The sequence below is a fragment of the Arvicola amphibius genome, chromosome 14, assembly GCF_903992535.2.
Source record: "Arvicola amphibius chromosome 14, mArvAmp1.2, whole genome shotgun sequence".
Classification (NCBI taxonomy): domain Eukaryota; kingdom Metazoa; phylum Chordata; class Mammalia; order Rodentia; family Cricetidae; genus Arvicola; species Arvicola amphibius.
In genome coordinates, this window is record NC_052060.1 from 2,954,449 (window position 1) to 3,085,953 (window position 131,505).

At 41.8% G+C, this 131,505-nt stretch overlaps 5 protein-coding genes and 1 non-coding gene across 48 annotated transcripts in view; 3 read left to right on the top strand and 3 right to left on the bottom strand.

Annotated features, from left to right (window-relative positions):
- Positions 1-36,997: 36,997 nt before the first annotated feature.
- Hax1 (HCLS1 associated protein X-1) lies at positions 36,998-41,107 on the bottom strand. 2 transcript variants are annotated; one of them, XR_005283194.2, is made up of 7 exons: positions 40,662-41,107; positions 39,862-40,118; positions 39,516-39,703; positions 37,782-37,833; positions 37,571-37,663; positions 37,385-37,475; positions 36,998-37,262 (listed from the first exon to the last, which is right to left on the bottom strand). XR_005283194.2 is itself a non-coding variant. In XM_038312107.2 (7 exons), exons 1-7 carry the CDS (start codon positions 40,712-40,714, stop codon positions 37,177-37,179), a joined length of 834 nt encoding a protein of 277 aa, XP_038168035.1. In that variant the 5' UTR covers positions 40,715-41,092; the 3' UTR covers positions 36,998-37,176. The 2 variants fall into 2 exon arrangements, 1 of the variants encoding a protein (XP_038168035.1); XM_038312107.2 differs by having other exon boundaries at positions 37,571-37,677; positions 40,662-41,092.
- A 1,000-nt stretch (positions 41,108-42,107) lies between these two features.
- Positions 42,108-99,505, bottom strand: Ubap2l (ubiquitin associated protein 2 like). 27 transcript variants are annotated; one of them, XM_038312090.2, is made up of 29 exons: positions 99,452-99,505; positions 95,052-95,181; positions 92,128-92,205; positions 90,992-91,102; positions 87,017-87,185; positions 86,525-86,620; positions 82,238-82,283; positions 81,677-81,789; positions 78,514-78,573; positions 75,857-75,909; positions 73,960-74,045; positions 71,310-71,481; positions 65,615-65,813; positions 63,214-63,491; positions 62,874-63,046; positions 61,097-61,286; positions 60,414-60,468; positions 58,736-58,910; positions 58,260-58,332; positions 56,789-56,984; positions 56,616-56,704; positions 54,114-54,167; positions 51,990-52,071; positions 51,344-51,561; positions 50,559-50,664; positions 45,439-45,506; positions 44,159-44,356; positions 43,699-43,749; positions 42,108-42,218 (listed from the first exon to the last, which is right to left on the bottom strand). In XM_038312090.2, exons 2-29 carry the CDS (start codon positions 95,139-95,141, stop codon positions 42,180-42,182), a joined length of 3,318 nt encoding a protein of 1,105 aa, XP_038168018.1. In that variant the 5' UTR covers positions 95,142-95,181; positions 99,452-99,505; the 3' UTR covers positions 42,108-42,179. The 27 variants fall into 27 exon arrangements, with proteins under 27 accessions (XP_038168018.1, XP_038168015.1, XP_038168027.1 ...); XM_038312087.2 differs by having other exon boundaries at positions 86,984-87,185; XM_038312083.2 differs by lacking the exon at positions 42,108-42,218 and adding an exon at positions 42,252-42,890.
- Positions 52,146-52,281, bottom strand: LOC119801521. The gene has a single exon (XR_005283211.1). It is a non-coding gene; the product is annotated as a small nucleolar RNA SNORA58 (small nucleolar RNA).
- Positions 99,506-99,806: 301 nt separating the features above from the next.
- C14H1orf43 (chromosome 14 C1orf43 homolog) lies at positions 99,807-111,684 on the top strand. Of its 5 annotated transcripts, none has more exons than XM_038311627.1 (7): positions 99,807-100,082; positions 100,421-100,522; positions 103,376-103,493; positions 103,680-103,736; positions 106,032-106,198; positions 106,282-106,340; positions 110,640-111,684. In XM_038311627.1, exons 1-7 carry the CDS (start codon positions 100,017-100,019, stop codon positions 110,833-110,835), a joined length of 765 nt encoding a protein of 254 aa, XP_038167555.1. In that variant the 5' UTR covers positions 99,807-100,016; the 3' UTR covers positions 110,836-111,684. The 5 variants fall into 5 exon arrangements, with proteins under 5 accessions (XP_038167555.1, XP_038167556.1, XP_038167557.1 ...); XM_038311628.1 differs by having other exon boundaries at positions 103,683-103,736; XM_038311629.1 differs by lacking the exon at positions 100,421-100,522.
- Positions 111,685-112,402: 718 nt separating this feature from the next.
- C14H1orf189 (chromosome 14 C1orf189 homolog) lies at positions 112,403-116,044 on the top strand. The gene is made up of 4 exons (XM_042054172.1): positions 112,403-112,581; positions 112,785-112,862; positions 114,095-114,224; positions 115,666-116,044. Exons 1-4 carry the CDS (start codon positions 112,403-112,405, stop codon positions 115,765-115,767), a joined length of 489 nt encoding a protein of 162 aa, XP_041910106.1. The 3' UTR covers positions 115,768-116,044.
- Positions 116,045-122,305: 6,261 nt separating this feature from the next.
- The window catches only part of Tpm3 (tropomyosin 3), a 27,817-nt gene continuing 18,617 nt past the window's right edge, over positions 122,306-131,505 (top strand). For 5 of the 12 annotated variants that reach the window (XM_038310813.1, XM_038310816.1, XM_038310818.1 and 2 more), the window contains exons 1-2: positions 122,306-122,419; positions 123,206-123,331. In XM_038310813.1, coding sequence (XP_038166741.1) covers positions 122,306-122,419; positions 123,206-123,331 — 240 coding nt within the window. Of the gene's footprint in view, positions 122,420-123,205; positions 123,332-128,997; positions 129,245-131,505 lie in introns of those variants that run through there. The other 7 variants (XM_038310820.1, XM_038310822.1, XM_038310821.1 and 4 more) reach the window with 4 other exon arrangements.

The window sequence follows — 131,505 nt, forward strand, 5'->3', positions numbered from 1 at the left end:
TTAACATATCAGCAAGGTTAAATTTTGCCTTTGTACCTTTTGTCCCTGGTCATCAAATTCAATAAGTTCCTCAATCTTTGCAAGTCTATTTACCACTGCCTTTTGTAATGTCTGGATCTGTCCAGTGTTCTCTTCTAATGCCCACATTAAGGATTCCAGGGTATGAAGTCTGTCCAGTAGAGATAATGTCTCATCGTTGGACATAATCTTCATAGCATGCATATTACCTTCCTGGATAGACATTCGATCAGTCAATCTGTCATACCCCTTTGACAGAGTCTGATTAATATACTCAACAGTGTGAATTCTTTCAAATAATGTTTCAGCACCCACTGTCATTGATTAGGTTTTATGTGCCAAATCAGCTTTTTCCTTCTCCAGAGTGCTGAATCTTCCTTTAAATAATTACTGCCAATCTGTACCTCAGTTGACTGAGTATTGTTAGTTAAGTTGGTCATATCTTTCTTCAGAGTTCCAACCTCTTTTTTTTTTTTTTTTGAGAAGCCTGGTATCAGTCTGCAAATAATGTACCATTTCTAAAAAAGCCTCATTCTTAGCCCTATTGTCAAACCATATTTTTAAGAAAAAAATATTGAGGACAAAACAAATCCCCAGAATCAAAAATAGTGATGTAGAATGGACATCTATGATGTAGAATGGACATGTATGAGGTTTTACAAGAATATAAATCTTGTAAAACCTCATACATGGTGTAAGAGGCTATTGAAACCTTGGACAGTTGTCTGACATACTGACCTTTTAAATTAGAAACTTATGATTTATATTTTAGATATTAAATCTTACCTGTCGTTTATTAGCTGGATTAGGTGCAATAATCATTATGTGCCAATAGGTGTTGCAGGTCACCTATAAAACGAACCCAGCTAGACCCAGCAGCACACTTTGAATCATGTGACTGGTCTGAATCTGATTTTAGAGTGAAATGCTAAAAGATATGCTTAGATCAAAAATAGTTATTTAATAGAAATCACAGACTGTGTGTATTACAATGGGCCCTGATCGCTCAGCAACTGCAGGAACATAGGGAAAACGAGATAACAGAAGTCACCTGGGAAAGCCCATATCCTGTCTGAGTTTCCGTGCAGTGGCAGGACCCAGGCACCAGGATAAGCATGCGGGGACTTGAAGCTGCTCCGAGGTGTGTAATGAGATAATATAAAGAACCATAGCAAGAAAAGCCACTGTATAAGAATTCTATATGAACTGCTGCTGCCTCCGAGCACAAGCCATGGCCGAGGCAGACTGAGGGAGGACTCACACCAAATAGGGCATGCTCCGAGCCTGGGGGCATGAAGCAGAGCCAGGATTTCTAAAACCAAACGTTGGGTGTCAGATGATGATGTAAGTCACGAAACAATCCCATACCAGTTCAGAATTACGAATAATAAAAAGGGTTATTTATTTAAGGGGAAAACTTGCAGATCACTGTCCTAGATAACAGTCCTCTGTGTGAACAGGAACAGAGTCTAGCAGCTGGAGGGAGCCGGAAGCAAGAGAGAATAGGTGCATGTTTACAGCTGCTTTTATGGTATCAGAGACCACACCCAAGTGGGCTAGTATCTTAAAGGCTACTGGCTGAAGGAGCAGAATGTGCTCCCACAGCAATTAAGTTTTTAAAAAGAGAGAAAAATCTTTCCCATGTTAAGAATCAAAAATATAAAGCAGGGACTTATGAACCTGTTTAGTGCTACTATGAATGGCTTAAAAATGGAAAAAAAATGATAAATGAAGAGATGAACAACTTTGCTGGGATTCACATACTGTTTACCACAATTATTATCAGGTTGGTAATTCATATTTATCCTTAAAAATAGTTTGATGACTGTGCCAAATATGAAAATTTGACTGACAATATACAAACCTTAGAAAGACTTATTATTGATAAGATACAAGCTTTAGAAAGATTGGCTAATGAAAATAAAAATTTGACTGATAAGATACAAACCTTAGAATGACTTACTATTGATAAGATACAAGCTTCAGAAAGACCTACTAATAAAAATAAGAAAAGACTCAGACAGAGGAATTTAGAGCAGAACCCGCCATACTGTTACATTATGAAACTGAAGAGGAATGGCATAGGGTTCTTTAAAAAAGGAACACAATTTATCCAGAGTCCATAGAAGAACAACCTCCAGATAATAAACAACCCCATGACTATGCAGAAGTTAATGGGGATCCTGTAGAAATGTTAGATTTGAAGAGATTTAAGGAAGTAGTCATTTCATAAAGTACGCATTTACCCTCTGTAAGTAACTAGGAATAGAATTATTCCACAAGATTAGAAAGACTTAGTTACAACAATATTGGAAGCTGGTCCTCATTTACAATGGAAAACATGGTGAAGAGAGGAAGTTAGGGTCATAGAACAACAACATAGGAATAGAAGTATTGAATTTTTCCAAAATCAGCTACTTGTTGAGGCCAGTATGCTGATTTGCAAAGACAATTACATTTGATGATCACATCTTGGTTCTATGTAGCACAGCAGCTTTGAATGCTTGGGACAGGGTTGAATAATCAGGAAATTTGTATGAGTCATTTACTAAAATTATACAAGACCAAAAAGAAGCCTTCACCAATTATTTAAAAGATTGACTTCAGCTGTAAATAAAATGATATCAGATCCAGAAATTTAGACAGATATTAATTGAATCTTTGACTTTTGAAACTGTTAATTCAGAATGCAAAATGGGTAATTAGGCCTTTAAAGGTAAGATCAGCACCAATAGATGAACGAATTAGAAATATAGCTGATATTAGATCTCACACTTATAAAGCTACTTTGACAGAAGTAATTTCTAGGAAATTGTTTAAAAATCCAAATGTCAGATGTTTTGTCATCTACAAGGTCATTTGAAAATGAATTGTTGACAAGATATTCCTAGAAGCAATGCATTTTCTTGAGATAATCTAAACAGAAGGCCCCAGCCTTCTGCAGTATGTAGGTGTGGCAAAAGCTGACATTGGACTAATGAATGCAGATCAACAAGAGATAGGCAAGGTAACTGTTATGGTAAAAATAAAATGCTACAGGTCCCTGAGTGGGAGTGGTGGCAGTGGGAAGCTGGACACGAGACCATGGTTTACCAGTGTCCCAGGACTGGGTTGGCTCCCAGGGCTGAATTTGAATTTTCTCCTGGCTTCTGCTCCTGGTGAAGCTTGTTTCCTCAGGCCTTCTCTGTCCTAGGAGTCTGGTTCAGTTCCACTCCTGTGGAATTTGTTGCTCAAGGTGGAGTTCCTTGCCTCAGGGCAATTTTGGCTTAGGTTACCAGCTTTGACCTGTATCTGTAAATCCTGGTCTGGATTCCATCCTGCAGAAGTCCCTACGTTGGAGTTGGATCTGGAAAGGTTTCCTGTTCCAATCTACTGCCTCAGAAGTCCCAGGCTCAGGAGCGCCCGAACCTGCAGAGGACCTGCTTACTTCCTCAGAGGTGTCAGACTCGTGCTCAGACCCGCAGGGTTTCCAGGTTCCTGCCTATTCCGAGACAGTGTTTCTGTGCACCTTTGAACTGAACTCACTCTATAGACCAGGCTGTCCTTGAACTCACAGAGATTCACCTGCCTCTGCCTCCCAAGTGCTGGGATTAAAGGTGTGTGCCACCCTACCTTGAATTTCCAGAGGTCTGTCTGCCTCTGTCTCCCAAACTTTGGTACTAAACGCATGTACCCACACACCCAACAACTCTCTTTCTTTTTTATTTTAATGACTTTAACCTTTGGCCTGCATATATTTTAACACACAGTAAACCATTTAGAAGTTTTCTTCATCTTTGACTCTCTCTTTACTGTATATCTCTTTTTTCTGACCACATGAGTCTTTAATTTGCTAAGCAATATGGAGAGGATTAAAGCCATGGCTTTGACGGCTGGATCCATCCCATTCCTTAGCTTTATGAGATTCCAGGCTCAGGGCAGAGGTACTGCTAGAGCCATGTTTATTGCCTTGTGGTGTTTCAAGGTCCCTGCCAGCAAGCAAGCTGCAACAGTGTGTCCACAAGCAACACTCAGATGCTCTGTAGTTGGACTCCCTGCCTGAAAGAATCAGAGTTTGTCCTGGCAGGATAGCCCAGAAAGCTGGCATTTTAAAATGGCACAGCTTTTTCCCTGCTATCACTGAAAACCAACAAGCATGCAGTCAGCTTTTATCAACACCATTTAAGTGTTTCATGGCAGGACCTCTTAATAAGTGCAGGGTTTTGAAGCTAAAGCTGAGTCAGGAAGCCTCTCTTAGATGAGAGCACTTGCTTGCCTCTAGCAAGCAGAGCAGAGCCGAGAAATTGCTGCTACCAAGAAACCATGCGTAATGCTGTTCTTTTGTTCTAGAATTACTTCCCAAGCTGTCTCAGGCTTTATGTGGATGAAGTTGTCCACATGTTGGAGCCATTTGTAAAATGAGGGCCTCCTTGTTGGGGTTTCTGTCCTGCCCAGTTCCCACAGCCAGTAAGAAAATCACACAGAGGTCTCCATAAGTTATAAACTGATTGGCCCATTAGCTCGGGCTTCTTATTAACTCTTATAACTTATATTAACCCATTATTCTAGTATATGTTAGCCACATGGCTCGGTACCTTTTTCAGTGGGGCAGGTCACATCTTCCTTCTTCAGCGTCTGGACAGGACTGGGGAACCAATCCTACCTTTAAAATGGTTAACTGGTAAACCTGTCAGGGTGGAACAGTGGCCTTTGATATCAAAAAATTACAGGCATTAAAATAGCTGATTCAGGAACAACTAAATGCTCAACATATGAAAGAATCAGCCAGTCCTTGGAATTCTGTTATAGTTGTCATTCAGAAAGTCTAAAAAAATGAAGACTGTTAACAGATTTAAGAGGGATAAATAAGGTGATCCCACCAGTGGGATCTTTACAGTCTAGAATTCCTTTGCCTTCACTATTACCTGAAGGATGGTCTGTTATCAGGACTGATCTAAAAGACTGCTTGTTTTACTATACCTTTACAAGAATGGGGTAGAATAAATTGCCTTCACAATGCCTACTTATAATAATTCCCAGCCTGTTAAATGGTATCAGTAGAAAATTCTTCCACAAAGGATGTTAAACAGCCCCACCTTGTGTCAATGTGTTGTACAACAGCCATTGGAAATAATTTGCAACCAGTTTCCTCAATCTATAATTTACCATTATATAGATGATATCTTACTACCTGATTCAGATACCTTAAAAATATTTAAAGAGGTAAAAAAGTTTTCTTTATTGGGGATTATAAATTGCTTCTAAAATATGAAGAGGAGATTCTGTTAATTGCTTAGAAAGATATAAAATAGGTTTACAAGAGATTCAGCCACAGAAAGTACAAATGAGGAGAGATCAACTATAAATTCTTAATGATTTTTAAAAATTGCTGGGAGATACTAACTAGCTATAGCCCACAATTGGATTAACAACTGAAGAACTAAGTAATTTATTTCAAACCTAGCAAGGTGATAAGGACTTAAATAGTTCAAGAAAATTATTATCTGAAGCTAAAAAATTATGTTTGGTTAAAAAGAAGTTACAGAATGCACATGTGGATTGTCTGGATCCACAGCTTGACTGTGTTTTTGCTGTTATTCTACCTTCTACACATTCTCCTACAGAAATTCTTATGCAGAGAGAAGATAATATTTTAGAAAGAATGTTTTTGCCACACAAACAGAATAAAAAATTAAAGAACTCTGTAAAAAAGTTTTCTAAATTGATTCTAACAGGAAAAGTGAAACCTCGTCAATTAGCAAGAGTAGACCCAACAGAAATTGTAGTACCTTTTTACCACATTTCCTCATTCGGGGCAGAAAATAAACATAGACAAAGAACTTGCAGTAATTTTTTTGGGAGAGATAGCCACAAATATCCCCAAAACAAGAGACTTCAGTTATGTGTGTGTGTGCATGTGTGTGTATGTATGTGTGTGTATGTATGCAGGTATAAACACACACACACATATATACACACACACACATAAAACAAATTGGATTCTTCCTCATTTTGTTCAAGGAGCACCAATTTCTGGAGCCCCTACATCCTATACTGATACAAAAAATCAGGTCAAGCCGGGCAGTGGTGGCGCACGCCTTTAATCCCAGCACTCGGGAGGCAGAGGCAGGTGGATCTCTGTGAGTTCCAGACCAGCCTGATCTACAAGAGCTAGCTCCAGGACAGGCTCTAAAGCTGCAGAGAAACCCTGTCTCAAAAAACCAAACAAACAAACAAACAAAAAAATCAGGTCAGAAAATTTAAGTAAAGTGACTCAAAGCCCTTATAATTCCACACAAAAGACAGAATTATATCCTATTCTCATGGTATTATTAGATTTTTCAAAGCCTTTCAATATAGTTACTGACAATATGCAAAGAGTTGTTTTACATATTAACACCATTGAATGTTTCCAGATGCTTCAAAATTAAATTAGCCGTTTATTCAGTTGCAAGAAATAATCAAGCACACCTTTAATCCCAGCACTCAGGAGGCAGAGGCAGGTGGATCTCTGTGAGTTTGAGGCCAACCTAGTCTACAAGAGCTAGTTCGACACCAGGCACCAAAGCTACAGAGAAATCCTGTCTCAAAAAAAAAAAAAGAAAGAAAGAAAGAAAATAAAAGAAATAATCAAAAATCATTCCTTGTATATACCACATATCAGTATCAGATCCTGTGTGAGTCTACCAGATCCTCTGTCACAAGGTAATGATGAAACCTCAAAATTTCATTAAAAAATATACTATGTTAACAACAAAGTTTTTTTAAAAAAAGTTTTCTTTATTATTATGTATACAGTATTCTGCCTGCATGTATGCCTTCCTTATGTGATTTCAGGCTTAAGTCTGACAAAGGTAGCTAAGAACTGGGTTTGTATAGTATTTAACAGACTGTAGTCCTTTAACCTCCCAGAGATCTTTTGCATATATCATTTAAAATGTTTAAGTTTTGTCAGGGGCCATGAGAGTCACAGCAGGTCACAACTGGTGCTCAGATGTCAGCCCACCAGTGGAGTGATTATCTGATGGAGGTTAATCCTGTCCTGGCAAGGCCTGCAGGGCCATTGACTCTGGAAACGGTTGCGCATTTGCTAAAGCAGCTTGGTGTCTCCTCAGTACCTGCATTGTAGTGTGTAATCTCATATGATATGTATATATGTATGTGTGTGTGTGTGTGTGTGTGTATGATTGAATCTCAATCTTATGGGTACATATCTGTGGGTGGTCAGGAAGATGACTTTTCATTTAACTGTATAGTTTTAATATATAGAATATATACTGGGACATGCTTCATAACTGGATCTATTTGTCCCACAAGACTGTGGATACTTAAAAGCATGCGTTGTACTTTTGCTTATTGGGCAACTTCCTCCCACTCTGTGGGACCCCTGGTGAGAAAATTTAGTCACACAGGCAAAAACCTTGGTTCCCACAGTCAAATCTCTGCTCATTCTCTGAGATACAACTTAGAAGTCAGCTCCCTGCAATTACATTATATTTATCAGGGCATTTAGTCAGGAGAGGAGTCTTTCAAATAGGTCACATTTGGAACCTTCAAAGACGGGGTATGGCATGTCTGATAAGGAGGCTGGGTGTCCCAAGTTCTCTGCAGCTGACCTGGGAAAGTGCTAACCTCAGTTGACCCCAGCTCTAACCCTAGAAAAGCTATGAATTCCCTACACCTACCCTCACTTCAGTTTACTGATGCAGATTTTAATCTGGGAATGGAGTATCATGCCTGGACTCCCCTTCTCCCTTCTTAGAACGTAAAGCCTCCTAAATCAGCATTTTTGCCTCTTAGTGCTGCCCGGGCATCTTTCTAGCTATGCTTCTCTGGGGCCATAAAGATGCTGACAGTGTCACTTTGGGCAGCTCTTATATCTGTTCTATGACCCTGGGAAATTCAGGCCTTTTAACCTTGCTTTTTTTCTTTTTTAAAAAAAATTTATTGATTTATTTTTATGTGCATTGGTGTTTTTGTTTGTATGTATGTCTGTGTGAGGATGTTGAGTCCCCTGGAACTGGAGTTACAGACAGATGTAAGCTCCCATGTGGTTGTTTGGAATTGAACCCAGGACCTCTGGAAGATCAGTCAATGCTCTTAACTGCTGAGTCATCTCTCCAGCCCTGCTGTAACCTTGCTTTTTTACCAGAGAATTGCTGATTGTGTGTGTATATGTGTGTGTGTGTGTGTGTGTGTGTGTGTGTGTGTGTGTAAACCAGAGACTTTGCAACACTGCAGAACAATAAAGAAACTAGCTCAAAAAAGTATGGAATGAGTATTTGTAGCTGGGCAGTGGTGGCGCATGCCTTTAATTCCAGCACTTGGGAGGCAGAGGCAGGAGGGTCTCTGTGAGTTTGAGGCCAGCCTGGGCTATAAGAGCTAGTTCCAGGACAGCCTCCAAAGCTACAGAGAAATCCTGTCTCGAGAAACAAACAAACAACAGCAACAACAACAAGAAAAAAGAAGTATAAAGTGAGTATTTGTTAGTTTGCCTTCAGGTAGACAGAGGAAAAAAGTTCTTTTCACTTCTTGTAGCTTCTAATCTGAATCCGAGAGACCATTGAAGCTGGCCCTCAATAGCCCTCATTAGTGAATGTGACCATTCCTAACAGTGACCTTTGAAGTCTTCAAAAGGATGTTGGGGACCCACAAAGATGAATCTGATTCTGATAACGTTACTAAACTGACAAACACCACCCAAAGATCAGCTTTGTACTATAAGCTGCTCAGGACAACTTCAAATCAATTAGCTAAATTAGATAATTAGATAAATTAGATAATTAAAAAAAGCTAATTAGATAGTTCAGCCTCATAGACTACTCCAGTCAGGACTGCAGATAAGTCTTACACTCTCCCCTCACACCAAGAGTGGACAACAGCCAAGTCTCCCAAAACTTGATCTTTATTTCAGTTTTCAGGGGCCCCTAAAGACACTATTGCCCCCAGGCAACAGAAAGTAATTTTAAAAACATGATGTCCACATTCCCAAAGGTAGCTTTTGGTTATTCAGTGGATGTTTGTCAGTGTTTAGGGGTTTGGTCACAATTCTTATTGGTCATGGTCAAGAAGGGAACTGAAAAAAGAAAATTAGAATCATGATCTCATTTTGAAAAGAAAACAAAATGTAGTTGGTTTTTTACACTCTTCCCTCTCTGGGGGCCTATCACCCAGCTCCCAAATAAATACATGGAGACTTATTTATATTTATGAATGTCTGGCCTTAGCTTGGTTTGTTTTTAGCCAGCTTTTCTAACTTAAATTATCCCATTTCTCTTCTAGGTTTTGCCTCTGGGCTTTTTACCTTTCTTTATTCTATATGCCTTTCTTCCTTGCTTATTCCTAGCTGGTAGGGAGGAGCTAAGTGTAGTGAGGGTTCTGTAGTGGCCACTGAGCAGAAGGACAGCCGCTCGCTTGAGAGACTATTACAAGGAGAGGTTAGCTATTTGCCATTCAGCCTCACTGAGTTAGGAGGATTTCACCTCAAAAAAAGAGAGGGATATAGGAATGATCAGGTAAACGGGTAGATTACGGAATCTCCTTTAAACTAAAAAACAACTATTAATCTCAAATATTTTGCATTTGTTTAACTCTTTAAAGCTGTGTTATTCAGCCTGTCTAAACACCTGATTGGTCTAATAAAGAGCTAACAGCCAATATCTAGGCAGGAGAAAGAAATAGGCAGGGCTGGCAGGCAGAGAGAATAAATAATGGGACTGAGAAGAGCTAGGGGTAGGAAAAGGAAGAGAGGAGGATGCCAGGGGCCAACCACTCAGCCACATAGCCAGCTACACTTGCCCAAATGGCTAGCCTTGCCACATTGAAAGCAAACTCCATATGGAGGTTCTTCAATGCCCATCATCCTTTTATGAAGTAGATTGGTGCTGCCAGGAGCAGACATGTCTCACTGTCATGAAAAGCCCTATGTTATCAAAACATTTTAAATATCACATTCTATAGGTCTTTGAAGTGTTTGAAGGTCATTTACCTATCTATAATATATCTCTGTATGATCTTGAAAACATGCCTATTATGTTTACAGACTGGATTGCTATAGATGGTTAACTACTGATTTCTGGTTCTTGATTATCCTAAATATCTTATAATAGTAGCTTCCAAAAACTAGAACTTTACCTTACATTTTAAAATTAACTGCATAAGTACAATACCTTCAACAAGAGTAGAAACATATATACAATGTGTTGTAACAAAAATAACCTTGTTTGTATTAAAATAGAAAAATCTTTTAAACAAGAATAGAAACATATGTACAGTGTGTAATAACAAAAATTACCTTAAATTTGCATCAATATACAAAAGTCCATACCAATACAAAATGTGTTAGATTAATAGTTGTTTTTTTTTAGTTTAAAGTAGATTCTGTAATCTATATTTTTATCTTACCATTTCTATATCCTCCCCCCCTTTTTAGGTAAACTCCTCCTAGCTTAGAAAGATTGAATATCAAATAGCTACCCTCTCTTTGTTCGAGTCTCCTGAACAAGGGGCTGTCCTTCTGCTCAACTACCGCTAAAGAACCCTCGTTACACTTAGCTCCTCCCTACCACTAGTTGCTGACTTGTCCTCCTGATCCCAGATTAATTTTGTTTAATAAAACAAACGTAACACATCACTGCATCGTTAACAAAAGCAGCAGAATCAAATGCAATATACCTTTACAGAATTAAAATAATATTCTACAACAGGGAAGATATAGAAATTATAGGATAGGGCTAGAGAGATGGCTCTGCAGGTCAGAGCACCAGCTGCTCTTCCAGAGGACCCAGGTTCAATTCCACTACCCACATGGCAGTTCACAACTGTTTCATAAGTTCCATGGAATCTGGTACCTTCACACTGATATACATGTTGGCAAAACACCAATGCACATAAAAAATATATTTTTTTAAAAAAGAAACTATAGGATTAAGGATAGATTATTAAATCTACTTTCAAATAAAAAAGATGACTCCTAGTCTCAAATATTTTACATTGGTATAGATTCTTGTATATTGATACAAATTTAAGGGGCTTTTGTTAGACTGTATATATGTTTCTCCTCTTGTTTAAGATAATTTTGTATATTGATATAAATTTCATGTTATTTTTGTTATACTGTATTATATGTTTTTATGTACTGCTTAAAGTGTTATACCTCTACAGCTCATTTAAAAATGTAATTTAAGTTCTAGTCATTAAAAGCTATTTAGGTTAATAAAAATATAGGTTATTAGTTAGTCATCTATAAAAATTAAATCTGTAGTCATTTTATATGTATATTTGAGGGCAGTCAGAAATATTTTAAATAGATATCTTCAAACACTTTAGAGACTAAAAAATATTAATGCTTTAATAACATAGTGCTTTTCATGACAGTGAGACATGTCTGTTCCTGACAGCACCAATTTATTCCATAAGAGGATGATTGGGATCAGAAAACCTCTGTATGGAGTTTGTTTTCATTTGTGACAAAGTTAGCCACTGGGGGAAAAAAAACCCTGCCCTTGCCTCAACTGCTGACAATATGCTGTTCAAATTGTACAAACAAGACACAAAACAAAACAACTGCCAAACTTTGCCGGACAAGTTAGGAGAGTCCTTCAAAACTCCTGCTTCACAGAAAAGTCTGTCAGATATTTTACACCCCTAGGCAAAAGATGGATGCCCCAGCATTATAGAGGAATCTTGGGTGACTGTCCAGACAGCCAGATGTCTCTTGTTTCTTAGTTTTGGAAGTTGCTTGCTCTGCATTTCCTGTTTACTCAATTAATATTATATCCTTCTTGGGTCTCTGACAGTGTTGAAAATTAGATAGTTATAGTTACAGTTTTCCTTAGTTATGATAGAAAATAAATTAGGTACAAAACTTTGGACTCACCAAGATAAGATAAATAATAGAGTATTTTCTCTGAATTTACCAAATACTAGTGGACTAGACATTGTAAGTGTATTTCTTCTAGATAATTATTCTTATTGTATTTAGCTTTACTAAGTTAGAGTTAAAACCTTTCCTTTTTATTTAGACAAAAAGGAAAAATATGTGTGAAAATTGTTCATGAAGCTATTCTACTGTGCCATTAAAGCCAACTTAAATCAAAGGATAGAGTCAATGACTGACTGGCCAAAATTAGCTGTAGAGTTCTTAGAGGACTGAGGAGGTCTGCTATAGAAGACAAAAAGAGAAAAGAGGACTTCCAGGGGATTTTCAGAGCAGATAGTTTGAGAAAAATTTGGAGAGAGGGTCAGCTAATCGCCTCTCCTCTGTCCTTGGATTTATCAGACCTTTGTCTCAATTTCTGACTCCTGAGTTTTTATTGTACTTGAACAATTTAGATATTTGTTACATCTCTCTGAGTTTAAGGCCAGTCTAGTCTACAGATAGAGTTCCAGACAGCCAGGGTTACGCAGAGAAACTCTGTCTCAGAAAAAAATTTATATGTATTGATTTTTTGTCTTTCTGTATGTCTGTGCACCGCTTGCATGCGTAAAGGCCACAGAGGCCAGAAGTAGACATTGGATCCCTGGAAGCAGAGTTACAGATGGTTGTGAGCTACATGGGTGCTGAGAATTGAAACCAGGTTCTCTGCAGAAGCATCTAGTGCTCTTAACTACTGAACCATCTCTCCAACCTTGAGGGAAAAATTCTTAACTGAGTGGCCGGCCCCTCCAGAGGGCATGCCTCATATCTTAGGAGCCAATTATCATTTAAGCACAAATGTTCGTTACAGGAAAACATGTCTGACATACCATGAAGACTGTCCATAGGTTGTTTCTCAAAGTTAATTTAGTAACTTCAGGGATCAAGAGAGCTGCTGGCACTCCTGCCCTATGGCAGGCTGTTAAAGGCTTGGCCATTAGATCTAGACTCTCTACTTAAATTCCTAGTTGGCTGATGGGCAGGACCTTGCCTGGGTCAGGACCCCCAGAGCCATCTCTTTCCTTCCTGACACACAGACCTTGAACAGTCTTTCAATCGGGAGGCTTTTTATTTCATTTCACTTGGGCACATCTCCCATGGAGATGGAAGGTTTCTCCAGGGAGGAAATTGCTGCACAACAGAACACACCCCAAGTCCCTGGGAAGCTGCACCTGAAGGATCCTGGAAGGCAAAAAGATATTGGCAGCCAAGGTGCATTACAATGTAAAAGAAGGAACTTTTAACTTTAACCTTAACCTTTGAACTGTGGATCATTTAGTTCCCTGAGAAATTTGAGTCAACAGAGTGTACAGATTGGGGGCAATCCCTCAACAGAGTGTAGGGTAGATTAGAACCACAACCTCATTACTCCAGTTGCTTCGTAGGTTTCTGCACCCTTATTATGAGATGGTGCAGGGAATATTGCAGGATTTAAGAAGACCTTGTGACTTCAGATTATCATCTATAATTGTTAATATTTTTTAGACTCATTTATGTGTATGGGCATTTAACCTGCATGTATGAATGTGTACCACATGTGTGCCTCATACCCCAAAAAGTCAGAAGAGGGTGTCAGGTCTCCTGTAACTGGAGTTATGGATGGTTGTGAGCCACCTTGTGAACTCAGGTCCTTAAGAGCAACAAGTGCTCTAAACTGTTGCACTATCTCTGCAGGCCCTGTTGATTTCTTCTGAGCCTTTGGCCAAAGAGGGTATTGCCTCCTATGGAGAAAATAAAAATGGTGTCTTTAAGATAAGCTTGAATTGGCATAGTGGCTTTGCCATTCTTCCCTGGAGTTGTTAGACCTCTGGGTTTATGTCCGCCTCCAAGGATAAACAAAGAGTCGTCCTTCGATGGTAAGACCCATAGAACAGTGCCTATGGGATGTTTGGTAGGTGAAGCCACATTCTGTGGAATGCTTGAGGACCTGAGCTCCATTCTAAGAACCCATTCTGGCTAAGGGTGGACTGAGAGAATTAATTCCACAAAGTTGTACTCTGACTTCCTCATGTTTACCATGGTATGTATAAAGAAAAGAAAGAGAGAGAGAGAGAGAGAGAGAGAGAGAGAGAGAGAGAGAGAGAGAGAGAGAGAGTCGGATGCATACATATCTCTACAGGATGAAGGTGTTAGAGTCTCAGGCATGATTAAGAATGGATAGGGCACTTGGAGAGATGGCACAGTCATTGAGAGCACTGGATACTTTTGCAAAGGACAGAAGTTCAATTCCCAGTACCCACATGGCTCCTCATAAGCATCTATAAATCCAGTCCTGGGGGATCTGATACTCTGCTGTCTTCTGACTTTGTGTACACTGTGCACACATGTGGTGCATGTGTGTGTGTGTGTGTGTGTGTGCGCGCGCGCGCGCGTGCGTGCGTGTAGGCAAACACTCATGCACATAAAATAAGAGTAAATTTTTTATTGGTTTTTTTTTTTTTTTGAGACAGGATTCTCTGTGTTGCTTTGGAGCCTGTCCTGGAACTAGCTCTTGTAGACCAGGCTGGCCTTGAACTCTACTTCTCAAGTGCTGGGATTAAAGGCATGCGCCACCACCTACCGGCTAAAAATAAAAATTTTTAAAGTGAAAAAAAAAGGAATTAATGGGGATAGGGAAAATGGCTCAGTGTTTCAGACTGTATGCTGTTCCTGAAGAGAACTCAAGTTCAATTCCTAGCTCACAATCACCCATAACTCCAGCTCCAGGGGATGCAACACCACCTTCTGGCCCCCACAGGAACCCACACTCACACGTACCACTCACGCGCACACCTTTAATCCTAACACTGGAAGGTGTACCTCCATGAGGTCAAGGTCAGCCTGGTCTACAAAGCAAGTTCCAGGACGCCTAGAGCCACTCGGCAAGAGCTCATCTCAAGGCAAACAAAAACAACCACAGCTCGAGAGACGGCTCAGCAGCTGAGAGCCCTGGCTGGCTCCAACGTTGATCCCCAGCACCAACATGGCAGCTCACACTTGTCTGTAACTCCAGTTAGAGGTTATCTGACACCCTCACACAGACACACATGCTGGCAAAACCCCAATGAACATAAAATAAAAATAGTTTATGTATTTAAAAACGGAAAAGAAAAACAACCAAAAGCTAAAACAAATAAACATCCATGCAGGCAAACACTCTTATACATAAAATAAAAATAAAATTGCATTAAAAAATACATTAAAAATACATTAAAAGTCGTGGAGAAAATGTTCTTTCGACGATAGCATAAACATTAGGAGGATAGTATTAAGAGTAATACTTTCAGCTGGGCATGGTGACACATACCTTTAATTCCAGCACTTGGGGAACAGAGGCGGGCAGTCTCTGTGAGTGTGAGGCCAACCTGGTCTACAGAACGAGTTCCAGGCTAGTCAAAGCTACAAAGAAAAATCCTGTCTCAAAAAAACAAACAAACAAAAATAATACTTTCCTCTAAGAACTTCGTGTAATCAAGCACACCTTTAATTTAACACTTAAGAGGCAGAGACAGGGGAATCTCTGTGAGTCTGAGGCCAGCCTGGTCTGCATTGTTAGTTCCAGGACAGCTGTATATAGAGCCCCTTTCTCAAAAGAACAACAACAAAAAAAAAAATACAGAGAAACCCTGTCTTGAAAAAAATAAATAAAATACAAGTATTACTTCCTTCTAGAGGTCACTTTCTTCCATCCTCCAGTTTATACTCAGACCAGGTTCAAGTATAGGAAAACTGTCAGAGGTTTCCTTTTCAAGATCTGTAGATGAAAGCAATCCCAGTGGGTGGGTACAGTCTACGGTGCCTCATTCGAGGAGGGATGGCTGCATACTTGTGAGATAAGGGAAGTTAGATTCTCCCACATCCTTGCCTCCTCAGCGGGGCACCACCTGGAACATCATCAGGAAATCCTCTGTCTACTTGTCTCCGTGAGTGACCAGAAGAAAGGAGTGGCCTTCGAAGAAGTCTCTCACTGATGTGACCATGATTCTCGACTCACTGAACTCTTCCTGCATTTCCCCTGGCTAATTCTAACCCTACCTGTGCTGGTCCCACCATCAGTGAAAGACCCTCCATGTTAGGGAAGGCAGCCAGTTTCTATTCACTTCGAGTCTGGAACCTCTAATCTCCTTAGATATTTGTGCTGACCCTTTCTCCTGTCGAGTTCTTATCTGTGAGCCAGCCTTACATCCCAGGTCTGGTAGGGAGACAGGCATGCTAGCTCGGAATGAAGCTGCCATTAAGGGGGGCGACTGGTCAGGCAGCCTGCACGAGAACTTCACCGTATTTTACTGTATTTTACATCTTGGCTTAATTCCCTCTAACCTAGAGAATGTAGGGACACAGACAACTAAAGCATACTTTTAAAAAAGGAGATGGTATCAGAATACCTCTTCCTAAATCGGGCAATGGTGATGCATGCTTTTAATTTCAGCACTCAGAAAGCAGAGAAAGGCGAATCTGTGTGAGTTCGGAGCCAGCCTGTTCTCTGGTGTGAGTTCTAGGACAGGCTCCAAACCTACACAGAGAAACCCTGTCTTAAAAGAAATTAGAAGAAAAGAAAAAGCATTCCTCTTCCTGTATATGGCATGGCAGCAAATTTCAGACTGAGAACAGCGAGGGGGGAGATCAATGAGGTAATGCTGAAGCAGGAAAGAGGTAGGGTGGTGGCTTGTGTGTTTACCCTCCTGGATTTCCCGGCCAGCTCACCCTCTGATAGAGGAAGCGGAGGGGTTCTTGAGAGCAACAGAGGTTTTCTTGTGTCAGGTCACAGCATCCTGTAGCTGCAGCTCCGAGCGATCAGATGCCCTCTCCCTGACCTCATCACACGCTCACATGCAGGACCCATACACACGTAATCAAACCCAGCAAGGCATAGCGGAGCATACCTTCCATCTCAGCGGTCAGGAGTCTGTGGGTTCAAAGCCGCCTGGGGTACAGAGTGAGTTCCAGACCAGTCAGGGCTACATAGTAAGACTTTGTCTCAAAGTTCATTACTAAATCTTAAATTTAAAAACTGTGAGAAGATGGCAGGCAACAGTTTGCGAGTGTACATGGCCTTATATTCCCCTCAGGTCTCCAGCAGGGAGATACTGTATGAAGTACACAGATTATTTCTCAAGTAGCAACAACTTTTTTTAAATTATTTATTTTTATATCATGTGTATTGGTGTTTTTCCTGCATGTGTTTCTGTAGGAGGGTGTCAGATCCCCTGGAACTAAAGTTACAGACAGTTGTGAGCTGCTACGTGGGTGCTGGGGATCGAATCCAGTCCTCTGGAAGAGCAGACACTGAGCCATCTCTCCAGCCCCAACTTGAACAATCACCCTTTCTCAGCATCTTCATGAATCCCCACTATTGATGGTATAGTTGGAAAGAAAGACAAAATTTGTTTTTATTGCTGTTACTATGTATTGTGTGTGTGTGTGTGTGTGTGTGTGTGTGTGTGTGTGTGTGTGTGTGTGACAGCATGCATGTGAACGGCAGAGGACAACTTTGTGGAATTGAACCTCGCTTTCGCCTTCCTTTGGAATTGAAGAATCAAACTCAGGCCTCTAGATTTTTGTGGCAAGTGCCTTTCTCCACCCAACCACCTTGATGTCCCTAAAAACAAAATTTTAAATGCATTCTGGGTATCTGTCCCTATACTTTATTCATTTATTTATTTGAGACATCATCTTACTATGAACCAGAGTGAACTGGAACTTACTATGTATATTCAGGCCGGCCTCAAAACACACAGAGATTCTCCTGATTGTCTTCCAAATGCTGGTATTATGGGCATGTGCCACTACACCTGGATATCTTGACTTTATAATGTATATTCATACCAAATTTACAGTGTTAGCAGGCTTGGAGGCCACCGCGGATGGACCCTCCTTCTGGTCAAGTGGGCAGTGTTGGCATTGTTATGGTGGCAGTTTCCTCCTTGTAATTCCTTCTTTCTGTAGGGCGGGTGGATCCCATTTTCCCTCAGTGCAGCAGGGAACAGTGCACATACACCAGAGTCCCTAAGTCTTATATTGCTCCTGAGCTTACCATTTGAATAACATCTATTTTTTTAATTGAAAAAATATACGTGTTAGCCAGGACTGGTGGCATATGCCTTTAATCCCAGCACACGGGAGGCAGACACAGCCAAATGTCTGTGAGTTAGAGCCAGCCTGATCTACAAAGCGAATTCTAGGACAACCAGGACTGCTGTTACCTAGAGAAATCCTGTTTCAAAAAATGTGTGTGTGTGTGTGTGTGTGTGTGTGTGTGTGTGTGTGTGTGTGTGTTGGTGTTTTGCCTTCATGTATCTCTGCACACCACTTCTGTGCATGGTGTCCACAGAGGCCCTTGAACTAGAGATACATATGATTGTAAGCCATCATGAGTGCAGGGCAACCAACCAGGTCCTCTCCCAGAAAAGCTAGTGTTCTTAACTGCTGACCATCTCTCTAGCCCTTGAATGACGTGTGGATGGAAGGTTAACTCAGGCCAAACCATTGGCAGTATATGTGTATAGATTCCTCCTGTCTGCACTGGCAGCAGCTTGGGCATGGGCTGGGATAGCTGAGCTTGTGACCATGGCGGGCATCCTTGCAGGCACATATCTTCTATTTTCTGCCTCCCTGGTCCTACACAGGCGATGAGCCCACCCCAGCCAGGATGGTGATGGCGCTGACTGCTGCAGAGAAGCTCAAGTAATGGCAGCGGCACCATAAGTTCATGTGGCCAACCTGTGATCCAGTTGGCGCGGCTCAGCTCCCTCTCTTACCCCCATTGCTCCTCTTGTCTAGCCAGGCAGTGGGTGTGCACGCCTTTAATGCCAGCACTTGGGAGGCAGAAGCAGGCGGATCTCTGAGTTGGAGGCCAGCCTGGTCTACAGAGTGAGTTCTAGGACAGCCAGGACTACATAGAGAAACCCTGTCTCAAAAACAAATCAACTTTCAACTTCCACACCTTTCTGCTCTCTGGGTTGGGGAAGATGTCCCATCAAGCCTCTGTATTACACCAGGTTGGGGCTACACCGAGCCCACCTTAGGCAGCCAAAGACAGGTATAGATCTCTTTTATCCAAATTATACTGAAAGAGAAAATTATTTTACAAAGACCATGAAAGCATTTCAGTCTTTTACAATATGAAAACTTTGCTTAATTGAGGTAGTTGTACGTGAGCAAACAAATTGAAAACAGGATCAAAATAAGGACATGGTATCATCTTTACTTATAGTCTTTTTAAATTTTTATTTTTATTTTATATACATTGCCGTTTTGCCTGCATGCATGTCTATGTCAGGGTGTTGGATCCCCTGGAGCTAGAGTCACAGACAGTTCTGAGCTGCCACATGGGTGCTGGGAATTGAACTCAGATCCTCTGGAAGAGCAGCCAGTGCTCTTAACTGCTGAGCCATCCCTGCAGCCCTCACCTTCACCTATGTAGTCCTAACAAAATCAAGAGTAGCATCACTCTTATCGTTTAGGAATATACCAAGCACCATATTAGGAATTTTTACACCTAAATTATAAAGCTACAGTCATTCCTTTAGGCTGCAGAGTCTTCTTCAGGCACTGGAATCCTGTTGCCTCTGCTCTCCGGGAGTTTACAGTTGAGCACTCACAGCCACTGCTCTCCAGGAGTTGACGGTGGAGCACTCACAGCCACTGCTCTCCAGGAGTTGACGGTGGAGCACTCACAGGCACTGCTCTCTGGGAGTTTACAGTTGAGCACTCACAGCCACTGCTCTCTGGGAGTTTACAGTGGAGCACTCACAGCCACTGCTCTCTGGGAGTTTACAGTGGAGCACTCACAGCCACTGCTCTCTGGGAGTTTACAGTGGAGCACTCACAGCCACTGCATTCTGGGAGTTTACAGTGGAGCACTCACAGCCACTGCTCTCTGGGAGTTTACAGTGGAGCACTCACAGCCACTGCTCTCTGGGAGTTTACAGTGGAGCACTCACAATCACTGCTCTCCGGGAGTTTAGAGTGGAGCACTCACAGCCACTGCATTCTGGGAGTTTACAGTGGAACTCTCATAAGTAGTGGGAGGTGTTGACATGATCTATGGGGGATCATAGACTCTTGTGTATTATAGGCAAAATTTATGTGGATTTAAGTTTTGTCACAGCAAAATAAGTTTAAGATCACTATATAACTTAATTGAATGACTTAACCAGGGATATTTCTTTGTAACACTATTTTTCCTGTCTTTCCAGGGTTCGTTTAGCAAGGGAAGGCTTTACCCAATAAGAAAACATATCCAACATTTGGAGAAATCTAACCACAAGTTTTAAATATTTTTCTTAGGAAAAAGATCAAGTAAAATCCCTTGTTTTCTATGCCAGTTTTTGTGAACACCAGTATCATATAATAAATTTTCAAGAAGCCTTTATTATGACCCGAGAATCAGGCACCAATTTTATCTCAGTGTGACATAACTTTGACCTTTGAAATTATAATTAAATTATAACTGCGTTGCAACCAATCTTTAACAAAGCCCCATGTAAGAATCTTTTTTTGAAAATGCCTTCTTGTCAGGGGTTGTGGCACATCCACTTGGGTGTCAGAGGCAGGCAGATCTCTGAGTTAAGACCAGTCTGGTCTACAGAGAGAGTTCCAGGACAACCAGGGCTACCCAGAGAAGCCCTGTCTTAAAAAATGAAAAATAAATAAAAATGCCTCCTTCACAAAGGCTCACTTCATAGCTCCTTTCTTGAAATCTTTGTTTATTTTATGCGTCTGGGTGTTTTGTGTGCATGTGTGTCTGTGCAGCATGTGCATGCAGAGTCTGCAGTCCTGATCCTGGAGTTACAGGCAGTTGTAGCCACCATGCTGGGAATTGGACCCAGGTCCTCTGGAAGAGCAGTCTCTTCTAATGAGTCATCTCTCCAGACCCAGATCTTCCATCTCTTAATAAACAAGTGAACTGCTGAAGTCACATTGCATCACAGAGTTTTGTTATCTCAAATACTTTGTAAAAGAGAGGATATGTTTAAAACTTATTAACATTGTAAATTTTAAGGTATCTCTGTATGTTTTTGAGCAAAACCAAAACCTCTGCTTTCAAATGTTTATATAAAAAGATACTTATGATAGTTATACATATGGACACAACTTAAAACAAGTTTACAGCACTTTAGAACCTCGACTATGAAGTCTTATGACACATCTTGGGGAAGCATTATGGAAGGTCTTAGATTCAAGGTTCAAGAGGAAACTAAAATAGATTGTTGGGAGTAAAGAAATTATTACAAGATTTATTTATTACTTGAGACATTGTTCTTTGGCTGAAAGCACTTGCTACTATTGCAGAGGACCCAGGTTCAGTTCCTAGCATGCTCATCTATTCCAGGAAGTCTGTGCTGTGGAATAATCCTTCTTTACACTGTGAATATATATTACTCTCATTGATCAATAAAGAACTGACTGTCTGGCTGCCAGGAAGGAAGTATAGGCAGGACAGCCAAACAGAATGCTAGGAGGAAGAAGGGTAAAGTTAGTGAGGTCACCAAGAGACACAGAGGGAGAAAAACATGCTAGAGGACATGGTAAAGCTATGTGGCAATACATGGATTAATAGAAACAGGTTAATTTAATTTATAAGAGCTAGTTAGCAATAAGCCTGGGCTATTGGCCAAGCATTTACAATTCACATTAAGTTTCTATGTGGTTATTCAGAAGTGTGGCCAGGACAGGAAAACTCCACCTTCAAGTGGTTCCCAATGTCCAGGGCCACATACATCCACCTAAAGCCTGGAGAAGTGTAAAAAAGATTCTAAGTTGTTGTAGGAACCTGCTTGTTGGTTCCCAGCTGCTCAGCCCCAAAATAACCACACAGAAACTGTATTAATTAAATCACTGCTTGGCCTATTAGTTGTAGCTTCTTATTGACTAATTCTTACATCTTAATTTAACCCATTTCTATTAATCTGTGTATCGACATGTGGCTGTGGCTTACCAGGTGAAGTTCTGGTGTCTGTCTCTGGCAGGGCTACATGGCTTATCTCTTGACTCTGCCTTCTTTCTCCCAGCATTCAGTTTACTTTTTCCAGCCTACCTCTATTCTACCCTGCGCAGGCCCAAGACAGTCCTTTATTAACCAATGGAATTCATAGCATATAGAGGGGAATCCCACATCACCTCCCCTTTTCTGCTTAAATAAAAAGAAAGGTTTTAACTTTAACATACTAAAATTACATATAACAAAACAGGTGTCAAGCAAGAATTACAGTTACTATATTTATATCTGCTTTATCTTTTACCATAACTAAGGAAAGCTATAACTATATATTCTTCAACTCCATCAAAGACTCCAGAAGGATATAATATTACCTAAGTTAACAGCAAGTACATTGTAAGCAACTTCCAAAACCTCTAGAATTGACAGAGACATCTCACTTCCTGGACGTTCATCCAAAGTTCTTCTTTTTTTATGTTTTTTTTTTATATTTAAAAATTTCCAGCTCCTCCCCTCCTCCTCCCCCTTCCCTCCTCTCCCTTCCACCTATATCCCCCCTCCCTCCCTCTCCAGGCCAAGGAGCCATCAGGGTTCCCTACTCTATGTTTAGACCAAGGTCCTCCCAACTCCCCCCAGGTCCAGGAAGGTGATCGACCAAGCTGAGAAGGCTCCCACAGAGCCCGTCCATGCAGAAGAATCAAAGCCCAGCACCATTGTCCTTGGCTTCTCAGTCAGCCGCCACCATTGGCCACATTCAGAGAGTCCGGTTTGGTCGCATGTTCCATCAGTCCCATTTCAACTGGAGTTGGTGATCTCCCGTTAGTTCTGTCCCACCATCTCCATGGGTGAATGCACCCCTCACGGTCCTGACTTTCTCATGTTCTCCCTCCTTCTGCTCCTCATCAGGACCTTGGGCGCTCAGTCCGGTGCTCCAATGTGGGGCTCAGTCATTTTCTTCATCTATCGCTAGGTGGAGGTTCTATGGTGATATGCAAGAAATTCATCAGTAGGGCTATAGAAACTGGCCTTTTCGGGCTCCCTCTCCTCAGCTGCCCAAGGAACTAGCTGGGGCATCTCCCTGGAAACCCGGGAACCCCTCTAGAGTCAAGTCTCTTGACAACCCTCAGATGGCTCCCTTAATTAAGATATATGCTTCCCTGCTCCCATATCCACCCTTCCTGTATCCCAAGCATCCCATTCCTCCTAGCTCCCCCCATTCTCCCCTTCACGCTTATCTCTCCCCATCTTCCCTTGGCCCCGTCTCGCCCCACCCTCAAGTTCCCAATTTTTGCCCAGCGATCGTGTCTACTTCCAATATCCAGGAGGATTACTATATGTTTTTCTTTGGGTTCACCTTCTTATTATCTTCTGAGGGATCCCGAATTATAGGCTCGATGTCCTTTAATTATGGCTAGAAACCGATTATGAGTGAGTACATCCCATGTTCATCTTTTTGGGTCTGAGTTACCTCACTCAGAATAGTGTTTTCTATTTCCATCCATTTGCATGCAAAATTCAAGATGTCATTGTTTTTTACCGCTGAGTAGTATTCTAGCATGTATATATTCCACAGTTTCTTCATCCATTCTTCCACTGAAGGACATCTAGGTTGTTTCCAGGATCTGGCTATTACAAATAATGCTGCTATGAACATAGTTGAGCAAATGCTTTTGTAGTATGATTGGGCATCTCTTGGGTAAATTCCCAAGAGTGGAATTACTGGGTCCTGGGGTAGGTTGATCCCAAATTTCCTGAGAAACCGCCACACTGCTTTCCAAAGTGGTTGCACAAGCAATGGATGAGTGTACCCCTTACTCCACAACCTCTCCAGCAAAGGTTATCATTGGTGTTTTGGATTTTAGCCAATCTGACAGGTGTAAGATGGTATCTCAAAGTTGTTTTGATTTGCATTTCCCTGATAGCTAAGGAGGTTGAGCATGACCTTAAGTGTCTTTTGGCCATTTGAACTTCTTCAGTTGAGAATTCTCTGTTCATTTCAGCGCCCCATTTTTTAATTGGGTTAATTAGCATTTTAAAGTCTAGTCTCTTGAGTTCCTTATATATTTTAGAGATCAGACCTTTGTCAGTTGCAGGGCTGGAGAAGATCTTTTCCCAGTCAGTAGGCTGCCTTTGTGTCTTAGTGACAGTGTCCTTCCAAAGTTCTTCTGTACCATTGGGATACCATCTTCAGCCTACAGGCCCACAGTATCTGGCAGACTTTCCCATAAAGCAGAAAATTTGAAGATCTGTTCTGCATTATAATGGCAAAGTCCATTAGTTGCTTTCCTTTGTGATCTTCAGAATGTCTGGTAGACTCTTTCATGAAGCAGGAACCCTGAAGGACTGTCTCACCTTCTGTAGTTAACTTCAGCGGTCATTTCTCTGTGGGTCCTGCATGTCCAGTTCACACAGCATACCATCAAGAAGTCCAGGCAAGAGCAGTTTCTTGCCCAAATGGCTAACAAACTCCCTGAGGAGCCTCTTCAATGCCCATCTCCCTTTTGAAGTAGATTGATTGGTGCTACCAAAAAAGCAGATGTGTCTCATTATCATTAAATATCCTAAGTTCTTAAAACATTTTAAATGTCATACTCTGAAGGTCTTTGAAAGGTCTGAAGAGTATTTACCTAACTAAAATATATCTTTATATATCTAGAAAACCCAACATGACTATGAGCTTGACTATTATATATGATTCTCTATTAACCTATATTTCTTAATTATACATTACATTTTTAAATGAGCTGCACAAACACAATACCTTAATCAAGAGCAGAAATATACATATAACAAAATTGATCTTAAATTTGTATCAATAGAGCAAAATCCATACCAATGCAAAGTAGCCATCTCTATAGCATATCCCCTTTTAAATGTAAAGAAATATTTATAGACAATATTTGGGAATTTGGGCGTAGTTCTCTCCAATATACTTCCTGCTGTTTATTGGGCAAAGTATTTCTGGGAGTGTTGACAGCGACCTTTTGGGGAGTCTTAGTCCATCAAACCACATTAGTCTGGAATGATTCTACAGGCTCTCATCTTCTGTGGAAACAAAAGCAGAACCACTTTTCCAAAGCAACAAATCCTTAGACCCAATTTGTGAAATCAAGATGCCTTTATAATACCCATGCTGGCTTAGCTTAGCAGTCCATACAATGAAATGTCTTTCTTTAGTTGGTTCCTTCACAGTCAAAAAATTCAAAGAAAACACAATAATATACATAATCCAGACTCTCTGTGTATATTCCATCTTTATGTGATTTATTGTTCTTTACTTCTTTTAATCTATGACTGTCTGTATTCTGTCTCTTTAAAGACTTTGCTTTATTTTTTTGAACAATTTATTTCTTTTTCCAACTCTCTATACTTTTTCTTCACTCTCCCAAACCTATGTACAATTTTTTAATACACTATGTCTCTTTTAGAGGTATTTTATGTCTGAATCTGTCCTTATTGCATATCTGTAATCCTTTTCTGACCAGGACCACCATATATATGCTTGCTTCACCCAGTCCAGCATGGTGGAGGCATGTTCACTGCCTCTGCAAGCCAAGCACACCACCCCAGCTCCAAGTATGCAGTGGGTCTTGGTCAAGCTATTAAGCAGTTGTAGCATGTTGCTCACAAAACCCATTTAAATGCTCCATGGCCGGACCTCATCAGAGTTTATATTGGCAGCACAGCCCAGGGAGTTGCCATTTCAAAACTGTGTGGCTTTTTTTTTCTGCTACTGATAAATCAGTAAGATCTCTCTTAAAGAAGCTGAAGTACACCACCAGCAAAATGCTGGCTACCAAGAAGCCATGATTAACTCTGTTCTTTTGTGTCTAAAATTACTTTTTAAACTTTCTCAGGTTTTACGTGGATTTAACTGGCACACGCTGGAGTGCCAATGTGGTGGAGGAAATCCCACATCACTGAATGCACAAGAAAGAGTCAAATGTTACTTCCTGGCCTTGAGTCTCTCATGCTGGCCACAGTGCCTGTGGGAGGAACCAGCCACAAACTTCTGGAGGCCATTCAATCTAAACTAACTTTAAAACTAACAAATGCTTTTCATTTGATCAGATATACCTTGTCATAAGGGAACCTCCCAAAAATTAGGGTTGGGAAAGGGTTTTGTTTTTGTCTTTTCAGAAGACATTCCTTATCATCTAGCTAAGGAATCCAAAGACCACTGGACAAATGAGATATCTGAAGAAAAAGAACAAATCAGAAAAAAAAGAGGTAGCAAGAAAAAGAGTAAATTGGCTTGTTGGTATATCACATTTCCAACCAAATAAAATTTCATAAATCTCCCCAAATGTTTGTTTCTGCTGTTCTCTACAGACATAAAATACAAATGGTCTTTTTGTAGTTCAAGTCCAATTAAAAATTAAAGCTGACTTTGGAGTTGGAATGTGACTCTCTGTGTCTTTAAACCCAAGCATGCTTGTTATAGTAAAATCCAAAATTTCTGTCTCATGTCAGAAGATACACCTGACACAGGACAGAAGAAAAACAAAATTAAAGGACTATTTTATCACCACTAATATCTCATATTTGTTGGTTCTATTTTGAATCTTTGAAGCTTTTCTTGAGGCATAAATATTATCTAAAAATTTATAAGATTAATATATATTAAAGTTTTTATTATGATATTAATGGTCATATAAAGTACTAAACAATCCTAGAAAAGGGCCTCATCTAGCTTCCTGTACATGATTTTGGGTTTGAGTCTGTATCAGGTAACTAGGTATTAAGTTTGTACATAACAAACATTGATCCTTAGACCTCTTTGAGATCTGCTGAATATGACATTTAAAATGCTTAAATTTTGTGCAGTGAACCATGACCATGACTAACAGTGACCTCTGAAGTCTCCAAAAGGAGGATGGGTCCCTATAATGATGATTCCATCAGGACTATGATAACATTACTAAGTTGAAAAACACCATCTAAAGATTGGCTTTGGACTACATATCTGCTCAGGACCATTCTTAGATGGCTAGCTGAGATGATCCAGCCTCACGGACTACTCTAGCCTGGACTAGAGACAAGCCCTGCACTTTCCCATTATGCAGACACTGGACAACAAATGATACAGCTACCTCTCCCAGGACTTGGCATTTACCCCCAATTTTTCTTTTCAGGGTCCCATAAAGATGGTGTTGCCCTCAGACAGCAGGAAGAATGTGACACCCACATTCCCAAGAGGTAGTGTGGGTAGTTTTTGATCATTCAATGGGTTATGAATATTTGTCATTGTTTAGAGGGGTTGGTTACAAATTGTTATTTGTTATGGTCAGGAAGAAAGTTGAACAAAGGTGATTAGATTCAGAATTCTTGTTTTGAAAAAATGGGAGAGGATATAGTTATGATAGGATATAAGAGTAGATTGTTGAATCTAATTTCAAAAACAATAAGGGGTATAGAAATAGGATTAAAAGGTAGATTATTAGATCTACTTTTAAACCAAAAAAGCAACTACTAATTCTAAATATTTTACATTGGCTTGGATTTTTTTGTATAATTATACAAATTTGAAATTATTTTTATTAGAACATACTGTATATATATTTCTAATCTTGGTTATGACATGGTGCCTATGAAAGTCACTTAACAATGTAATGCAAATTTCTAGTCCTCAAAAGTTATTATTAGCAACTATTTAGGATAATCAAGAAATGCAGGTTAGTAGTTGATTGCCTATACAATCAAACTTGTAGTCACATTAGGCATATTTTCAAGGTCAAACAGATATATTTTAGATAGACAGGTCATATTCAAACACTTCAGAGATCTATAAAAAATGGCATTAAATGTTTTAATAGCATAGGTTCTTTTTTTTAATGACAATGAGACATATCTGCTCCTGGCTGTTGGAGAAGGGGGTTGCTTGTTTGATTCCTGGCTGATCAGCCCTGAAATAATCACACAGAAACTGTATTAATTAAATCACTTCTTGGCCCATTAGCTCTACCTTCTTATTGGCTAACTCCTACATCTTAATTTAACTCACGAGGTCATGGCCTACCAGCAAAGTTTCAGCATGTCTATCTCCAGCGGCAGATCCATGGCATCTCCCTGACTCCACCCTTCTTTCTCTGAGCATTCAGTCCAGTCCTCCCCACCTACTTAAGTTCTGCCCTATCAACAGGCCAGGACAGTTTCTTTATTCATCAATGGTAATCACAGCACACAGAGGGGACTCCCACATCACCTGGCAGCACCAATCTACTTCAGAAAAGATGATGGGTGGGCATCAAACAAACTCCACATAGAGTTTACTTTCTTTGTGGCAAAGGTTAGTTACTGGGTAAAAAAGTGCTCTTGCCTTAACTGCTGACAGTATGATGTGCAAATTGGACAAGCAGGACACAAAAGAAAGGACTGCTGAACTTTGCCAAGACAAGGTAGAAGAGCCCTTCAGAGTATTCTACTTCATAGAAAAGTCTGTCAGATATGCTAGACCCATAGGCAAAATTTGGATGCCCCAATGTTATAGAGGAACCTTGGATGACTGTCCAGGCAGCCAGTTGTTTCTGTCATTTCTCACATAATTTGAAGTCACTTGTTCATATTTCTGGCTTATGCAGGTAATATTATTTCCTTCTTGGGTCTCTGATGGATTTGAAGACTTTATAGTTATAGTTTTCCTTATTATGAGATTCAGGAAAAAGTTCAAAAAAGAAATATAAAGTACATAAGGTTGAGAAACATAAAAAGATAGTTTTTGTAATGCAAATCAGAATAGAAAATGAATTAGGTACAACTTTTGGACTCACCAAGATAGGATAGACATTGAGTATTTTCTCTGAATTTGTTCATTGTTAATGGACTAGACATTGCTGATGTATTTATTATTTATATATTGTATACATTTATTGTACTTATTGTACATTTTTCTTATATTAGCTATAACCTTTTTAATCTTTAGACAAAAAGGGGAAATTTGGTGATATCTTGTTTGTACAAATAAAGCCTGACTGAAGATCAGAGGGTGAAGCTAGCCATTAGCTAACTATAGAGGTCTGGAGGTCTGTACAGACAGACAGGAAGTGATATGGCTGGGTGGAGAGAGAAAGTGATAAGAAGGAGACAGGATATATTCTAAACTAACCCATCTCCATTAATCTGGGTATCTCCACATGGCTGTATCTTACCAGCAAGCTTCCATCCAGTGTATATCTCCAGAGGGGGATACATGGATTCTCCCTGACTCTGCTTACTTTCTCTGTATATCTCTTTTGGCCTGCTTTACTCTGTGAAGCCATTGGCTGAGAGCAGCTTCTTTATTAACCAATGGCAATAAAACATATTCACAGCATACATCAACTCCCACATCAGCAGCACAGACACTGAGAGCAACAATTAAGAAATGGGACCTCCTGCAACTGAGAAGCTTCTGTAAAGCAAAAGACATGGTCAACAAAACACCTGCCTACAGAATGGGAGAAGATCTTCACCAACCTTACATATGACAGAGGCTGATCTCTTTTTGTTTTTAAGAAAAGAAAAAGATTTATTTATTTATTTATTTTGTATACAGTGTTCTGCCAGCATGTAAGCCTACAGACCAGAAGAAGGTACCAGATCTCATTACAGATGGTTGTGAACCACCATGTGGTTGCTGGGAATTGAATTCAGGTCCTCTGGAAGAGCAATGAATGCTCTTAACCACAGAGAATGATCTCTAAAATATACAAAGAACTCAAGAAACTAGACATTAAACTACTAAATAATCCAGTTTTTAAAATGGGGTATAGATCTAAACAGAACTCTCAACAGAAGAATCTCAAATGGCCGAAAGACACTTATAAGGAAATGTTCAACATCCTTAGTCATCAGGGAAATGCAAATCAAAACAACTCTGAGGCACCATCAGATCAGAATGGCTAAGATCAAAAACACTCATGACAGCTTGTGCTGGAGATGATGTGGAGTAAAGGGAACACTTCTGCATTGGTGGTGGGAGTGCAAACTTGTACAGCTACTGTGGAAATCAGTATGGTGATTTCTTAGAGAATTAGGAATCAGTCCATCTAAAGACCCCACAATACCACTTTTGTACACATATCCAAAGGAGGCGTACTCACACCAAAAGGACATTTGCTCAACTATGCCCATAGCAGCATTATTCGTGATAGCCAGAACCTGGAAACAATCTAGATACCTCTCAACCGAAGAATGGATAAAGAAAATGTGGTACATTCACACAATAGAGTACTACTTAGTGGTAAAAAGCAATGACATCTTGAAATTTGCAGGCAAATGAATGGTACTAGAAAAAAAAACATCCTCAGTGAGGCAACCCAGGCCCAGAAAGATATGATATGGTATCATAAGTAGATACCAGACATAAACAAAGAATAACCAGCCTACATCCACAACACCAGAGAAGCTAGAACCCTCTTCTAGGAATAAATGAAAGCAGATGCAGAGATCCACAACTAACCAATGGGCTGAGTTCCCAAAGTACAATCGAACTGAGTGAGAAGCAATAATGTGAACAAAGGGGTCAAGACCATGAAGGGGAAACCCACAGAATCCGTTGACCCACACTAGTGGGAGATCACTGACTCCAGACTCGGGAACCTGCATAAGACCAAACTAGGCCCCTTGAATACAGGTGACAGAGGTGTGGCTTGGGCAGTAGGACCAGGATCCAACTCTAATCATGAACTGACTTTGTGGAGCCCATTTTCTGTGGAGAGATATTTTACTCAGCCTAGACATGGAGGGGAGGGCCTTGGTCCTGCTTCAACGAGGTAAAGGGACAGACTTAGTTGACTTCCCAGGGGAGGCCTTACCCTCTCTTAGGAGCAGATGGGAGTGGGGGGAGGGAGAGAGCACAGAGAAGAGGATGGAGGGAGAAGTAGGATTGAGATGTAAAAAATAAAAAAATTAGTAAACTATGAAAAAAGTCACGCTACATAAAACTATATACAATAAAAACAATTTTCAAATAAGAATTTTATTTACAATGTCCTGCCCATATGTATTTGTCAAATTTGGAGAAAGTATTATATTATCTATCCTATCTCAGTGAGTCCAAAGTTTTATGCCTAAAACATTCTTAATCATAGCTTCTATTACCAACCTAAAAATACCTTTTTAGATCTTAAAACATTTTTTTAGATAAACAACTTAAGCTTTTATGTCTCTCAACCTTATACATTTTACATCTCTTGTATAAGTTTCTTTTCTGTATTTGGTAACAAAGAAAACTATAACTATCTCATCTTTGCCGGGAAGTGGTGGCTCACGCCTTTAATCCCAGCACTTAGGAGGCAGAGGCAGGCAGATCTCTGTGAATTCGAGACCAGCCTGGTCTACAAGAGCTAGTTCCAGGACAGGTTCCAAATCTACAAAAAAAAAAAAAACCCTGTCGAAAACAAACAAACAAAACAAAACAAAAAACAACCTATCTCATCTTCAACTCAATCAGAGCCCTGAGAAGAATAAACTATTACTTGAGTAAACAGGAAGTGCAAATTAATCAACTTTCAAAACTAAGAAATGACAAGAGACATCTGGCTGCCTGGACAGTCACCCAAGGTTCCTCTACATAACCATAACCTATGGGCCTAAACTATCTGACCGACTTTTCTGTGAAGCAGGAATTTTGAAGGACTATCATACTTTGTCTTGACAAAGTTTAGCAGTTGTCTTCCTTTGTGTCCTGCCTGTCCAATTTAGACAACATTCTGTCAGCAATTGAGGCAAGGGACAGTTTCTTGCCCAAATGACTAACTTTGCCATAATGAAAGCAAACTCCATACAGAGGTTCTTTGATGCCCATCATCCTTTTATGAAGTTGATCAGTGCTACCAGGAACAGATGTGTCTCATTGTCATGGAAAGTCCTATGATATTAAATGCCAGGACTGGAGAGGTGGCTCAGGGGTTAAAAGCACTGGCTGCTCTTCCAGAGGTCCTGAGTTCAATTCCCAGCAATTACATGGTGATTCACAACCATCTGTAATGAGATCTGGTGCCCTCTTCTGGCTTGCAGGGATATATACTGTCTTTCTCAGGCCTTATGAGGATATATGTGGCCAGATGCTGGGATTTTGTTTTTTGGGGGGAGGCCACCAGCTTTCTCCCATCTTGTACCTCCTGTTTTCTTTCACATTCTCTGGTGTCTCTCTCATGCCTAGATTCATCTCCTCTTTCTCTCCCTCTGCCCACAAGTTCGGCCTAACCTCTTCCTGCCTAGCTGTTGGTCATTCAGCTCTTTATTAAACCAATCAAAAGGTGCCTTGGGAAAAATACATCTTCACAACGTACAAAAAGATTACTCCACAACAGAGCTAGTATTACATGAGCCTAGGACTACAGTTCCAGGGGACCTGATGTTTTCTCTCTTCTGATTTCTGAGGGCACTGCACCATGAAAGTGGTATAGAGACAAGACATTCATACACTTAAAATAATTTTTTAAAAATTCAATGATTTATAGTGAGTATTTAAAAATTTTTAAATATATCTATATAGTAGTGCTTTTGTTTGGGACATGATTTCTCTGTGCAAACCTGGCTGTCCTAGAACTCACTCTGTAGACCAGGCTGGCTCAAAACTCAAAGATCTGCCTCTGAGTTTAATTCTCTAGGATTAAAGGTGTGTGCCACCACTGTCACGCTTCTATTGGGGTGTTTTGTTGGCATGTAACTGTGCACCACATTCAAGACTTGTACCTGCAAAGTCAGAAAAGGGCCTTAGATCCCCCGGAACTGGAATTACAGATAGTTATGAACCACTATGTGGGTGTAGAGAACCAAACCCAGGTTCCCTCCAAAAGCAATAAATGCTCTTAACTGCTGAGCCATCTCTCCTAACATATACTTTGCAAGGAAAATTTCCTCATCTTTTTCTTCAAAATATTTTTTCTTCTTCTTGTTTTTTTTTGGGGGGGGGCAGGTGTCACAGTACCCATATAGAGGTTATAGGATAACCTTAAACTCTTGTCGGTCATGGGGACTGAACTCGAGGTTGCCAGGCTTGGGGGTTAGTGGCCTGATCTGCTGAGCCATGTCACTTTTTTTTTTTTTTTGGTGTGACTGTTTCAAGGTGACAACAGAACCATAGAGGAAGATAGTCAAGGTCTTGCTCTGGCCTCCACATGTATTTATGTGTGTATGCATCCTCTGGAACTGGTGTTACAGGTGATTGTAATCTGTGTAACATGGGTGTTGAGAACTGAACCTGAACTTGGTCCTCTACAAAAGCAGCAAATGCTCTCCAGTCCATGCAGTATTTTTTATTTAAAAAAAAAATTGAGTGGGTGGTAAGAAGTGAGCATGCATGTGTATGAAACCAGAGGTAAGAAGTGAGCATGCATGTGCATGGAGCCAGAAGTAAGAAGTGAGCATGCGTGTGTGTGGAACCAGAGGTAAGAAGTGAGCATGCGGGTGTATGGAGCCAGAGGTAAGAAGTGAGCATGCGTGTATATGAAACCAGAGGTAAGAAGTGTACATGCGTGTGTGTGGAACCAGAGGTAAGAAGTGAGCATGCGGGTGTATGGAGCCAGAGGTAAGAAGTGAGCATGCGTGTGTATGGAGCCAGAGGTAAGAAGTGAGCATGCGTGTGTATGGAACCAGAGGTAAGAAGTGAGCATGCGTGTGTGTGGAACCAGAGGTAAGAAGTGAGCATGCGGGTGTATGGAGCCAGAGGTAAGAAGTGAGCATGCGTGTGTATGGAGCCAGAGGTAAGAAGTGAGCATGCGTGTGTATGGAACCAGAGGTAAGAAGTGAGCATGCGTGTGTATGGAACCAGAGGTAAGAAGTGAGCATGCGTGTGTATGGAACCAGAGGTAAGAAGTGAGCATGCGTGTGTATGGAACCAGAGGTAAGAAGTGAGCATGTGTGTGTGTGGAACCAGAGGTAAGAAGTGAGCATGCGGGTGTATGTAGGCCAAAGGTTGACAATGGACAATTTCCTCAATTGCTTTTCCTCTTTTCCTCACTTTTCCAAACAGAATTAAGGCAAACCTGAAGCTAATTTTGCTTGACTGGCTGGCAAGCAGATCCAAGATTCTTCCTTCCTATGTCTCCAGCCTTGAGATTACAAGTCCGTGACATCACACCCAGCTTTTTACTTGGACGCTAGAGGCAAACTCAAGCCTCATGTTTGCACAACCACCCCACCTACTGATGCATTCCCGCCCAGTTCATTATTTTTCTTAACTTTTCTAAGTGAACACTTAGCTTCATTTATTTTATATGGAATATATGCCATAGGGCAATTTGTGAGATGGTTATCCTTCCACCATGTTAGCCCTGGGGATTGAATTCAGATTGTCAGCCACAGTGGCAAGTGTTTGTTTTATTTTGTTTTGTTGAATTGCCTTGTTGTATCATTACATTAATTTTTTTACTACATCTGTATGTGTGTATAGGCACATGTGTGTCATTGTTGGAGGTCAGAAAACAACTCATGAAAAATCAGTCCTTTCCTACTGTGTGGGTCCTGAAGATGGAACTAATGTAGCAAATGCCTTTATCTACTCAGACAATTTGGTCCTTTGTGACATTTTCATATATTATCTCATATTTCTAAAACCACAGAGACTTGTTTACTTGTCAGGTTCACCTCTCTCTGTATAGAGTTTATTCCAAGTTACTTTTGTTTGTATAAAGTTCCATTACTCATGTGAGAAGATTTCCTTATATCTGGTGATCTCTGGCTTAATATTTATGATTAAACACGGAAAAGCACATCGGACAATCCATTGTATTCCTACTAGTAGGAAATCACCTACTAAAGACAAGACAGCATTTGTACTTTTGAAAGGGTCTCAGCGTGTAGACCAGCCTGGTCTCTGCCTGGGATTACAGGTGGCACTACCATACCTGGCCCTATCATATTTAAGAGTGTTATAAAGAAGGGCTAAGAAGATGGCTCATCAGCTTAGAGCACTGGCTGCTCTTTCAGGGGACCTGGGTTCATTTTCTAGTACCCACATGGTGGCTCACAACTGTCTGTAACTCCAGGTCCAGGGAATCCCATGCCCACTTCTGTCCGCCACAGGCACCAGACATGCACATGGTGCTCATACATATATGGAGGCAAAAAACCCTATATACATAAAATAAAAACGAACCTTTTTCCGGATTTATGCCATATATAAAGATCAAATTCAGAATTAAAAACCTAAAAAGTACTAGTATGAAAATCATATCAGGCCTGGAAATATGGTTCAGGTTCAAGGTTCATGCCTCAGTGGCCTACACCACCACTGCCCAGTTCATTTGACACATTCGGAACAACAAAACTTATCAAGAGCTGGGCAGTGGCGGTGCACGCCTTTAATCCCAGCACTTGGGAGGCAGAGACAGGTGGATCTCTGTGAATTTGAGGCCAGCCTGGTCTACAGAGTGAGTACGTTCCAGGACAGCCTGGACTGTTGCACGGGGAAACCACGTCAAAAAACCAAAACCAACAATAATAACCACAACAAAAACTTAGCAGCTAACACAGAGGAGTACCATTTTAATCTTGGTTTAGAAGAGATTTCAAAACAAACAAACAATGTTCATTAAACAAAGAGTTTAATACCCAAAGATAACTTTGCCTACAGTAAAAAGTTCTACCAACCAAAATTAAGAGAACAAATTAACAGATTTTGTTTGTTTCTACCAGGGTTTCTCTGTGTGACCCTGGAAGTCCTGGAACTCACTCTATGACCATGCTGGCTTAAGAGATCTGCCTACCAAATGCTGGGACTACAGGTGAACACCACCATCCCTCCCAATCCTCAATAGATTTTTTTTAACTACTATCTCTTGTCCTTAATTGTTATATTTTTGTTGTTACGGCCCACAGGTTAAGAACACTTGCTATTCTTCTACAGGATATCAGGCAGCTCAGAGCTCCAGGGGATTCAACACCTCAGAATGCAGGCACCTTCACACACACAGTACACAGAAGTTCACACAGGCACACAGACACAAAATAAAGCTTCTTTTTTTTTTTAATTTTTCAAGACAGGGTTATGGGTTTTTTTGTTGTTGTTTTTGTTTTTCGAGACAGGGTTTCCCTGTAGTTTCTAGAGCCTGTCCTGGAACTAGCTCTTGTAGACCAAGCTGGCCTCGAACTCAGAGATCCACCTGCCTCTGCCTCCCGAGTGCTGGGATTAAAGGCGTGCACCACCACCGCCCAGCCCTATGGGTTTTTTGAGACAGGGTTTCTCTACGCAGCCTTGACTGTCCTGGGATGACATAATTAGTTCTAGGACAGATGGGCCATAGTCTATAGTCAGATCCTGTTTCAAAAAAAGTTAACAAGAAAGAAAAACTTCAGTTTAGCTAAAACGTTTTAATTTAAAAAATCTGTTTCTGCTAGCTATATTTTTAACATTAATTAAAACCAATAGATAGTAATTACACAGGAAAAAAATAATAAATTAAAACATAAAGAAATAAAAGCAGTCTGGAGAGATGGTTCAGCAGTTAAGAGCGATTGCTCTTCCAGAGGTGCTGAATTCAATTCCCAGCAACCACGTGGAGGCTCACAATTATCTATAATGAGATCTGGTGCCCTCTTCTGGAGTGCAAGCATGCATGCAGACAGAACAGTGCATACACAATAAGTAAATAAATAAATCTTAAAAAATTCCTAAGAGAGAGACAAACAGTGCACCTTTGATCTCAGCACTCAGGAGGCAGAAGCAGAAGATCTGAGTTCAAAGCCAACCTGGTCTACACAGGGCACTCCAGGCTGATCAGGAAAAACACAGGGAGACCTGTCTACCTCCCACAGAGTTGTTCAGCCTGTGGTCTTGGACTTAAGGGAGCAGCTCTCCTAGTTCCCTGCTGGCACCTGCTGGTGGTCTGAGACACCCTTCTGCTAGAAATGTTATTGGAACTACCTCTAGTCATAAAATCATTTTCTTCTTGCATCTAATTTATTAAATCTTGATTTGGAAATGAAAAAATATTTAAAAAATAATAATGAAGGGCTACAGAGACACCTCAGTGGGTAAAAATAACTGCTGCCAAGTCTGAGAACGTGAGCTGGAACCCACGCTGTGGAGAACTCATTCCCACATGTAGTCTTGACTTCTACATGTGCACACCACTCCTGTGTACACACACAATATAAAATTGTAAGTCAAGATAATTTTGGAAGCCCTGGATGGGTAAAGAAAGCAAAAGAACTTCGACAAAATCAAGACCAAGACCTTTAGCATAAATAAAGGCTTTATTGGTTAATTTGGATGAATGACAGACTGGCATAAGCTCAATGCATTGTTTCACACACTTACAACCCTTAGGATGACACACAAAGCTAAGCTTATTGGCAATGGGCAATTTGAAGGGAGTGGAAAGGACCTGAAGACTTCTGAAGGTTATTAACAAAGCTACCGGGATCGAAACCAACGTCCAAGGAGCAAATCCAGGATGGAAAAGGGATCATCCAGAGCTGAAGATCTTTCAGAGACTGGATCTAAGGAAGAAAATCATACATATTGACAGAATAAACAGGACAGAGCAAAAGTATCAGTAAGTAGGCATAGCCTTTCTCCAAGGAGTTAAGAGATGGGCCTTTCTGAGTAACTCTTAACGTACCACTGCTGGAACTGTCACGTGCTTCGTGGTGGGTCACTGTGGTCTCGTTCCGTCCCTCACTGTCCACCACAGTACGGCGCTCCTCCACGGCCTGCAAGAAGGTCCGCATATCGCTAACACCACTGTTGAGTCCTTCTTTTCAGAGCATTCTCTAACCAGTTTTTTAACTCTTCTCTCTCAACTCACCCCATCTGGCTTGGTGATCTTGGTCACAGAGATGCTCTTGAAATAGGGTTTGGGTTGGGGTTGGAGAAGTGGACCGAGACCCTCCTGGGAAACCTGGGAGTCAAGATCTGAAAAATCAGAGAGATAACAGCCAGGACAGAGTGGGAGGAGGAGACTCCTCAGAGAGCTGGAGGCGGAGGACATGGCAAGTGTGCCCTCCCGCCAGACTCACCGTTGTCCTCTCTGGCTCTAGAACGGGGGGTCACAGGCCATATATCATCCAACTGCAGAAGAAGCCACACAGAGTTGGTGAAACTTGAAGGGTCAGAGACCCAGACTCCTCCTAGGTTCCAAAACCCCCACTTTCATCTGGGCAGCTTACGTTCACACACCTTCAGTAGTTCTATACAGACTTCTACCAAACTGACTTCATGAAATACTTCCCTGCATCTACAAGATCTTTTTTTTTTTTTCAAGACAGAATTTCTCATCCTGAAACATACTCGATAGACCAGGCTGGCTTCGAACAAACACAGATCTGCCTGCCTCTACCTCCCTAGTGCTGGGATCAAAGGTGTACACCACCATGTCTGACTCAAGATTCTTTTTCTTTCTTCCTTTCTTCTTTCCTTCCTCCCTCCCTCCCTCCCTCCTTTCTTTCTTGTGTGTTTTCGAGGCAGGTTTTTTTTTTCCTGTGTAGACCAGGATGGCCTTGAACTCACAGAAACTGGCTTGACTCTGTCTCAAGAGTGCTAGGATTAAAGGCATGCAATATCATGCCCAGCCTCAAGACCCCTTTTTAACCAATAATTAATTTAAAGAATTAAAACTAGTAATTGAAAAAAAAAAAAAGCAGAATCAGGTGGTGGTTCAAGAGTAAATTCCAGGACAGCCAGAATGACACAGAGAAACTTGTCAAGGGGGGGGGGGGGGGGAAGACCGGTGGGCGTGGCAGAATGTTTCCATTTCCCCTTTGTGTTCTATTCTCCTGTACTGCAAAAAAGAAAATGGAAGCAACAGGCTGGAAAGATGGCTTATAGGTTAAGAACACTTGCTATTCTTCTACAGGATATCAGGCAGCTCAGAGCTCCAGGGGATTCAACACCTCAGAATGCATGCACTTACACCCACACGGTACACAAAAATTCACACAGGCACATAGACACAAAATAAATAAAGCTTTTTTTTTCATTTTTCGAGACAGGGTTCCTCAGTAGTTATGGCTCCAGTCCTGGAACTCCCTCTGCAGACCAGGCTAGCCTAAAACTCAGAAATACGCCTGCCTCTGCCTCCTGAGAGCTGGGATTAAAGGCGTGCACCACCACCACCCAGCAAAAAAAAAAAAAAATCTTCAAAACAACAAACAGCAACAACAACAACAACAACAAAAACCAAACTAACAAACATAAAGGTAGGCAGGTGCCTGAGTTTGAGTCCAGCATGATCTACACAGCAAGTTCCAGGATTGCTAAGGCTACAGAGAGACCCTGTCTCAAAATACATACATACATACATACATGCGTACTTACATACATACATACATAAAATAAAAGAGGATAGGGAACACTCTTGCAGGAAACCATAGTTTATAGCTCCCAGTACCAGAATGGTGGCTCACAACCATCATAACTTGAGTTCCAGGGTATTCAATGCCCTCTTCTGACCTCTGTGAGCACCAGGCACATGCAGTACAGAGACAAACAATCTGGCAAAACACTCATACATATGAAACAAAACAAATAAGCCTCAGGCTAGGTGTGCTAGCACATTTTAACCCAGAGGTAGAGGCAGGTCTCTAAATTTGAGGCCAGTCTAGTCTACACAGTGGGTCCCAAGACTCAAAACAAAAATCCCAACAAAGAAGAAAATTCAGATAAATGCACTAATTAGAGCAGCTGGAATTCCAGCTCTGAGATCCCAGGGAAGGGTCTAGTCACTGCACTTTAGGTGAACACAGAATACTCACCCAATGAAAAGGTCTCTGAGACCCCCAATCTGGAGCTGACTTGGGGGATTCAGGTCTTGCAGGACTCTCCAAGACCCCCTCAAAGATCCTGGGCTGGTGACTATCAGGGTATTTAAGCATTGAGTCCCGCAGAGTCTGCCCTTCCCGCAGTCTCTCACTAGGTGTTTCTGAGTCAGGACCTGGAAGTTCTGCAGAAAGTTGGGAAGTGATACTGGGATAGGAAAGGACTTAAGACACATTAAATCTTTGTGAAATCAGCTTTTACAATCTCCATCCCCAACTACTCTACCAGGTCTGTATTTCACCCAGTAACCCAGTAAGTTCTCCCTCAGGGAAATCTACACACCAGGAGAGTGGGAAGGCAAGGTCCAGGCCCCCATCTCACTGAAGATGCTATTGAAATCTCGTACTAGATCATCAAAGCCAAAGTTGTCGTGGAATCGCATCCCTCCTCCTGGGCTGAAGCTGAAACCGAATTCCTCCGGAGGCTGAGAACCATCAAACCTATAGCTCCCTCGACCCCACGTGCTTCTGTCTTCCTCCTCTTCGTCATCATCATCGTCATCATCTCGAGTCATCCCGCCAAAAAAGGGATCTCTGTGGCTGCGAGTGGAGGCAGACAAACCACGAAGATTTCAGCACTGTCTAAGCAATAAAATCAACCCAAGGCCAGCAAAATGGGACAGGGATAAGGGTCTAGGCAGCTGAAGAAAACACCGGAGGGCTGGCTTCCAAGTCAAAACAACGCTGATGAATCTATTCGGGTTTTGTGTGTTTCTAATTAGAGCCTATCCCAACCTCCCGACATCTCGCAAACGCCTCCCTGGTTTTTCTTCAGTGTCTCACTGCCCACTCCTTTTGCCCAAGGTCCTGCTCACTTGCTCATTTGTCCTCTTCCCCAGACCCCCTTTGTCTTCTCCGCCCAGGTCCCTGTTGCATCACCCCACACTGGAGACAGGCACTGTTTCTCTCCTCTTCAGAACCGCTTTGGTCACTGTGGCGAGGCGAGTACTCAAGGTAGAGATTTTTATCCTCACAGTAGGAGTTGAAGGGGGCGGGGAAGGAAGCTTTCCAAAAATACTGCAAAGGGGTCAAACGTCCCCAAAGAACACCCCTCCCTCATGTTCAGCCCAGAACTACGCTCACCTCCGAGGTCCACGAAAGCCGAAAAAGCCCCGGAAAAGGTCAAAGAAGCTCATTACCGTAGGGGCACTAGAAACTTTAAACTTCTGCAGGACATGAGCGAACACCCTGTCAGATATAGCTCGGGCTCAGCAGTCGCTGCCGGAAACCAAGACTGCGACGCGGCATTGTCGTAAAAAAGGCCGTAACCCGGAGGAGGAAGAGGCGGGGTTGACGGCGCTCCACAGTCGCGAAGCTTCTTTCTCATAAGCCACCTTTCAGTTTTGAGTGAAGGTGGGCTGTGGAATTCCTACGGTCCAAGATCACATCCCTTCTAGGTGATTCTTCTTCCTGCCCATCTGCCAGGTCCCAACGGATGTTTCTGTTACTCTTTCTGGTTCCGAGTAAGCCGCCAGAGGGAGGAGCCTGTCCCGAGCCCTGCCTCAGAAAACACGCCCACTTTGTTTCTAGACTGATGTAAGTGACGTCCAACACTATTTGTTGGGCAGTGGTTTACCAAGCTCCTTCCAGAGCGACTTCCTTACTGCTCAACAGTTAAGAGGAAGGATACCAAGAACCTCTTGAACTAGTAGGGAATTAGTTTGGGCCACAAAAAATTATTTTAAACGTGTTTATTCGACACACGGTTTCTATGTGTGGCCCAACAAGGTAGTATTTCTACTAAGCAGGGAAGAGAAACTACTGAAGCACCCCAAAAAGGAAAGGAACAAAGAGCGTGTAACTATGAGATTCCGCACTCCAGAGGCAGGCGGAACTCTGTATGCGGCCTGGTGTACACAATTTCATGCCAGACTGAGGTACACAGCGAGACCCTGACTCAAACACACACCCTCCCCACCCAAGCCAGGAGGATACTTGCAGTTTGGGAAGTCCGAAGCATAATATCTTGAATCCTTGGCAGTATGCTGAGTTTCAGGCTCTTATAAAGGAAATAAAACTCCCTTTCCCATGTAATTGAAGTTCAAAACCTTTTACCACACCATGCCCTCACCCCAGGTCTTGCTCTCCATCATCCACCCCTTTCCCAGAAACTGGGCATTTCTAAGCCACGTAGAATAGGCAAGGCAGGCAGACCTCTGAAATGGAGACTAGCCTGGTCTCCATACCAAGTTAGAGGTCAGTCAGAGTTACACAGTAAGACTGTCTGAAAAACAAAGCTCAGACAAGTACTGTAGTCTACCTCTATAAAGGGAAAAGGGCCTAAGCTTGAGTGGTGCCAGTCAACAGCTACTGTTGGCTTCACACTGCAGCATCCTTGAAAAGCACGCTCGGATTCCCAGTCCTTTCTCCTTTAAATGTTCTTACTCCTCCCCACTTTACTTCCTGAAACTTGCTGTAGATGAGACAGTTTCTAGGAGAAATGAAGATTTGTAGTGGTTCTTTCCAGTCACAGGGTATGAAAGGGAATCCCCGTAAGGGCAAAATACTAGCACATTAAGGTGAGAGTTCTTAAAGGGCAAGATTTCACTTTATTCCACAGCCTTCGAGCCTGCTAGAGAGGCCCAGTTGGTACGATAATACTTATTCACCAAGCTGGTCATCGACGAGAGTGAGGATATCCTAGACGGAGCAAGAATGGGCAGAGGCTGAAGGTAGAGGTTTGGTTTTTTTCTCCTTTTTTATATATATATGTATATATATACAAGACACATTAATCCATTAAGTTTGAGGACACAGTACAAAAAAAACACTTCAACTAATTCATATGACAATGCTGTTCATATTTATGACGCCATTTTTTGTGTGTTGTTTGGTTTTCCTAATAATAAAGGAGAAGACTTAGGGCCGTTGGGCTGACATATATTTGGGGGGGTGCCTCCCTACCTCATCCATACACCACCAGGGTGACCAGGAAGAAGTGAAGGAAAGGCAGGGCCCAGAGCCAAGTTTCATAATCTTGAATGCAAAGAGGAAGGGGGTGGGGTGGGGAAGAGAAAATACAAATCCTATAATACATACAACAGGGTGGGATGGTATAGGAATGGGACAGACATGAAGCTGAGGTGTGGGATGGGCCGCTGGGGTGTGGAGCAGCGGAATCGCCCCACATTCTTTTCTCTCTTTGATGCTGTTTCCATAGTTTCCAGGCTGAGAAGCCCTCTCAGAAGATGGGACCGGGAGAAGAGGGTCAGGGCCTCAGTTGGCCCCCCAGCTGTAGCTGTTGTAGGCAGACTTGTTGGTCTGGGGCTTCTGCGGGATGGAGCTGGTCTGGCTACGTTGCCCGCTGCCCGTCTGCAGGGATGGGAGGGTTATGGGGGAGGAGAAAGGTGTCTAGTTAGTGGGACCAAACTGTAACATCTTGACGTGGAAATGTGTAAAATAGTTCTATTCTCTCATTTCCTTTACTTAGAGCTGACTGTGAAGCCAACGTTTCAAGCATAGAAAACTGATTCTACATAGCCTCTTTTACAAGGCGACCTTTTTCTTTTTAACCTTAAAGTATAGGAAAAATGAAAAGTGGACAAGAACACTTTGGAGATAATATGGTGAGTTGGTTCCATTCCTATCAGTTGTCTTCCCCACTACCTATTGTCCTGGTCTAAAAAAGGCAACTATGAGAATTCTGGCCTTTTTGAAGTGAGTGATCACAAGATGATTACATTCTCACTCATCTCTGTGAATGCCTCAATATGGAAAGCTTTATCTTTGAGAGCAAGAAAGTTGCCTAGCCACCTATGTTGGAGTTCTTAAGTGGTCTCTTTTACCACCAGTCAGATCCACCCACCACCACACATTAATTGATGTGAAACCAATCAAACAAAGGAAAGACCTGAGGCACCAGGCTCCAGATGCTGCCCCTAGAATCTTTTCCATTGTGGTAACCAAGTGTTTTCCAGAGTTGGGGAAGGGTAGAAAGATAAAGAGGGTGTTGAAGAGGGAAGGAAGAGAGGATGGGGAGGCCAGAGAGCTTAGCATAGTGTTTCTGTTTGTGTATCCCGATTTGTGATTGGGTAGGCTTTTCAAGTTATCTGAGGCTGTGGAGGTGAAATGGGGACTAAAAAGAAGTTGGTTCAAGCATATTATCATTTAGTTTCATTACCTGCTCCTCCTGCTGGCGCTGGCAACAGAGAATCATCTGCAAATATGGTAGCTGAGGCAGAACCAGGATATATGGAAAATAAAGGGACAAACTTTTGACAATAGAACTCCACCATTAGAAGGGAAAGCTATAATGTCAGGGAAGGGAGAAGGCTGGGAGAGGTTACAAGGGAAGGTGTGACCCAGGTCTGACAGGATGAGGACAACTGTGCCACGGGAGGTGGAGGAGAAAGGTACCAAAGGAACTGGGCAAAAGGGTTTCAATCTGGCCCATTCTCTCATGTTTCCTTTGCCAACTGCTCATGTTATGTGCGCTTGTGTTGTATGTGCTGTGCCCCTGGCTGGCACTGGGAGGGCTGGGTGAAGGTGGTGGTAAGGAAGGGTAAGAAAAGGAAAAGGGAGGCAGTTTTAAGGGATAGGAAGGAAGATGAGGGAAAGGAGAGAGGGGGAAGGGCTATTACCTGGCCATCCTGCTGCAGGTGATGATGAAGGATCTGAGAATGTGGCTGCTGATGGGGGGTCAGAATATGCATAAAGGGGGCAGGTGGGTAGGCAGCAGCTGTGGCAGGATTGATGGGCCCTCCACTTCCTAGGGCTGAAGGCAAGTTGAAGGAGGCAGCAGGAGTACCGGAATGAAACCCTTGTTTCTCAAAGGACTGCTATCCCAGGAGAACAGGAGGAGAAAGAGTAAAAGGGATCATCAGAAAAACTTACTGAGCCCAAATACCTCTATCCTCAGAAAGCAGCATGGTCAGAAACAATAGCACACCTCAAGTCAAACATTCAAAAGTCTTAGTCCTAGCTCTTTTTTTTCTCATAGCTCCATGATCCTAGGCTAACTAACCACTCAGCCTCAGTTTCCTCAAAATAAAAGATAAATCAGGCAATGATGGTGCAAACCTTTAATCTCAGCACTCAGGAGGCAGAAGCAGGAGAATCTGAGTTCAAAGCATACAGAGAGAGTTTCAGGACAGCCAAGAACAGCTAAGGCTACACAGAGAAAGCCTGCCTCAAAATAGAGGGGAGGAGGGAAGGAGAGAGAGAGTGCGCTACTACTGACCTCTTGTCCTAAGGATCAAGCAGAAAGATGACTGTCAAAGCACCCATAAAATCTCACATTAGTCAGGCATGATGCTGTATACCTTAAATTCTAATTACAGATGGATCTCTTCAGTTTGAGACTAGCCTGACTACACAGTGAGTTCCAGGCTAGCCAGGACTAAAAAATAAAACCCTTCCTCAAAATAAATAAATAAAAATAAAATTGTATATTCCTGCCTCTGTGGCTTAGCATAAATTAAAACTTCATAGATATTTCTGAAGAAATGAATAAAAAACTTTGTAGATATCTTGAGTATGAAAGGTTCTGGGACATAAAATGAAAACAGACATATCTATAGATAACTCACAAACTACTCCATTTCCACTCATGGTTATGAACTTACAAAGAATGAAATTAACTAGTTTCCCTTCATTTCCTTATTTATTCTCTTGCAAAGTTATGAAAATACTACGTGGGTAGATCAAGGGGCCAAGACCATTTCACAGTAAATAAATGACATTAAATTACAATTTACAACACTTGACCTTCCTATGACATTTCTCATGAAGTCCTAAAGAAACTGAAGTCTACAGACAACTCGTTTAGGAAAGGTAGAATGGTTTCGGACACCTCTCCTGAGGGTTCTAACTGCGACTCCACCTCCATCTCTTTCTACTTTCACCCACACCAGGCACCTACCTGGGTTTTGGAGTACACAGAACCCGAGATATCTGGCACGCCCGTGTTACTGGAGGTGACTGATACACCTAGGGGAGGAGGAAACAGAGAGGATTAGCTCTGTCTGCTATCAGCCTAGTCTCTGTTCCTAGGACAACGTGATGTCTGCAGCCTTTCTAGCTATGGCACTGTAAAAGAATTTTGGTATGTTTTTTCCACCATTACATCAGCTCTGAAATGTTAGAATTCATAACATAAATTCTGCCTGAGTTCTTTTGCCCTTTCTAGATAATATGTGTGGAATACATGTATGAACATCTTTTTGATGGGAGCACAAGGGGTATGAGCAAAATTTCAGTAGCATGATTTCAAAGCAAAGGGGTATTATTAATTTAATGTCCACTGTGAATCAGTCTACTCAAACTCCACTTGGTTTTGGCTCTTACTGTTCTACAAGACACTTTGGGGCTCAAAATCCTTAAAACTACATTGTTAAGTATTAGGAACAGTTCAATGCAGAGAGGCCCCAGTGCTTATTCTCAGAGCCTCAATTCACTTCCTGAACCTCACTTCTCTGCGAATGCTAGGCTTATATCCCTGTGACTTAAGGGCTTGCACAAGATGAATCTCTCCTATGATTCTAGTGTGGGGTGGGAGGGCGCCTACGTGAAACACAGAGGCAGTGTTGCCACAAACAACAGCTTTAATCCACATCTAACTCACGTTTCCTGCGGAAAATTTCCTGCCACCACAGTTTAAAGTAGCCTGTAGTAGTATAATCCATTTTAATTTAAATAAACATACTGCTACACTCTTCCTTCCTAACAGCATTTGTCAATGAATCAAGAAAACAGAAGCCATGAGATAATCTAGCATGGCACCAGAGACATTTTAAATACAATGTGGAAAATACGTTAATTTAACTAGAAATTCACAATTGAAAAAAACATTAGCTCCTGTAAAAATAGACATTATTAGCTCCTGTAAAAATAAAAAAGGAAACCAGAAAACTACATTCTTATGCTTTTAGATTCTTGCCTCCAGAAGTACATTATTCTTTTATTTGAGAAGCACTCTGACGGAGCTTTGTTCAGCTTTTTTTTTTTTAAAGAAGCAATATATTAATGATAAAATCACAAGGAACCTTCCATTCACTCCATACAAATTCCAGAAACTCAAATTCTCCTAACCAATGCCTAAAAGGCAGCCTTTAGGAGTTAAGCTCACAATCACTTTAGAACATTTAGTCAGTAATTAGGTGCTTTTCTAGCTAGCACAAGGACCAGGGTTTGACCTCTAGCTCCAAGAGAAAAAAAATTAACGTTAAACCCTACCATATCCTAAGTCCAGATAGTGCCCTTCAAAAGGAACAAATACAATTCTGGGGGAAGAAAAAGAAGCATAGAAATAAAGCATGAAAAAATACTTCCTTATCTCCAAAGCCTTAACTGCATGCTTCGAAGGCACAAAGTAAACAAAGGGAACAGTGTATCAAACTCTTTTGGAGGTAGCAGAGATTTTTCTTCTTTTCAGACCCCAGATGCCTAACTGAGAGAATGGGCTGCAGGCAGAACTTCAAGCTCAGATATGGAAGGACTGATGCTAGTGAGGTTGATGGGAGGGAAATGAGCCAGGTTACAGAGTATTTTCAAGACAAAACCAAGAGACAGTGAGTTATCTTTAATAGATGAGTGCCTACAGCTGACTTGGTTACTTTCTTGCCGAGAGAAGCTACTTAACTGGAGCCACCCTGGGTGGTAAGGAGAAATTAGGGTCTAGCAAGCTCCTACCTTGTTGATTTTTACATAAAAAGTTTAGTTCAAGTTTTAAATTGTATAGAAGAACCAGAAATGCAACAGGGAAAAAGAGAATCCTGTATAGTGGCTATAATAGCCTCTATGTAAGTATTAGAAAACCTAAAAAATAGCAGGCTTTGATTTCCCTATTTTTACTAGCTATTACAGAGATGCTCAGACGAAAGTTTTGTTCGCCTTCCCATCCCACCTGTCCTACCTACCCCAATTACCCAACAGTGATAAAAAAATAAAAAAATTACAAAACAATGTAGGTGGTAGGCAGAAGGAGAAAAAAAAACATTTCTTACTTAGCATGGCAGCAACTTGGAAAACTGATTAAACTCCATAGGACCAGAGGGGTAAGGAACTGTACTAAAGGAAAGTTGAGTATATGGTTTCTGATTAACCAAGGGTGGTTGTCTAATTGTTCAAATTTCTGCTATAAACCAAAGGCTGACGGTGTACTGGTTAGTGAGTGCATGCAGGACAAACTTCCCAACAGGATGTCTGACCAAACATCTCTCATATAGCTTTGGCTACATCCACTAGTAAAAAAAGACTAAAAATTCACAGTCTCTGAAAAGCCATCAAAGGACCACGAACAGTGTTCCAGGCTAGCACAGTTTCCACAAAGCCCGAGCCATCAACGAAGTGATCACTAATAACCTGATGAGATATTAATCAGACAGTCAACGGTGAGAACCAGATGTAGAAATTAAGCCTTGGACGATACTTCCCTAACAACAGCTTTAGCCTTTCACTATGACGTGACACTAACTTCTTGTCCCTTGCCCTCATCTTGAGTCAGAGGCAAGGGGAGGATCTACATGAAAAAGTAAAGACATAAAAGCATGGGAAATCAGTTTTGTTGTTTTTGTTTATTTATAATAGCTTTACCAACCAATAAACAGCCTGGAAACAAGCTGTTTTAACTATACTGAAACACTAACAGCTCTTTGGCTATACTAGGGATTGACTGAAAAGACCGCCCTCCACCCTTTATCCACAATACAGAATTGGCTCCTAGTGTCCAGAAAGACATGCACGGAAAGAACGCAGAGTTAGCTAAAGAAATACCACAGTTTATTGAAGACTACAAATATTTTTTGTTACAAGTTGGAACTACATGCCTTCCAGAAATCAAAAGCAACAGCAGGCGTGTGCATTGATGCTTCGGAGGTGCTGCACCGCTCGAACTCGAAATGGGTAAGACAGGGTCAGACACATGGGGGAGAAGGGAGATGGGGAGGGAGGTAAGTTCAAAAGCCCAGAAGGTATCCACCAACTCATTTCCCCAAGCCACGCAGGCCATGGCCTCAGCTCAGCAGGCTCTCCTCTGTGGTCTGGTTTCTGAAACAAGACTTCAGTGCAAATTTATACACACACACAAAACACAGCCCCCAGGCTTGGGCCAAATTAGCTCTCAGCCGTCCAGAAATGCTTGTAAGGGGGTGGATATTTTCTTCCTAAAAGGAATCAAATACACAAAAATAAATGAATTTAGAGGTTGATGAGGAACAGAATGACAAGAGCCCTCTGTTGGGGGTTGGCAATTGGGGGTTCTCGAAAATCTGCTATAGCAGATTTCTGAAATTTTAAGGTAGGTAAGAAGCTCAGAGTTTCAAAATCAGATTCCAATCTGATTCTGGATCACTTAGTACTTAAACCTAACAGTAAATCTGGGAGGTAAAGCCATTCTAAGTCAAAAAGCTTTTATCTCTATACTCAACCAAAGATTAGGGTAGGCCTTGGTCAATGAGAAAAGTAGCCATAAGGAGTATAGGCCTTAAATCTCAGAGTTTCCTGAAGATTTTGAAAATGTGTATCATGACCCAGTTTTATAAGTCACAGTTCAAACCTCTGTCTATTAATACCTAAGCCTATTTGTTGTCTTCTGTGCTCAGTTCTCTAATTACTATAAAGTTTGGCTATTTACCTACAGAGTCCACAGAAGAATGAAGAACACTTGTTAGTAACTCTAAATCCCATAGAACTGTAACCAGGATGCAAGCTTTTAAAGACAACCCTCAAGTCCAACCCATTAGCAACAGCAGCAATCACCTCCCCAGATTCACCTGAAAGTCATTAAGACAAGTACATAGAATTCTTTCCAGTCCTCTCAGGAATAGTATATACCCCAGTGCTCAACAGTGGCAAAGACTGCTACAAATCAGAGGCAAGCCTGGGCTACATAGAGACCTTGTCTCAAAAGCAAAACAAAACAAAACAAGAAAACAAGTAAGACAGATGTGATGGTGCACACCCTTAGTCCCAGCACTCTGGAGGTACAGTGGATTCCAAGCCAACCTAGTCTACATACTACTGAGTGCCAGGACAGACAGGGCTACATAAAGAAACCCTGTTTCAAAAAAACAAAAACGAAATCATTTAAAAAACCCATAAAGTGGAACAGGAAAAAAAAAAAACCCATAAAGTTAGGCCGGGCAGTGGTGGTGCACGTCTTTAATCACTCAGGAAGCAGAAGTAGGTGGATCTCTGTGAGTTCGAGACCAGCCTGGTCTACAAGAGCTAGTTCCAGGACAGGCTCCAAAGCTATGGAGAAACCCTGTCTCAAAAAACAAAAAACAAAAAACAAAAAACAAAAAAAAAAAAGAAAAGAAAAGAAAAAGAAAAAAAAGAAAAGAAACAAACACATAAAGTTTAAAAAACCTACAAAAACAAAATTTTCTCTTCATCTCCATCATCCAAAAGTAAAGCAACAATGTCAGTTAGAGAAGCAAGGGCTAGGCTACGCGTCCATAAAATCCCTACACTACTTCCTGCTACCAAAGGTGCAACAAGTCTGTGCAAGAAGACTAGCTAAACAAATGAAGAAGAAACCTAAAGGTTCGAGTCTCACTCCAAAGAGTAGTCAGTCGTGTCTACTCATTGTTCTCCACATTGTATGTAGATCTTCTAGCTAGGGAATTAAAAAATGGAAGTCATGTAACAAAATTAGCACTACAAACTTATGCCAAACCTATCATACATAGTCTGTTAGCTAGAAAAATATCTAAACCTTCTCTTCAGTACTCTTCCACTCTTGGTGCCATGCATGCTACCATTTTCCCCAGTGATATTTCAGTGAAATCTTGGGGCCCCTGCCATTTTTCGCCCGAACTCAGATTAGCCATTTGAGCATTCCCACTGTGAATAGTGGATACATGCCCGCCCTAGTACAAGCTCTTTGTTGGTACTGTTCTTAGACCTCTAAGCCAACCAAACAATTAACAATCATGTGGGGAGAGTTAGCTTGTCTCAATGATCCACTTTCAAATACCAAGTCTTTCTCCCATCTAGTAATATCCCACACAGACCACTGAACAAGGGCCAAAGGGAACTTACCAGTGTTGTATCCGTGAGACCCATATCCACTTGGCTGTTGGAAAGGGGTGGCCGAGGCATTCACACTGACATTCACACCATGCTGCTTGGAAGAGGTAGGAGCCACCTGAAGAACAAAAAGGACAGAAATAGAATGAAATAGCAACAGATAGCATCTGTCTCACTTGTTCTACTCCGAAGATTGGACATTCAGGTAGATATCATCCTAAAGTAGGTTGGCCAGCGGTTGATCCTTACTGATTGTGGTTGAATGAGAAATGCTTGAGGAGGTTATAGAATCTTCCAGAGGTGGAGCCTTCCTGAAGGAAGAACATGAGGATCTGAGAGTGTATCCCATCTTCCTGTTCTCTCCACCTCCTACTTCTGGCACCACACCATTATGGACTCTCCCCAAAACTTCACTTTTTCATGTGTGAGTGCTTTTGGTCATGTTATTTTAAAATGACAACAAAAAAATAACTAAAACACTAATGTCTTCACAACTGACCTGAGCAGTTAAGAGATAGTTTATAGGAAGAAAAGAAAAAAGGACAATGGTAGCAGAGAAAGGAGGAGGTGGCGAAGATATAATGTAGTATCACAATCTTCCTTTGGCTAACTCTAAGATCAGGTAATCCTTGTTCCTATTAAAATCCCACATCCCTTCTTCCTAAACCAGAAATAGGCCAAAGGTACAAGTTGTTCCTCATTTATCACTAAGGGGTCATTTAGCCTTGAAAGCAGCTAGAATGATGCCCAGAATTGAGATCCTTCTCAACAAGGAGACGAGCCAGTCAGTTACTCACAGGGAACACAGCAGGCCCATACTGGAAGGTGCTGGGGAGGCCCGGGACCCCTGTATAGTATGGCAGGCTGGTGTAACTGTAGCCAGGAGGCAGCGCCGGGTTCAGGAATGTCTGCTGCGTGGTGTGATGAGTCTGCGTCTGGTTCTGTTGGGGTTGGGCCAAGGTTGTGGCTGGGGCTGGGGAGGAGGCATCCCCGCGGCCGAACTTGGTGAGGTCACCTAAGAAAAGAAGGGCTAGCTGCATACTCTATAATGTGCAAAGGGATCCCCAAATGAAAAATCCCCATCTTCCTCTGCCAACTTGTTTTCTTTAATCTCCATCCCATCCTTTTCCTACACCTTGCTTCTCCAAGGGCTTGAAGGACAACAATAGTTAAGGGAAGATGAGAAGACGATCAGTTATACATAAACAAAAACCTAAGGACTAGCGAGGCAATGAGATCGCCACTGTACACAGGGCAAAGTGGCACAAGGGAATACAGAAGAGCAGTTCAATCAAACTTCCTAGAAAAAGGTGGAGACTAACAGACACCCCACCCCCACAAAAATCACACTTCTGCGAAAAATCTTAATTATGGAACTCTTTTTGCTACTAAACACATTTCTATCTACACATCTCCCTGTATTCAGCTCTATCCCAATCCTACCAGAATAAGGGTTGCTGGCCAGGCTACCATCCCTCCCAGTAAGTGGAGTGGTGGGTGTGGGAAACGGGATACTGTAGTAATCCTAGAACCAAAATAAAAGAGTAGAGATTAAATTCCACTCATTCCCCAGCATGGAAACCACAAGAGGAAGCAAGAGAATGTTTGAGTGCTGCAATTTATCCTGTCACTGATTAAACAGGTTAGTGATCACATGAACACCAATTAATCTTGCATACACTGTCCCCCCTGCCTGGCCATGAGTAAGAGTCAGACAAGGTCTACGGATATGCTTGTTGGAGTACACATCAAGGTCTAGCAGGACAAACAAGGTTTAATCTTACATAGATCCTTCTAGCTAATTTTGAGAAAACAGGTTCTTCTTTCTGCCTAAGTGCTTAAGATGAGTGTGGGGCCAGAGAAATTGGCTTAGTAGGTAAGAGTGCTTGCTACTTGGACCTCCAGCATCTATGAAAAAGCCATGGATATGATCATGGACATGCCTGTAATACTAACATGGAGAGTATATGGATGGGTCAGAACAGAAAGCAGGATACACAGAATATCCTCCTCTGGCAACTGCATGCACATATACTCTTAAAAAGGTGATGCACAGGAAGCAGAGGCAAGTGGCTCTCTAGAGTTTTTTGAAATCAGCCTCTACATAACAAGTTCTAGGCCAGCTAAGGCTATATAGTCTTAACTACATAGAATAAATGCTGGGACTAAAAGCATGTCCCAGCACACCCAGCCTACAAAACAAAAAAGCTGCATGTGGTGGTGCTCCCATAATTCCAGCATTTGAAGATTTGGAAGGCTGAAGCAGGACAATCAACAAGGCCAGACTAGACTACATAGCCTACAGTGAGATTCTGTCTCAAAACAACAAAGCTGGACCTGTTAACACAAGTCTGTAATTTAACTATTTGGAGATACTTGTCAAGTCTAGAGCTCAACACCAGCCTGAGCAATTTAGTGAAACTAAAGGCTCTGAAATATAGTATTTGTCAAAACGCAAGAGGCCCTAGGTATGATCCCAAGAACTACTAAAAAATTTAAGGCATTAAAAATACCCTGACCATCTGAATAAGCTGGCTAGAGCTCCCACTAATTCCAATTACTCTTGTAAACTGCCTAAGACAATAAATGCTTAAAGTACCCCATCCTGGGGATTCTAAGAAACTCATTAGTAAAAAAGAAAGATAAAAGAGATGACACAGAGAAACAAAAAAAAAATGAAGAAAAGCCAGGAAGGTTGGGTGTGGTGGCGAATGCCTTTGAGTCCAATACTCCGTATACACAGCTAGGACTATGTAGAAAGATCCTGACTCAACACCAAAAGAAAAAAAAAAAAAAACACACACGCCAGGGGTAATGATAGATGTCAGTGACAGTCCTAGATACTTAGGAAATAGAGGCAGGAGAATACAAGGTCCAGTAGTTTGAGGCTAGCCTGAAAAACATGGTGAGAACTCTCCCATTATTAAAATGAAAGAGTAGAAATATAGTTCAGCAGGATTCAGCCTAGCACACATAAAGTCCTACTTTCAATCATAAGGGAATCAAACAAAAACAAAAAGCAGAACAGAAAATTGATGTTGACAAAGTATGCTAACAGTTTTATTAGTCCATCTGAGCTGCAGCTATGTAGCATGTATTTTAATGCAAATTACCAGTGTGTATGTATATATATGGTAAAGTATATGGGGAAAAAGACTGAGAAAAGGCTAGGATATTGAACATCAGAAAATTCATTCATCAATTTTGTTTGGCTTTTGTTTTTTTCAAAGAAAGGAGCTAATGTAGTAAACTGGCTTTGAACTTACTATGTAGGCAAGGCATGTTTTGAACTCCCGGTTTTCCTGCCTCCACTTCTCATATGCTGGGATTACAGGCAAGAGCCACAACTGATTTTAACATTAATTTTAATGTGTTTTGCTGGGCGGTAGTGGCATATGCTTTTACTCCCAGCACTCAGGAGGCAGGGGCAGGCGGACCTCTGTGAGTTTGAGGCCAGCCTGGTCTATGGAGTAAGTTCCAGGATAGGGTAGTCTATATAGTGAAAACCAATCTCAAAAACCCCTAAATTTAGTGTTCTTTTTCCAAATTTCAATCCCGCATACTCACCAATGGAAATCTTGTCTGGAGCATTTGTAAATCATCATAGCCATATACTTGTGGCTGCAAGAAAGACATTTAACAACATTAAGAGGAACTAGTCATGATGGCATAGTAAAAGACAAGAAAAAATTTAAAACATTCTCATTCTCACGACAGATTATTTCCTTCTGTTTTATGTGGAAAGCAATAAAGTACAGAGATTAAATGATTCATGAAAGGTCTTAAAGCGTCCCTTAAACTACATGCTATATATATGTAATGACTAGGCTGACATTAAGAGGACCGGTAAGGAAGAATTAATAGATTTAAGTACATGAACAGCGGGCTTTTTATTCTATTGAGCAAGTACTATCTCTTGCAGACCTTAAAGCTTAGATTGAAATTTATCCTTTCTAGGACTCACATTTTTTTACTTACCCATATTTCCAGGAAATGTTAAAAAGTATGCCAAAAAACATTTCTTTAATAGTTAAGAGCACTGGCTACTCTTCCAGGACTCATGTTTGATTCCCAGAACCCACAAAGTGGTGTACATTCACCTGTAACACAAGTTCCAGGGAATCCAATGCCCTTTTTCTGGCCTCCAGAAGAACCAAGCACACACATAGGACACATAAATACACCCAGGCAAAACACTCATACAAATAAAAATAAACACACACACAGATACAAACACACTTAAGTATGCAATGTGGGACTGGAGAGATGGCTCAGTAATTAAGAGCAATAAGAGCAATAATTGCTCTTCTAGAGGATCTGAGTTCAGTTCCCAGCACCAGCATTAATTACTATGAGTAACTCTAGTTACAAGGGACCAGATGCTCTCTTTTGACCTCCATAAGTATCTACCTCTGCATGGCACACATATACAAATACAAGCAAAACATTTATACACCTTAAAAAAAATGTTTTAAAAGTATACAATGTAGAGGTTAAGTTAAAAGTGCCTGCTGCACTTTCAGAGGTGCTGAGTTCAATTCCCAGCAACCATGTAGTTGCTCACAACTACATTCTACAATGAGATCAAATGCCCTCTTCTGTCATATAGGCATATATGCAAACAAAGCCCTCATATAAATAAAATAAATGAATAAATTAAGTATTCTTTTAAAAAAGTATACAATGTAAAAAAGATATTTAAGAAGAAGGGGAAGCGTTGGGAAGAAGGGGAGTTTAAGAAGGAATAATAAAGGGCTAAAGAGATGGCTCAGCAGTTAAGAACATTGGCAACTCTTTTCAGAGGTCCTGAGTTCAAATCCCAGCAATCACATGGTAGCTCACAAGCATCTATAATGATATCTGGCGCTCTTCTCTCCTAGCATATAGGCTCTATGCATACATAGAACCACCATATTTTAAAAAGAAAAAGAATGACAATTTAAAAAATGGAAGGGTGGTATGACCAAAATATATTATACCCATGTATGAAATTGCCAACTAATAAAAGTTATTAAACAATAAAAGAAAACTTTTAAAAGCAGTCAAGCCTGGAAGCCTTTAAACCAAACACTCTAGGCCAGTGTTGGCTGGCCTAGAACTCAGATCTACTTGTCTCTGCATCCATAGTGCTGAGATTAAATGTATTTATTACCACACCCGACCCAAGAATAGGTAGTTTTTTTGCTTTGAGTTGATTTGGTTTTTCAAAATAGAGTTCTCTGTGTAACAGTCCTAGCTGTCCTAGAACTCGTTATATGGACCAGGCAGGCCTCAAACTCACAGAGATCCATTTGCCTCTGCCTCCCCAAGTACCGGGATTAAAGGCATTCATCAACACACCCAGAAAAGATAGGTGTTTTTGAACAGAACTGTTATAAATAATTTCCATCTTAGTGAGTATTGACTCCTTGAAGGTAACAGAAGACACTAGAGAAGATACTACTATTGTCACGCATTTATTTTCAGGTAGTTCTAGATTTGAATTGTAAAAGAGAAGGTCAGAGAAAGCAAAGAATTATGGAGGTAGAGAATCAAAAGCATGTGAAATAACATATACTACACATTCTGGCTGTTGATGCTCAAGACCCAGAAACCATATTTCACGTAGAACAAATGATCAGCAAAGGGCCTTGTCAAAGTTCAGCCCTTCCTCTACAAAAACTACTACATTTGGTGGGTAGGGCCTAGAGAAGTATCTCAAAGGATACTTCCAAAGGAGCCAAGTTTGTTTCCCATGGGGGTGCTTACAGCTGTCTCTACAAACACCAGGCATGCTATGGTGTATAGACATACATGCAAACAAAAACCTTGTTACTTTTCTTGGCTAGTGATTGCCACCCAACCATGCAAGTCTACCTTGAACCTGCACAAAGGTGAAAAGAAGAACAAGCTCCAGTTTCTTCTGATCTTAGCACACAGCAGGCACACACACACTAATTAAAAACCTGTTTCCCTGTATGTGGATACCATTTATTCTGCTTTAATTATTGTACTCCATCTGAAACTGAAGCTACAAAGAATAGTCAGACCGTCCTGGCTTTGTAGAGAAGATCCTTCAGCCCCACTTACCGGGTAGGCATGTAACAGCCCTGGAGCCATAATATATGGATTAGGCAACAATGGCGGGACTCCAGGAGGAAGGTTGGGTGGAGCTTTTCCTAAAAGAGAACATTTTTATGTTGTCATACAATTTATTATCTCCTCCACCCCAGAGGAAATGCCACCCACCTATGCAAAGCTACCTGAAGTTGTAGCAACTGAGCTTCGAGTTGAGGCTGTGACAGTAGAGTTGCTGCCCAGGCTGAGGCCTAGACTACTGCCACTATTCAGACTGGAGGAGACACTGACCACTGGGGGAGGTGCAGAGACAGTGCTGGATGTGGTAGAGAAAGTGCTGGAGGAAGAATGGAGACTCGCTTCACTCTCCACACTTGTGTGCTTCAAAGGGGAGCAGTGGAAGACAGAAGGAAACAACATTAGCAACAGATGGGAAAGATAAGGATCTATGATCTTCTCATCAAATTTGCAATGAAAAAACCAACCCAAGGTACAATTCCCTCTACCAATGCAAAAGGAAATCTCTAGCTACATGCTCCTTGCAACTGCCTGCTGACCAACATCAACCTGTTCAGAAAAACAGCAAAGTAAGTGAGGACATAAATTCCATAGGGACCAACATCTGTTAGTAGGGGGATAAAGCTTAGAACTAAAAGTGTATCACAGCCTTCGTTTCCACACTTTGACTTATAAGTTCAACTTATAAGACTAATTCATTTGCTAGAAGAAAAGTACAGGCTCTGAATTAAACTGATATTGTGTAATTTTTAAGACTCATAAGAAAGTTTGGGTTCCTGTAACCCTACCTCCCTTAGGCTCCCTAGGTAACCCTAGGGTAATTTCACACAAAAGAAGTTATAACCATAAGGTAATTCCTTGACCATGAGGTCTCATCTGAATACTACTTTGATAACGATGTCCTGCTTCAAAGTCTTATATTCAGCATTTTCCAGGCTAAGAATCATTCTCCCAATTAAAATAGATGATTTTTGTGTTGTTATGTTGCTAGCTTTTTTTTCTCCCCCACGCTTTTATAGTTCTAGAAATCTAACATAGGGCCTTCTGCATGCTAATGATGTCATCTATCACTGAGCTATACCTCCAAACTGCCCTACCTGTCTTGGAACTCTGCAGACCAGGATATATCCTTGAACACAGAGACGGGCCTGCCTCTACCTCCCAAGTGCTGGAATTAAAGGTGTGTGCCACCACTGGCTGTGAGTATACTTCCATTTTTAAAAAAGGTGTATGTTCTTCTACACTTATTAGAGAACACAAAGCCCCGGCCTATTTTCAGTGAAAAAAAACAAAAAACAAAAAAACTGAGACTTTTAATTATGTTTCATTAGTGCAAAACGTCTGGATTCTTTTGGCTTCTCAATATCCTTTTACTACTTTTCCTACAACCTCAGATAAGTCCTGAAGAAAATTCCTAGAATTCCCTACTCAGTGAGCCAGGTGTGCTAAACGCAACCCTGTAATCCCAACACTAGGCAAGGGGAACTACCCATGAATTTGAGGTCAGAGAGGGCTACATAGCAAGACCCTGACTCGAGACAGGGAAAACCAATCAAACAAAAAACTATATAACTTCCTCTTGGGGAAATCTTATGATTAGAAATCTAAGTTTCTATTTCTCTCAAGCATCATACTTACTAAAAGAGTGGATGTCGAAGTACGCCCAGAAGATGTTGATGAAGAAAGGGTATTCTGCTGTGTAGATAACGCACTATAATGGAAGAAAGGTTGGCATTAACAGAATGCTATGGTTACCCGACATGGAGCTTGAGTTATAAAACACACAGACACACAAAGCAGAATACAGAAGCAAGACTGAGACCATATAGACATGTTTAATAGCCAGTTTCTGTCTCTCTCTTACACACACACACAAAGCAGAATACAAGAGCAAGATTAAGACCATATTGACACGTAAAATGGCCAGTTTCCAGGGTTGTGAACAATCATAGCAAGAGCAGATGGGAAAAGCAGAAAGTACGTTTCCTTTGTCTTTACTTCCCACAAAAGCAGGACTGTTATGGTCTCTGACAAGTAGAGATTAAAATAAGACAAGACAGCTAGCTCAACTACTGAAACTCATGATCCCAACTGAAAATTTCACCCCAAATCACCTGCTGTGTTGTGTGGTGGTAGTATTTGGAATCTCCTCACTGTGGCTCAAGCCACTTAAGGAGGATGAATGTTGATTGGCTGTCGTCAGTAAGGAAGCTGCAGGTACGGTTTCACTGAGAGAGGGTATGCTAGAAGTGGAAGGTGAATCAGATTTCACTGCAGAGCCTGTAGCACCTAGAAAGAAGAAAAGATTTCTCTTAATCAGAAAACAGGGACACTATCTATGAGTAAAGAAAAACTACAATTTTTACAGCTCTCAATTACTTTTAAAAAAAGGAGTTATTCAGTGAGAATTAACTTTTTAATTTAAGGCAATTAACACAAACTTCATTTGCCCAGTGAAGAATATTAGTGGATTTATCATTTTTAAGAGGGAAAGGAAAAAAGTTAACCAAAAACTTTGGGCTGGAGAGATACCTCAGTAGTAGAGTGCTTTCTTAATCATAAATCAGGCCTTGGGCACCATTCTTAGCACCACATAAACCATCTGATGGCCTGAGTTTGATTCCCAAGACCCCAGTGGAATATGAAAAAAATAAAAATAAAAAAGACTCCTGAAAGTTATCTAGCATCCACGAGTGCTGTGGCATGTGCATTCTTGTGCTCACAACACACGAAAAATAAATTTAATTCTAGATTTAAAAAAAAAAAAAAAACAAAAGATAACTTACTATGTATAGTGGATCATGCCTATAATCTAGCTCATGGCAACCTAACATAGAAGAATCACCATGATTATAAGGATAGTGGTGATTACAGCGTGAAAATGTGTTTCGAAAACCCAAAGACAGGCTGGAGAGATGGTTCAACAATTAAAAACAAAGGATACTCTTCCAGAAGATGTGGGCTTGATTCCCAGCACATTCAGTTGTGAGGGATCTGGCACCTTTACACAGACATAAATGCAAGCTAAAAACCAATGCACATAAAAATTAATTTTAAATCAGGTGGTAGTGGTGCACACCTTTAATCCTAGACCTTGAGAGGCAGAGGCAGGAGGATCTCTGAGTTCAAGACAAGCAAAAAAAACAAAGACATGGGGCTAAAGAGATGGTTCAGCAGTTAAGAGCACTCAGTTCTTGCAGACAAACTATTCCCAACAAGCCACATGGCATCTCAACCAGTTCCAGGTGCTCTGACACCCTCTTCTGACCTTTTCAGACACCAGGAAGCTGGTAAATAGTCATACAGGAAAAAATCCATATGCATTAAAAAAAAGCTCATAAAAAAACCTGAAAGCTATGACTCCAGTATTTATGGTACTCAAGGCCAGTTTGTTTTACAGTAAGACTTCATAAATTAAATAAGGGAATAAATAGAGAAATGGCTCAGAGGTTAACAAGGGTTTCTCTTGGCTTTCATGATGGTTTACAACTGTCTGCAATATCGGGTCTAGAACATCCAATTTCTCTTCTGGCATCTTAACGGCGACAGGTACACGTGATGCACATGTACACATGCCAGGAAAACCTACACACACAAGCTGGGTGCAAGTGGCACAAGTTTTTAATCCCAGCACTTAGGAGAAGAGGGGAGATATCTTGTGAATTAGAGGCCAGCTTAGTCTACAAAGCAGGGCCCTGTCTTTACCAAAAGACAAAACAAAACAAAACAAATCCACATTAGCATTGAGAAAAACCACCGAAACCAAAATGAAAAAGCCTGGAAAACACTCACCTTCAACAGATTGCGTGGTCTGCAACTGCGTGGCCTGCACAGAACTGAAACCATTCTGGAGCAAGAAATGAGCAAGAACAGACAAACTTGTAAAAGAGACGTTATCAGTCAGTTTAATTTTGGTCAAATATATATTAGGGAAACTGGAAAGATAACTCATCTGAGTACCTGAGCTCAGTGCCCAGCACACATGTTGGACAGATTAACAACCACCTGGAACTCCAGCTCCAGAGGCTCCAATGCTTCTGGCTTCTGCATTCATGTGCACATAACCACTCCCCTTACCCAATAATTTAAATAAATCCTTAAGACCTATCCTGCTGGACAGGTACTCCACACCACCTTTGATATATGCTATCCCTTTCACCAGAGGAAGGTAGATTTACTACTATATATGCACCCTGAATTCTAGCAATCAGATCTTCCATGAGAAAAGGACAGGTATTTGAGACAGTTTTTGCTATAACCAACAAATCTTTATTGCAAAGACAAATGTTTTGGTTCTTCATTTGCTGAAAGGAACTTTTAGTTTCCCAATCACAGAAATGTGCTTTTTATCAGCATCTCAGTCAGCACCTTCAAGATTTTGTAGCACCATTTCCAGAAAAGTGAAACAATAATATTCAAGGGACTTTTACCCACTACTTTGCTAACCAAGGCCCAGGGAATCATTAAGCTACTACCTTAGCCTGAGTCAGGTCCTTTTGGGGTGATGAAGAAATGGAGCTGGGATACCGCCGCGTCTGAGTGGATCTCTGTTCATATAGAGGGCCCTGAGCATTATTTTGGGAGGTATAAGTTGTTGACTGAATTGGGCCACTCTGATAGCCAGACTCCTGACTCTGGTTAGATGAAACTGTAGATGAAGACTCACTGTGGGAAATGAAAAGAAAAACCTTAGGAAATGGTGGAGATCTACTATTGAAATAAGATAATTTGAATTAAAACGAAACTAGAGATTAATAAGGAAAAAATTAATTTCTAAAATCAGGCACTCCATCTTTTGACCAATTTTATTTTAAGCTATTTTGAGTTTTAGAATCCTGACAACCTTATCAAAGATTATTGGTAATTTTTTCCAGAGGGGGGAAATAAACATTATTTTATTATATTTTATGTTTATCAGTGTTTGGCTCACATGCATGCCCAAATGTCATGTGAATCTTGGAAGCAGGGTTATGGATGATTGTGAACCAACATGTGGGTACTGAAAACTGAACCCAGGTCTCTCTATGACCAACAAGTGATCCTAACCACTAGACCATTCTCCAGACCCCTTTTGGGGGCAGGATGTCACTAAGTAGCTCTGGTGGGCTTTAAACTTACAGAGATGAACTTGCCTCCTGAGTACTGGGATTAAATGTGCACACCACCATGCCCAGCCTTTTTTTCTTGAAAGTTTATTTTCAATAGAATCGTTTTTATTCCAACAGCAGATCTTCACTATTCCCTGTATCATAGCACCTGCTCTTATCATAAAACTTCCTTTTCTCCACTTTTTGAACCACAACTGTCTCCCAGAGAAAATTTAAATAAAATTTCACATGCATTACGTGAAATTATAACTCAGTTGATCTAGACCAAAGTCAGATAGTTGTGTTTTTAAATTCCAAGGATTAAGAAAAAAATGTTTGTTCCTTTCATATTCCTCTTAGATTGTGTGTAAGACTGCTTTCCTTGATTACTGCCAGGAGATAGAAAAGGTCCTTTTTGTTTCCTCTTATGGTTACTTATAATTTTAAATTAATGTTTCCTGAGTTCATTATTTTTCTTTTCGCAGGCAAAAGTACTTAGTACTTTTCAGTGTGGCATATGCCAAGGTACTGTTAGAGGTACCCTATCGTAATCATTCAAAACCAACGAAGACTGAGGATCTAGGGAGATAGCTCAGTTAATACAGCATTAGCCATGTAACAGTAAAGGCCTGATCTAATACTGAACACCCACATAAAAGCTGGGAAGAAGACAGCATATATTCTCAGTACACTGGGTAATTGCAGACATGAGATTTCCTGGAGCTTACTGGCCAGCCAATTTGGGCTAGTGAGCTCTAGGTTCAGTGACAGATCCTGATTCAGAAACTAAAGTGGTGAGTTATTGAGAGACAGCTGATGTGGACCCCTAGCCTCTAGGTAGGATGTGTGAGTAAGTGAATGAGTGTGTGTGTGTGTGTGTGTGTGTGTGTGTGAGAGAGAGAGAGAGAGAACACATGCACATGAGTGCACATGCACACATGAAAAAACTTGAGCTTGAACATTCAAGTACCACCTAAATAGCATTTAGCTAAATGTTTGAAGTCATAGATAATCTTACAGTAAGAATGTATTTCTTTAAAAGCGCACAACAAAATGATATGATTGACTACTTTTATCCAGTCAAAGAGATATGGCCTCTCCAGATGAAGAAATAAGCACAAAACTAAGCTACCAAAAGAGGTCTTCTGGGTGATGATTCCTCTACCTGGCCGTGCTGGTATACAGGCTACTGGGAGCCTGGCTTGAAGAGGCGCTCGTGGTGGGGGTGGACTCATAATCAGAAAGTACAGGCTCTGACCCAAACTGCAATGCCCCAAACTGCAGATTTAGCCCTGAGATATCTGCTGAGCCAGGCATCTCCACAGCCAGAGCAGGAATCTACAAAGAAAGGGGGGTAGGGAGGTGACGTAATTGTTTAATACAATCTTTTTGTAGAATAAAAATTATTTCCTTCAATTTTAAATTTCCAAACACACCTTTAGAATATATTTCCTTAAATCCCATAACTTCCCTGCCTTAAAACAATCTCTGAAAAGCTGAAGTACCTTAGATGTCAAGGAGGTTTTCTTCTTTTGTTGTTTCAGTTTCTGTTGAGCCGGCTGAGGGCTGGAGGATTGGTTGTCTGAAGACCCCGGAGACATCTGTGGAGCCGAGGTGGATTTGCTTGGCAGAGGAGAAGAGGGAGGGGGAGGTGCAGCTGTCGAGGTAGCCACTGCAGGTGGCTTCTCCTGAAGGAACACCTCCATCATGGTTGAAGATGGGGTGAATGCCTGGCGTTTTGAAAAAGGGCTGTGCACTGTTGAATCACTTGCACTCTTCAAATCTGCAAGAAGAAATACAACATAAGAGGCCAGAGATATTGTTCCATACTAGTAACAGGAAAAAGACCTTCAGGTTTCAAGACTCCAGCTAGCAAAATGGCTCAGTACAAAAAGATTCCAGCTACTTGACACAAGCTAGAGTTACGAGGGAAGAACTTCAGTTGAGGAAATATCTCCATCAGACTGACTGTTGGCAAGTCTGTAGAGCATTTTCTTAAAAACCAAAAAAAAAAAAAAAAAAAAAAAGGATTTACTTATTGTATGCGTATAGATATTTTGTCTGCACATGTCTACGGTTTCCTCTGAGACCCTGGGGCTGCAATTACCTATTGTTGTAAGCCACTGTGTAGGTGCTAGAATTGAATTTAGGTCATCTGAAACAGTCACTGTTCTTAGTTACTGAGCCACCTCTCCAGACACTGCATTTTCTCTCATGCGCTCTCTTTTTCTTCTTTTTGAAGAAATGGTCTCTTTGTAGCACTGACTGTCCTAAAACTCCTAGTATAGACCATGCTATGCTGTCCCAGCCTTGAATGTAAAAAGATCCATGTGCCTCTGTGTCTGAGATGAAAGGCATGAATCACACCTGGTCCACATTTTCTTTTTTTTTTTTTTAAATTAAGGTGTAGAGCTAATATTTTATTTTTATTAAAAATTTCCACCTCCTCCCTGCCTCCCATTTACCTCCCCCTCCCTCTCCACTTCCCCTCCCTCTGCAGTCCGAAGAGCAGTAAGGGTTCCCTGCAACATGAGAGGGTAGTGTAAGAAAGTAGGCTAAAGGGCTGGAGAGATGGCTCAGTGGTTAAGAGCATTGCCTGCTCTTCCAAAGGTCCTGAGTTCAATTCCTGGCAACCACATGGTGCCACAACCATCTGTAATGAGGTCTGGTGCCCTCTTCTGGCCTGCAGGCAAACACACAGAATATTGTATACATAATAAATAAAATATTAAAAAAAAAAAAAAGTAGGCTAAAGAAGCTATGAGGAACAAGTCAGTAAGCAGTGTTCCTAGATGGTCTCTGTTTTAGTTCCAACTTTCAAGTTACTGCATTGGCTTCCTCAGTAATAGTCCATGATCAGGACATTTAAGCCAAGTAAAACCCTTTCTTTCAAAATTTACTTTTGGTCGTGTCTTTATCACACCAACAGAAGCAAACTAAGACATGTACCGTGGCACATACACACCCCAAACTGTCCATCCACCCACTAACACACCTAAATTGCATATAATGAGGAACTTTTAGGACAGAATCTCATTTTACTTCTACAGGTGATAATCACTGAGTAATTTCAGTAATGAAGTACGTCCAGTAAATCAATAGCTAGGCGGTGGGGGCACATGCCTTTACTCTCAGCACTCGTGCGTCAGAGCTCTGAGTTTGAGGTCAGGCTGGTCTACAGATCAAGTCGCAAGACACCCAGGCCTACACAGAGAAACCCGGTCTTGAAAAACACACAGGAAACTCTGCCTGTTTAATTATAAACGTATGTAGAGCCATACGTCTACAAATCATCCTAGTTTAAAGTATAAAATTTTAAGACAAAGCCATGAGACCAAAAATAATATTATTTTCAAAACTGAAGATAAATCTAATAAGAATTTAAGGCTGGGTAAGCAGTCTCAGTCAGTAAAGTACTGTGCAAGTATATGGACCTGAATTCAACTCCTAGTAGTCATGTAAACAGGATGGGCACAGTATCACACTCCTATGATCCTAGTGCTGGGGAAGCAGACACAAAAGCATCGTTAGGGTTTGCTGGCTTTTCAGCTGAAACAGGGTTCAAGTTCCTTAAGAGACCACCTGAACAAGATAAGAGGATCTGGTGCAGTCAGCCTTTAATCCCACCAGTCAGAAGGCAGAAAGAGAAAGATCTCTGTGAATTGGAAGCCACCCTGGTCTATGCATGAAATTCTAGACCAGCCAGAGCCATCACAAAAACACAAAATCTAAAGACAATTCTCTCAAAATCACAGGTCAATAAAGAAACACAGAACTAAAGCTAAACTCGATATACAGCCTCAAATTTTATTACCATGTAATTTTCCAGAATGTATTCAACAGTCCTGCTACGTTCTAGACAACAAATTTATGTGTAAAAGATTTGTCACTCATCCATCATCTTACCGTATTGCACCAGTGATGGCGATTGTGTTGTTGAGCCCATATCCCAAGAGGAGGTGGTGTTGCTTCCAGATTGAGAATGTTGAGCTGCCAGCTGAGCCAGGGCCTGTGCAGTTTTAAATTGCTCCAAGAACTGGGAGCCTGTTGTACTGCCACCTTTAGCTTCCCCAACATCACCAAATCCTTTCCCCAACATGCTCACCTGTATATCAACAAAGAGATTAGGAGTTTACAGTAGTAATCTTGCTCACCTTACACAAAGACAGACCAAAAGCCCATAGTTCAAATAAAGAATGCTACCAAGCAAAGGAGGATGGCAAATACCTATAGTCCCAGCTAATAAAGAAGAGTTTAAGATCAGCCATGTACAAGATAGTATGACACTGCCAAAAAAAACCCCAAACCCTTAAGAGCAACCAAACCAAGTACGCTGCATTATTCCTATTATGAGCACACACTCTAGAATCACAACACCTATATTCAAATTCTGAGTTTGTCTTTCTGGAAAAATTACTTATAAACTAAAATAGGAATAAAAGGATTACACATCAAAAAGTTGTAGGAAGATGGAATATTTGTATTAAATATAGCATACACGGTACACAGTAAGCACTAAAAAAATGTAGTTCATATATCAGTTACATAATCAATCTAAAGACTAGCATGATGGTATATGTCTGAAATTAAATTACTAAAAAAATCCTGAGGCAGAAGGAACACAATACATGGCAATACCCCATCCGAAAGAATAAAAGAAATTTAAGCACTTGGGAGGTAAGAGGATATTGAGCTTGTAAGAGGATGAGAGCCATTAAAACCTATTACCACCATACTGCCAGTAGGGATAAACCTGGGTAAGTGGAGAATATTCCAAACTTTCACATTTTCAAATCAACCAATACTTGAGAATTATATTAACATGGTGACCTAAATATATGCCTCAGGTGTAATAGTGCACAAAGCCCTGGAAATGGACTCCAGCACTGCATAAACCAAGCACATGCTTGGAATACTATACTTGAAACTATAGAAAGAATACTTGAAAGTTAAGAAGCCAAAGAGTAGTAGCTCAAGGTCCTCAGGCATGATGACATACATTGCCTTTAATCCCAGCACATGGGAAGCAGAGGCAAGAGGATCTTCGTGAGTTTCAGGCCATCCAGGTCTCAAAAAAAATAAAAAAACAAACATACAAAAAAAAAAAAAAAAAAAAACCAAAAAAAACACAAAGGTCAACCTCAGCTATATTACCAGGTAAGTTCAGGCTACCTTGGACTGTGAGACCTTGATTCAAAAAAGAAAAAAGGTAACTATAAATCTGGTCAAAAGCTAGTGGGCAGGGAAATCAAAGGCACAAGGGGAAGAATAATTGTTATGCTAAATGGATATAATGTGCCTATCAAATTTTTTTTCTAAAGAACTGTACAGGTAGATGCTGGTGGTGGTGGTGTGTGCCTTTAAGACCAGCACTTGGGAGGTGAGTTGGTGGACAGCCTGGTCTACAGAGTCAATTCCAGGACAGGTTCCAAAGCTACATAGAGAAACCTTGTCTCAAAAAACAAACAGACAAAATAAAGAACTTTATGTATGCTATCAGTGTTAGAGAAGTATCCTGCAATGGAGGATGGTAAAAGACATGAAAAAAGAAGAGGGACTAGTTATAAAAAGGAAAGAGAACAGAAAGGGGGTGAGGGTGGGGAGGTGCACATCGTCCATCTGAGCACTCAGAGCATGTATCAAGAACCAGCATGGTTTACATAGTAAGAACCAACAAAGCCAGGGCTAAATAAAATGATCCTGTCTCAAAAAACCAAAACCAAAACCAAAACAAAAAAAAAAAAAAAAAAAAAAACACTGGGCATGGTGGGCACACCTTTAATCTCAGCAGGAGGCAGGGATCAGAAGTAAGAGAATCTCAGTAGGTATGAATGAAGACAGTCGGGTCTGCATAGGGAGTTCCAGTATAGTCAGAACTACATAGAGAGCGTAAGTAAAAAATGGAAGAGGGCAAAAATAAGAGGGGGTCAAGAGAAAGGAAGGGAACAAACATAACCAAAACTAATTATATGTATGTAAATGTCATAAAGTCTACAATGTAAGTTGATATATGCTAGTAACATATTTAAAAATAAAATCAATATTAAACAACAATCAAAACCAACTAGAACCTTGTTTGAAATTATTAACTAGCCAAGACAAAAGAGGGGTCATCCCAAATTTTACACTAGACGATCAGTAAGTCCACACAACTTGGCCTGTTTTGGGTGTGTATAATGAATGCATGATGTAGTGCTTCATGGTTTTTCTTCCTTTACTTTTATACCAGGTATATTGATGTTTTGCCCGTATATATGTCTGTGTGAATGTGTCAGATCTCTGAGAACTGGAGTTAAAGACATTTGTGATCTGTCATGTAGGTGCTGGGTCCTCTGGAAGAGAAGCCAAGCCAATGCTCTTCACCGTTGAGCCAGCTCTACAGCTCCCACACAATTTATTCTTCACAGTTCTCTCCAATCCCCACAGCAAAGCCACCAACCAACTACAGATGGAACCCTCTGAGATTACAAGCCAAAATAAAATTAGCCTCCATTAAGTTGATTTAGTCAGGTATTCTCTGAAAGCAAAAATGTATGACTAACACAAGAAAAAATATTTGTTTCCCACTATATCAAGACTGCAAACAAAAATCTCAGAAGTTGGGCTGTTGAGATGGCTCCCCTGGTAAAGTGTTTACTGATGACTTGAGTTTGACTCCCACGACTCTCATGGATGCCACAAGTTGTCCTTTTACTTCCACAAGTGCTTGAACAGATATGATGGTATATATGCAGATGTAAACTCACAAACAACAAATAAGCACAGTTTTTTAAAAAAAAATGTAGAAAACCCCTCAAAAATCTATTTGAAAGATACTGTGGAAAAGAGATGGCTTCACACAACTAATTATTATCAAACTTCTGAAAAATAATTATTTTTATTTTTAGTTATATACATTTGCATTTGTAAGTGAGTAACTTCGGCGTGAGAGTCCAGAGAACCTAAGAAAGAACAACTGAACCCTTGGAGCTGAACTTACGGGAAGCTTACAGTGCCAGGAACTGAACTCTGGTTCCTGTGGAAGAGTAACAAGCACTCTTGTCTTGCCTACTAAACCATCACTAAACAACTCTCCAGAAACATTCTTCAAATAGAAAGCATCAAAAACACAGAAGAATGCCAGGCATGTCTCACATCTGTAACTACAGCACTCTCATAGCAGAAGTAGCAGGAATTTTAAAATTAGGTTCAGGACCAGACCGTGTGTATGTGTGTGCATATACATATACATACATGCGTGCACGCACACACACACACACCTATATGGTAAGAAGGTAACACTGTCCAAGAAAAACGAATAAAAAGAAAGTATGTGTATATGTAGACCTTACTTTAAGAAAACAAAAACTCAGCCGGGCGGTGGTGGCGCACGCCTTTAATCCCAGCACTCGGGAGGCAGAGGCAGGCGGATCTCTGTGAGTTCGAGGCCAGCCTGGTCTACAAGAGCTAGTTCCAGGACAGGCTCTAAAAAAGCTGCAGAGAAACCCTGTCTCGAAAAACCAAAAAAAAAAAAAAAAAAAAAAAAAAAAAAAAAAGAAAACAAAAACTCCAGTTCCCATGACCTATCACTTCCTTTTCTGATATCAGTACACACAACAAATAAAATAAACAAAAGCCTATGATAAAAATCTATTAAATTTTGTGGGTTTTTTGCTTGTTTGTTTGTTTGTTTATGACAGGGTCCCTCTGTATATCCTTGGCTGTCCTGGAACTTACTCTGTAGAGCAGGCTGGCCTCAAAGAATCACCTGCCTCTGCTTCCTGAATGCTGGGACTAAAGATATGTGCCACCACTGCCCAGCTAAGATTTATTAAATTTTAAGGAAAACTGATCCTTTAACACGTATTCTCAATGAAAAATAAGGAGGCTAGCTCAGTTGCTAGAATGCTTGCCAAGCACACACAAGCACTGTGTATTACCATTAGCAGTATATAAAAGAGGCTGTGTTGGCTGTAATGGTCTGTAAATCCCATTCCCCAGGAGGCAGAGGTAAGAGATCATCCTCCATTATACAACTATAATAATAATATTATTATATTATATACAATGTCTGAGGCCAGCCTGAAACATTAAAGACCATGCCACAGTAAATAAGCAAAAATTCAAAAGCAGCAATGAAAGAAAATAAATTAGGGTGGGCATGGTACACATGCCTCTAATCAACTGTTTCAGGTTTGAAGTCACCTGAAATATGCAGTAAGTTTTAGCTCAGTCAGAACTACATTAAGAGAAGCTGTCTCAAAGAACAATGAACAGCTAGCTACGGGTATCTATTACCTTACTCATTTTCCTAAGGTCTAACAAGATAGAACAAGCAAATACTCTCATTTCCATTTAAAGGCCAAGTGGAGACTATTCATATACTAACGGGCAGATCTGGAAAGACCTTAGGTTTTTGAAAGTCTGGTCTACAAATGTATAATGTAAGTAAATATATGATGCAATTTTCTAGAAATAGGAAACTGCTACAATTACATCTGTTTCGTGAGGACTGCAAAAAGAACACAAACTTGTTGAGAGGTTTAACACCACTTTCTGTTGAGGGAGTAATAGGAGGAAAAGGTTCAGTACTCTATAAATATTCAATAAATATATCTCAATCCATAAAACAATTCAGCCATGTTCACCTAGAGCTAGACCACCTACTAGCCAATATCATCTCTATCTATGAAGTTGTTCTTAAGGGTGACAAAGCAGCTTTATCCTGCTATAAACTTTGGCTACTTTTGAAAATGTTATGCACCCAGATAGATTACACCAAAAATCAAAATTTATTCTAAGTTGCCAAGTTTTCAACTGAAAGTAAATTGTCCTTAAACCTGAAAAATCAGAGGAACCAAGTCTCCTAAGCAGGGTGATTTTGAGTAGTTCAATAATCAAGTTCCTTAGCATGAACCCTTCTGTAGAAAAAGAACAGGTTAAATTACTTTTCTATTCTTCTTTCTACTTAACTCATAAGGAAAATTACTTCAAAAGGACCAATGTATTTTTTTTTTCTGTTTATTCTACTTTTATTTTGTGAGGGGGGGGGATTCTCGAGAAATGGTTTCTCTGTGTAGCCCTGGGTGTCCTGAAACTCACTTTGTAGACCAGGCTGGGCTTGAACTCTCAGTTATCTGCCTGCAATGCCTCCAAAGTGCTGGGATTAAAGATGTGACCACCATGCCCAGCCTATTTATATTTTTATTGGTCCCTTTTTGTATATAAAACACCCTTTTCCATGGCATCATGATATACCTGTGGTCCCAGCACCCAGTAGAGAGGAGGCTCATCATAATCTGGAAGCATGAATGTGTTCTGCTGAGTATAAGGGCAGCCTGCCTACTAAGAAAGACTGCCTCAAAAATCCAAACCCAGAAACTTTGCTTGGAATATTGGAATGTTGTTTGTTCCCATTTTAGAGAAAGAAGTACTTACGATACGACTTAAGGATTGAAAATAAGGCAAGCAGCTGGGCATAGTGCTCATGTTTGTAACCCCAGAGGCAGACAGACCTCTCCTCAGCCTACACAGCGAGACTATAAAGTAAGTACTTGCTTGACAAAGGAATGACTGTGTATGTGTTTTTTGGGGTTACTGTGATGGTTTATTTCCTACTTACCATACTATGATGAGAAAATGTATTTCCTGAAGCAGGCTGTGATATGGCATTCTGCTTCGAATTACTGAACACCAGAGGCTGGGCCAAGGAAGGAGCCTGAGATGGATCCAGACTAGAGGAATCATTCTCCATTGAAGACGGTGTCTTCCCCAACAGAACAGCAAGGTCAATTCTAGTTTGGGAGAGAAAGGGATCTTTATGAATAACTGAACATTCTGATATTTCCTGCACCTAACTTGAATCCTGGTTAGATCATATGAAGGTTATTTTCTGATGCTAGAGTCTTAAAAGTTTTAATATGTTATGTTAACCAAAATAACTGAGGTGTAAGAGCCACTACAGCATTCAGAAAAATCCTACTGGTGCTTCCAATAACAATAGTTAAATATTTAATTTGATAGCATTAATTAAATAAAATAGCAACCTTCAGAATTTGGTTTTTCTTTTCTCCTTTTGAAGAAGGGTCTTACTATATAGTCAAGGCTTGCCTCATATTTACGACTCTCTTGCCTCAGTATCCTAAGTGTTGAGATTATAAGCATGGGCCAAGATATATATGCAGCTGTGTTTTTGTTGTTCTGTTTTTAATTTTCTTTCTATTTATTTGTTTATTTATTTTTTTAGATAAAAATGTGGAGATGTAGCTCTGGTTGGCCTCAAACTCAAGAGATATACCTGCATTTGCCTCCTAGTACTCGGGAGGCAGAGGCAGGTAGATTGCTGTCACTTTGAGGCCAGTCTGGTCTACAGAGAGTTCCAGAACAGGCTCCAAAGCTACAAAGAGAAACCCTGTCTCAAAAAACAAAAACAAAAACAAAAAAAAAAAAAAGAAAAAATCTCAAGACACTATTCAAGAAGCTTCTTTCAATAGCACCTAAGTTTATGCTAAAGCAGTGACCCAGGATAACGTAAGGATAAGTATGACCAGTAGAAAACTAAAATTGAAAGACAGAATATTCGGCTTATCCAAGTTCTATCCATGTACTAGGGTAGGAGAATGAGCTATTAATTAAAATACCAATGGCCAGTGGTATAGCAAATTCTACTTAAATTAGTTAACCATCTATTAAAAACTCAAAAATAGATTTAGAGAGTTTCTAGAAGTCTGAAGAGATGCTTTTTTGCACCACTAGACACACACACACAAACATGTGTACACATTCATTCTGTCTTTCACTGCCCTGTGTAGTATTTCTCCATTTGGCTATTTCTGATTGTAATAAAATAGTGAATAAGTAAAACATTTTACTGAGTTGAGTCATGACAGTGAATTGTCAAACCTGAGGAAGATCATGGGAACCTGAGTTTGTAACTGGCAAGTAGACTACTGAGGCTCAAAGGTAGGTCAGTCTTAAAGGGCAGAGACCTTAGTTTTTTTTGGTCTCTATCAACCCTGCCTAGTCACAAACTAAAACTTCTGAACACTGAACAAGTATCACAGATTTGCACAACTGTTGGGAATAATAACACGCATTTGGTTACAGAAAAAAATACAGTATTATTTCTTTTGATGACATTCCCAACATTCTATTCCTCTTATACTTCTCTCTTTATGTTTGTGTACAATATGCATACCCAGTGCCCACAGAAGCCAGAAGAGTGCTTCAGATACCCTGGAACTGGAGTACAGGTGACTGGAGTACAGGTGGTTGTGAACAAGCCCTCAAGAGATTTTAACCAATGAGCCATCTCTCTCTCCAGTCCTGTTAAACTTTTTTGTTTATCGTTGCTGATTTGGAGACAGCTCTGTGGACCAGGCTGGCCTCTAACTCAGAACTCTGCCTGCCTCTGCCTCCCAAGCACTGGAATTAAAGACAAGTACCACCACACAGCTCTCTAACAATTTGAGTCATCTTTAGATTACTTATAATGTCTAAAAAAGTGTGCATATGTCCAATGCAGATATGGCTCTTTTTCATTTCTCTTTTTCTTTCTGGAGACAAGGTTTCTCTGTGTAGTCCTGGCTGTCCTGGAACTCACTCTGTAAATCAGTTTGCCCTCAAACTCAAGAGATCCACCTGCCTCTGCCTCCCAAGGGCTGGATTAAAGGCGTGCACCACCCTGCCCAACCATCTCAGTATTTTGAAACTATGGTTAGTTGACTACATGGATGAAGAACCCACAAATACAGAGCTTGAACTGTTCTTAATGACCTGAGTACATAAAGAGAATTATTTTAAGCTACTAAATAGTGCTGCAAAATTCAAAATTACATTAAAAAAATTCCTTAACTCTTCTTTCCCTGGTTTACTTCAAAACAAGTTACATATTCAAAGCTGGTTATAAGACTGACTGATCTATGTAATTGAAGAACTATTTTAGGTTGGAGGTTCTAAAGATGGCTCAGTGGTTAAGTAAAAGCAGTTGATGCTTTTTTAGGACTCAAGTTCAGTTCACTACACCTGTATCTTACAGCTCAAAACCACTTATATCTCCAACTATAAGGGAGATCTGGTACCCCCCTTCTGGCCTCCAAAAACACCCACATATGTGGCATACACATATAAAGATAAAATTACTTATTTTAGGGATGAACCAAGTTTGATACTACAGCATATGAGCTTCTATTTAGTACACTAAAAACTCTTAAATCCAACAAAAGGAACTTATGTGTTTTAAAAAAAGGTACTCAATTTTACTACACACTTGCCTCTGACCAGCAGTGATTGTCACATTCTCCGCAGGCAGAGGTACTGAAGACACATTAGAGGCAGTAAAGATCTTGGTTTCAGAAAGCTGGAAAGAGAGTAATCGGTTACTTCTGATCAGAAAGGTTAAAGGCAGAAATGTGCCACAGGTAATGTAAATTCAACACCAAGAAAAAGGGAAAACTGTACGAAAAGACTATCTACCCTAAGGAATCCTGAATGAATTGATATCAAGTCTGCTTGACAGTTTTATCCAAGCAAAGAACAGAATAAAGAAATGCAATTAAGAAATAGTCACATACACATACTCAACTCACAGGAAGGATCTCTGTGCTACTCAAATATATTGAGAAAATTTCTTTTTATTTTTTCATTACAAATCCCAATTCCTACCTCTACCCAAAGGACATTTATCTTCCACCAATTTCTCTCTCTCATTGAAAGGAAAAGCATGACCAAGATGAAGAAAGAAATAAGATTAATTGCTGGCTATTAAGAGTTCAGGTCCAAGTGTTGGTCAAGAAATATCTTTTCAGGAATTTTAACTATATTCAGCTTTTGCATTGACTATATTAGACTTCTGAGGACTATAATTAGGTAATCAATTACAGGGAATGACTCTTCCTCCTAAGAGTCGACTTAGGTTTGTTTATTTGGATTCCTGATTTTAAATCTCTAATAAACAGAAAACTCAGTGTCTCCCAAATATAACTCTTACTAACATAAACCAAATTTTAGAAAATAGAACTTGTTCATATTCACAGAGCAGATTAGCACAGCTATAAAGGCAGGTAGATCTCTGTGAATTCTGGGAGAGCCTGGTTTACAGCGAAGGTCTGCCTTAAAAAAAATAACAAAAAAATTATATATATCTCCATCCGTCCATCCAGGCAGTGGTGGCACATGCCTTTAATCTAAGCACTTGGGAGGCAGAAGTAGGTGGATCTCTGAGTCTCTGAGTTCAAGGCCAACCATGGCTACACAGAAAAAACCTTGACTCGAAAAACCATAAATAAAAATCATTAACCTTTGATGCTGTTAACACGGGAATTTTTAGGAACCTAAGACTGACAATCAAAATAATCTGACAAAGCTACCTTACCTACCAATATAAAGGGAAGCAGATTTAAAATATTAAAATAAGTTTATCCATAATCATTGAAAACAATTTCCAAGTAAAAGTTTGACTGTGACCAGAAAACATAAAATTCGTTTACTTAGGTAATACTAATGAAAATTCTTTACAAACCAATCATCTGAGAGTTTTCCAAGTTGAGTCAAGCTGGCAATAAGTCAACTGGATAGTCATTTCAATTGCAGAATTAGAGTCTCATGGTCAATGAACAGACTGTATGCTTGAGGCTTAGATACCATAAATTTCTATTTGCTGCCGATTCATTATAGGACTTAATAACAAATAATACAACTTTAAGTAGGTTGTATGCCATCAGCAGCTGTTACTCAATGTACTACCTACTATCTGCCTAACTAAAAACATTTTTTTGCAGTGATGGGATTTGAATGCAAGATTTCACACATACTTCTCAAGCATTCTACCACTTAGCTTGTTCCCAGTCTAGCTTGTTCCCAGTCCTAATTCCATTGTTGGTACCCTACCCAACCACTCTGTCTTCCTGGGTCAATCTGAGAATCAGGTATTGGACTTACACACCTGAACTTGCCCTTTCCATAGTGTGGTTCCAGAGTCCTGTCCATGCCCAGTCTCCTTCATATAACATATGTGAAATGTTCTGGCTCAGAACACTATTTTGGATGTAAAAGTTTTAGGTCAGAATCTTAGAAGTGCATTTTACAAAGTAGAATCACATCCATTTTCTATCCCTAAACATGACTTAGGGATAGAACATATTAGGTAAGGCGCAGACCAGGAATACCTACATCTTCATTCCAATCTTCAGTTCCCCACTCTTCTGTTGCAGCTCTCCATGCACCTAGGAATTTTTTTAAAAAGACAAATTTAAGTGTCATTATAAAACATGTTCAGACAACATTACATTAACATTTTGACAAGCAATAGTATGATTAGAATTTAGTAATCAGAAAGAATTTGTTGACTTCAGAGGTAGGGAAAGACTACATAGAAACATCAAAGTAAAAAGGGCTTTAATAAGATTATGAAGATTATTTCATAGCCACTTTCAGTTGGGTTACAGAGCTGCAACAGGAGTGGAAAAAACAGATAAAAGAACATACTATAAATACACATACATACATACACACATCTAAGACCCTTTCCTACCTCCATCCCACAAGATTCAGCATGCCATGCAGTATCTTTAAGGACCTCAGCTTTGTCCTAGCGGCCATTTAATGAGATGGCTGCAACTAATCCAAACCAGAACATGCAAGCTACATCCATCTATTTATTTTATATAAAACAAACAAATAACAAAAACCAAGAAAATCTGAAGAGAAATGATACCAATGGTAGAGAACTTTAAAAGGTTAAGGAGAATGAGTAGGTTTGAAAGCTGAACAAAAGACACACAAAAAGATCTATCTGTTACTAGAAATGAACAACAACAGCTCAATCATCACAAGTCAGTTCTTAAGCCATATTACTGGCTTAAACCAGGTAACTCTGGGGAACTCTACATAGACTTGCTTCTTTTGGAGATACAAGACAAAATTAAATCAAACATGTGCATCAGTTACTGTCCTAATCCTACTTGTAGAGACTATAGAATTTGACCTACCAAGGTCATTGTACATTTTCCTCTTCTTTTAAGCTGAAAGTTTGCAAAGAAAATTTCTATGCACAATCAACCCACTTCCATATACTTTACCTGGCACCTTTGTTGTGTTTTGGTGTGTGTGTGTGTGTGTGCATTGTGTGTATGTTCACACGTGTAAACATGTTTGTGCTGGTAGGTGTTCAGATGAATGTGGAAGCTAGAAGTTGATTTCAGGTATCTTCCCCTATCACTTTGTTTTACTAAGGCAGGGTTTCTGGCTCGACCAGAAGCTGAGCTTGTTGGGTAGTCCAGCTTAAAGCTTGCACTGGGGATCCCACCTCCTCCTCTCAAGTTCTGGGTTATATGCAGGCCTCTACATCTGCCTGATTTTTAAGTGGGTGCTGGGGATCCAAATGCCAGTTCTCATGTTTGAAAAGCAAGAGCGTTATACATTCTCTAACACTCCTTATCCTCACAATTTTTATCTCACATATAATCTCAGAAAAAATATTATGACATTTTTGAAAAATAGGATTCTTCCCGTCTACTAAAAGACTAATGTAAGAATTTATCTGTACCAGAAACTAGAACTTACTCTTTTTTTTTTAAACACTAGAACTCAAAATATATAGAGTAAGTCTTGAAGCCTACCTAAAGAAAGTTTCTATAAGAACTAACAAGCAATTGCTGGACATGATGGCAAATTCCTTTAATATTACAACCCAGGAGGTTGAGAATCTTTTTATGTTCTAGGGCAGTCTATTCTACATAGCAAATTCCAGGCAGCCCATGCTGCACAGTAAGACCCTGTCTCAATAAAATAAAAATTTCAAGCTAAAAATAAGAAATAATTAACAAATAGTTGACTATGCCTCCTCCTAGTAGACGGACGGTGATGCAAGGACATCCAAAACTGGAGGGTATGAGGCAAGGAAAGATGATAAAGTCTTTCTATGCAAGCATGAGAACCTGAGATCAATTCTCAACAACCACATGGAAGTATGGTACAGGGTTGGCATTTGGCTCAATGGGAGCATGATTTGCTTAGCATCACAAAAACAAAAGCAAGCATGAAACTAATGCTGTAGCAGGAAGGCAAAAAAGAATTACTAGAGCTTGCTGGACAGCGACAGAATGAAGAAGAACCCAACACTGACCTCCGGGCTTCATGTGCACACGTTTACACATAAAGATAGACAAGAACATGTGTATACACACACAACAGTTTTGAGATCAATCTGGTCTACATAGTAAAATCCCACCTTACTAAGGTAAAAAAAAAAAAAATGACACCGAAAAAAAAAAAAAAAAACTAAAAATTTCAAAGCACTTAATAATGGAAATGATCTACAGAGAAATACAAATGACAAATCATATCCTCTCACTCGGGGGTTCTTTTCTCTCTCCTCATTGACACCTGTGCTAACCCAAAGGAGTTAGCACTTAACGTAATCCTGGAGCTAGAACTGACTAAAAAGTTGCCTAAACTAGATGCTTTGTGCAAGAATTTTCTTTCTACACTCTGGTTACTTGATGTGATAGGAAATATACAAAAACTAGTGCTTGATGCTTTCTTATACTGGAAGTATGATCATGGAAAAGGAAGCCAGGGACAGCAAGATGAAATGTTCTACAAAGATTCAAGCTTGCATTCTCACGGCACAAAGCTCGGGCAATGTAAATGCCAAATATTTACTAAACGAATAAATTTTGGGGAGGGAAAAGTGGGCACAGAAAATGAAAGAAAAAGGCAGAAAGAAAAAAAGCAGAAAGACAGAAAAATGACATATCCACAGATATTTCAGTTCATAAAAATCTATAAAAATATCCGGGGCAATTAGGCGCCTGGATGTATCATACCAGGAGCAGTCTCAAATTTTCGGGGATAATTTGACCCCTCAACCCCAATGAAATCAAGTCCTGAAACAAAAAAAAGAAAAGAAAAACAACCAGTGAAATTTTGCTTGCGAATGAGAACATCTGCCCCCAATACATAATTCCCATTGTACCTGTGGATATTTTAAGGGTAGATTTGAATTATTTCTTAAATCAAAAAAGGAATTTGAAGTTTGTTCTATGAAACATAAAAGAGATCATGCATAAAGGTATGTCACATCGTGAAGTTGACAAAAGGAGCTTACGAAGCTGCCACCTATTCTCTTGTACCAAGATGCCTGTGGCATCACCGGCATTTCATTCTAGCCACACAGAATGGATTTATGACTCCAGACTTCAAAAATCTGATCTTTTCAGCACTCGGGAGGCAGAGGCAGGCGGATCTCTGTGAGTTCGAGACCAGCCTGGTCTACAAGAGCTAGTTCCAGGACAGGCTCCAAAGCCACAAAGAAACCCTGTCTCGAAAAACAAAAAAACAAAAAAACAAAAAAAAAAACACAACAAAAAATCTGATCTTTTCTAATCATTACAACAGTCCTTGTTTACTAACCAGATTCTTAGTTAAAGATAGCTATGGATAATGACCAGGAATCATTTCTTCCTCACTCTCCCCCCTATCCCCGGTTCCTGACACACACACACACACACACACCTCTCTAAGTTTTCTATTCTAAACTAAAAGACAGTCACTTCATTGCCACTATCTCTTCTTCCCAAGATTAAAAAGCTAAATATTCAAGAATACACTGTAAGTAAAAACAAGTAATTTTTCCTATGGAGACGGCTACCAGCGCCTCTACAAAACTAATTAATGAATAAAGAACAATTCTAAAGTCTAAGTCTATACATTGTATTAAGTGAAAACATCATTTTATAGCCAATTGATAGGAAAACCTAATAAGATGATCACAATTTTCAGTACCTCAATTTTGCCTTCACCCATGGTAAATATTAAAACTTTTTTAAAAGTCTGGAAGATGCCTCCATGACTAAGAACACTGGCCTCTTCCAGGGACCAAGGTTCAATTTCCAGCACCCACATAGCAGTAAATAACTATCCAATCTCCAGTTCTAAGAGATCTAACTAACACCCTTTTCTGAACAGGTAAAAAGCACACAAACTGTATACAGACATACATACAAACAAAACACTCAAAACATTTATATATTTATATATGTATATGCATATACACATATACACACATAGTAAAATTTTAAAATTTTAATGATAACATGTCAACAAACAAAATTCAGGCCCATGTTAAACCGAGACCTCTTTTTTGTTTTCTTTTTGAGACAGGGTTTCTCTACGTAGCTCTGGCTGTCCTGGAACTCAATTTGTAGACCAGGCGAGCCTCAAACTCAGAGATCTACCTGCCTCTTCCTCCCAAATGCTGGGACTAATGGTGTGTGCCACCATCACAAGGCCGGACCTCTTTATAAACAGGAAGAACAACAAGTTCTCATGTGTCAGCTCAGACAGGAAAAGTTAGATGATATCACAAAAAAAGAAGGCACTCTAGAGGCCAAGGACAGTGCTCTTGTTTAGCATGCACATTCCCCTGGTTCAATCCCCAGCACCATGAAGATATCAAACAAAACAAAAACATTCTTAAAGATTTTGGAGCTGCTCTCATTAAACAGGACATTGTCTTTTACCATTGAACATAACTTGGTGTATCCCATAATGATGATATGTATCATTAAACATTTACATGATACCTAGATGAGGTACAAAAGTCAGCCAGAAAATGTGATTTTATTCAAATCCTATAAATACTCTAACAAGTGTCCACTTAATGAAGAACTAGAAGTACTCTTCTTGATATGATACTAAGATACATCAAAAAATGAAAATAAAAAAAGGACATTCCAAACTGGATGTTGGGGTACACACTTTTAATCCTAGCACTCTGGAGGCAGAGACAGGCAGATTTCTGTGAGACCAGACTAGTCTACAGAGTGAGTTCCAGAACAGCAAAGGCTACATGGAGAAACCCTGTCTCAAAAAACAAAAAACAAAAAACAAAAAAAAAAAAAAAAAACCTTGGAGGAAATAAGGGAATAATATTTCTATTTTATTATCAGAAAACAAATCAATAGTGTTGACTTTGATTCTGAGTCCTGTTAATCTTGACAATAAGTAACTTAATTGGTTTAATTATACAAAAAAGATGAAACTACCCTAATAGAGAACACTAAAGGAAATACAGAGATAGAAGCAGCCATATGAAATAATGCAACGAACATAAAGTTTTAGAGTCAAATAGTTCTGAATTCAAATACAAGTAAATTCATAATCTTTTTCAGTCTTATTCTTTATCATTAAGATGGTGATGATAAAGTCTATTTTAAAGCCAGTTATAGTGTATGCACCTACATATAATTCCTGGACAGGTAGAGGCAGGAAGACCAGGAGTTCATTCAAAGCAATCCTCAGTTACATAGTTTATAGGAGATCTAGTCTTGTCAATAACAAAACGTACAAAATTTTCTTAAGCGAGGATTGATATCGGGTCAGGTGTACTGACTGACACACCTCTATCACGCCAGCACTTAGGAAGCGAAAACAAAAAAATGAGTTCCAGGCCAGCTTGCAAGTATGTTAAAAACAAAACAATACTAAGGGGGAAGAGGAAGCACAACACCATAAAACAGTGATCAAGATATGTTAACAAAACCATGGCTAACCAAAAATACACACATTAACATTTCTATAACTCTTCATCCCTATATAATCATCTCTATTTCAGGTCTTAAAAATTTCACTTTGAGTTTTTTGGTTTTGTTTTTTCTATTTTGCTTTTTGAGGCACAGTTTTTCTGTTCATCCTTGGCTGTGCTTGTACTCGTTATGTGGTCCAGGCTGGCCTTAAACTCAAGAGATCTACCTGCGCCTGCCTCTAGAGTGCTGGAATTAAAGGGGTGTGTACCACCACTGCTTGGGTGCTCTCTGCTTTTAAATCTAAGTATAACCTTAAAATAAGATAACAGAAATGATTCAAACAAAGTTATTTCCAGGACTGAGTACATCTCCATGGTAGAGCATTTAACTATTATGCACAGCCCCTGATTTTTGAATCCACAGCACCATGCCAAAAAATCCCAAAGACAGAAAAGTCACTCACTTGTTCCATCATCTGGTTCAAAGTGGCCAGTGTTGTTCCATGTATTGCCACTACTATTGCCATAGTTATCATCAGTATTGGTTGGCTCAGCATAATCAGCTGGGTTAAAGGTTCTGGGGGAAAAAAGAAAGATTTGAATTTCTAACTTCATTAGCAGAGTCAACAAATATTAACTCAAATAAAACAATCAGAATAAAACCATTACCTTCCTAAGGGAAATGAATTTCTCACTGCCCATTCTATAATCTCACATGCTTGTTTTTCTTATTAGCCAATGCAAAATGGCAAAGCATAAGCTATACACAAGTGACCCAGATGGTAAATGCCTGAATCTGAGAAAAGAGCACAAATCTATACTTTTTGATTCATCTACAAATCAACCAGGTATCACAGTACACCTCTATAATACCACCATTTGAGAGGCTGAGGCAGAGGACTGTGAGCTTAAAGCCAGCTCAGGTTAGTAAGAAAGCAGAGCTCTCTTCAAAAAGCAAACGAACATTCTCATCTCATTTTGGCTAAGATTCTTAGGGTGAAAAATTAGAAATCAATGAAACTTACCCCATTCCTTGAGCAGAAAACCTTCCCCCTCTCCTACCAGAGCTACCTGCAGAAAAAAATAGGCATATTGTAAAAGTTGATACTGAACACCTTACCAGCCCAGACACTTATGAACAGCAAGTGGTTGCTTTCAAATTTTCTTTCATTCAGTCCTATGGAACACACCAGTTAATTTAACCCGGGACAATTATTACTGTCAATAGCTGTTTATTTGTTGTTTAAGTCTTTGACTACTGAGTTTTAGGCTAGGGAGACCTAACAAAGTGTTTGACATCCGTGCATAAAACCTCAATCTGATGGATCCCTGGGATTCACTGACCAGTCAAACAGACTACTAGTGAGCTACAGGCCAATGAAAGCCTGTCTCAAAAAAAAAAAAAAAAAAAAAAAAAACAAAAAAAAAACCCAAAGGTGCCAGATGCATTCTTCAATTGGTCCAGCAAGAAAGCAAGAAAGAAAAATTCTGGGGGCTGGAGAGATGGCTCAGCAGTTAAGAGCATTGCGTGCTCTTCCAAAGGTCCTGAGTTCAATTCCCAGCAACCACATGGTGGCTCACAACCATCTGTAATGAGTTCTGATGCCCTCTTCTGGCCTGGCCTGCAGGCATACACACAGAGTATTGAATATGAAATAAATAAATAAACAAACAAACAAATAAATAGTTTTTTAAAAGAAAAATTCTGTGTCACTTTTAGCTGTTCCTTTAACTGGGTTTATGAAATTGCAACTGACAATTCTGAATCGGTGGGTCTGAATATACAGGAGAGATGAGGAACAGTGCTAACCAGCCCACCACCTTAAGTCCTTTGTGGACTCTCCATTATCAATGAAGTACTAAGGATAAATAGATGCCAGATGTTGTGAAGTGTACATAGAGAACAATTTCCCAAATAACCTTGCAAACTTTTCAAAAAGTAGAAAATTCACCCAAAATACAAAGTAGGACTGTTTAAGATCAAAGAACAGTAAGTGAAGAGAAACAGAAAAGGGAGAAAGAGGCCAATTAAAACCAGAGCTTTCCACCAAAGCTTACTAGAGCCAAACTCAGAGCAAAAAAGTTGTATCATCTTACAAGTTTTGAAACTAATCTTGAACCCAAAGTTATCTTGGTTTTCTGTTTGTTCGCTGGTTTCTGTGCAAATTTCCTCCTACAGTGTCTCATTAATAGATAACATAATTGATGTTATTCAGAAAACAATGGCCAGCGGTGGCTGACAAGAGCACTGAAGACCTCAGAGAAGGTTCTGCAGCCCCATGGGACCCGGCCAGAGAGGCTCTCAGTGAAGGGGCAGAAGTGCAGACCACCTCTTCCTCTCCCTCAGCACTGTCGCCGCTCTCTACAAGCATTTAGGGGTTTTTGGTGGTGGTGGTGCTTTGGTCAAAATCTGGTAAAATAAGCAGACTGCCATACTTATCCACGAATGTGAATTTAGTCAGACTTTTTGTTTTGGATAAATACTGCACTCTCCCACCTCAGTGCAAGGTATCAAACCCAATGCATGCTAGGCCAGCCTTGCCATTAAGCCGAATGACCATCCAGGTGATTTTTTGACTGCTTAAAAAATATATTTATTTTTACTTGATTATTCTTCAGAAACATGGTCTCACTATATAGTCTTGCCAGGACTGAACATGCTATGTAAATGGAACACCATTTCAAAGTGTATGTATGTGTATCACACATGTGCGAGAAGAGCTTGAAAAGATTAAAGCAAGCATTACATCTCCTAAAACAGGACTTACAAATGGTTGTGAGGCACTCTGTGGATGCTGGGACCAGAACCCAAGTTCTCTGGTGGTGTAGGAGGTTCTTCTGTCTATGTGTTTCTTTGATTGGCTAACAAATAAAGGCTCTGGGTCTATAACAGAGCTGTAGGGAAACAGAGCTAGATGGGGAAAACTCAACGGAATGCTGGGAGGAAGAAGACAGAGTCAAGAGACACCATGGATCTGTGGCCGGAGGTAGATGCGCTGAAACTTTGCTGGTAGGACACGATCTCATGGTGATATACAGATTAATAGAAATGGTTAAATTAAGATGTAAGAGTTAGCCATTAAGAAGCGAGAGCTAATGGACCAAGCAGTGATTTAATGAATACAGTTTAGTTTCTATGATTATTTTGGGGCTGTACGGCCAGGACAAAAAAAGCAGCCTTCATATTACACTATGCAAGAACAACAAACACTCTTCAACACCAGTTTTTTTTATTTTGTTTTTTGGCTTTTTACAGGAAACATTTCTGATGGTTGTCTTACTGATAAAAAGCTGAGGGGCTTTTCTTTTTCAAGAATTTTAATTTTTCTTTCCTTACCAGTACTATGTCTCCTTATTTCTTTAATGTAGTATTTCTGAAATGTGTTAAGAATCTAATAGTTTATGGTTCATAATAATTTGTTTCATCTTTAACAACCAAGTCAACTTTGTTGACATAATTGGAGTGGAATAATTGGTAAGTTTGCCTAAGCTATTACAATAATTACTTGGTAAAGGGTGGTGGCACACATCTGCAGTTCTAACACTCAGGAAGTAGAAACAGGTTAATCTCTGTGCGTTTAAGGCCCCAGCCTGGTCTATATAGCCAGGGGCTGCATAGTGAGACCTAGTCTCAAAAACAAACAAACAAAAAGTAAGTAAAAGCTTACCAAAAAAAATACAAGTCTTAAAACCAGAAAAAGGTTGGGATTTAAAATTACAGAGTGATTCTGAGGAGGCAGAAGCAGGTGAAACTCTGTGAGTTTGAGGCCAGCCTGGTCTACAAGAGATAGTTCTAGGTCAGGTTCCAAAACTAAAGAGAACCCATCTCCAAAAAAAACAAAACAAACAAACAGGAATAGTGAGATGGCTCAATGGAGTAGAAATATTTGTTGCCAAATCTAATGAGTTGAGTTTAATCCTCAGGACTCAATTATGGAGAGTTCCTCTGCCATCCACCTATGTATCACACATATATGCACACAAAATAAATTAAAATATAATTAAGTGATTTTATATTACTTAACATGGGGGTAAGATGGTGGGACAGACCTTGAGCTGGGAAGTAATGGAGTGACATTTACCAGCATTGCCCAGCCACAAAGAAAAAAGGTCTTAAAGCCAAATGTGTTTTAATGTCACTTTTTCAACACTATCCTAAATAAATAAATAATCATTCATTTAAAATTTATGGATTGGTTACAATGGTACTTTGAAGGTCAGGCACTGATGGTGCATGCCTTTAATCTCAGCATTCAGGAGGGAAAGGCAGACAGATCTCTGAGTTGAAGAACAGCTTGATCTACAAAGTAAATTCAAGGCTACACAGAGAAATCCTGCCTCAAAAAAACCAAGTAAATAAAGATAAAATAATGCTACTTTTAACATTAACTGGAAATTGTTCAGTGGTTAAGAGTGCTTTCTGTCCTTATAGAAGACCTGGGTTTGGTTTCCAGAACCTACAGAATTACAGATCTGTAATTTAGAATTACGCCCTCTACTGTGGTTATAACCTAAGGTTAGAGTTCTTTTTTTTAATTAATTAATTTATTATGTATACAGTGTCCTGTCTGCATATATGTCTGTAGGCCAGAAAAGGGTACAGATGGTTGTGAGCCACCATGTGATTGCTGGGAATTGAACTCAGGACCTCTGGAAGAGCAGTCAGAGCTCTTAACCTCTGAGCCATCTCTCCAGTCCAAGGTTAGAGTTCTTGCCCAGCATATACAAGCAAAATAAAAAAACAGAAAAACAAAAAACCCTTTAGTCATCTCTTAGAAACTTTAAACAGAGTCAAGGAAATGGGTAGGAGGAAGAAGTAGAGTGAAAAAAGAAATTTAGAATCTCTTAACGCACTGTTTATCATCATGCAAATATAATCTTTTCGGGGGGGGGGGGAGAAAGGAGGTTTAATAAAGGCCTAAGTTGAAAGACAAGATCTCCTGAGTAAATTGGGAGTGTGGAGGGCAGGAGAGGGAGTGTAAGAGGAGAGGGAAGAGAGAGAAGGGAGTAGGGAAAAATGTATAGCTCATTTAAAAACAATAAATAACACTAAAAATATGAAAAACTAGAAAATAAAAAGTACTTGGGGAACACTGTCACCTAAGGTTGACCTCTGGCTCCCCATCCACCCACAAACACACATACAATATGCTCACACACACTGCTGAATCTTCAAACAAGTGTATTACATTAGCAAGACTAGCTACTTTCTTTCCCATCCTACCCAGCACAAATATATACACTAGTACATATCTGCCTGTTAACCATACTAAGGTAAATGCCTATTTATCACCTCCCCACCAAACTGTCACCTCTGCCTCGGCCACGGCCTCTTCTGCCTCTGTCTGTGCCTCTTCCAGAAGGTCCTCCACTCTTGGTGCCATCCAATCCATTTTCCTGGCCCCGAACTGAAATATAAAACATACACAGCCAGAACAAGGTCAATGAAGATACCTACTTTATATTGATATATACGTAATACTGAACACAGTGTCAAGGACACAAAACTAAGAGAACATGACTTGGTAGGATGGAGCATGAAGGTTACTAAAGAAATAGTGATGAGACACAGAGAGAGCTGAGTCAAGTAACTTTACCGATGACTACATGGCTTTTTAGTGATGTACTAGTGACTGTTATGGGAAGGCTACATGTAAAAGATGTCAGGACTTTGACAAATGGGTGGCGAGAAAAGCAATGGGTGACATAACAGCTCCAGGGCCCTGCCCAGCAGGGGCCGGACACATCCCTGGAGTCTAGACATTACTGACCCACAGCTGGTTTTGATAAAGCCCCATGCATACACTCTCGTCCACGGCTGGCACCTCTCCCCCGTCTTGGTGGCCCACCACGTCGCCGACTATAGTCTCTGTCGCGGTCTCGATTTTCTTTTCCTTCTTCATTTGATTCAGTTTGTCCACCATCCTTCTGTCCTGAGACTCCTTTCTTCTTCCCAACCATCTCCCAGGAATGCTAAAGAAAGGTAGAGCACCTGTGACTGATCAATATGGACTACAAGTAGTACACCAGAGGTGAAATCTGGTACAATTATTTTCTCAGGATCCACAGCTTAAGAAATTTTGAGCTGGGCAGTAGTGGCCCACACCTTTAATCCCAGCACTCAGGAGGCAGATGAAGGCAGATCTGAGTTCAAGGCCAGACTGCTCTACATTGTGAGTTCCAGAACATCCAGGGCTACACAAGAGAAACCCTGTCTCGAAAAAGAAATCTGTGTGTCTATTAGCTTCAGGGACCAGACTGAGTTCTGTAAGGAAAAAGAATTACTACTCACTACTACTCTGATCATCTTTAGACACTGGTTTTTATAATCTCGTCCACTAGAAAATATTCAATGTGGGGCTGGAGAGATGGCTCAGAAGTTAAGAGCACTGCCTGCTCTTCCAAAGGTCCTGAGTTCAATTCCCAGCAACCACACGGTGGCTCACAACCATCTGTAATGAGGTCTGGTGCCCTCTTCTGGCGTGCAGGCATACACAGACAGAATATTGTATACATAATAAATAAATATTAAAAAAATTCAACGCCAGCAGCACTGACTCCCCATTTGATTTATTATTGTAGCTGATTTAAATATGCCCTAAGCTTATATTCTGTAGCTTGTTTTCCCTTTTTGATATAGTGAGATCAGATTTACAGCACTAGACAAAAGCCACAAGGTGAGAGAAAATAAGCAAAATATAATTTCTATAAAGAAAAATTAAGAACTTTTAAAAGGCATAAGGACAACCAGTGAGAAAGCTCCCAGGTAATTAGACTTGCCTTGAAAACCAACCCAACTGCTAGACTTTGACTTCCATATGCACATACCCCTACACATATCACACATACACACAAAAAAAAAATCAGTAAATTTTTTAAAAACACAAAATAATAGTAAAACAAGACTATCCATAAACAAAAATAAATATTTTAAGCCAGACATGGTGCATGGTGGTCTTCACTTATAATCCCAGCACCGAGGAGTGATGGCGGTGGGAACTGAAGTAGGAGTGTATCAGTTTGAGGTTTACATTTCACTCCTATAAATGTACAGGGCTCGAGAGATAGCAAGCTGATGTGCAATTCACCTTTGTATGCTGTGAATATGTTTTATTACCATTGGTAATAAAAAGTTGTTCTGGCCAATGGCTTAGCAGAGTAAAGCCAAGTGGGAAATCCGAACAAAGACAGAGAGAAAGATAGGTACAGTCAAGAAGACGCCATGTAGCTGCCAAAGGAGATGGCCATGGGAATCTCACTTGGTAAGTCACAGCCTCGTGATGATAGACTGAATAATAGAAATGGGTTATTTTAATATTTAAGAGCTAGGCAATAAGAAGCCCGAGCTAATAGGTCAAATAGTGTTGTAATTAATATAGCTTCTGCATGATTATTCAGGTCTGGGCGGCCGGGAGCAAACAATCTCCATTTACAGCAAGTAGTTAAAGTGCTTGGCCACACAAGTATGAGAACCTGAGTTTGAGCCCCAGTATTCACATTAAAAATCCAACATGGTAGCATATACTTGTAATCCTAGTACTGGAGAGATGAAGACAGGAAGATCCCTGATGCTTGTCTGAGTTCCAGATCTTCTGAGAGAGCCCTTTGTCTCAAAAAATACAATACCCAGGAGGTAGTGACAACCTTAAAACACAGCACTTGGGAGGCAGAGAAAGGTGGATCTCGATGAGTTTAATTACATCATGGTCTTTACAGAGTTCCAGGACAGACTCCAAAGCTACAGAGAAACCTTGTCTTAATAATCTTAATAATAATACAAAATAAATGGCTGAGGAACAACACTAGAGGTTACTCTCTAGTCTCACACACTTGTACCTGCCCCACCACACATATGAACACACACTGAAAACACTAATTCTCAGGAGACTACGGCAGAAGATTGATGTAAGGATAAAACCGTTACACACGCACACGCTAAAACCCTGTTACATACACACATACAGGAAGGAAGGAAGGAAGGAAGGAAGGAAGGAAGGAAGGAAGGAAGGAAGGAGAAAGCAACCAAATAAACAGGGAATTAAACTAAATTTTTACTTTTTGTTTTTTCATGACGAGATCTATACAGCCTTAGCTATTTTTGAACTCACTATGTAGACCAAACTGGCCTAGAACCTACAGATACCTGTCTGCCTCTGTCCACCCAGTACTGGAATTAAAGCATGCACCACATCCAGTTCTAAACAAATTCTTTTTTTCTTTTTGTTGTGAGCAACATTTGATAGAGTCATAATTGACCACAGTGGTGAGGGTAAGTAAGTGCTGAACACTCAGCCCTAAGTAGGATAGCTGCAGCACCTCCCAAGACTGAGGGGCATGTCAGAACATAGCTCAAAGAATGTAAAAGCCAGAGAGGATAGGAAGGAGTGCTGTCAAAAGCATCTTCTGGATATAACATGGCAACTACACCAGTAACTCCTATCAGCAGTGGTGACTTGGCACAAGACTAGGTCCATCAACATTCCATCATGGATGGGACAAGGGCTCAAAAGGCCCCACCCCTGCCTAAGGAGATACAGGCAGCTAATGGTTGCTGGAAGAGGGGGAATCATATTACTCAGTGATGTAGCACTGAAAAATTACCCTTGCTCAAGTAAGCAACTCCCAACCCATTTTCACACACCCAAGTCTAATTAAAGGTACACACATAAGCAGTAAAATAGGAGCAAGACATGTTGGAAAGAAGTTTGGCAGGAGGCAGAAGAAGGTAAGAAAGGCTAATGGGGAAAATATGATCAAATATACTATATGTACATGAAATTGTGAGACAGTAAGTAAAAATTAAAAATAAAAGTAAACCCATTTCCCGCTATTTGCTTTTATCCTAAGAAATTAATAATTTTGTAGTGGCTTGCTGACAGTTGATATCTTAAAACAGTTGAGTCAGGTGGTGGTGATGTACGCCTTTAATACCAGCATTCTAGAGGCAGAGGCAGGTGGATCTCTGAGTTCAAGAATGGCCTGGTCTACAGAATGACTTCCAGGACAGCCAGGAATACACAGAGAAACCCTATCTCAGAAAAACAAATGAACATCTTTAATTGATACATTAAAGGATGAAATCTATCCCAATCAAAAATCCTCAGTGTAAGACAAGTATAGTGAAATGTTTCAAAATGATCTTCTCACATAAAAGTTCTCTAGTGCTGTAGCAATATCACAAATGTAGTAAGATAGTGTTCTGTTGTTAAAAACATGACAACAAAAAGAAAAAGTCTTATTAGGTGGGAAGGAGATAAGAGAGCAGTTTGTCTAAATTCCAACACAGCGATGTTCCAAGATATTCTCTATCAGACCCAGGAATGTCAACAGCTTATATAGCTTGTTTTTAACTAGCAGAAAAAAACTATTTAAGCATTAAAACAGCACATTGATATGAAGCTAATAAATATTAGAGGAAATTCCTCTATTTAGAATCTAGCAATTTGTAACTCTTTATCAGCAACTAAAATGAACAAATCTTCCATGATTAGTAATCAAGACTGTAAGTAATACATCTAATTCAAAGTAACCCAAGCGTTATAAGCCTTGAAATCAGTCTTGTGGAATGAACAACTTATTCCAGACTTCACTTTTTTTCCTATGATGCTCATGAAGAGGATAAGTATATATAAAGTATAATATTTGTAATATACCACAATCTCCATGGAAGTTTCTTATTCTATTTAGAGAAAGGATATGTTGGCTTAAGATCATCTGCCCACTGGATGCTTTTAGAATTACTAGCTTCCCAACCCAGGACCCCACTATTAGCACTCTACCGTATCTGGATTTCCTTCCAGAAGAACATTGATGGCTCTATTGACATCTCCATTGCAGTCATGTAAAGCAATCACACATTCATCCTGGTTTTTGCCTGTGATATCAATCAACTGAAAGAGAAAAATCAGTAACCATAAGCAAGTTATACTCCATAAAAGAAACCAGATGAAGGGAGGAGACACCAGCTACAATTTAAAGAAACAAGATTAAAGAGCAACATATATAAAACATAATTGTACTTTCTAAAGAAAAACTTTTAAGGTCTAAGAGATGGCTAAGCAGGTAAGGGTACTTGCAACTAAATCAGACAACTAGAGTTCAATTCCTAGAAACTACAGACAGGAAGAGAAAACCAACCCCCACAACTTATCATATTGCCTCCACACTGAGTACCATAACATGAAACCTACAAACATATCCAAATGTATGAAAAGCAAAAATTTAACACTCATGGCTTAGGAGTGAGGTCAAAAATATTCAAAGTAATTAAACATCAAATGGAGAATCAAGCTAAAACACACAAGTTTCTGTTCTATATATCATTTTCCACACTTCATAGATCCAATTTAGTCTTCACAAGATTCTGTGTATATCCGAACACACAGAATAAAACTGTAAGATAAAACTTTTTGGACAACATTAATTATTCAAAGGGATGAAGTATATAAGCAATGAAAACAATTATTTAATAGTCCAAGCTAACACTGAATGTAATTATTTTTCCCTGTGTGTGCATATGTGTACTTAAATTTCTATGTATGTAGCAGGAATGTGCTCATCACAGTCCGTATGTGGAGGCTAGAGGACAGCCTCAGTGTCAGTCCTACATTTCCATCTTCAGACAGCCTGTCTTTGGTTGTTCACCACTGTATATAAAAGCTCAGATTTTCCTGTCTCCACTTCCCATCTCACAGTAAAGCACTGGGATTACAGATGTGTGCTCCTATAAATGGTTTACCAGGTTTTATGGGATTCAAAGCCTGGTTCTCAAGCACTTTCCCCACTGAGCCATCTCACTATCCAGGATAATTATGTTCAATGTATATACAATTATTCAATGTAAGCATCAATGACATTTAATACTACTTTCATTCTGATATTTTCTTAGCTTAAAGAAAACTAGTTGGATACTCACTTGTTTTACCTTCTCCTCAAAGTCAGCATCATTATGGTCCGAAATCATCTGTGCAAGCCGAATTTGCTCTGCAGTAGCCTAGGAATTGAGATAGAATCAAGAAACTTTAATTAAGAGATAAGAAATTAACTAAGAGGGACCTAAGTAGTAAACTTTTTACTCTCTAGCATCCTAGTTTCTTTTTTCTTATAATAAAAAAAGGAAATAAAATAAAATAAAATAGCCAGGCAGTGGTAGCACGTCTTTAATCCCAGAGGCAGAGGCAGTTGGATCTCTGTGAGTTTGAGGCCAGCCTGGTCTACAGATTGAATTCTAGGACAGCTAGAACTGTTAACACTGAGAAACCCTATCTCAATTCCCCCCCCCCACCCCCCCGCCAAAAAGCAGTAAACTGTAGATGTAGCTCAGCAGTAAAGCACTTGCCTAGCAAGTAGCTAGGTTCAACTGGTAGCTCTGGGTTCAATCCTCAGCAATGCAAGATCCCCTGCAAAAAAAGGTAGTCTGTTGATTCAAGTCTGTAATCCTATTTACTTGAGAGGTGAAGGCAAGAAAATACGAGCTCAGGGCTGACCTGGACTACAGAATGAGTTCAAGGCCAGTCTAGACAACTTTATGAGCTCCTGTCTCAAAATTTCAAAAACAGTAAATAAAAACAAGGCTGGGGAGACAGCACAATGAATGAATCTCTTCACCCAGACTACTCAAAGCTGTAGGATCAATTCTCAGCACCACAAAAACTTACATAAAAAAATTAAACAAGGCAGGGTAGTAGTGACATACACCTTTAATCCCAATACTTGAGAGGAAGGGGCAGGCAGACGTCTGAGTTCACGACCAGCCTAGTCTACAAATGAGAAACCCTATCTCCAAAAACAAAACCTAGACAAAGACCAGTGGCGGCGCACACCTTCAGTCCCAGAGCTCGGGAGGAAGAGGCAGGCAGATCTGAAACTGCGGCCAGCCTGGTCTACAAAGTGTGTTCCAGGACAGCCAGGGATAGAAAAACCCTACCTAAAAAAAAACAAAATAATGTTTAAGATACTTAAAAAGAATGGCAAATACAGAGTGAAGTACTATTTTATAACTTGAGAGGCAATGAACTTTAACAATGTTTCATAGTTTAAGGGGATTTCATCTTGAAATTACATTACCACTTTGAAATATCTGGACATTAATTCACATTAAAGTATTTGGGTTTCTGTTTTCTACTCTAATTTTTATTTTTTATTTTTTGGTTTTTCAAGACAGGGTTTCTCTGTGTAACAGCCCTAGCTGTCCTGGAATTCGCTTGGTAGACCAGGCTAGCCTCAAACTCATTGAGATCCACCTGCCTCACCTCCCAAGTGCTGGGATTAAAGTGTATACCACAACCACCCAGCTTTTTTGTTGCTGTTTTTTGAAGTAGAGCTTCTCTGTGTAACAGTCCTAGCAGTCCTAACTCTTGTAGACTAGGAGGGCCTCAAACTCAGAGATCTGCCTGCCTCCGTCAGTTCAAGGCCATACAGGACAACACAGAGAAACCCAGTCTCTGAAAAAGAAAAAAAGAGAGAAAAAAAAGGAGTTTATTTATTTATTTGGAGAAAAGAGGGAGCAGATCGTGATGACGGCACATGTCTAAGCTGAGACACAAGAGATTCCAAGTTTGAGGTCCCTGGAATACATAGTTGAGTCCCAAAACAGTCAAGGCTACATAGCAAGACTGGAAGAAAGCCAGGAAACAGAAAAGGGAAAGGGGAAAAAGAAAGTCAAGGAGCATATGGGGAAACCTTCAGTCTAGTCTTATGTATTCAATATATTTGGACAATAGCTCAATTTAAGTAATTAACTCACATTGGTACCAACACACATAACACTAATTATGGATTTTGTGATTTATAGCACATCTAAATCAAACTTAATACCCAAGGTTAATTTATTTTTCTAAGACTTACTATGGTCTATGGCAGTGGTTCTCAACCTGTGGGTCCTGCCCCTTTGTGTGTGGAATGACCCTTTCACAGTGGTTGAATACCAGATATCTTACATATCAGATATTTACATTACAATTCATAACAGCAGCAAAATTAGTTATGAAATAGCAATGAAAATATTTTTATGGTTAGGTCCCCACAACATGGCAGCTCACAACTGTCTCTAATTCCAAGATCTGACACTCTCACACAGACATACATGCAGGCAAAATACCAATGCAAATGAAATAAAAGTAAATATATTACTTAAAAAAAAAACAACACTGCTCTATGGTGTCTCATTTGTTAATTTATAATGTTATAGTGAAAGTCCTAGCTTCTCATGGAAAAGGAAAACTCAGGTAGGGTCTCAAGACCTTAGGAGAAAATAAGAGCATAAGTCAAAATCTTTGAGATGAAAGGTATTGGCTGGGCGGTGGTGGCACGCGCCTTTAATCCCAGCACTCGGGAGGCAGAGGCAGGCAGATCTCTGTGAGTTCGAGGCCAGCCTGGTCTACAAGAACTAGTTCCAGGACAGCTGGGGCTGTTACACAGAGAAACCCTGTCTCGAAAAACAGAGAGAGAGAGAGAGAGAGAGAGAGAGAAGAAAACCACATACACACAAAAAATCATGATATCGTGATAAATACTTTAGAAATTACAACATAGAACCAAAAAATAAGTAATGTACTACTTAATTAGCTCAGATACCAAATGAAAAACACTGTTAGACATACCTAACACGGTACTTAAGATGAAGCCCTAAGCCTCCCAATATTAAGCAACGAAAAATTAAATGTGCTATATCATAGTATGTCACTGACAGTTATCAGGCCTGAAACAAAAAGAGCCAAGGAATAGATAACAAGATTAAGGGACCTAAATAACCAGTCCAAAGTACAGAATGATGCTACATTTCATGGAAACCACAACAGCTAGCTAGTAGTCAGGGATTCACATCCTTGGGTTCATTACCTGTGGCCGCTGCTTGTGCTGTGTCTGGTTTTGGTTTTGAGGTTGTTCCCAGTTTCCCCGGGCTCGGTTAGTGCCCACCGACGTCATCATTTACAGTATATACAAATAACAGTATTTACAAGGAAGAATACTGAAGAAGAAAAAAGAGATGGTTAAATGTAGGTAAAATGTCTTTAATTCTGTTTTACCAGAACTTTACCACCAATCACTTTAATTTTCTCAAAGGAACAAACCAAGGAAATTCACTTTTTTTTTAACCCATTATGAATTTCAGTTCTATTGGTGCTGAGGAATCAAAATCAGGCCTTTTCATATGCTAGGCAAGCTCTCTACCACTCAGCTACATTCTCAACTCAAGATTCCCCTTCTTGAGATACAAGGCAAGCTCTCTACCACTCAGCTACATTCTCAACTCAAGATTCCCCTTCTTGAGATACATTTTCGGTTTTGGTTTGATCTGGTCTCAAACACAATGTAGCAATGCTGACCTTGAAAACCTTAATCTTTCCTCTACTTCCCAAGTGCTGTAACTACAGGTGAGTACCACTGAGACATTTTATGTTGCTGTTTAAATATGGCTATTAATCCATTTTTTTGTCTAAGGCAGATCAACAAATCCTGAATCCAAAATTGTATATAAAGCATGTGTAATGTTTGTTCGAAGACAGTCTCACTATGTAGCCTTGGCTGGCCTCAAACTCAAGGCAATCCTCCTGTCTCTGCCTCCCAAGTGCTGGCCTGTGTCACTATTTTTAAAAAGATATTAAGAACATAATTTTGTTACTGTTATCTTGCAAATTAGCAAAAACATCATCAATATTAAAAAGCTTTCCATACATATGAAAGTAACTGAAGTGTCTTTGACAAAAGAAGATAATTAACGAACCCTAGAAAATAAATGCCTTCCAGGAGTTGGGCACAGTACATACCTGTAATCCCAGCACTTGGAAAGCTGACCAGAGAGGATTGCAAATTTGAGGCCAGCCTGGGCAACACAGTAAGATCCTGTCACAAAAGACAAGACAGACATGAAAGAAGGAAAGGTGGGAGGAAGGGAGAAATGGGGCTAGGGAAAGAAGGAAGAAAAGGGAGGGAGAAGGGGAAGCCTTCTAGGTTAGTCTATAAGTCAAAGTAATTACAATTTAAAATATTTTAGGAGCTGTGGGCATGACTCAGTTAAGGACCTAAGTTAATAACCGTTAACAGGGAGCTAAGAGAAAAACAATATACCCAGCATACATTAAAAGCCATAGCCTTACCTGCCCTACAACTGTTGTGTGTGACTTCTACTACTTGGGAAAAGTCAAATTCATAACTAGCCTTTTCTTTCCAGTTTCAGCTCTTCATGACTCTACTTGGGCATGTGTTAGTCCTACTGACTACCCAGAATCCATTTTCTAGATAATTCCAACACATGCCTTTGCAGATGCTTCAGTTGGTCTCCCGTACACTTTCAAGTAAGTAGAATGGCAATTACTCTCCACTACTCACCTTAATACAAAGAGAATCCCAAATCTGTCCCCAATCAAATGCACCTATCACACGTTTTATTAGAAAGGGCTTCTAGGAAATGACTTTGAGGACTATTTGCAGAGAGATCTCACTCTTTAAAGAAACACAGAACACAAGAACCTTCCCAAAACTAGACATAAGCTTCTGTCGTTTCTATCAAGTTAAGTGTCCTACTAAATTCAAGTTCCCTTTATTCATATAGTTTTATAATGTAATCTCAGCGGCTGCTTTGAGTAAACGAAGAAAAATTCATCACCATGATAGAGGGCTCAAAATCAGGTTACTTTTTATTGTTTTATTCCTTTCGAAAGGAAATAAATTTATACTTTCCTGCTCTACATTTTTTTCACTAGCGAAAACACTATACAGGACAATTCCAGGCTGCCTAGATGACACTAGATTTTGAAGTCATTAAAGTTCTAAAGAAACATGCAAAGACTAGCTATTAGGAACATGAACTTCACCTATTTCTTGGATAACACAGAGAAAGAGGATAAATCCTTCACCAAGTAGTGTCAATAGATTGCACACATCGTTTTTTATGTGATCAAGAACAAAGACTTCCACTACATTCCTTATCATCAACATATGGCTTTTTAACTATTATATTTTAAAATTGGCTGTAAGATAATGCCAACTTACTCCTGTAGCTTAAAAATGCTGAATGATTTCTATTCCATGTATAATATCAATTTTTGCGAATTACACCATAAATACAAGCTATAAGACTAGCTGTATAAACCACTTCACATTACAAGCTAGATGCAAATATATTACAAAGTCATACTTTAATACATAACTAAGCAGGAAAAAATCCTTATCATTCTTGCTTTTAATTTTCATTTCCCTCTTTGGTAATACACCGAAATGTGAAACTAAGAATATTTCACCTCCTTATTAGTAACAATGAGCAACAGGTCAAAAGTAAATCATCTGGGCAGATCACTTAAGGGCACAGAATTAATAGCTTTTTAATAGCAAACAAAGACAAATACCCAGAGTTATACAGTGGGAGTGAGTGACCATGTTTGTTAACTTCTAAAAAAAAAGAAAAAAAGTACTTAAGGGAAATAGGATGAGAAAGAAGTATTGGAAACCAAGAGAATGCTACAGGAACAAGTACAGGGTTCAACAAAGAAGTGCCCTTGTCTACATTTTGAAAGCCAGCTACTTGAAAAAATAGCCAGAGAAATTTTACTGAAAAAAATAAACAATAAGTATTTATTGAGTATCTACTATGTGTCCAATACTTCAAGAAATACAAAAGCATTGTGACTTAGTTGCTGCTCTCAGGGAGCTTACAATCTAATTTGAGAAACAGTTCAGACATTCTAAAGTTGGACTGGGATGGGTTAGGCTTACCACCTCTAGCAGAGCAACTAATCCCTAGATGCTTAGTTGCAAAGACTTGTGTCCCATTCCCCAACCACCTTCACTCTAAGGAGCCTTCCGGAGTTAGAAACACTTTGGGGGCGGGGAGCAGTACATTTCGCCCTTCGTCACTATTTTACACGACAGCGGTGTCTCCCATTCACAACAGAAACAATCATTGGGGCAATCTAATAATTAAAAACAACGGTGTAGGACCACAACAACAGTTTTATCAACAGATACACATCCAAAATGTTTTAATCTCTAGTAATGCTGGTTGTCAAACTGACCCACATACCCTCCCAGCAATCACATCAGATATCCCCAACGCAGAATATGGGAGGTGGAGACAAAAAGGGATTTCTCCAATTAATAATCACAGCGAGTCAAAGGCAAAAAGACAAAAAAACGTTAACAACAAAATCGCCTTTTACTGTGGTGTCTTTCCACAACACCAGAGGTGGCTAAATTTTAAGAATCGTGGAAAAGCAGTCTCTTGTTTGTGACATCACTTTGCACAGCAATTTAGGGGCTGTCCACCAGGTGAAGGGTCTCAAGAAATCTGGAATTCCATTCCCATTATGAGAAGGATGAACAAATGCCCAGTGATTTAGTGACGTCCCTCGGGCGGAATACAACCCATGGGGGCCTCTATGTCCAGCTTCCCAAATAATATAAGGGCTTGGGTACCCAAAACTACACTAAAGACAACAGGGAGCTAAAGACTGCCGAAAAACATATATTCCATGATGAGGGTCGGTAAGAAAGAAGGCAGGGGAGGAAGAGGAGCTGACAAAGAGGCTGGAAACGAACAGGACAGAAGCCCACGCGCGGAGGATGGGAGCCTCACCCCCCTCCGCGCCACATCAAGAGCCCATGGGGCCATTCGCCTCTCTACCTCCCACCCGGAACAAATTAATCCTCCGCACTCCAAACTGAGGGCCACATGGGGGAGTTTAGGGCAGCTCCACCCCATCGCCCCCCTCCGCGCCCCCAGACCAGGCCGGATCCGGATCAGAGGCCCATAGAGGACTGGGAAGGGAGGAGGCTTTCTCCGCAGACATTGGCCCTAGTAGAGAACCCTACCTCAGGCTGAGGCTGGGCCCCGGGCCTCGCTCGCCCGCGCTCTTTCTCGCTCTCCCCCTTCAGGCTCTAGCCGCATGCCCCCCCCCCTCCGGCTGCCCCAAGCCCCGCCCCGGCCACGCTCCCAAATCGAGGCCCCGGCTCTGGCGCGGCCCAGTAGGCCGCGAACCCAACTATAAACAAAACCTCCGGCGGCCAACACGGGGGGTGGGGGGAGGCTGGACGCCCGGGTTCGCAAAACTAGAAGGGTGTACAGCGGGGAGACACACGGCGCGGGGGAGCCTACCGCGGGAGGGGGTACGGAGGGGACAGGGCCGAGGGAGGGAGGGGGGAAGGGGATCGCGGATTTAAAGGGGCCGCGGACAATACCCGGCCCCGCCGCGTTGCCGCTGCCGCCGCCGCCGCCGCCAACGCCGCTGCGCTCCCAACTTTACCTCAGTCTCCTCCACACTGACACCCCGGGCCGCGCCGCCCCTGTCACGTGATCGAAGATTCCCTCCTCCCCCACCCCCTCCCTCCTTTTCCCTCTCGCGCTCGCTCTCGCGCCTTCCCCCTCCCACTTGCCTTCCTGCGTCCCTCGGCACGTGACGCGAAAGGACCGTGCACGTCAGCGTGCGCGCGCCGCCACGCCACGAAACACAGCTCCGGAGTTCCGCGCGCCCGGCCCGCCCCCGCCCCCGCCCCGTGCGGCTCCTCCTGCATCACGTGACTCCCAGACGGCCTCGGCTTCCTCTTACTGGCGTAATTCCGCGTCTCTCCACCGGGCACTCCCAGGTTTCCTTGCGGACGGCGGTCACGTGACGGGGGTGGAGCGGAAAGGCGTTGTGCTTAACTAGCGCCCCCCATCCACCATGTTTTCTGACCGTTTCTAGTTTGGTTTGTCCCCAAAACCAAAAGGAAATGGCCGGGAACTCCAAGGATCATAGGCTCCCTGGCTGAGGCTGGGCTAACGCGTAAGCGCGGCGGGAATATCCTAGCAGGTCTTCGCGGAGAGAGACGATGGCGTCTAGCAGTAACTGGCTGTCCGGAGTGAATGTTGTGCTTGTGATGGCATACGGGAGCCTGGTGAGGAGATCCCCAGTCCATTCCTGCTGTGGCGTCTGTCCCAGCCGAGACCCTCGTGAGCTGTTCCTTGGTTCCATTCCTCAGCCACTAGCTCTGTATCTAGGCTTTGCCTGGTGTCCTTAGACCGCCCGCCCCTGACTGAAAACCTCTTAAATTCTAGAGCCAGATATCACGCCTCCCTGCTATTAGCCTTACACCCACCCTATCCTCAGAGACCTGGCTTTGCCCTAAGTTTTATCCCACAACATTCTGCTCTGAGAGCCTGAGCCCAGGCATTTAGAATGTTTTTTCACTTAATTATTGTTGTTATTAAGGATGATTCTAATCTTTTTGGGCAGGTTTTTGTATTGCTGTTTATTTTTGTGAAGAGACAAATCATGCGCTTTGCAATGAAATCTAGAAGGGGACCTCATGTCCCTGTGGGACACAATGCTCCCAAGGTAGGTCCTTGGGGCACAAGGTAAACCTGATTCTTTTGCTATCTAGGCACAAGGAGACTCGCTCTGACTTTAAGAGATGACTTAATTCATATATTTTTATGTCCAATTCATTTTCCCCTTCACAAACTAAGCAAAACTAACTGCGGGCTTGGCTCCCTTGCTCACTGCTGCTGCACATGTGTTTAAGAGCTAAGCCAATTCAACTGTAAAATGTATCTCATGCCCATCTTAAGTTACCAAGTGTTTTATGTTGCTTTCTTTTAGCGTGATGTTGGGAATGGTTACAGTTCACTGGGGCTGTAGAATCGTTGTTGCCTTTGCAGAATTTGAAAGATGCCCATTGTGCTTGCCTAGAACACATAAGTCTCTGGGTTTGATACCTGACACTAGGAAAAGGAAGAGGGAAATATTAATAACCCCCCATCTCCTCTGAAGTCTTTTTCTTGGTGGTTGGTGGATCTCCTGTATATTGGTCTAGAGCTGGTTATCTAAGTAAACATGACATTGAACTCCTGATCCTCTTGCTTCCAGCCACCAAGTGCAGATATTATACAGGTGGTGCTGGAGGTTGAACCCAGGACCTGGCGCATGATTGACAAGCGCCCTCTCCCAACTGAGCTAACATCCCCAGCTCTAAACCAGAATCCCTGGTACCCCGTTGGCATCCTCGTCCTTTTCTGTCTTTCACTTTGTAGTCAAGACAGCTGACTTTACCAGCTTCCTTCTCTGACTCTACCGTTACCAGCATCAAGCTCTACTTCCTGAATTTCATGAGTTTGCACACACTGTCACCGACCCGAAATGGTCTTCACTTGGCTGCCCATTCACTCCTTTGTGGTTATTTTGAGACTAGGGTCTCTTGTAGGCCAGGCTGACCTCCAGAACTCACTGTGTAGTCAAAGTTGCCTTGAAGTCCTGAGTGCTAGAATTACAGGCATGCATGGCACTACCCAACTCCTTTAGTTTAGATCTCAGTTTAAAAGTTTTTTCTCAAGAGAAGAATGCATATTACATATTTTTTATTTTGTTTTTGTTTTTCTGAGCCGGGGTTTCTCTGTGTAACAGCCCTGGCTATCCTGGAACTTGCTTTATATATACCAGACCAGCCTTGAACTTGGAAGAGATCCACCTACCTCTACCTCCCAAAGTTCTGAGTTTAAGGGCCTGAAACACCACAACCAACACGTTACATATTTTAATGCATGCTTCTTTGCATTCTTATGGTACTTTAAATCTCTTATATAACAGCTTGCCCTTTATGTTGGTTAAAACGTGCTTTCTTTGTTGATATAAATCTCAAAGTTTCTGACACATTGGAGGTGTATCTCAATCACACTAGGTTCTATACATAGGAGGTAGTCAATAAATTTTTATTTAGTAAAAAAAATAGGTAATAGTAGAACTAATGCTAACACATGATTCCTTTATTCCTAGAGTATGTTCATTCCTTAACGATACTGTTTCCCATGTGCTTATTCTGGCACAGTGGAAAGTCTGAAGGAAGATGCAGTGGTCATATGAAAGAGCACAAGGCTTGGTTTCTAGCACATAATGACCAGTTAAAACTTAGCTATTTAGTAGCCTCTAGGCTATGTGATGTCAAAATTCTTTTAACTTATACATGTATGTGTAGGTACATATAGAGAGAGAGAATAAAAAAGAAAATCTAAAATTTTTATCTACTGGTATTGAAAGCATAGATTAATAAAATCCCTTGGGGAAATGGTTGGGCATGATGTAATAAAAATGTACATATATGCCGGGCGGTGGTGGCGCACGCCTTTAATCCCGGAGACAGAGGCAGTCAGATCTCTGTGAGTTCGAGGCCAGCCTGGTCTACAAGAGCTAGTTCCAGGACAGGCTCCAAAGCTACAGAGAAACCCTGTCTCAAAAAACAAAAAAAAATAAATAAATAAACCAGAATGAACATATAGCTGTCTAATCCTTGGCCCAAGATTCTGTCCTAGAATAGAACAAATTTCTTTGGACCCTGGCATCCCCTAAGGTTAGATGGGTTCAAAACTAATAATGGTGGTTACTTCTGAATGTGTGAGGACTGCCACAGTAAGTAATTTTTAGTACTTTTTTTTTCCTTTTTCTTGACAAGGTCTTATGCTGTAGCCTAGATTGGAACTGGACCTAGGCCACACTGACCTTGAACTTGGAGCAGCCCTCCCACTTTAGCTCTCAAAGTTTTTCTGGCACACCATGTGGGATAAAGTTCTTTACAACAAGATTCTTCTTAGTCTGACTTAAAATCAGAAATCACGTTGGTGTTCAGCCTAGAGAAATTCTGACAAGTTAAAAAAGGTCTGGCTTAGAGGCTGATGAGGTGCTCACTGGTTAAGACCTTGCTGGAGTTTTGGCCCAACACATATGTTAGAAACCAGGGGTCCCTGTACTTTTGTAACCACAGCTCTGAAGGTGGCAGAGACTTAAAGGATTGTTGGGGCATACTGACTTTCCACCTCTGTGAGAAAACCCAAGCCCTTGGGCTGGGGAGAGTGATAAATGTACAACTCACACACGTACACAAACACACAAGTCTTCAGAAGAGAAGAGCCAGGTGAGGTGGAACGTTTCTTTAATCCCAGAACTCCAGAGGCAGATGATTCTTTGTGAATTTGAGGTCAACCTGGGTCTACATAATGGGCTTCAGGGCAACCAGGCTACATAGACCATATCTCAAAAATCAAGAGATTGAGATTTGCTTGGAGAGGTATGTCAGAGAATCCCAAAGCTGTCCTTAGATTTCTTTGTTTCATCTTAGTTGACATGCTTTGGACCTGTTACAGATTGTTAGGAAGCAGAACACAAGGTAATGATGCTGTCTCATTTCTTCTGAATGCACAGGACTTAAAAGAGGAGATTGATATTCGACTATCCAGGGTTCAGGACATCAAGTATGAACCCCAGCTCCTTGCAGATGATGATACAAGACTACTGCAGCTGGAATCCCAGGGGAATCAAAGTATGTGACAAGCTCCTGGTGGGCTGTCAGTGTGGAGACATCCACAGTTTTAGACCCTCTACTGTTAGAGCCCTCAGCCCCTCAGCTATCAAATATGTGCCGGATACAAGGAGGCAGTTTGCTAATTTACTATAATCTGGGGTGTTTTGAGAGTAATAGCTGAGACTGGTCTATTTTTTTTTTCAGCAGGTTGCTACAACTATCTGTACAGGATGAAAGCTCTGGATGCCATCCGTGCCTCTGGTAAGTTAGCTGATAAGGCATACTCTAGAATCTAAACCTAGGGGACAGAGTAATGAGCCACCTTGTTAAGATGTGTCCTTTTGCACATCTTAACTAGAAGGAATTTGCTAAAGTTTTGATAGTACTAGATTAAAAGAAATCAGTTTATATATCCAGGAGTGGTGGTGCACACCTCTAATCTCATAACTCAGGAGACAGAGACAAGCAGAGCTCTGTGAGTTAGACTAGCCTGGTCTACAACAGAGTTCCAGGACATCCAGGGATAGCCACAAAGAGAGACTATTTCAAAGGAGATAAATCACCTTAGATAGTTAATTATTGGTTTTTCGAGACAGGGTTTCTCTTAGTGGCCCTGGCTGACCTGGAACTCATTCTGTAGACCAGGCTGGCCTCAAACTCAGAGATCCACCTACCTCTGTCTCCCAGATGCTCGCATGAAAGGGGCATGCCACCACCACCCAGTGGTAAATTATTTTTTCTCCCAAGAGTCTGACTTATTTTGGTTTGGGTTTTTGGTTTTGTCTTGTTTTGTTTTTTTCCTTAAGTTGGAGACAGTTGCAAACTTACTGTGTTTCCAAGGATGACCTTGAACTTCTGAGCCTCCTATTTCTACTTCCCAGTGCTAGATTGTGGGCATTTTGCTACCACACCTAATTTATTTGGTGTAAGTACCAAACCCAGAGCTTCTGGTACGCTAACTAAGCAAACAACTGAACTACATCCCCCGATCAGTTTATGGTTTCTTTCTTTCATTTTAGTTTTTGTTTGGGGGAACTGTTGGTTTGTTTGGATTTTTAAGACGGGATCTCAATATTATTCCTGGCAGGCCTCCAACTCACAGAACTCCCCCCTACCTCTGTCTCCCCAGAACTGGAAAAAGGCATACACACCACACTCTGCCCTTAATTACTATTTTTATGCTGTATGTATTATGTGCCTGCATGAGTTTATATATACTTCATGCATGCAGCGGGACAAAAGAGGTTATCAGATGTCCTGAAACTAGAATTACAGATGATTGTAAGGCCCTAAACCCAGGTCTACTACAGTCATAGTCAGGCTATTAGCTGCTGAACTATCATCTCTCTAACCCCCGGTGTATGGTTGTGGGTTTGAGGTTTGTTTGTGTTTGTTTGAGACAGGTTGTAGCTCAGATTGGCCTTGAACTCAGCATCCTCCTGCCTTAGCCTCCCAAATGCTGTGGTTATCAGTATGTGCCAATATACTACACCTAGCATTTATGCTTTTAAGTTTTTTTTACTGAGACCTTGAGTTTCATGAATTGAGTGATGATAATTGTTTTCTCACAAAAGAATCTGCTTTTTCACTAAGCCCACAAGAGATGGTTAATGGATTTTTTTCACATTATATGACTACTTGCATGTTCTTATCTTAAAGTTTATATCTTATATCTTAAAGCCAGATGGCCAAGTAGAACAGTATAAAAGAATGTTAATGCATAGAGCTTAGAATTGTGTAGCCACCACCCAAATGACCACTTGAACATAGCTGTATTCCTCAGATCTTAATTCTATTAGGAACTTTTTTCAACTCATTCATGTCATTAGACATTGTCTTTTTATTAGTGTATATTAACTTTGCAAGATTGAAGGTTTCATGATAGGGCTGGAGAGATGGCTCAGAGGTTAAGAGCACTGATAGCTCTTCCAAAGGTCCTGAGTTCAATTCCCAGCACCACCACATGGTGGCTCACAACCATCTGTAATGAGATCTGGTGCCCTCTTCTGGCCTGCAGGTATACATGCAGATAGAACACTATATGCAAGATAAATAAGGTTTCGTGATGATAAATTAAAGATATTTTTGTTTTTCAATTTTGTGGGGTGGTTTTTGGAATTTTGGGGTTTTTTTGGTTTTTAGTTCAGTTACTTGGGGTGTTGTTGTTGTTGTCGTTGTCGTTTTTGTTTTTCTTTCAAGACAGGGTTTCGCTGTGTAACTTTGGTGTCTGTCCTGGAACTCACTCTGAGCCTCAGTTCCACTCAGTGATCCACCTCCCTCTTCCTCCCAAGTGCTGGGATTAAAGACATGTGCCTCCACTGCCCAGCTGTGGTTTTTTTTGTTTTTTTGAGATAGGGTTTCTCTATAGCTCTGAGTGTCCTGGAACTTGAACCAAGCAGGCTTTGAACCCAGATCTATCTGCCTCTGCCTCCAGAGTGCTAGGATTAAAGGTGTGCGCCTTCACACCAGACTTAATAAAAGTTATTTCTAAGTTTGGAAAATTAACTAGAAAAAAAGACAGGGAGAAGAGGTATCCTAATGCTGTTGTCTTCTCAGAGATCCCATTTCATGCTGAAGGCCGGCACCCCTGTTCTTTAATGGGTAAGAATTTCCGCTCCTACTTGCTCGATCTGCGAAACACTAGCACTCCTTTCAAGGGTGTCCGCAAGGCCCTTATTGATACCCTCCTGGATGGATACGAGACCGCTCGTTACGGGACAGGGGTAAGTTGGACAGTTTTTCTTTCCGAGAACTAAAGGATGGAATGCTCCAGACAGAGAGTGATTTTTCCTTTTTCTTTCCTAAGGTCTTTGGCCAGAGTGAGTATTTGCGGTATCAGGAGGCCTTGAGTGAGCTAGCCACTGTGTGAGTAGTACGGTGGGGCATGTCATGTTTTGTGTTTTGTTTTTTGTATAACCCACTAAAATGTCAAAAAGATCTGATCATGGTGGTGTAGGCTTTTAACACCTGCACTTAGCAAATCTCTGTAGGTTGGATAGAAACCTGGTCTGCATAGCTAATTTCTTGACACCCAGGACTACATAGAGGAAACTCATTCTCAAAAGGTCTGGAGAAATGACTCAGAGGTTAGGAATACTAGCTGCTCCTGCAGATGCCCAGGGTTCAGTCCTCTGCATCCACATGGTACTGATGTGGGAGAGTCTTCTGTTTGAGTTGATTTCATTGGTTAATAAAGAAACTGCCTGGCCCATTTAATAGACCAGCCCTTAGGTGGGTGGAGTAGACAGAACAGGAAGAAGGAAGTTAGGTAGATGGCTCAGACAGTTGCCCCGCCTCTCCTCTCAGAGACAGTTGCCATGCCTTGCCTCTCTGGGGCAGATGCCGTACCTCTCCTCAGGGAGACAGACACGATGAAGCTCTGGCCCAAGATGGACGTACGCTAGAATCTTCCCAGTAAGGCACCACTTCGTGGTACTACACAGATTATTAGATATGGGTTATTCAAGATGTGAGTAAGAGGCTGAAACTAATGGGCCAGGCAATTTCTTTATTAACCAATGAAATCAACTCAAACAGAAGACCTCCCACATCATGGTACCTCACAACCATTTGCAACTCCTGTTCCAGTGGGAGCTGAAACTCTCTTCTGGCCTCCATAGGAACCTGGCATTTATGTAGTGCACAGACAGCCATACACACTACATAAAAATAAATCTTTTTTTTTTTAATGGTATAGCTAGCAAGGGAATGAAGATTTCCAGCACCTAAGGATTCCTTCTGTTCTAGAGTTCTCTCTTTGTGCCTTGGTCCAATAAAAGTAAGAATTAAATTCCATGCTTTTTTTTTTTTAACCATGTAGCAGGTAATTCTGTCTTTAAAGAAAGTACATCAATAGAGAAACCACTTTTGAGCATTTATTTGTAGAAGAATCTTGACTGGTGAATGTTTTAAAATAGGTTTATTTTGCCTCTTAGACAAGTTGTAAATGAATATGCATATTAAAAAAGAAAAGCCAGTCTACAGTTAGTTGGAGGGGGGAGATAGAATTCAGTTACTGGGTTTTAGTCCCTAGTGCTGCATAAAACTGGCCACATAAAGCTGGCAACGATGGTATACACTTGAAAACCTAGCACTGAAGGTGGAAATGTGATACATATATAACTACAGACTACTAGGAACTTCTAGTAGTCTGTAGTTATAAGTAGTTCAAGGCCACCTGGTGATGATGTGAGACTTTGTTCCAACATCAAAAACGAACAGGACTGGAGAGATGGCTTTGCTGTTAAGAGCACTTATTGCTGTTGAAAGACCAGCATCCACATGGTGGCTCACAGCCATCTATAATTCAAGTTTTATCTGATGCTGTCTGACCTTGGGCACTAGGCATGCACATAGTACACATGTATACATGCAAGCAAAACATTCATACACATAAAACAATTTTTTTTGTTTGTTTTTTCAAGACAGGGTTTCTCTGTGTAATGGCCCTGGCTGTCCTGGAACTTGCTCTGTAGACCAGGCTAGCCTTGAACTCACAGAGCTCAACCTGTCTCTGCCTTCTGAGTGCTGGGATTAAAGGCATGTGCCAACGTCACCCAGTCAAATTTTTGAAAATATTTAAGCTAACAGCCATAAAAATAATACATGTTTTCTACTGTGTTCTTTTGTGTAGAGCAGTAATGAAAACAACCACATACATCTTACCTACTCGGTCACTGTGAGCAGAGATTCAGAATCCATGACCATCATGGGGGTCATCATGGCAACATACAGGCCAGCAGCGCCCTAGAGCAGTACTGTAGAGCTCACATCCTGATGCACAGGTACAAGGCAGAGAGAGACTGGGAATGGTATAAGTCCTTTGAAACTTCAAAGCCCACCCCAGTGTCATACTACATCTAACAAGGCCACACTTTCTAATTCCCCAAAACAGTCCAATTGGGGACCTGAGTATTTAAGCCTATGGGGCCATTCTCATTCATACCAAAATAACATACACAACTAGAAAAGAGGGCTGGAGAGATGGCTCAGCGGTTAAGAGCATTGCCTGCTCTTCCAAAGGTCCTGAGTTCAATTCCCAGCAACTACATTGTGGCTCAGTCATCTGTAATGAGATCTGGTGCCCTCTTCTGGCCTGTAGGCATACATGCAGACAGAATACTGAGAATACTGTATACATAATAAATAAATAAATCTTCAAAAAAAAAAACCTAGAAAAAAACATTTGGTTTAGGCAAGGGTCTGGAGAGATGGCTCAGCGTTTATAAGAGTGCTTACTACCCTTCTAGAGGCCTAGAGTTAGTTTCCAGCGTCCATGTTAGATAGTCATAACTCCCTGTAACTTAAGCTCCAGAGGATCCAACACCTATTCTGTTCTACATGCATGTAGCCTACATTCACACAGACATACACACATAAAGCAAAATTTAAAATAAACCTTTAGGAGCTGGAGGGATGTTTAGCGATAAAGAGAACTTCTCTTCTGGAGTGTCTGGGTTATTTGCTGTCACTCACTTCGGGTGGCTCACAGTGGCTAGTCCATAGGATATGATGCCAACTTCTGATGTCTTTGGATTCCTGCACATGTGTGGTGCACATACAGTCGTAGGCACATACACACAAATAAAAAATCTTGAAAGAAGCTAGGAAGGAAACCTGCTAAAATTTCACTTGAGCCGGGCAAGGTGGTGTATGCTGTAAACACTCAGGAAGCATAGACTGGCAGATCTGTTAGTTTGACCTAGCCTGATCTACAGAGTAAATTTTTGGGATAGCCAAAGCTACACAGAGAAACTTTGTCTCAAAACAAAAAAAGAAAAAAATCACTTGAAAGATAGATGCTGATTTTGCTTACATGGTCTAAGTAGTCAGACTCTGGTATAGGAGGTTGCTTTTATTGGTTAATTAATAAAGAAAACTGCTTGGCCTGATAGGTCAGAACATAGGTAGGCTAGATATACAGACTGAATTCTGGGAGGGAGAAAGCAGGGTCGGAGATTGTTCCCATGGAGCCAGCCACCAGGTCAGACATGCTGAATCTTTCCTGGTAAGCCACGACCTCGTGGTGACATACAGATTTAATAGAAATGGGTTAATCAAGATGTGAGAGTTGGCCAAGAACTGGCTAGATATAATGGGACAGGCAGTAATTAAATTAATACAATTTCTTTGTGGTTATTTCGGGGGTTAAGCTAGCCGGGTGGCGGGACACAGCCTGCTCTTCCATAGTACAAGACTCAGGATGTAGAATGGTAGTTGCTAGGACCTGGGAAGATAAGATAAGCATTATTTAATCAACATAAACATTAGTTATGTGAAATGCAAAGCATTTTGAAGGTTGGCAGTACAACATTGTGATTGTATTTAACAGTATCAAAGCTTATAGTTTAAAATAGTCAACCTGTTTCTCCAGCCAGTCGTGGTGGAGCACATATTTAATCCCAGCACTCAGGAGGCAGAGGCAGGCAGACCTGTGAATTCAAGGCCAGCTTGGTCTACGGAATGAGTTCCAAAACAGCCAGGGCTACATAGAGAAACCCTGTATGGGAAGCAACATTTCCTGTGTATTTCATTTGATATTTTGTTGTTGAAGCTGGGTGTGCTGGCCTACTTTCCTGTAAGGCCAGCCTAGCCTGCATAATAATAAGACCTTTTCTTTCCCCTCTTCCTCCACACACATCAAAAAAGAAAAGATTATAATGGAAATAAGAACTTAAAATTTGTTTTTCCTGTCATACCTAAATTATCAAATGATTTTAGTAATGAGTTGTTTGGGTTTTTGTTGTGGTTTTTGTTTGTTTGGCGGTGGAGGTGGGTCATAGGGGGTGTATAACAGACAGACAAACATCACTTAGACCAGACTGACCTTGAATTTATAATTCCTGCCTCTTGGAATTGCAAGTGTATGCCTCCATGCCTGGTTTAGTAACTGGTAAAATACATCAGAGACCATTGTAGCTGCATTTTGTGAGTGGGATAATTTCTGTATTGTATTCTGGCTTTTGTTTGCTTTTAAAGATTAGTTTTATTAGTTTTAGCTATGTGTATACTGGCCTAGAGCTAGAGTTATAGGCACCTGACATGGTTGCCAGGAATTGAACTCTGGTCTCTGGAAGAGCAGCCTGTGCTCTTAACCACTGAGCCACCTCTCCAGCCCTTGTCTGCTCGCTCTCATTCTGTCCATGTCTTCTGTGTGTTCTTCAGGGTCAAAGCACGAATTGGGAGCTCTCAGAAACAACACCAATCGGCAGCCAAAGACCTAACTCAGTCACCTGAAATGTCGCCAACAACCATCCAGGTCACATACCTCCCCTCCAGTCAGAAGAGCAAACGTCCTAAGCACTTCCTCGAACTGAAGAGCTTTAAGGACAACTACAACACGCTGGAGAGTACTCTGTGATGGAGCTGCAGACACCACCTGTGCAGCCTTCGTGCCGTCTGGCTCAGCAGTTCCAGACTTTGTCAGCCAAAGCTTCTGTTGAGGCCAGAGTTCCTTCAGAATTGTGTCTGAAGGGTCATTCCACAGTCCTTTCTCAGAGGCATTTTCAAATACTGGCTAAGACCTCATTATCTCCCAAAAGCACTTTTTCTGGGTTTGAATTCAGATGTCATTAATGTTTCTGTTACTTCTTCCTTGAAAATCTCCCACTTTTTTTTTTAATTTATTTATTTATTGTGTACACAGTGTTCAGCCTCGTATGCCTGCAGACCAGAAGAGGGCACCAGATCTCATTACATATGGTTGTGAGCCACCATGTGGTTGCTGGTAATTGAACTCAGGACCTCCGGAAGATCAGCCAGAGTGCTCTTAACCTCTGAGCCATCTCTCCAGCCCCTCCACTTGTTTTTGGCTATAATTCACCTACGCTGTTCAATGCTGTTTAGTCCCAAAGGTGTAAACTGAGGTCTAGCCTGTTGCACTCAGTTGAATAGAAATATTTGGGTTTAGAGCATCTCAGATTTGATTGGTGGAAGTCAGGCAGGACCTTATGAGAAAAAGGGAATGAGAAAGTGGGTAAAATGTCCTCTGGAATTTTGGTGCTCCATTTAAACAGGTGAATTAAGACATGAACATGACTTTTCTGAAGTGGAGGGATCTGTTCCACCATCACCTAATAGTGTTATGACGAATAAATAGGAATGTTCTGGCACTTGGCATAACCAAGTTGGTGAGATGTGAAGTGGTTTCCTCTAATGTCAGTGTATTAGTCTCAGTTCACAAATTAATAAAGTTAACTACTAAACGTGATTTTTTTATTATTATTCTCTTGGGTTTCTCTGGGGTTTTTTGTTTGTTTTGGTTTTTTTTTATTTTGTTTTTTTGAGACAGGGTTTCTCTGTAGCTTTGGAGCCTGTCCTGGAACTAGCTCTTGTAGACCAGGCTGACCTCGAACTCACAGAAATCCACCTGCCTCTGCCTCCTTCATGCTGGGATTAAAGGTGTGCGCCACCACCGTCCGGCTGGAGGGTTTCTCTATGTAGAGACTGGCTGTCCTGGAACGCTTTGTAGACCAGGCTGGCCTTGAACTCATGGACGTCTACCTGCTTCTGCATCCAGTGCTGCAATTAAAGGCATGTGCCACCCCTTCCCGGCCGTGTGTCATCTCTCTAGAGTGAACTTTAGAACAACAGGCATTTGATGTGTCAGCATTCCCTTACAGGGCATAGGGTGTGAAGCTCTGTTCTCAGGACGTGGTTGGATTGTGTGTCTGGATCTAGACTTTGCAGCAGAAATCCTAACAAAAATAGGGACTGTGTAGCTCATGCTCATAGCCTGACCTGGTTCCCAATAGAATGCTGGAGAACCAGGATTCTCTTTAGGTCACTAGGGCAACAGGCCAAGTAACCAGTCAACTCCAGGACCAGGGTCATTGTTGGACGCCTAAATGTTGCTATAACTACTGAAACCTTGGTGACCAAACTAAACAGAAAGGAGAGCCTTCCCAGTAGCCTCAGAAACACCAAACATGTCTGTGGAAAAGATGACAAAAATAGAAGAGGTGTGCGGTCGGGAGTGGGGGGACAGGAGGGGTGTGCGGTCGGGAGTGGGGGGACAGGAGGAGTGTGCGGTCGGGAGTGGGGGGGGGCAGGAGGGGTGTGCAGGCCAGAGAGGTGTGGGAGGAGTTTCCCTTGATGTGGTTTCCAGGTGAGTTTACCTGAAGTTTACCTAAGAGGGGCCCTTGGAAGAGGACAGGAGAGTTAGCAAAGACAGGGAACTACTTCTCCAACAAGAGCTGTTCACATATGTCCCCTCTGGCCTCAGTTTATTCTGAGAAATGAAGAGCTTTCTCACTTTCCCATAGGAAACTACTTCATTCCTCAAAATAGGTGCTGAGGGTCAGATTCTAGTAATCGAGGCAAATCAACGGACCTCCTTTTCTTGCAGAATTTGCAAAGAGCCGTGGCACTTAAGAAGATGGTCAACAGGTAATCTGTGTTTCCGTCTCCTCCCATCTGTGGGTCTTTTCAGCTCTCCTCTCCTGAGCCACAGCCCAGATCAGCTCTCCTTTGGGGACTCACTCCAAGAAAAAAAAATGGAGTAGATGGGGCAGCCTTGCTGTCGAGCAATCAATGCTCCCAGAGAAGTGTGTCAATGCCTAGTAGATGATCCTGTTTTCCTCTGCCTGCTTCCCAGTCTCTGTGGAAAAGGCACAAGTATGTTCTTGCCTGCCTCTGTACTAATTATGTAGCAGGTATTTGGTGAACGAGTGACAGGATACCCACAAGACTAGACTGCGCATTTAACCTGCTGAGAGTTTCATTCTGGGCACTGGGGTGTTGAATCCAGGGCTTTGTGCACAGAGGTGCTCTACCACCAGCAATACCTCCAACCCTAAGCTTTTTTTCTAAATTCTGGCAGAAGCAGGGCATGGGGGCTCACACCTATAATCCTAGTACTCGAATGAGCATGAGTCTAAGGCCAGCCTAGGTTACAGGTATGATTGGTGCACACTTTAAAACTCCCAGAGGGAGACCCAATATGGTGTATATGCTGTTAATCTCAACACTAGAGAGAGCAGAGACAAGTCTCTTGAGTTTGAGCCCAGGCTAGTCTGCATACTTCCACGGAACAGGGTTATATAGTAAGACATTATTTAAGGGAGTTGGCAAAGGTAGCTCACTGGTAGACAGCTTGTCTAGATGATTAGAGCTTGGGTTTACTTCCCAGCATTCAGGGGATACAGACAGGAGTATCAAGTTCAGGGTTAGCCAGATAGTGAGTTGGAGACCAGACTAGGCCATATGAAACTGTCTTTTAAAAAAGGAAGCTGGGGCGGTGGTGTACACTTTTAATCTCAGCACTCAGGAGGCAGAGGCAGGCAGATCTCTGAGTACGAGGCCAGCCAGAGCTACACAGAGAAACAAAGGGAAAAGGGGAAAAAAAAGGCACCGGTTAGGAACAGTGAACTGAGACCCAGTTCTAAATGACCTTTTGTGTGTACTGAAACAGCCAGCAGCTCTGCCTCTGTTCGTGCTGTGCTATGATTTCATTAACAGTGCACTTAACACACTAGATTCTATGTTAGTTCTGGCTACCCTTCCAAGAACTGCAGTCTTCTGACAGTGACAGGTTCTGGTCACAAAAGAACTGCTTTAGTAAGGATTTACCTCTACTCCTGACTCTGACCTGCTTAATCCCCACCCTAAACCTGGGACAGGTGGCAGAATTCACATACTCACTGTATGTGGCAGATGACATTAAGCCAACGGAGAAACCTGTATGCTACGCTCAGGATGCAGGGCGATATGGAACAGGAGTTAGCAATGTCCAACAAGCAGCTGCTGACGGTGAGTTCCAGGAGGGCAGCCTGGAGTCTCCCTTCCTGCTGTGTCCCTGCTCTGTCACCACTTAACCATATTGTTTACATCTGAGATTTTCATCAGAACATTAACATCCAATGTCAAAGCTCTTTTTCAGGAAGTGAGTTTTGTAAATTTTCACATTGTTTGCATTGTTTAGTTTGGGGTTTAATGAAGTTTTTTTTTCTTGGGTTCCTTGGATTGGGTTGGATTTTGTTCGAAACAGAGTCTCACTTTGTGCCCCTAGCTGACCTGGAACTTGCTCTGTAGACCGGGTTGGCTTCCCTGAACTCAGAGATCCACCTGCTTCTGCCTCCCGCGTGCTGGGATTAAAGTGCACCACCACCCCCAGCCAGGGGCTTATTTTATGTTTAAGTTTTTTTGGCATTTTATTTTTTAATTTATTTTTATTTTATTGAGCTATACATTTTTCTCTGCTCCCCTCCCTGCTTCTCCCCTCCCCCTTCAGCCCTCTCCCAAGGTGCCCATGCTCCCAATTTACTCGAAGATCTTATATTTACTACTTCCCATGTAGATTAGATCCATGTATGTCTCTCTTAGGATTCTCATTGTTGTCTGGGTTCTCTGGGATTGTGATTTGTAGGCTGGTTTTCTTTGCTTTATGTTTAAAAACCACATATACCTTCCTTAAGACCCAGCAATACCACTTTTGGGTACATATCCAAAGGATGCTCAATCGTGCCACAAGGACATGTGCTCAACTATGTTCATAGCAGCATTGTTTGTCATAGCCAGAATCTGGAAACAACCTAAATTTCCCTCGACTGAAGAATGGATAAGGAAAATGTGGTACATTTACACAATGGAGTACTACACAGCAGAAAAAAAAATAATGACATCTTGAAATTTGCAGGCAAATGGATGGAGCTAGAAAACATATCGAGTGAGGTAACCCAGACCCAGAAGGACAATTATCACATGTACTCACTCATATGTGTTAATTTTTGAAACAAAGTCTTGCTCTACATCACAGGATGGCCTGGAACTTGCAAACATTCTGTCTCAGCTTCCCTTATGCTGAAACTATAACCATGTCCCATCACCCAGCTGCAGCTGACACAGTTCCAGTTCCCAATGCGTTACTTTGTTCTTTTCATCCAGGTGAGACCCTAAGCTGCTCTTCTCCACCTGAGGTGCCAACTGCTGTGTCACCTCTTAGTATCTTGAGTGCCTGGCAGATTTCCTAGTTGATGGTGCATTCTCAGCAAAATACTGTTAACAATGAGTCTTGGACCAAGGGTGGGAAAATTAGATGGGCTGCCCTCTGCTGATTTACTCTCTTCTACTACCTCCTTTGTGTGTCCCTACTAAGGCCAGGTCCAAGGGAACCCAGGGATGGGGAAGGCAACCGGAGACGGAGAAGGAGCATTAACCACCCAATACCTCACTTTACCGCCTTCCCTGCCAGGTCCGTCAAGCTGCCTTACACCAACTGTTTGCAAAGGAGCATCAGCAGTACCAGCAGGAGCTCAGTCAGATGGGCAAAGCTTTTTATGAGGAGCGATTCTGACGCTGCCCAGACACTGCTCTTCGTCATGCCTGCCAACCCCGCCTCTAGTCTCTACCACGAGCTTCCCAAAACACACCTGGACCTGGGGACCTAAGACGGCCCCTTTTCACCATCACGTCAACTGTTGTCTCTGAAAACGAGAGCGCCACCTTGTGGTCAGGGTGGGATATGCAGTGTTGTAAGAGGAGAGAACGCACAATGTCTGTCTGGTTTAAAAAAAATCCTGATTTGGTTTAACAAATAAAGATTTAGATTTAGACCACAGGGTTTAGTATCAGCCCTGAGTCTTGGTTTGTTCTTGGCTGCCATAATTTTACTTCCTAGATTCTGAGCACTGTTTCTCTTCTGGCTGGTTTTGTGTGTCGACTTGACACAAGCTATAGTTATCAGAGAGGAAGGAGCCTCAAGTGAGGAAATGCCCCCATGAGATCCAGCTGTAAGACATTTTCTCAACTAGTGATCAACGGAGAAGGGCCCAGCCCATGGTGGGTGGTGCCTTCCCTAGGCTGGTGGTCCTGGGTTCTATGAGAAAGCCATACAGAGCAAGCCAGTGAGCAGCGCCCTTCCCTGGCCTCTGCATTGGCTCCTGCCCTGTTTGGGTTCCTGTGCTGACTTCCTTTGTGATGAACAGCAATGCTGAAGTGTAAGCTGAATAAACCCTTTCCTCTCCAACTTGCTTTTTGGCCATGGTGTTTGGTCCCAGCAGAAGAAATGCTAAGTAAGACAGCCTCGGACCTTGGTTTCATTGGTGTTTTCTGAGTTCGTGGACAAATAGCGTTAAACATGGTTATTACTTGATAGGCACTGTGCTGCTTGAGTCTCGGGGGCTGATTTTATGTTTGGAAGTTATCTCATTATTGTGAAAACATGGATTAGCTTATTCTAGGCCTGAGTTCCTACTCTACAAAACTGAGAGGATTCCAGACTCCCATCCCTCCGGGCACTGGGTGTGCATTGTAGCAGGTGTGAAGTATCAAGTGGTGGGCTTGAGGGGCTGCAGAAAGCATGCCCGTTCTCAAGGTACTGGACACTATAAATTCTAGAAAGTAACAGCATGTGCATCTGTAGGCCACAGGGAAACATGTCATCCAGAGATCTCCATTTCACAGAAGCTGCTGGGAGAATGTCCTCTGATGTGATTTCTAATACTTCGCTCACCTTTCAGCAGCAGCCACTGGTCCCTCATCCGTGCCACAGGATCGTTTCCTACTGCAAAACTCTCGTTGTCTCCCCTCCAGCCCATCTCTATCCTTAGTCTCTTACCAAAGGCTGCATTTTTTTATTTAGCCATCAGAAGCTGATACCTCCAGCCCCTCCACATCCTACCCAGGAAAACCATGGAGAGGCAGCAGGTACAAAGAGGACAGCACAGGCTTGAGGGTCAGGTATAGGGTCACAGTATCGGACCCTCTTCTGGAGAGGACTGACCCACCGGCTGTTGTCAGGATTAACTGGGTACGTAGGAGGCAAGCACAAGCCCAGAGACTGGCCTAAAATAGCCCTGTGTTGGTGTCCTGGAGCTAACCCACACCCAGTTCAATGTCACTGTTTATCACACACACTTCCCTCTTCACCCTCGTCATTAGTAACCAGCCATGAATACTCACTTCAGATGAAATGGCGCTCCCAGGCTGCTGGGGAAAACTGGCTGCTGCGAACAGTAGTTCAAGGTGCAGTGTGAATTCTGCAGGAGATGAAGCCACAAACACCTCACTTAGATTTGACACCAAACAAGACAATTTCCATTTCTTCTGTATCCCTGGCCTGTGTTACTCTGGTCTGTACCATCCACATCTCTCTCAGCTTCCTTCCTTCTTACCTGTCTCCCGGGCCACTGCTATTCACAGGTACTATGGCTTGGAGTAGAGAACACTAGACAGGTCTGGTTCTCAGTCTTCGTCCTGCCGCTTCCTGGGTGTTTGGCAGGGTGCACATTTAATATTGGGGGCTGGGGTGAGTGGTTTGCTGGAGAGATGGCTCATGGTTAAGAACACTGGCTACGCTTGTAGAGAACCCAGACTGGAGTCCTAGCATCCATATGGCATCTCACAATTGTCTATAACTCTAGTTCCAGAGGATCCTCTGCAGGTACCAGGCATGCACATGGTACACAGACAGACATGTAGAACAAAATGCCTACGCACATAAAATATTTAAGTCTGAGTTTTGGTTGCCTATTTATAAAATGAAAAAAAAATCTCTACCTGATTGGGTTGTTGTGGGAATTAAATAAGTGCCTTCGAAGAACTCACACTTAGTATGTAATATAAACAGGAAGCCATGATGCTGTCTTGCAGCGCCAGGATACTTTCTCCCTTTACTTCCATTCCCACCACCCTCTATAACCAGCCTCTTTGGTTTCTCTGTTCATTTGGACTCGCTGGATGCCCTATCCCCTCTGCCTGGATCTCTGACCTTGGCCTATTACCTCAGGGCTTGTCAGTGCTAGGCTGGCTCTATTATTGGCAGATTGGCCCACTATAGCACCCATGTTCCCTGACCCTCCCTGCCAATGATGTGCGCTCTCATGACATCACTCGATTGTGCCCCTCCAGCCCTTGATGCTGCTATAACTGATGTTATGCCCTGGTCTTGTGGCTTAGAAGAACTTAGATCTATTTGAAATCGATAATGAAGAAAAAACACCCACACACAGAGCTCAGGGAGATGGCTCAGTGGGTAAAGGTACTTGCCTGATGACCTGAGTTAAAGCTGAACTCCACATAGTTAAAGGTGGGAAAAGACTCCTGGAAGTTGTCTTCTGACCTTCACAGAGGCACAATGACACGACCACACACAAAAATATAAAGTGTGGGCTGGAGAGATGGCTCAGAGGTTAAGAGCACTGCCTGCTCTTCCAAAGGTCCTGAGTTCAATTCCCAGCAACCACATGGTGGCTCACAACCATCTATGATGAGATCTGGTGCCCTCTTCCAGCCTGCAGGCATACACGCAGGCAGAAAACTGTATATATAATAAGTAAATCTTTAAAAAATTATATATGTGTAGTTTTTTAAAAAGGGAACACTAAAGCGATTTTATCAGGCTTGCTGTGTCTTCCCAGACAGCCACACCTCCACGTACCAACACCCCCAGGCTTCCTTGCTCCTCTACACCCTAAACACTACTGTTTTCAATTCTTTTTAGTGTTTTGATTTTCTGAGACAGAGTCTCTGTGTAGTCATCATGTCCTGGAGCTCACTATGTAGACCAGGATACCTCAAACTCAAAGACCCACCTGCCTCTGCTCCCTGAGTACTGGGACTAAAGGTGTGCATCACCACCGCTCTTGGCAAGTCTTCCATTCTTTCTAGTCCCTGTCCAGCTCCTTCCTTCCTCTTGTTTTCCCATTGCGACCAAGGCTTCAGAAAAAAACAAAACAAAACAAAACAAAACTTGGAAGGTGAGAACTGAGTGAATAGAGGGCAAGGACAGAAATACTCTGTGTTCACCACACAAACGTGGGGACACCAAAGAGAAAAGATTGCCACACATGCCTATTGGGGCCTTAGGCCCATTTGTTAGTCTTTCTCTGGAAGGCAAGTGTCACAAGATAGGAATTGACTGGGTGTTGGGACAAGCTATTGATCTAGATCAAAGTCACTGTGGAATGGGTGTGGGGGGGGGGGCAACATCAGGATTAATCAGAGCACGACACATGGAACATGCCTGGGGACTGATAGAAACTGTCCTCTCTCCCTCCCTACACTTCCATACAAATCCCCCACCCTCCATACAGCTATAACTTGTGCTAGTTTCTACCACAGTGAATGAAACATTCACCTGCCAAATGATGCTGGATAGACCCAATTCTCTCAAAAAGGAAAAAAAAAAAACACCAAGAGAAAATCAGGTTGAATTCCTGTGAAGGAATAGCCTTGAAGAAACCAGCCCAGGAGCTCTGGTGATAAGAAACAAAGAAACAAAGAAAGAAAGGACAGAAGGAAGGAAGGATGAAAGAGAAAAGAAAGAAACTGCAAAAAAGAGGGTCCTGAGGGATGCAGGCCACTTCCTGGCAGGAGCAACTCCCTCTTGCTCTCCATCTAAAAGCCTTAGCTTCAATTTAACCAGGCAAGAGAAGCTGTCAGCCTGCAAGTGAAACGGCTTTTCTGTTCTGGACACCCAATGAGAACTTGAAGACGGTTGCCTAAAGGACATGAGAAGGAGACAAGGCACAAGAGATGGAAAAGTAGCAGCACAGAATTTGAGAAGTTCCCCGTGGCTACTGCTCACAGTACTAGAAGCTGTGCAGTTGGAGTCCCCTGAGAAGACTGAGCAGTCTCGTGGGAGAGATCTGGGGCGGTTAGAAGTTTGCTTGGAAAGGGAGAACCCAGCATTTGCAAACCCCTAACCCTGCCCCCAGAAAGTCCTGGGCAGCTCAGATGGCATCGAAGGGCAGGTGGCAAAGCCGTTGAGGAGCTGTTGACACTGGTGATCCTCTGGAAGCTGGTGCTGTCACAAACAGGGCGAAGCTTCATATGGGAGCTTAAGGAAATGGTGAGTGCCCAGATGTGAATCTGTGCCCAGTGTTCTTGCTTTAGGCAAACAGGATCCAGCAGACACCGGACACAGGGGAAGAGGGGTTGTGGCAGGGATGGCATGAAGGACAGAGGAGAGAGAACGTGTTCTGGGAGGGAAAGAGCGAGAGTGCTCTTGAAGAAGATGGGCTCCCATCTGTACATGACTGGGCTCTGGTTTGTCTTCCCTGACCTTTCTTCACAGCGGGGAGAAAGGCGAATCCCTATGAAAGCTCACCTACCTGCTTCTGTGTGATATGTTTGATATTGGGTTGTTAAATTAGGAACCAACTACATGTCAAACATATTCTCACAGCAGTGAGGAGACATGGCATCACCCCCTCTGCTACTTCAGTCCCTGGGGTTCTGAGACTTTTACCTGTCTCCTCCTCCTCCTCCTCCTCCTCCTCCTCCTCCTCCTCCTCCTTCTCCTCCTCCTCCTCCTCCTCCTTCTTTAGACAGGGTCTCTATGCAGCTCTGGCTGTCCTAGAACTCACTATGTAGACCAGGATGGCCTTGAACTCACAGAGATTCTCCTGCCTCTGCTTCCAGGTATAAAGGCATGTGCTACCATGCCCTGTGCCTGTTGTCTTTTGTGTTTTTTGGGTTGTTTTGTTTCTTGAAATGTTGGCAATTGAGCCTGAGGACCCACAGATTCCAGACAAGTGCTCTACCACTAAGCTCTTGCCATAGCCTGTCTGTCTGTCTGTTTACCAAATTTCTCTCCACAATTCCCCTGAAAGAGAAATAACTGGCGCCCGTGTTCATCTTTCCCTGGCTCTTTTTTTTCCCTGTCCCCCTTTCCTTGATTGGCCTCGGAAGTAGGAGTGCTTAGCTTCTTGCTTTTCTCCAACAGTTAGCAGATGGGCTGTCAAGCAGTCTGCTCCTAATGTGGAGGCTCCCAGAAGTGAGACAGCTCTGCCCTGCCCCCACCCTGATGCTTGACTCAGTTACCACATGGCTGCGGTTTAACCTTGACACTAACTATCCTTGACGTTATGAGCTAATTAGAACCATTTCTATTTTCCCCTCGCTAGCTCTGGTCACCTTGAACAGTGTCCACTTCTCTGGCATATCTTGGTATATGGCAACTGTGTATGGGATCAATTGCCACCTGTCGATAACAAGAGTCCAAGTGGAATTATGAACATGGCTGGTACTACACTTGGGAAACTGGAGCTGGTGGGGGGTGATTATAATAGCACGGTGGGCAGTAGGCTGGGCAGGGCTTTACAAAGGCAGCAGTTGAGACTTTGATGCATGCGGGTATGAAAGTTCTAGTTTAAGAGCATTATGAGAAACAGAAGTTATGACCTTGTACCGTGACCCTCCTTATTTCTCATCCCACTTGAAGCCCAAGGAGAGCCTTTCAGGTCCTAAGCCTTCTGCGCTGTCCTATGGCTTGGACAGGCTGATGTCTCCCCACCAATTAGAGAATCCCAAAATAGCACAGCAATTCCAACTGGCAACCTAGGGGAATTGTCAAGGGCCATGAGTGACTCCTCTCTTCACTGTTGCTCACACTCCTTAAATACCAGGAATCAAAAGATGAAGCTCAACCAGTAGAGTCTGGTCTATATCCAATACAGTCCAGGGCAGGAAGAGAGAGCTGAAGACAGCTAGGACCCTCCGATGGCTAGAACTGCCTAAGAATTCTTTCATTCAGCATTCTCCCCTCCTGTCCCTCTGCTTTTGAAAGTCCCACAGAGCTGCCAAGAATGAGTGGAAAGTTTCAAGGTCAGCCTCCCACCACCCCCACTTTCCATTGTCTAAAATCAGCCTCAGCTGTCCCTCAATATTTTTTCTTGCTGGTGATGTCAGTCTATCAATACGTGTGACCCTGGGCTCCCCCACGAGAACAATGATGGGGCAGGAGGGAGCTAGAAAGACCATGTTAGGAATTGGAGGTGGAGCCATGACAACAGATAAATGTTCAAACTTGGGGAGCATCTCGTCACTCGGGTGGCAGCCCTTCCATCCTTCAGTGCTCACAGGTGAGCCTACAACAGCCACAGCTCAGGATGGAGGCCATCAAGAAGAAGATGCAGATGCTAAAGTTAGACAAGGAGAATGTTCTGGACCGGGCTGAGCAAGCTGAAGCTGAGCAGAAGCAAGCAGAAGAAAGAAGCAAACAGGTGGGCACTGGCATTGTCCTTTCTCACTGGTTACAAAACAGAGGTGAGCATTTAACCCCGCACTCAGGGGGCAGAGACCAGCCTGATCTACATAGCAAATTCCAGGACAGCCAGAGAGAGAAAGACCGAGAGTGAGAAACAAGAAAGAGAGAGAGAAAGTGGTTTGTTTTCATGGGAAAATGAAGGGGCAGAAAACATCTAGAGCAGTGGTTCTCAACCAGCAGTGGCTCATGACCCTGCTGGATGTCAGAGGGGATGCCTAAGGCCATCAGGAAACACATCACCATTCATAACAGCAGCAGAAAATGTATGGTTATGAAGTTGCAATAAAATAATTTTATGGTTGAGGGTCACCATGATATGAGGAACTGCATTAAAGGTTGAGAACCGCTACTCTAGGGTATCCACCTTAGACTGTCCACATGACCTTGAGGAAGCCGGTGGCCTCTTCTGTGCCACAGTGTGTCTGCTGACTTAAGCAAAAGTAGACCATGTTTTTGAAGGAAGTGTGACTTGTAGAGCGGAAGGTAAGACACGTTCCCTTTTTCCCCTCTCTTCAATAGCATCGCTGACACCTCCCCCACTAGATGTTTACCATCCCACACAGTTGGTCATCTTAGGGCCAGGGTCTCACGTCAAGCCACAGCCCTAACACACGGACCGGTGGCTGTAGAAAGTGTGTCTCTCTGGGGGGAATGGTAACATGGAAGCCGAGCTCAGAGGTCCTAAGAGTCCAAGCACGCATGGTTATGTTTATGTCTCCGGTTGCTGTTCGGGTTGCTACAGCTAGAGGATGAATTAGCAACCATGCAGAAGAAGCTGAAAGGAACAGAAGATGAGCTTGACAAGTATTCTGAAGCTTTAAAAGATGCCCAGGAGAAGCTGGAGCTCGCAGAGAAGAAGGCGGCTGATGTAAGTCTTTACGGACTTGGCTTCCTTACAGGTTCACAGGCTGTGGATGCATAGCCAGCGTGATGCTTTTGCATGTACTACCTGCTGGCATGCTCTTAGGTTGGAATATTCCTTCTTACTCAAAGGCATACTGAAGCTGAGAGCATAGTTCAATGATAGTACTGCTTTCCTAATATGTAAGAATCCCTGGGTTCTATGTCAAGCACTGAGAAAAAAGGAGACATATGAAGTCTCATTTCTGTACTACCCAACCTCCTCCCCAGTAATCTAATGACCTTTCCTAGGACCTGGACCAAGGGAGGGGCTCCCACGTCCCGATGCATGCTATCAGGTATCCACTTCCTCCCCCATGCCACATTGTTAGCTTTTGTGTACAAGGCTTGGCATGTGCTTGTGTGTATTAATAGGGAAACTCTCATCTCTCAATTACCCAACAAAGGCAGCTTCGATTTCACAATAGGAAATGGAGGTCACATTGACCCTGACCCTATATGGGTTCATTTGTCCTGGTCAAGGTGGCATCTGCCCTTATGCCACAGAGATGCTACAAGGAATGCTGTTCATCCAAGAGCAGTGAGGTATCAAGGGTGGACTAGACCAGAAACTAGGAAGCAGGCAAATATATTTTCCTAGACCTTATTTCATGGCCCTGAATAAATCACATAGTTCTTTAGGGCTTTCCCCTCTGAAAATTGAAATTAGCTGCCTTCACTCACTGCCTATTCTAGTTCAGCACCTACTTTCCTTCATCCTCAATCTTGATGCTCTCTGCATAGAAACGAGAGACTATAGAGAACATCTGTTTTGAAGAAAAGTAGCAGAGGATTGTCTACTTATTTATTATTATTATTTTTGGTTTTTCAAGACAGGGTTTCTCTGTGGTTTTAGAGCCTATCCTGGAACTAGATCTTGTAGACCAGACTAGCCTCGAACTCACAGAGATCCCCCTGCCTCTGCCTCCCAAGTGCTGGGATTAAAGGTGTGCGCCACCACCACCTGGCTATTATTTCTTTTTTTTTTTTTTAAGGGTCACTGAGGCTTTTATTCTGCAGGTAGAACCGCCGGGGCAGGGGTCTTTCCTGTGGCCACCCTAGAGATTACACTGGGCTCCAGACACTAGCTTGGAAGTGAGGTGACAATGATTTGGACCAGTCACATGATTACAGTATTATTTCTTATTTGGGGTGCTGGGGATTAAATCCAGTGCCCACCAACGCTGACCTAGCTCATGGGGATCTTGGAAGTCATGAAAGAGTCTATAAGTCACACAGGCATTTCTCAGCATCTGGGCAAAGAGAAAAATAAAAGCCGATCTTGTTTAAAATCACAGTTGCTGTTGGAAAACAGCTTAAAGGATGGAGTGGATCACTTACAAGTGCATTTAGATCTACACATTCAGTCTCTGCCCTGAGGCAAGCCCTCTTCCCTTTGGCTCTTCACTTCCAAAGGCTCAGACATAGTGAGTGTTGAGCACATGACAGCAGAGGCTGGTGGTGTGAGCAGGGTGATGCACACTGTACAGTCACGGTGTCTAAAAGTCTTGTCCCTTACACACTGCTATGTCTGTTTCAGGAAAACTGGAAAAACAACAATATGTTGTCTCCAGGATTGAGCAAGGACCTGAAGGCCTGCTTGAATCACTTAGCCTAGCTTACAGGTACAGATGGATAGATCTCTCTGATCCTAAGTCTGGAGGCAGAAGGACAGACGTTTTCACAAACTAGCACTATGACAGGTTAGCAGCAATTTTGTTAGATGTTAAGTAACCTCCCTGGGAAGGCAGGACCTTCCTCAGGAGCCAGAAAGAAACAGCTCAGAACCAAGACAAGAGGTCAGTGGGATGCAAATCTGGGGAGAAGGAGAGGGAAGGAGTCCCAGAAAGTACGCCAATATATTCAGAGGATAATGGAATTCCCTAGGGGTGAATGTTGCCAATTTTAGGATGTTTTGCACCCAGGAGTACAGCACACACACACATACACACGCAAACACTCATATGCTATACAAACCCTGTCTTACCACTATATTTATATAGGAATCAATAAAATATTAGGTTGTTGAGAGAGGGTTTCCCTGTGTAGCTCTGAATGTTCTAGAAGTCACTGTAGACCACACTGCCCTCAAACTCAGAGATCCACTTGCCTCTGCCTCCTGAGTATTGGGATTAAAGACCTGTGCCACCACTGCCTGCCTAAAATACTTAAATATGTAAAATGTTTTAAAATTTAAAAGCCTCAACCTAACCCTGTCCCCTTTGTTACCTTCCTTACACAGTCAGTGAGTGCCCCTCACAGATATGTACAGGAACAAGAAATAGGCTAGGCGTGGTGACATATGCCTTTAATCCCAGTACATGGAAGGCAAAGGCAGGAGGATCTCTATGAGTGTGAGGTCAGCTTAGTCTACATGGTAAGTTCTGGGACAACCAGGGCCGTATAGAGAAACCCTATTTCAAACAAATCAAAAAAAGAGTGTGTGTGTGTGTGGGGGGGGGGGAATTGTTGAGACAGAAGCAGGAAGAAAAGTATCTTTTCCTAAAGTTCCATCTGTGGGTATAGCCCTGCCACAGCCTGGTTCTGTAAGTAAAGTTTTATTAGAACACACCCATGCTCTTTCATTTACATATTGTCTAGTGGTTTTCTCCCTCCAATAAAATAATTGCTGCAGAGTTCGTATGACCTGCAAAGCCAGAAATTCTATCTGGCCCCTTACTGAAAAACCTGCTGACTCTTCATTTTAAGTAAGTAGGGTGTCTATAGGAACTGGGAAGAGACTGAGATTTCAATATAGAGCAAGGATCATAAGGTGCTAATCTTTGTAGAGAGGGTGCTTTGTCTAACACAGAAAAGGCTCACAGCTCAGCTTCTGACCTTGAGATTAATAAATAAGTAGGCAGCATATTATCTTGATGTAACTGTACAGGGAGAGAGAGAGAGCCAATAACCCCATGTTTACACTGGTAGTTTTAGTTATCGGAGGAACCTTTCTGAGTGTATAGGATTTTCTAGGGCTGCTTGAATAAAGAAAGGGCAGAGATGTGGCAAGGTCAGCCCAATCCTGTGGGTTTTCTTCCCAGAGCAGTGGTGGTGCATACCTTTAATCCCAGCACTCGGCAGCCGTAAGTGTCTATTTACATTTTTGTGCAACCATGTGTAATTTTTTTTGTGCATGTGTGGTTGTGTATGTGCTTGCCTGTGAGACTGTGGAGGTGGAGTCTCTCACTGAACCCAGAGTTCACTGATTAGCTAGGCTAGCGGGCCAAGCCTAGCATCTACCTGTTTCGGTCCCCCGGCTCTGGGACGGCAGATGCACAGAGCCACACCTGGCTTCATGCTTGTACAGCACATCATCTTTCCAACCCATAAGATCCTCTTAATCCAAGATGAAATCAGAAGCTGTTTAGGGAGAAACAAGAGGGAAGAGGAATGCAACGGGTAGGACTTAGGACATGAGAGTCATAACACCCTTTTTTTAGGAACACATGTTGGGAGGGATGAGGAAAGAAGAGAACAGGGGTGGACAGAGACACCTGTTGGTAGGTTGCATTGTTTGTCACCAGGAAAACAATAGCACTGTTTGGTCTCCCTCCTGCCAGTCCGTCATGCCTTTAAAAGCTATCGCGAATCTACCCGTCTGCTTCCTTGGATCAAGAGATTATCTGTACACGCCTCAGGAACGCAATGCAGTGTTGGCTCAACTTTTTGGTTTGCCTAGGATGAGGTCTAAGGGTACAGGGAGGTTAACAGCGCCGCCTGCTGGTGAGCATTCAGATGATAAACTTTTCACCAGCAACTCCTCTGAAGAGACTTAAAACAAGCTTAAGAAATACTTAGGTCATCAAGACAGCTGTTACTGAGTGTCAGAACCGGGGCTTCTCTGACGTGTACAGGAGATACTCTACTGAGAAAATTACTATTTGTCCAAGTTGTTTCTTCTGAATAGTTTCATTGTCGAGCGGTCTTCTCTTAGAGAGGTACCTGAGTACCAGATCACACCAAGAGAGCAGTAAGTGTCTTGCTGAGCCCAGAGCCTCCCCAGGGCTGATTCCCCAAGCCCATGTTAATAGTTTTAGGTCCATATCCTACTCCACACCCCATTTCTCAAGGGAAGAGGAGAGTTCTATCAGAGCAGGAATTTATGGTTATTACTTTCCAAGAAGGCAGGAGAAATAAAGATAGGCTATGATAGTCCACACCTGGAAGTTCAGCATTTAGGAAGCTGATGAAGGGTCCAGAGCCTAAGATCAACCAAGACTACAAAATGACGTGAAGCCAACCAGGACTCCCTGAAACACCGTCTCAAAAACGAAAACAAAGCAAGCAAGTAAGCAAAGAAACAAAACAAACAAACAAAAACTAGAGTAGCAAAGAGAAAAGAAAGTAAACCTCTTTACAGTCGTGTGTCCAGAGATCCTGTAGGTAGGTCCTGTAGACACAGATTTTAGTTCATATAACACTTCCTTGGAGCAACTGAAAGCTGAATAAAACTGATGAAAGGTATTACAGTTTAGAGATTAAATTCCACAATGGTTTCCCAGATATTTATATCTTATTGTTGCACCAAAGACATAATAGGGGAACAATAATAAGGAATTTTTATGATAGAGACATAAATAATCTGTCTACAAAAGGGGTTGTAACTGGTCGTGCATACAGACGCTCAAAGGCAGCAGGAGTTGGACTGGTGGTGCATGCATTTAATCCCAGCACTTGGGAGGCAGAGGCATGCGAATCTCTGAGTTTGAGGCCAGCCTGGTCTACAGAGCAAGTTCCAGGACAGGCTCCAAAGCTAATGGGAACTATGTCTGTCAAAAAAAAAAAAAAAAAAAAAAAAAAAGCAACAGGAAATGGTATTCTAAACAGAACACTAAAATTCACACCTGACCTTATAGAATGCCAACTTGCCATCTCTCCCACCCCTGTAGTTCCTTTATTGCCTTCCAGGAGATGGGAGGGACTTTTATCTGAACAGTTTGGGGTTTTGTTTTGAGACAGGATTTTAGGTAGCTCAAACTAGCCTTGAATTAGCCACTTTGCCAAGGATGACCTTGAAATTTTTATCTTTCTGTCTCCACCCCTTCTTTCCGCCCCCCAGTCCTGAGGTTACAGATACTCGCCCGCAGCTATTCCAGTTTCCACGCTTCTGGAGCTCGAGCCCAGGGCTTCGTGCATGCTCGGCTAGTGCTCTTCAAACTGAGCAATAGCCACAGATCCTCTGAACAGACTTTTAAGGGAGCTCCCTGGGACTCTTTGCAGGATGAAGTCTATAGTCTTTTGGGCTTTTCCCAGAACCTGGTTTTGGAGTCTGTCGTTGAGTAAGATGAAAGCATGTGGGCTATTTTATATTGCAGAGTGGAGAGGACACACTGAAGAGAGGGGTCAACTGCGGAAGTATAAAGACAGCACCATACTTGTAAATGGGCCAACCATTGTTGGGAGGCAGCCTGGTGGGTGAGGCTAGACCACAGCGCCCCTCAGTTACTATGGTAGCCTTACCCAACCCCGCCCCCCTTTACTGGTTTGAGGAAAGACCGCCCTGAGCGGTCACCTAGGGAGACTGGGAGGCTCCACCCCTCACTTTCGCCCGCGCCCCTCGAGTGGACTGTCTTCCCGCCTGCTTGGCAGGGGAGGTGGGGAACGCGCGGTGGCAGGCGTCACATCCGGGCGGGTGGGTGAGTTCCGGTATTTCAGGGCGGAGCAGGCGGAAGTAGGGTGAGGAGCGGCTACAACGCCGAGCGGAGGAGGTAGGACCCCGAATTCCAGAAGCAGCTAGGTGGGCACCATGGCCGGGATCACCACCATCGAGGCGGTGAAGCGCAAGATCCAGGTTCTGCAGCAGCAGGCGGATGATGCCGAGGAGAGGGCCGAGCGCCTTCAGCGGGAAGTGGAGGGAGAAAGGCGGGCCCGGGAGCAGGTACGCGGAGGGCGAGGCGCAGCAGGAAGGGACCGGCGCCCCTCGGCTGTGGAGCTCAGCTCCACGGCGTCCTGGAGGCTCGGGCTAGGCGCGGAGCCCCGAGGTTGGGTGGGACTCGATTACGATGGCCCGGTAAGCGAGCACGGAGGGAACTAGGTGCTCACGCGAGCAGGCTGCACCCAGGAGAGAGCCGAGCCCCGCACGGCGCGGGCTGCCCTTCTCTCCCCCCCCCCCCCGCCCCAGCTCATTCATTCGGTCCCTCGGCGCCGGGTGCGGCTAGGGGAGGGGCTCAGCGGCCTTTCCCTCCCCCACCTTCTCCGCAAAGGGTGGGGACCCTTTGCTTTCGTTTGAGGTTTCCGGCCAGAGGGGTAGAAGTAAGTGTGTGCTCCTCTGGCCCGGGAGGGGCCGACCCTAACCTGTGAAAGATGAGGGTGGGAGGGGGGAACCGCCGGAAAGCCCCCGACTGGCCTGCTGGCGGCTTTTCCGCTCCCTCCTCCTGCTCAGGAAATGAGCCAGCAGTTGGCTGAGAGGAAGCGCGGTTCCCTCCCTCACTGGCGGAGCTTAAGGCCGCCGCACCACCTCCCGTCCTCGAGCTTGGGGACCTTTTGTAACTAACTGGTACTCCCGCCCTTCAGTCGTTGTGAAGTACTAGAGGAGATGATATTCCTCCCGACGTTAGCAAATGCCGGAGCCAGCAAACTTACTAGGCCCTGCCCATCATGACCTGAAAGGCAGGAACTTCTGCCAGATTCAGGCCTGAAGTGTGAACAGCGCAAACTTGGAGAACATTTCTCCTAAGCAGGGCTGATAAGGGAGTGTATAGCAGAGAGTCAAAAACCAGGCCAGTCTTAAGGTTCCTGATTGATGTGAACATTGTGGAGGGTGGAAATAGATTACTGAGTAGCCATGGTGCTGGGGGGGCGGGGAGGGGCTGCTTTCTCAGTTATCCTGTACGGTGGTTTGGTGGTTTTTGGGATGAATGGATTCTTGCCGAAGACCTAATGAAAACAACTCTTGTGGCTTATTGGTGTTCTTCATTGCTCTTCCTTTTGGTGTCTTTCTTCCCCTTTGCTGCTTGTTTGGGGAGAATCTTAGAATGTTTTTGAGGGCCAAAAGGGGTGAGCATAGCTCCCTTCCAAGTTGATGTTTAGAGGTTATTAAAATACTTTTATGAATGGGCATGGAGAAGCCAGGGCTTGTCTTCACCATCACCGTTTCCTAGGCATCCAGTGTGATTAAGACTGGGTGTCCTTTTGTATTCCCAGCAGTCCTGCCTGACCCTCCCAAGTGCTGGAATTACAGGCTTGCTTGACCACTCCTGCCATGCCTGCAACTTCTCCTTATCAAATCTAGTGAGATTGTTCTAGAGATGAGAAAGTCTTCAAAAGGAGAAATAGAGAGTATGGTGGAAGGAATTGGCAGCGTGCTACGAAGTCTTAGGCTGATTATTTAGGGACGGATACCCTGGGAGTGGCTCTAGGGTAAGTAGGGTGTGTCGTCTGTCTGTCAGTCCCGGAATCTGGCCGTTTTCCTTGTAGGGAAAATTGGACTCTTCTTCCTACTGCGGGCTGACTCTGGGATGATAAGCATCAGCGTGAGCGTTTGCAGGGGTGCAGAGCTTACCAAATGTGCACATTTCACGGAAGTCTCCTGAGGAAGTCCTCAGAATGGGGAAGTGGGCTGTAGTTAAATATTGATGAGACTAGTATTTTCTTTGTGAACTTTTGGCTTAATGCACCTGTGAACTTTGAGCCCCGACCCTGGAGTCATAGTGGGAAGAGGGCCCTTTGGGTCGGCTGTTCTCTTGGGTCACTGTGGAATGCGGGTTTTGCAGGCTCCTCCTGCCAGCACTGCCTGGTAGGAGCCTATACTGTTATATTAGGTCTTTTTCGGGTTACTTTGTAGGGGCACTTAGCCTGCCCCTGTTACACTGAATGAGGCCAGAGCTGAGAGCAAGTTCTGAGGTCATTCCTTCCCATTCTTGGCCTGCTAAATCTCACTTTCAGTTTTTTATTTAGTAGGAGGGTTTTTTATTGCTTGGCTTTTTAGGTGGTGCTGGGATCAGACCTAGGGCCTTGTGCTAGGCAGACTTTCTACCACTGAGCCACACCCTCTGCTCTGTCCTGTCTAAAACAGGTGTGTTTATAGTAAGTGATAAAAATGCATATATATAGCATTAAATTTTGCCTGTTCAGGCTGACCTTGAAGTGCTGGACTCAAGTGATCCTTTTGCTTTAGCCTTTGGGATATTCTCTGGTGTT

Coding starts and splice junctions, on each gene's coding strand:
- Hax1 (XM_038312107.2), bottom strand. CDS start 40,714: ATGAGCTTCTTTGACCTTTTCCGGGGCTTTTTCGGCTTTCGTGGACCT. Junction 40,119..40,661: donor GGCTTTCGTGGACCTCGGAG/GTGAGCGTAGTT, acceptor CTCCACTCGCAG/CCACAGAGATCCCTTTTTTG. Junction 37,678..37,781: donor TAGAGCCAGAGAGGACAACG/GTGAGTCTGGCG, acceptor CTGATTTTTCAG/ATCTTGACTCCCAGGTTTCC.
- Ubap2l (XM_038312078.2), bottom strand. CDS start 95,141: ATGATGACGTCGGTGGGCACTAACCGAGCCCGGGGAAACTGGGAACAA. Junction 78,574..81,676: donor TGAACCAGATGATGGAACAA/GTGAGTGACTTT, acceptor TTTTTGTTTCAG/GACTTGATTTCATTGGGGTT. Junction 65,814..71,309: donor CATTTTCTCATCATAGTATG/GTAAGTAGGAAA, acceptor GTTGATATACAG/GTGAGCATGTTGGGGAAAGG.
- C14H1orf43 (XM_038311627.1), top strand. CDS start 100,017: ATGGCGTCTAGCAGTAACTGGCTGTCCGGAGTGAATGTTGTGCTTGTG. Junction 100,083..100,420: donor TGATGGCATACGGGAGCCTG/GTGAGGAGATCC, acceptor CTTTTTGGGCAG/GTTTTTGTATTGCTGTTTAT. Junction 103,737..106,031: donor GGATGCCATCCGTGCCTCTG/GTAAGTTAGCTG, acceptor TTGTCTTCTCAG/AGATCCCATTTCATGCTGAA.
- C14H1orf189 (XM_042054172.1), top strand. CDS start 112,403: ATGTCTGTGGAAAAGATGACAAAAATAGAAGAGGTGTGCGGTCGGGAG. Junction 112,582..112,784: donor TCCCTTGATGTGGTTTCCAG/GTGAGTTTACCT, acceptor GTCAGATTCTAG/TAATCGAGGCAAATCAACGG. Junction 112,863..114,094: donor CTTAAGAAGATGGTCAACAG/GTAATCTGTGTT, acceptor AACCTGGGACAG/GTGGCAGAATTCACATACTC.